The 144179-nt window shown below is 30.3% G+C and overlaps 10 protein-coding genes and 1 long non-coding RNA gene across 20 annotated transcripts in view; 6 read left to right on the top strand and 5 right to left on the bottom strand.

The window, feature by feature from the left end:
* The window catches only part of LOC123262857 (apoptosis-inducing factor 1, mitochondrial), a 13729-nt gene extending 9871 nt beyond the window's left edge, over positions 1-3858 (bottom strand). Inside the window, exon 1 of the mRNA XM_044725330.1 lies at positions 3669-3858. Within this exon, the coding sequence (XP_044581265.1) occupies positions 3669-3759 (91 nt within the window). The 5' untranslated portion in view covers positions 3760-3858. The remainder of the gene's footprint in view (positions 1-3668) is intronic.
* A 321-nt stretch (positions 3859-4179) lies between these two features.
* On the bottom strand, positions 4180-9987 carry LOC123262861 (nucleosome assembly protein 1-like 1). Of its 4 annotated transcripts, XM_044725339.1 has the most exons (8): positions 9845-9987; positions 8460-8624; positions 7921-8198; positions 7326-7479; positions 6257-6542; positions 6048-6167; positions 4588-4722; positions 4180-4443 (listed from the first exon to the last, which is right to left on the bottom strand). In XM_044725339.1, the coding sequence occupies exons 2-8, from the start codon at positions 8604-8606 to the stop codon at positions 4436-4438; spliced, it is 1128 nt and encodes a 375-aa protein (XP_044581274.1). In that variant the 5' UTR covers positions 8607-8624; positions 9845-9987; the 3' UTR covers positions 4180-4435. The 4 variants fall into 4 exon arrangements, with proteins under 4 accessions (XP_044581274.1, XP_044581271.1, XP_044581275.1 ...); XM_044725336.1 differs by having other exon boundaries at positions 4180-4722; XM_044725340.1 differs by having other exon boundaries at positions 4180-4722; positions 8460-8593; positions 9845-9982.
* An 8999-nt stretch (positions 9988-18986) lies between these two features.
* LOC123262852 (transmembrane protein 131) lies at positions 18987-27664 on the top strand. Its single transcript, XM_044725324.1, has 7 exons — positions 18987-19098; positions 19207-19615; positions 21553-21617; positions 22118-22146; positions 22204-22275; positions 22411-27004; positions 27304-27664. Exons 2-7 carry the CDS (start codon positions 19522-19524, stop codon positions 27382-27384), a joined length of 4935 nt encoding a protein of 1644 aa, XP_044581259.1. The 5' UTR covers positions 18987-19098; positions 19207-19521; the 3' UTR covers positions 27385-27664.
* Positions 27665-27699: 35 nt separating this feature from the next.
* Positions 27700-29986, bottom strand: LOC123262867. Of its 4 annotated transcripts, none has more exons than XR_006509048.1 (3): positions 29971-29986; positions 27918-28090; positions 27700-27854 (listed from the first exon to the last, which is right to left on the bottom strand). It is a non-coding gene; the product is annotated as an uncharacterized LOC123262867 (long non-coding RNA). The 4 variants fall into 4 exon arrangements; XR_006509047.1 differs by lacking the exon at positions 29971-29986 and adding an exon at positions 28690-28729; XR_006509046.1 differs by lacking the exon at positions 29971-29986 and adding an exon at positions 28597-28635.
* Positions 29987-36203: 6217 nt separating this feature from the next.
* LOC123262866 (cilia- and flagella-associated protein 97-like) lies at positions 36204-37179 on the top strand. The gene is made up of 2 exons (XM_044725351.1): positions 36204-36937; positions 37012-37179. The coding sequence occupies exons 1-2, from the start codon at positions 36401-36403 to the stop codon at positions 37072-37074; spliced, it is 600 nt and encodes a 199-aa protein (XP_044581286.1). The 5' UTR covers positions 36204-36400; the 3' UTR covers positions 37075-37179.
* Positions 37180-39261: 2082 nt separating this feature from the next.
* On the top strand, positions 39262-48610 carry LOC123262860. The gene is made up of 6 exons (XM_044725335.1): positions 39262-39876; positions 40855-40986; positions 41147-41258; positions 44729-44891; positions 44953-45280; positions 48326-48610. The coding sequence occupies exons 1-6, from the start codon at positions 39501-39503 to the stop codon at positions 48520-48522; spliced, it is 1308 nt and encodes a 435-aa protein (XP_044581270.1). The 5' UTR covers positions 39262-39500; the 3' UTR covers positions 48523-48610.
* Positions 48611-56392: 7782 nt separating this feature from the next.
* Positions 56393-66511, bottom strand: LOC123262865. Its single transcript, XM_044725350.1, has 3 exons — positions 66236-66511; positions 56624-57053; positions 56393-56548 (listed from the first exon to the last, which is right to left on the bottom strand). The coding sequence occupies exons 1-3, from the start codon at positions 66451-66453 to the stop codon at positions 56393-56395; spliced, it is 804 nt and encodes a 267-aa protein (XP_044581285.1). The 5' UTR covers positions 66454-66511.
* A 9546-nt stretch (positions 66512-76057) lies between these two features.
* LOC123262858 (coiled-coil domain-containing protein 22 homolog) lies at positions 76058-88304 on the top strand. Its single transcript, XM_044725331.1, has 6 exons — positions 76058-76279; positions 76769-76940; positions 78578-78872; positions 81759-82441; positions 84516-84956; positions 88106-88304. The coding sequence occupies exons 1-6, from the start codon at positions 76230-76232 to the stop codon at positions 88253-88255; spliced, it is 1791 nt and encodes a 596-aa protein (XP_044581266.1). The 5' UTR covers positions 76058-76229; the 3' UTR covers positions 88256-88304.
* On the bottom strand, positions 88264-97057 carry LOC123262859 (28S ribosomal protein S27, mitochondrial-like). Of its 2 annotated transcripts, none has more exons than XM_044725334.1 (4): positions 96906-97057; positions 96577-96616; positions 91873-92969; positions 88264-88620 (listed from the first exon to the last, which is right to left on the bottom strand). In XM_044725334.1, the coding sequence occupies exons 3-4, from the start codon at positions 92929-92931 to the stop codon at positions 88333-88335; spliced, it is 1347 nt and encodes a 448-aa protein (XP_044581269.1). In that variant the 5' UTR covers positions 92932-92969; positions 96577-96616; positions 96906-97057; the 3' UTR covers positions 88264-88332. The 2 variants fall into 2 exon arrangements, with proteins under 2 accessions (XP_044581269.1, XP_044581267.1); XM_044725332.1 differs by having other exon boundaries at positions 96867-97057.
* LOC123262853 (phosphoribosylformylglycinamidine synthase) lies at positions 95629-114947 on the top strand. Of its 2 annotated transcripts, XM_044725326.1 has the most exons (10): positions 95629-95636; positions 98248-98260; positions 99114-99565; positions 102466-102889; positions 104687-105136; positions 107612-108413; positions 109708-110340; positions 112178-112914; positions 114347-114605; positions 114677-114947. In XM_044725326.1, the coding sequence occupies exons 3-10, from the start codon at positions 99123-99125 to the stop codon at positions 114844-114846; spliced, it is 3918 nt and encodes a 1305-aa protein (XP_044581261.1). In that variant the 5' UTR covers positions 95629-95636; positions 98248-98260; positions 99114-99122; the 3' UTR covers positions 114847-114947. The 2 variants fall into 2 exon arrangements, with proteins under 2 accessions (XP_044581261.1, XP_044581260.1); XM_044725325.1 differs by lacking the exons at positions 95629-95636; positions 98248-98260 and adding an exon at positions 97602-97744.
* Positions 114948-120166: 5219 nt separating this feature from the next.
* LOC123262864 lies at positions 120167-137048 on the top strand. 2 transcript variants are annotated; one of them, XM_044725347.1, is made up of 5 exons: positions 120167-120888; positions 120952-121145; positions 121677-121916; positions 128242-128620; positions 136454-137048. In XM_044725347.1, the coding sequence occupies exons 3-5, from the start codon at positions 121684-121686 to the stop codon at positions 136745-136747; spliced, it is 906 nt and encodes a 301-aa protein (XP_044581282.1). In that variant the 5' UTR covers positions 120167-120888; positions 120952-121145; positions 121677-121683; the 3' UTR covers positions 136748-137048. The 2 variants fall into 2 exon arrangements, with proteins under 2 accessions (XP_044581282.1, XP_044581284.1); XM_044725349.1 differs by lacking the exons at positions 120167-120888; positions 120952-121145 and adding an exon at positions 121486-121587.
* Positions 137049-144179: the final 7131 nt, after the last annotated feature.

The raw sequence follows: 144179 nt of genomic DNA on the forward strand, positions 1-144179 counted from the left end.
CTAGCCACGTCTGATAAGTATAAAATAATAACAATGTACAATAATGTTGGACTTAACGTAACACACAAAGATCTTGAAGAGCAGCAATTTGAAGCTGTGAAATCTGGCAAAACTACATATGTGATCGGAGACATCAATGCGAGAGTCGGTGAGGAAACTGGATACATAGACAGTGAATGCGAAGACCATGTAGGCGAGATAAGAAGATCGCAGGACAAAACTATTAATACTGAAGGTAGGAAGCTGCTGAAGATATGTGAAGAATGGGGACTGTACACTGCAAACGGACGAGTCGATGGAGATTTAACTGGCGAAGTCACCTTTGTAGGAGGTAAAGATGAAGTGTGTGCTTCAGTACTCGATCTAGTAATATGCCTTGGACCAAATGCACTAAATAAAGTAAGCAGTCTGCAAATTCAGGCCAGACCAGAGTCAGATCATTTACCAGTAGCAATAACTCTAAAAGAAGAACTACTGAATATCCAGGACCAAGATCAGGCAAAAGAACGTAGTGAATTGAGCAAAGAAAAACTAAAGTGGTGCGCAGATAAACAAGAAAAGTATACAGAGTACATAAGAGAAGGATGGGAGTGGTTTGACTAAGAAGAAAATCCCGCAGACTGGCCACAACTAAAGGCGCTATTGATGAACGCTGCGTGAAACTGCGGCATGTACAAGAAAAGAAAGAAGACTAAAATACAAAGCACAGATCCATGGTACAATGAAGCATGCAGAACAGCCAAGAAACAAATATGGGTGAACCTCAAAAAGTTCCTGAAAAATAAATGCGAGGAAAACAAACAGCTGCTGAAAAACAGTAGAAAGAAATTAAAAGAAACCTGCAATGAAGAAGAGAGAAAATGGAGGGAAGTCCTATGGAAGGACCTGGATAAAACACAAGACATGTCCCAGTGGTGGAGCAAAGTCAACTATTTCCGCGGAAACAAAAGAAGTACTCCTAGTGAAAATATCAGCGTGAAGCAGTGGAAAACACACTTAGAGAAGATACTAAACAGCAAAAACTCAACGCCAGATAAGTATAAGCATAGAAGAAGCAATATAGAAGAAAATGTTGAAACTGCTGAGATAAGAGATGAAGATCTTGATGCTGAGTTCACGAAGACAGAGCTACACGAAGCACTCAGCAAAATGAAGAATGGAAAAGCAGCTGGTGAGGATGGAATAACAATAGAGTTTCTAAAAGCAATTCTTGCAGAAAGAATGGATGAACTACTTAACCTACTGAACACCATCTGGAAAAACTGTAAACTCCCTGAAAAATGGGATACAGCAATAATAGTGCCGATCTTCAAGGCTGGAGACCCTGACATGTCAACCAATTATCGGGGAATATCAGTACTAACTGGAGGATATAAAATCTTGACCAACATGATGGCCAGACGGATGAACAGATGGATGGAAAAGAACAAGCTACTGAAAGAGAGTCAAGCCGGATACCGTAGCAAAAGAGGCACCAGAGACCACATCTTCGTGATTAATGCGCTTTCACAAAATAAACTGAGACAACCAGGAGTCAAACTCTTCTACTGCTTCGTGGATTACAAGTGCACTTTTGACAGTGTAAGCAGAGAAAAACTCTTCAGTAAACTGAACAAAATTGGCATTAACGGAAGGATGTTCGAGATGATTAAGTCAATATATAGCAGAACCGTGAACCAAATAGATACTGAGATCTTTGAATCGTATGAAGGGGTGCGACAAGGCTGTGCACTGAATGCAATCCTCTTTAATATATTTACTGATGACGTAGATGAAATTTGGAGTACAAAAGGTATTGGTGGTGCGGTGATGGGCGGTAAGAAATACTACGTAATCAAGTATGCAGATGACATGTGCCTAGTTGCAGAAACAGCTGAAGGGTTGAAACAAATGCTAAAAGAGCTGGAAAAATACACTGATGGTAACGAGCTGGTAGTTAATGCCTCAAAAACAAAGATTATGATAGTAAAAGCTGGCTGCAGAGAGGTAGAGGAACAAGAATGGAGCTTCAAGGGAGAAAAACTGGAAGTGGTCTTAAAATTCAAATATCTAGGATACTGGTGTACAGCCTCAGGTTCCTTCAAGAAACACACTAAATGGTTAGTAAGCAAGACGCAAAAAGCGATGAACGCAACGTGGGGACTTATCAAAAGAGCAGGAAGAGCAACACTAAGTGAAAGGCTCCACCTGTACAACTCACTGGCGAATTCAGGAGCACTCTATGGTGTTGAAGTGTGGGGTTGGGCCTTCAATGAGGACTACAACAGGTTGTATGCAAGAGCACACAAAATGGCGCTTGATGTAGCCAAAAATACACCAGAGTATATCTGGAGATTGGAAGCTGGAGTAGAGAGTAGCCTGTTCATGACAAGAAAGAGGGCTAGCAGATACTTAGTGGACATTTTGAGAATGGAGGATAGCAGGTGGCCTAAGCTATGTCTTAGGGAAGAAGTAAGAAATATAATGAATGGTAAACCGTCCAAGTGGGGTAAAGCAGTAGTGCAAACGCTAGAGTTGATGGAATGTAAGGACATATTGGAGCTCATCTGGAGACGACATGATCCAGACGAGGTGCAGCAAAGGCTAGACGAAGGTTTTGAAGTACTACGAGTCCTAGAAGAGAAGAAGACCAGAGAAATGGTGTATAAATCAACTTACTGCCCACTCTACAAGTTCATAAAGACCTCAGAAGGCTGCGAGGACTATTGGAAGGATAAATCTGGTGAAAGCTGGACGGAAGAAGTGTGAGCCAGACTAAGATGTGGCAGTATCGACCGTTGCTTCAAAAAAGGATTCAAAGACTGGACCTGTCGTATCTGCAATAGTCAGCAGGAAACAATTGCTCATCTTTTAATGTGCAGAGAAGCCAGAAATTTATGCAGTGAAAAAACAGTGCAGGTAATTCAGTCATTGACAGAAAACAAATATGAGGCGGATCCGGATTTCTTAGTCAAAGAACTTTTGAGAGGTCCTCCAGTACGAGACACATGCAGTCTGATCGCAGCAATCGAGAGAGCCGGAAAAAGAGATGAGTGAACAGACGCAGTGCAATAAATAGTATAATAAAATAAAATATATACTCATATGAAAGTAGCTTCTGAAGCAATTGATACAATCAAATTATGAATGTAAAACTGTGCCCTAGTCATAGATAAGTACTGAAGTAAATAGTTAAACTAATTTATGTAGAATAGTTAAAAACTGTACAACTTGAACTAAATAAATAAAAAAAATTATTTTAATAAAAAAATTATTTTGTTTTTATTTTTAAGTCAATAATTTATTAAAATTAATTTATCATATATTTTATATTTTATAACAAATAAATTATAGCAAAAAAAAAGTTGACATGCAGAAATTTTAAAAAATAAAAAAATCTAATTTTTTAAAAATAATTTTTTTGTTAAATGAAATTGAAAAATTCTCAAGTGATTAACTTTAATGTCATCAATTATTTTTTATTGAAAAATCTCAAATAATCTTAAAAATTTTTTTTTTTTAATCAAGAAATTCATTTCATAATAAAAATTTTATTAAAAAAAAAAAGAAACTGCGTAGTTTCCATCCCATAAATTTTCCAAACAAACAAATTCTTTTTCTTTGTTACTCCACATGATTATTATTTCATTGTCGGAGACGCAAAATAGGTTAGAAATAAATAAACTCACCGATAATAGGATTAGTGCTCTGAATACGGCTTAAATGACTATTTCTTGTAGTGCGTAGCAATTGTCCAACAATTTTACTGCAACTCAACATTTCAATTATTTTATAAACAAATTTTATTATTCATAAGTTTATTATTTTTCACTGTTCAATTTCAACTCTCAAAAGACTGACCGGTTTCTGCCTCAAATCTGTTTGTTACTTATCCCAAATCTGGGCATGCGCAGCTAGAATTTAAAATGGCGTTAACGCGGTAAATTCAAACTTGCCAGTTTACGCTCGAGCAATTTTGTCGTGATTTTTCATATTTCTGCTTCCTTAATTTTTTTTTTTATTTTAAAAATATAATTATGCTTCAAAAATAAAAAATTACTGCAAAAATACTTTTTTGCCATTCCCAAGATTGAGAAAAAAAATACTTGCAGTAATTTTTAAAATGTATTTGGGAGTAAGGAAGAAAATAAAATTCGAGGTGGGTAATTCAAAATGGCGGAGGTAAATAAAAAATGTTAATTACAAAATTGAATTTTTATTTCATACATAAACGAAGATAATTCCAGTGAATGAGAAACAATTTTCTTAATTACATATTAATTATTTTATTTTTATTACAAACTATTAGACTTACGGACAATTTTAAATTCAATAAAAAAATAAAAAATACTAGAAGATTATGGCAAGTAATAAATTTATAAAATAGCTGCTTCCTAATATTACTCCGGAGGCGACTGGATACAATAATTATTTTAATAAAAGAAACTGAATTTGCTCAGACGGCTACACAAAAATAAAAGAAACAAATCAATTAAAAAATGACATCGGTAATTACATAAATTTTATTTTATTAATTAAAAAAAAAGGTTAAAATGGCGATTAATGACGATTACTGCTGCTTGCACTCAGCAGTTCTTTGATCCCCACCTGTTTTATTGTTTTTGTTATCGTTAGGTGAGTATTCGTCGTCGTCATCCTCGTCATCGTCATCCTCATCGTCCTCATTGTCTTCATCATCCTCATCTTCTTCATAATCGTCGCCTTCGTCTTCCAAACCTTCGCCTGAAATTTTGAATTATTTTAGAAAAAATTACAGAAAATTGGTAATTACCGATCTGACATAGAAATCGGCACTTTTTTTTTTTAATCGTTTCTACATCCCACCTTGGACCCAATGATACCAAAAGATCGGCACTTTTCAAAAATATCGGTATGGGACTTGCAAAGTTCGGATCAACATTTTTTTGCTTAACTTAATTTCAAACCCCGGTAGCTCCTAAACTATCAGAGTTACAGAAAAAAATTTATAGGAAATTTAATTCTCTACAAAAAAGGTTTCTTATAATTTTTTCGAATTTTTAATATTTTTACCAAAATTTCAACTTTAAAATTGATGAGTAAAAAATTGTTATTATTATCAACTCTCAAAAACTTTAAATTTAAATTCAAGTTTAGTATTCAAGATACAAAAAAAAGTTTTAAATAAAACTACACGAAAAGAACAGGATGACACTGGATATCATCCTAGATTATACTCAGTGATATCTGTGTTGAAAAAAAAAATTTCAGATAGTAGCTACAAAAATCCAGATTATACTGCGTGATATCCAGATTATACTCATTGTAATCTGGATTATACTAGCTACTATCTGAAATTTTTTTTCACTTAGTATAATCTGGGATGATATTCAGTGTCTTGTTCTTTGAATGTAGTAGGAAATGTAATTTTCTCTAAAAAAAAGTATCTTATTGATTTTTTTGTATCTCTAATAGTTTCTCCATAAATTTAATTTTAAAATTTATAATAAAAAATTGGCTGTGATCACTGAACTAATACGGAAATCGGCACTTTTTTTTAAATAAATAGATTCTATTGATGACCTTAAACCTAAATATAAAAAAATATCGGCACTTTTCAAAAATATTGATATAAGATTTGTCAAATCGAAGAGGAGGAAGCCAAAATTTTTTACTAATGGAAGCAAAGTTTGTAAGTAATTTTTTTAGGTCTATCAAGCTAGCATGGACTCGTCCATCAGGCATTGACTTATTATTCAAGCAACAAAATTTATTTGTGGTGCTAAGTTTGTTGCTAATTAGTTGCTCTATTTAGAATATTGTTGCTTGTTTAGATTCTGAGAAATTAATAATAATATCCGTCCAAGATGGATTTTGCCGTTACTAGCTTGATACGCCCACTTTTTTTTAGGCTTTCTTTTGATGAAATTTGAGGTTTTTATACATTAATTCACGCGGAATTTAATAAAAAACAGGAGAAGATTCTTAATTTGTGAAAAAAAATTTTCTTTTCAACTCAAAATTGAATTCAAAGTTTGAATTTTGTAAATATATAAAAAAATTTGGTAATTTTTTGGTCAAATTTTTACCTGTGTAATATAAAACAGCGCGAGGGACAATACGCTCTCTGATATAGTGTCCAATCTCAAAATCACTTGTCAACAACGCTTTCATGTCTTCGTCGAGGTCGACTTCGGTATCATCTGGCACTAAAATAAAATAAAATAAATCTATTAAAAATTAATTTCTCTAAATAATTAATTAATTAAAAATTGAGGAAGTGGTTTTGATAGCTCACCAACTGGAGGAGTGAAAAAGTTGAAGAAGGAATCATTCTGGACAGTTTTGGTGACGGTGCGAACATGTCCGCGTGACTTGTGCTTCTGGTTTTTCTTGATGGTCTTCACAGTAACGTTCTTGCCTTTCTTCCAGTCGATGGTGCAGCCCTTGCTCTTGTGGATTTCAGGGCCCTCAAAACTGAAGGGGTCGTTCTTCTCGGGGGCGCATTTCATGAGGTACTCTTTTGTTAAAACGGAATTTGAGAAGTATTCGTTGGGTTCGAAGTGGAATTCTAGGATGAAGCCCTGAAAATTTATTTATAATAATATTTTATTATTATTCATCAATAAATTTTTTTTTTTATTAAAAAATTGAAAAAAAAAATTAATTTTTTTTTTTAATTTTTCAAAAAAAATTCTCTTCAAAAAATTCTTGCAATAGAATTTTCAATGATTTTTTTTTCTTTTATTTTTAAATAAAAAATGTTTTTATCAATTTTTTAATGAAATTTTCTTATAAAAAGTTTTTTAAATTAGAAATTTAAAAGAAAAAACTTTTAGTATTTTTTAGCGTTAAATATCAATTTTTTCTTCAATTAATTTAATTATTTTAATTCTTAACAAAAATTCTTTCTAATAAATTTCTAATAAAAATTTTTCATGAAAAAAAATTTTAATTAAAACTAAAAAAAAAAAAAAAAAAAAAAAGGAAGACTAGAAATTTTTTTTAATCAAAAAATTACATTAATTATAATTTTAAAAAATTTAATATTAATGTTAAAGCTCAATATTTGGCTTTGTTTTCATTTTCAACTACATAATTTTTTTTTTTAATAAAAAAAAAAAAGTAAATTTGAATAAATAGAATTAAGCTCCTAAATTAATTTAAAAAAAAATAATTTTTTATCAGAATTTAATTATTTAATTAATGTACATAAATTTTTTAATTTAAATTAAAAAATTATTGTAATTAATTTAAAATTAAATAAAAATTTTTATCAAGCTAAAAAATGAGAAATAATTTTTAGAGCTTAATATAAAAATTATTTTTTAATTTTCTTATTAAAATAAAATAATATAAAAAATTACCATTGGATCAGACTCAAGGAAAATAACTTTAATATCATAAAGATGTTTTAGAATAGGCTCGTCATGCTCCTGTACCATTTCATCGAGCATAGCAACATTTTTGAAAATTGTCAGCCAAAAGTCAGGAATTCCTTTCACGTTATCAGTTTCTTTCCTAAAAAAAAATAAATTATTTTTATCATTAATTTTCAATACTAAATTAAATTAAAAACAAAACAATTAACTGCAAGCAAAAAAAAAATTTTTCTTTTCAACTTCCGAGAAATTAAAAAAAAAAAAAAAATTTTACTGTTTAATTTAATTTGAATGCAAACTAAAAAAAATTTTTTTTTCAATTTTTAAAAAAATTTATAAAAAAAAAATTTGAAATAATTTTTATTGTCAATTTTCAAAAAAATTTATAAAAAAAAAATTTGAACAAATTTTTTTTTCTGTTTAATTTAATTTAAATCAATTAATTAATTTTTTTAATGCGAATTATTAATAATAAAAATTTAGAAATTTGTGAGAACAATTTTTTAAAAAATTAATTATTAAATAATTATTGACACATAATTAAATTAAAAAAAAAAAAAAATAATAAAAAAATACATACTCATCCTTGTCCTTAACCTCCTCAATCTTGACCTTTTCCTTGATGTCATTAGCGATGTCATCCTCTTCATTGTCAGTCTCCCAAACAGCCTCCTCATCGGTGGGCTCGTAAATCCCGGAAACAATGTTGCTGCGCTTGTCATGGAGCTCGGCGCACATTTTGTTGTACTTGCATTCAAGAGCATGGACCTCCTCGTAGAATTTGGCCTCTATGTTAACTTGGGCCAGCTGCAGCTGTTTAAGGGCTTTCACGCGTCTCTTAACTGGGGCTGGCAGGTTCTGGAATATTATAAAAAATTTATTAATAAATTTTCATGTCATTTCTAAGAAAAATTTTAAGGCTGAATAAAAATAGTTGTAACTTCAAGAATTTTGAGTTTGGGAAAAATTTACAAGACTAAAATTTAATTGTAGCTTAAAAAATTTCCTATATAAAATTTTTTTATACTATAGGCATATTCCTAATATTTCAGGAGATATAGCAACAAGGAGAGCTCAGATAATTTTAAATGAAAATAAAAAAATAATCATTTAACATACCTGGATAACGTTTGCAATTTGAAAACGATTTTGTAAAGCAGCCAATAAATCTGGACGATTCATAATAATGTTGCTTACGCGGTTGTTGTCGCCGTCTTCAATAGACTCCATGTCGCTGTCTTCGGCAATCCTTTCTGAATCAGTCATTCTGATTGTTTTCAACTACTTTTTTTTATTGGTTAGTGTTAGAAAAATAAACCAAAAAAAAAAAAATAAAAAAAAATTAAATGAAAATTTAAATAATAAGTGTTAATTAAAAAAATTTTTTATTTATTTATTTATTTATTCAATTTTTATGTCAAGGCAAAATAGCCGAATGACAATAATATTCATAATAAAATAATTAAATTTTGTGTTGAAAAAAAAAAAGTTAGAATTAAAATAAAAAAAATTAATGGAATCTTGAAATTGAATTTTAAATTAAAAAAAATTAAATTTCAAACTGGAAAAAAATTAAATTCTAATTAAAAAAAAATTTAATTTTAAATTCAAAATTTGCAATTTTTACAAAAACTTTTTTTTAAATTAGAAAAAAAATTGATTGATCTATTACAAAAAACTAAATAAAATTAATTTTAAAAAATTTTTCCAACTTTAAAATAAATAAATCAATCAAATAAAAAGAAAATTAAATTTTACATTGAAAAAGAAAAGACAAATTTTAAATTACAAAAAAATTAGTTATGAAATAAAAAAAAAAATTTAATTTTAAATTAAAAATTTGCAATTTTTACAAAACCTTTTTTTTAAATTAGAAAAAAATTTATTAATTACAAAAAACTAAATAAAATTAATTAAAAAAATTTTTTTTCAACATTAAAATAAATAAATCAATTAATTAAAAAAAAATTAAATTTAAATAATTACAGAATTTCTAACCTCAAAATTCGGTTGCAAAAACTCTCGACATAAATGACTAAAAACAACTATAAAAAACTAATAAATTAAAAGTAATAAAATAAAATAATAAACCAAATAATTTCTTCACCACCCAATTACTAATTTTCTCTTAACAATTCCTATCCGGTCAATAATTATTTCAGAGTTAACAAATCAAGACCGCCATTATGTGACATTTTTTTTTTTAACAAATTTTCAAGGTTAATTTCAAAACTCATTAAATGTAAATAATAAATAAATAAATATCCCGAGATTAATAATCACTTATTAAAATAAAGTGTTAATTTTTCCGAAGGAGAAAAAAATTAACACGCACATGGACTCTTTGTTTGATCGAAATTTCGATAAAACGTCCGATTTGCAATTTACGATGCGCCGAAAAAATTTTTCAATTAATTTTATTAATAAAACTCGGATGAATTATTGTAATTATTAAATGAATTAAATTAAAATTAATTGGGTGATTGAAATTATAAAATACTCACCGGAAAATGTAAATGTGAAAGAACGTGGTTAAAATTATCAACGAATTTTAAGTGAGGTTGCTTCGTAGGATGCTCGAGTGAGAGTGAGAGGAGCGGCTGATTTACTTGCTCACTTGCTCACTTCAGACTTCAGGCAGTTTACAATCTTCTTCCTTCTGGCGTAAAGCGCTCTTTTGCTCAGTGGTGAAATCACGGAATCTATCTAAACTCCGTGGGTGAAATTTTAAACCTTCGCTTCCTCTCAACTCCCGCCATTTTGTCGTAAATATGGAGACTATACAGTGTATAGTCTCCATAGTCGTAAGTCATCTGAAAAATAAGTTTTTGAGTTTTTTTTGAAAAAATAATGGTTGAAATTTTCTAAATTAGAGAGGAAAGTGTTTTTGGAAGATTTTCGGGAAATTGTTGAAAATTTTAGGTAGAAAATTGCGGAAATCGACATGGAAATCTGCCTTTAAGGTTTGCGGAAATTTTAAAATTTTATTTGAATTACAAAATGTTGAAGAAGAAATTTTGTAAATTTTTATGATAGAAGATAAATATTATAAAAATTAAATTAGCCAACATCTAAAAATTTTTATAATTTATTTTTTAATCAAAAAATTATAAAAAAATTAAAAGAAAAAATTTCACATGTAGAAAATTTGAAAAATTATCCGTGCAATTGTTTTAAGTATTTTTTGACTTCTAATTTAATTAATAAAAAAATCAAAAACTGTTGAAAGTCGGCTGATTTTAGTATCATTAAATGTTTGGCAATTTTTGAAAATATTTTAAATAAATATAAAAAAAATTTATGAAAATAAAGTTAGACATCTAATAATTGTTAAAATTTTCGTTATTGAAAAAATTATTACAAAAAAAAAAAATAAAAAAGGAATTACATTTGTAAAAAACTTGAAAAACTATAGGTGCAATTTATAAAAAATAATTTTTAGTTGAAATTTGATAAATGAAAGAAAGATCAAGAAATTAAAAAAGTCGGCTGATTTTAGTACTATAGAAAATTTTATGATATTGAATTCAACAGACACCTAAAAATTTCTCAGATTTTTGTAACAATTGAATTATAATGAAAAATATTTTGCAAAAAAATTTCACATACAAAAATTGAAAGTACGAATTTTTTAAAATATTTTTAACTTCCCGCTAAGAAAATTGAAAATTAAAAAAAATCGGGAAGTTATTGTTTTCACCCCGTTTTTCGAAAATCGAATTTTCATCAGATCTCGACGTTTTGAGGTCCTAGGAAGCTTCCCTTTCAATATCCCTGACTATTCCCACGATGGTGTCTGTATGTGTGTGTGTGTGTGTGTTTGTGTGTGTGTATGTAAACCTCTCATAACTTTTGAACGGCTTGACCGATTTGATCGCAGTTGGTGCCATTCGAAAGAGTTCGACTAAACTTAGATTTGGAATACAATTATAAATTTTGAGAAATCTTGAAAAAACTGCGAAAAAAAAATTTTCCAAATGTGGTTTTTTTTTAATAACTTTCAAACGGCTTGACCGATCAATTCCAAAAACTAATCAGCTCTTAACATCAAAAAACGGCATCGATAGCCACCAAGCCGGTCAAAATCGGTTGATTCGTTCGTGAGTTATCGTTGACGAAAAAAATCAAAAAAAGTGTTTTTTTCGAATTACACCGAAATTTCTGGTCTGATCAATTTGTGTTTAAAAATATTATGGAATTTAAAAAACTGCGTCGAATGCCGCCAACCGCGTGAAAATCGGTACATTCATTCAAAAGTTATTGCGGTTTGAAAATTCAAAAAATAGTGTTTTATTAAACTTCTATCAAATTTTTGAGCTCGAAGAGCTCAAAACTACAAGAAAATGATTTTCTGAGCTCGACAAGCTCAAAATACGTTATAAATACAATTTTGAGTGCTTAATTACGAAAGTAGCGGGAAGTTGCAGGGATGGCCTTTAGGGTCAACCGTTTTCCTAATTTTTTTTTTATAATTATTGATTGGTTGTAGACGTTCCAAAAAGCATCAGATTTTTGCTAATTCTAGTATCATAAAATTTTATTTAAGTATAAAAATTTTTAAAAAACTAATTAATTGTGAGATTTGAGAAAATATTTATGAAATTTTCATAAAATTTCTAAGATTTTTGTAAAATTATTTGTAAATTTTCAAAAATTGGATCGATTTTGAAGAAATCTGATTTTGAATTTGAAAAATCAGTATTTAGAATTTTTTTAGGGAAAATTTATGAAATTTTATAGAATTTTGGGAATATTTAAGAGATATTTTATTTCATAAAATTTGAAATAAAAAATTAGGAAAACGGTTGGCCCTAAAGGCCATACCTGCAACTTCCTGCTCATTTCATACACAAAACTGCATTTATTACGTTTTTGAGCTCAAAAATATAATTTTCGTATCATTTTGAGCTCTCCAAGCTCAAAAATCTGCTAGAAGTTAAATAACACACTATTTTTCAAATTTTCAAACCGCAATAACTTTTGAATAAATTAACCGATTTTTACGTGGTTGGTGGCATTCAACGCAGTTTTTTAAGCCTCATGAAGAACTTTTAAGTTTAAATCGATCAAACATAGAGTTTCGAAGTAATTCCCAAAAGACGATTTTTTCGATATTTTTCGTTAACGATAACTCACGAACGACTTAACCGATTTCGACCGGACTGGCGGCAATCAACCTGTTTTTTTGATGTTAAGAGTTGATTAGTTTTTGGAATCGATCAGTAAAGCCGTTTGAAAGTTATTCTAAAAAAACCACATTTGTAAACATTTTTTTTTGCAGTTTTTTTTAGATTTCTCAAAACCTACTGGTTGGAATCGATTCAAATTATGGTCAAAATCTAAGTTTGGTCAAGTCCTTTCGAACGGTGCCAACCGCGATGAAATCGGTCGAGCCGTTCAAAAGTTATGAGAGGTTTAGATACAGCCGTACACACACACACACACACACACACACACACACACACACACACACTCGGGGCAGAAGAGAAACTGCTACCGGGCGCGTCTCCCCGAGCGGATGGGAGAACGCTCGCTGTCCTTGGATGACACTTAATCTTTTAGTTGATGAGGTAATACGCTCCTGTGGACAAAACTACCCTTTAATGGGTTGGTCGCACTAACTGACCTAACAAGACGATCGTTCCCTGCTGTGACCCACTGGGAGTGACCGGAACCTCGTGTCGTAGTTTCCGACGATGCAGGCCACGGCTGATGTGAGCTTGCTCTGCCGAGGTGTAAGTTGCAGCAGTGGATCAGGAGCCAGCCACTTCGGGCCTTGATCAGGAAGTACGCAGTGAGTGTTAGAGATCGGAATCTTCACCGCTCCGAGCGAGTCTAGTCCGTCCGTGTATTCCGGGGCTGGCTAAGTGTCGGCTAGGCCTCAGGGAACTGGGGTAGGAGTACTATCTCCGAAGGTACACCCGTTCCTAGTTATGACAACCCGCTCCACTCCGTACGATGCGCTGGTGAATTTAAAAGTATGAGTAAAATTCAGGAAAACAACAATAGTGAAAACGGGCCTCATGCCCAACAAGCAGCGATTGAAGCAAGCGCTGAAATGAAGCGGTCGCAAACGTTTGAACGCCTTGAAAAGCTGACCAGTGAGCTAAATGACTTCATCCAATCTAAGGTCAATATCCACAAGGAGATTAAGACCAAGACGACCAGCGTAGCCAATGCCCTCCAGAGATTCAAGAAACTTGATGAAGAATGGTGTTTAACAGTACGACGCACTTCTCGCACTACACCGGAGAGAAGCATTCAAGCAACTATCGTGAATGAAGAAGCAATGGACACTGGAGCCGAAGGTGACGGTGAATCAGTCGCGGAAGACAGAATCAGAACTAGCAGCAAGTCAACTAAGAGAAAAGATCGATCTTCTCCCGACCCAACGATCTGCCAAGTTGTGAAGAAAAAGGACCTGAAACCAAGCCCTCCGAAAAACACGGCAGTGCAGAACGCCGGAAAAAAGAGGTGACTGAATGGCAGAAGGTCCAATCCAAGAAGGAGAAGAAGGAGCAAGCGAGAGAGCGGTTACCAAAACAACCGGTGAACAAATCTCGGCCGGAGCCTAAGCGGGAAAAACCGCGAAAATTCACCAAACCAGATGCCTTAATTATTCGACCCGTTGAGAAGGCAAAATATGCCGAGATACTGCGTCGGATTAAAAAAGATGTCCCACCAGATCAGACCCGTGACGTCGTTGACAAGGTTCAAAAGACGAATAATGGGAATATACTCATTACGCTTTCCAGAAAGACTGCAGACAAAGGACAAGCTTTGCTGAAGACCATCAAGAGCATCCTTAAAGTAGAAGCGCGTCATCTGTAAAGGCTCAGAGGAACAGCTTGAAATCCGGGACATTGACGACGAAACAACTAAAGACGATGTCCGGAAGGCCTTACAAGAGGCAGCTGGAAATGACTATGAAATACCTGAAGATGTCATTAAAATTCGTCCGGCCTACAGAGGTACTCAAACTGCTTCGGTACGATTGCCAGCAGCAATAGTGCAGAAGATACTTGGAAAGACAGGCAAAATAAGGATTGGCTGGGTAAATTGCCGTGTCAGAGCAATTAAGACACCATTACGATGCTATAAGTGCTGGCACTTTGGGCACACTACTGCCCAATGTACACGTGAAGTCGTCAGATCTGGGCTTTGCATCAAATGTGGGCAAACAGGTCATCAAGCTGCTCAATGCAAAAATAAAGTGAAATGTGCGTTATGTGCGGAAAAACCTGGCTCTCAGGACACTGCTCACCGGTCTGGTTCTGGCCGATGTCCAGTCTTCCAAGAAGCACTCCAGAAGCTGACAAATAAACGAACATGAGGATACTGCAGCTTAACATCAATCACTGCGAAGCTGCGCATGACCTGCTTATGCAGACAGTACGGGAATTAAAGCTCGACGTTGTGCTTTTATCGGAGCCATATAAACATTTAGCTGGACAACCTTGGGAGACGGCTATCACCACGAAAGCTCTGCTCTGGGCTTGTTGGCAGCTCCCTTTCTAGAGTGTAGCTACCAATGGCAGCGCTGGCTTTGTAGCAGCATCAGTAGATGGCATCCGTTTTTACAGCTGCTACGCACCACCTAGCCTCTCAATGCTGAGTTTACTGACTTCTTGGATCGACTGACCGAGGACGCGAAGCAACATCATCTAGTGGCGATTGCCGGGGACTTTAACGCCTGGGCAGTGGACTCGGGCAGTATTCAGACTAATGCACGAGGAAGAGAGCTGCTAGAAGCTCTTTCTACACTAGACGTAGTCTTGCTCAACAGTGGTGACACGCCGACCTACACCAAAGGTGACGCAAGCTCGATTGTAGACGTCACTTTTGTCAGTACCAGCCTTGCTAAAGGTAACACTAACTGGAAGGTACTGGACATCTACACTGCCAGTGACCATCATGCGATACTCTGGGAAACGTCAAACGACCAGAACCTCCGGGGGCCTATCAAGCAATTTAACACCGTCGGTTGGAAGGTGAAATCTCTTGACCCAGAAGTATTGCTAACAGCCCTCGATAGTGATCCGATAGAGACTGGATGTGCAGAAGAACATACTAAGGCTCTGATGATGCGAGTAACACAAGCTTGTGATGCCAGTATGCTTCGCAAACGTGTTATGAATTCAAGACCTGCGGTACACTGGTGGAATGATCATATCAGCAACCTCCGTAAAGAGTGTCATCGAAAGAGAAGAATATCACAGCGTGGCTATCAACGACCTTACTCTGCAGTGCTGATCGCAGAGTACAAAAAAGCTCGTCGTGAACTTAATAAGGCCATAAAAGAGAGCAAAAGAAGATGCTGGAAAGAGCTCATATACGAGGTCGAAAAAGACGTGTGGGGTCGGCCGTATAAGGTGGTCATGACGCACCTGAAAAAACAACAAATGCCGTCACCTACGTGTCCCCAACTCCTTCAGAAAATCGTCACTGCGCTGTTTCCACAGCAACACAGTCTCAATTATCAGTCAACGCAAGATGAACTGGACGACATTCCACCTGTCACTGAAGAAGAATTGTTGGAGGCCTGTAATCGGGTAGGAAATAATAAAGCGCCGGGATTGGACGGAATCCCTAATATAGCCTTGAAAACCATCATAAAGGCAGCACCAACATTATTTCTAGACGCTTACAACGTATGCCTCAAGGAGGGGACTTTTCCTCGTAAGTGGAAACAGCAACGGTTAGTACTTTTACCTAAAGGAAAGAAACCACCAGAAGAACCGTTATCTTACCTACCACTCTGCATGCTAGATACGGCGGGTAAGATATTTGAGCGTATCATCCATCAGCGAATAGATGCAGTAGTCGACCCACTCTTGGCAGACAACCAGTATGGATTCCGGAAAGGACGATCAACCCTGGACGCGATCAACCTGGTTGTTAATACGGCCAAAGAGGCAATCGCAGGAACTAGATGGAAGGGTGGAACGAAGAAGTACTGCCTGGTGGCTGCCTTTGACATCAAAAATGCTTTCAATTCCGCTAATTGGGACTGCATCATGCAAGCTCTCGACGAGAAGAACGTGCCAACATATCTTCGCAGACTAGTCATTTGCTATTTTACAGATAGAGTGCTGAAATACGATACAAAGAATGGTCCAAAAGAGTATGATATAACCGGTGGTGTGCCACAGGGCTCTGTTCTTGGTCCACTTCTGTGGAATATCATGTATGACGGGCTCCTGAGACTGAAGCTTCCAAGATGTGTCAAACTGGTAGCGTATGCGGATGATGTTGCCGCAGTGATCGTCGCCAAACACCTCGACGAGATTCAACATCTGTTTGACATCACTTTTGAGAAGATCAACCAGTGGATGGATACAGTGAACCTACAACTGGCCAAGCAGAAGACCGAAGCAGTGCTTATTACCAGCCGAAAAGAAGTTAAAACAATTAAGATTAATGTCGGTGACCAAGAAATCACATCACAACCATTTATCCGTTATCTGGGAGTGATGCTGGATGCACGACTCAACTTCAAACAGCAGGTGGAACATGTCAGTGCCAAAGCGTCAGTAGTGAGGGCTAGTCTCTCACGGCTGATGCCTAACATCGGAGGCCCAATGCAGAGCAAGAGGCTACTATTGTCATCAGTAGTCACATCAGTGCTCACTTACGGAATATCCATTTGGGCTGATGCACTGGAAACCCAAGAATCATGGAGAAAAGCTGGACCAATATACCGACTGAGTGCCCTACGAGTAGCTAGTGCCTTCCGCACTATATCAGAAGAAGCAGTGTGCGTCATTGACGAAACCCCACCTCTTAGAGTTCTAGCAGAGAAAAGCCGGGCCCTCAACGACCAAAAAAGGTCAACTGCACTGAGCCCGGAAGAACTTAGAATTGAAGAACGGCAGAAGAGCATAGGCCGATGGCAACTACAATGGGATGCTGCAGAGAAGGGTAGGTGGACGCACCGTCTCATACCTCGGGTCGACATTTGGCTTAACCGGAATCACGGTGAGGTCAATTACTATCTTACGCAGATGTTGTCGGGACATGGGTGTTTTCGAGAGTATCTACACCGCTTTAAGCACGATGACTCTTCGGAGTGCCCGTCCTGCCCAGGAGCTGCTGAAGACGCGGAGCACGTCTTCTTTGTATGTCCTCGTTTCGATCCACAGCGTGAAGAACTGGAGAGGATCCTGAACCAGAGAATGCAACCAGATTCACTAGTAGAAGCAATGTTGTCATCAGAAGCTGCCTGGAACGCTACCAACACGTTTGCAACAGAAGTCCTTAAAGACTTGCTTTCCACCGAAAGAAAAAGAGCAAATAGCAGAAGATAGAAGGAAGATAGTTAACACTTTAGCCACCAGAAGGAAGAGCAGTAGCTAGATCCTCCCTTCACGAAGTAATGCCTGACGGCGGTTTCCATGAGGGATTAGAGGAAAGAAGGAAAAGGGGTTTAGGGTTTAGTGGGTAGGGGCGTTAGTGTCGAGTTAGTATGACGCTGCGTCGAGTCGCCACATATCCAGGCCAAACAGCTATGCCTAGAATCCGTAAAAGGATTCCCCCTACAAAACACACACACACACACACACACACACACAGACGTACGGACATCATCGCGGAAATATTCGGGGAGGCTTCCTAGGAACTCAAAACGTCAACATCCGTTGAAAACTCGATTTTCAAAAAACGGGGTGAAACCAATAACTTCCCGATTTTTGAAAATTTTTAATTTTCTTAGCGGAAAGTTAAAAATTTGAAATTAAATTTTAGAAATTTAGATTAAAATTTTTCAAAAATTAATTTATTATATTTTTTTCGCAAAACAATGAAATTTCATGAATTTTTTGTGAAGAATTTTGAAGTTTTTTATTAAATTTGATGTAAATATTCTAAATTTTTCAATATGAATTTAAAAAAAAAAATTTCTGTAAAATTTTACAAGAATTAAAACCCGAGATTTACAAAAATTTTTCTAAAATTTACAAAATTTCATGAAAAATTCGTAGTTTTTAAAAATTCTTCATTAAAATTCAATAAATTTCAATAATTAAAAAAATTCCCGATTTTTTTAATCATTTAAACTAGTAAAATTGTCATAAAATTTATATAAAAATTAATGAAAATAAAATTTTTATGTATAAATTTATAAAGAAATATAAAATTTCTTAAGAATTTTCAGAAAAATAATAAAAATTTTCAAAAAAATTACAAAGTTTCACAAAAAGCGTTCAATTTTCTAAAAATTGTCTCAAATTACTCAAAATCCCACTAACTTCACCTAATCACCAACAAAGACTTAAATATTTATCTGATTCTAAATAAAAACTTGATAAAAATTCAAATTAAAATTGTCATCAAGATGGCGCTTGAGTAAAGTTCTTCTTTTTCCTAAAAAATTTCCACCAAAACTCAAATAAATTTCCAAAACGAGAAACAAAAAAACAAATTAAAAACAATTACCACCAACAAATTCAAAAATTCTAAAAAGACATATACCTTTTAATTAATAAATCCAGTTTTGAAGACTGTTGAGCGTGGAGGAGTCGACAAAATGGCGTGCTTACCAACAATCGCTACAGCGAAACTCATGAAGCTCACCCGTGGTCGCTATAATCGATAAAAAATGGCGGCTGAGGACATGCGCCATGCGTGAATGTTATTTGTTAACGATATATATATAGATATATATAACATTGTAGGGCTGTAGAGCAAGATATTTGTTCATAACAATACACGGCAGTATATAACATTTAACATAATCATAACTCTTTATTTATAAAAGCTGGTAAGTATGTATTAGTGTTATATATTTATATATTTCACTCGTGATCTTTTAACACTTAAATACTAGTATTATATATTAATATATTATTATGTACTGTTACTGTTACAGGGATATTATAAATGCATATAGAATATAATCGATATTGTGAAACTAAAATACAATCCTCGGAATGATTATCATAAATATAAAACATGTCTTAAAATATGATATTAAATAATATCATAATAATAACAACGTTATCCAAAAAATATTACAAGTTAAATAAAAAAAAATTCAAGGAACCCTCGCATGGATTTAACTCATTAATTTTTACTATGGAAATTATCAGTGGAATTTTTGGGTTTTGTTATTATTCATTGTAGTTGTTAATTATTATCAGTAAATTGATAATTATTGTTAAGAACAACAACAAGAAGATTTATTATGATCGAGAAACGAGTTTATTGGTATTTGTTTTTATTCATTTTTTTCGAGTCCGCTCTTCTTATTAGACCGTCTTTTCATGGTCACAATAATGGTAAGTTTTTTTTTTCTTCTTTTTATTATTATTTAACAATATCAAATTTTTAATTATTATAATTTTAATTCAAAATTTCATTATTGTTATTATTATTATTATTATTAATGTCATTGTGAATGACTTGATATTTTTTAAAAATCATAATAAAATTCTGAGTTGAAATTATTATTATTATTATTAAATATCAAATTTTTATAATTATAATTTTGAATAAAAATTTTATTATTATTATTATTATTATTATTATTATTATTAATATCATTATGAATGACTTGATATTTTTTTAAAATCATAACGATAAAATTTTTAGTTAAAATCATTGTTATTATTATTATTATTGAAAAATATCAAATTTTTTGTAATTGTAATTTTGAATTAAAATTTTATTATTATTATTATTATTATTATTACTTTTATTTAAAAATCTTAAATTTTTAACAATTATGATTTTGACTCAAAATTTTATTTTAATTATTATTGTTATTATTAACTTTATTATTATTAATAATAATAATAGTAGAAGTTTTATTTTTTAGACGTTATACTTAAAAAAAAATAAGTAATGGATAAATTCTTACAGTCATTAAATGATAATAATTTTATGATAGTAATTAAAATGCCTAAAGCATTAGACCATAAGACCTTGCTTTTTTTTTAAAAAGAATATTTTTAACTTCCCACTAAGAAAATCGAAGATTTTCAAAAATCGGGAAGTTATTGTTTTCACCCCGTTTTGCAAAAATCGAGTTTTCATCAGATCTCGACGTTTGAAGGTCATAGGAAGCTTCCCTGACTACTCCCGCGAGGTTGTCACTGTGTCTGTATGTATGTATGTACACTGATAGAAGGATTTGTTTATAGTTAAAAATATTTTTTAATATTTAACAAATCATTTATTAGAGACCGCTTTTTAGTCCTTAACAAATATTTTTTAGTATTTAAAAAGATTTATTAATATTTAATAAATGAATATCAGATTTATTAAATACAAATAAATCATTTTAAATGCTAAGAAATATTTGTTTAATACTAAAAAATGGTCTCTAATAAATAATTTGTTAACTATTAACAAATATTTTTTAATACAAATAAATCCTTCTATCAGTGTATGTATGTATGTATGTATGTATGTATGTGTGTGTGTGTGTGTGTGTGTGTGTGAAAATATGTGAACCGCTTATAACTTTTGAACGGCTCATCTGATTTTATCGCGGTTGGTGCCATTTGAAAGGGCTTAGCCAAACTTAGATTTTAAGTATAATTTGGACCAATTCGGATCAGTCGATTTTGAGAAATCTTAAAAAAACTAAGAAAAAAAATTTTTTCAAATGTGGTTTTTTTGGATAACTTTTAAACGGCTCCACCGATCGATTCCAAAAACTATTCAGCTCTAGACAATAAAAAACCACGTCGATCGCCACCAAGCTGGTCGAAATCGGTTAATTCGTTCGAGAGATATCGTGAATGAAAGAAAACCGAAAAAAGTGTTTTTTCGAAATTACTCCGAAATTTTTGGTTCGATCAATTAAAACCTGAAAATTCTTTATGAGGCTGATAAAACTGCGTCGAATGCCGCCAACCGCGTGAAAATCGGTTGATCCATTCAAAAGTTATTGCGGTTTGAAAATTCCAAAAGTAGTGTTCTATGAAACTTCTATCAGACTTTTGAGCTCGAAGATCTCAACTGCATAGAAATATTATCTCTTTGAGCTCAAAAATCTCAAAAACGTCATAAGTACAATTTTAAGCGCCCAGGTATGGAATTAGCGGGAAGTTGCAGGGATGGCCTTTAGGGTGAACCGTTTTACTAATTTTTTTTTTTAATTTTTCCATATGTAATTTGCAATTCTTGCATAATAAATTTTTTAAATTCTTATATTCAAGTTTAATTTTTTGATAATTTTTTTTATCTAATAAAAAATTTTATTTTTCAGCGTTTGTTCCAGAAGAGAATGATGTACAATATTTGATGGAGAAAATCCCAATTGTGATGCAGCAGGTAATCGATGTGGAGCGAGTCGTTTGTTATTGATAATTAATAATCGGCAATTTTTATTACTTTTAACTGTTCTAATTAGACTTTAAATGGAATTCAAGAGAATTTGGTTTCAACACCAATTAAGTTATTAGTTTGGAATCGGAAATTTTTGATGGAATTATTTTAGGTCATTGATTTTATTTTTGAAGATTTGAATGAAATTTAATGAATGACAATTATTAGTAATTTTTTTTTTTAATTTTCAAATAATTTTTTGTAAAATTCCTACAAAATTATATTTTTATTTAAAAATTCTTCATAATTTTATAAAAATTCAATTTCTTAACAATCATCAATATTTTCCTAAAAATTTTATTGCAAATAAATTTAACAAATTTCGTACAAAAAATTAACAAAAGCAATAAAAAAAGATTGAATATATTTCTTAATCTTTCTAAATTGTCAATAAAAATAAAAAATTACTCGGAATTATTAAAAAAAAAATTTTTTTTATCTTCCAGGAATTCGGCAGTTCCGAGTACGATTCCGGGTAAGTATCATTTTTTTTATTCTAATCTCCAAACTCTAATAATAACTTCCATTCCAGGGAAGACAAAAAGCGCCCAGATTCACCTCCGTACGTCAAGTTTGAGCCTAGTATCCTGGACTTCAAAGAACGGTAAGCTAAAACTCTAAATAATAATCAGTATACAGAAAAAACAGATTCCTAGATTCAACAAATGTTTTTTGACTCAAAATTCCCTTTTTTTTTTTTGTGTAATTTTTACCAATTAATAAAACTGCTTAATTTCAGCCAACTGGGTGTTCCGCATCAGGAAACCGTAACCCTGATAAACAAGGACAAGAACCGAACGATCCACCTTACATCAATCTCAGGAAGCACGCAGCACTTTCACTCTTCATTCTTCCAGGACAAAGTGATCCCGCCATCAGGGAACACCAGCTTCAATGTAGTGTTCCTTGGCCGCGAGGAGGGTGAAATCGAGAGCCACTTGCAGATCCACACCTCGGAAGGAACTTTGAAGTACCACGTGAAGGGCCTGAGCATATCTTCGCCGTACCGCTTAAGACCAGTGATTGGAGTGAAACTGCCCCTGAATGCGTCGTTCACCCCGTTGATCTACATGCACAACCCCCACAGTGAAACGATCCAAGTAGTGGAAGTGTACAGTTCCGGGGGTGAGTTCCAGCTTGAGCTGCCGACCGGAGAAGCCGAGGGTCCGCGTGAACTCTGGGAAATTCCCGCGTACCAGACCAAGCCTGTCATTCGCTTGCACTTCAACGCGTACATGGAAAAGAACCACACCGCGTATGTTAGGTTCAAAATGAACAACAGCGCAGAGTTGATGGTAGTCGCCGTGGAAATTGAAGTGGGCAATGGGGCTGGAATTCACTGGGCGGGTCAGAGCGCCTGGATCAACTTCGGAGTCGGCGGCTCGCTTCAATCCCCCCTGAACTACCCAATAGTGTTGCGAAATAGTGCTAAAAAACCTGTCCGGGTGTTGAACATCATCAGTACGCCGATATCCAAGGCCCTGAAGATAAACTTCGAGCCGATGACGATCCCCCCGGATACAGACATCCCCCTAACAGTTGGCACCCTGACCTACGACTGGAAGTCTGCCCTGGACCTAAAGCACTTAAGAGGGAAGTTAGTGATCAAGAGCTTGGGTCCTGGTGGCAGCAACCAGAAAATTTCCATACCCTGGACTGCTGAAGTTCTCCAAGGCGGGCTTGAGCTGAATGCCACCGTCACCCATTATTGTCCGCCTTACTCTCATGAGCCGAGGAATTTCAGTGTAGTGAACCGGTTTAGTGTCCCCCTGGCAATAACGAACGTCACCTTGGCGCCATCTGCCCGGCTGCTATTCAAACTCAGTAACTTTAGCCCGCGAATCTTAAAACCTGGTGAGAAGTTGACTTTATTCACTTTGACGCTGCAAAAGAACAGCAAAGATGATGATAAGCTAGACTCGTCTGTGTTCATTTACTCTAATGTCTCCACCACGGTGGTCCCCCTGCTGATCTACAATGGGAAGGTCAACAAGGTGATTCCTGTTGAGTATGATGATGATCAGCAGCGTGGGGTGATGAACTTTGGTACTGTTAGCAGTGGGACTGAAAACGAGGCTGTTTTTGCTTTGGAGAACAAGAACCCGGTGAACATTGAACTTCACGGCTGGGGGGTCAACATGCCTGGAGCGGTTCTAGAATTGATGGGCTGCCAGTTTGGACCCACGGAACTGTTCAGCAAGGGACTCAGGAATATAACAGCTTGCGCGGTTTCTGGCAGCCAGAACATCAAGCCGAATTATCTTGCGATTTTCAAGATCAAGGTGAAGACACCAACCGTTGAAGAAGATACTATTGTTGGGGATGTCTTTGTAAGGACTACCTACGAGCGGCTAACCATTCCCGTGTACATGCGAGTCGCTCATGGAAAGATCACCCTGAAGAAGCTGACATTCACAGACTGCTTTCCTGGGTCAGTTTGCACGCATGCGCTGAAGATTCACTCTTCCTTTGCAAGGCCGATGAAAGTTCTGTCCGTAGCTGCAACTAACAAGGACGCAAGGGTTCATTACTTGCCACTAGAGCAGACGGTGACCATCACCAAGGGAGACAACAACATAGGAACCATTGTTATCGACACTGCAATCACCTGCAAACAGAACTGCTATCTAGGTCTGTCCTTGAACACGACCACTGGCGCCCAATGGCTGCAAACTATGAACCTGCCATCCCACGTCAGGGACCTGGACCTGAACTTGCTGAACTCCAGGTACAATAGGTTCCTGAACACCTCCAGCAACGACACCATCGACAACATTACCATGAAACTTGAAACTACCGAAGTTCGCGGTTATAAATTCAACATCAACGTCAGACCGAACTGGCCGTCAATCTTGGAGACTCAGGGCAGGTCCAACAAGAGCTTGGTCTTCCCGCTGACTCAGGTGGGGAACACCACCTTCAAGACCCTGAAGATTCATAATCCCAGTGCTAAGGTGATAGTGGTTCAATTAGTGATGGACTGGCTCTATCCTCAAGGACAGCGGCTGTACCACCTGCTACCTTCTAGATTCAAAACTCCCTGCAACGACTGCGCAGCTTCTGATGATTTCAAACTCACTGATGATCCAGTTTTGGAAGAAGAGCGCCGGCGCTTTGAATCTTCCTGGAACATCGTCGTCAAGAAGAATTCTTTTGCTTTGGTACTTCAGCCGAACGCTACCAAGATCCTCAGGGTGTCCTACACCCCTAAATCATCAGGACTAACCACCGGGTTGCTGTACGTAAGGAATAACCTGACTATCCTGGAAGTGGTCCGCTTTGTCGGCAGGGGAGGGTACGCTCAATTCAAGTTTGGGAACAGGAAGCCCAACTCTCCTACGCCCCTGCTGTTCGAATTGTCCGACAAGCACCTGAAGGACTGCGAAAGGGAGCGACTTCGCAAGAACCCAGTTCCTAACCTGACCGTCAAGAGGTCTTTCACTGCAAGAAACACCGGAGAGCTACCAATCAACATCTACGGGTTCTTCATCAACGGACTCCAATGCGTCGGGTACGGGTTCAAGGTCCTCAACTGCGAGCCTTTTGTCCTCCAGCCGAACGCCACCAGGAAGATCGACATCGCGTTTACTCCTGACTTCACTCTAGCCAGGATCGAACGGACCTTGATGATCTCCACCAGCCTTGGGACTGAAGACGACAAGAATAACCTGACCCGTGGAATGGTCAAGCTGACTCTACTGACGACTGTCCCAATGCACAGCTTGGAACTCTGCTCCCGGGTCCTGGTCCGGCCATCTTGGGAACGTCCAGTTCAATGGGCTGCTGTCAGCTTGTCCTGTATCCTCCTAATCTGCGTCCTCGCCATATCTTTTCTGGAAGCTGATAGGATCCTCAGGAACGCATTGGTGACTATGTCGAGGAACAACGCTAGCACGGTACAGCCTTTGGATCTCCGGTCTTTAGCGGTCAGGGAGGATAAGATGGTGACTAAAAAAGAAGAGTGGAGTGGGAAGAAGAAAGACAAGGATAAGGAGAAGGAGAAAGACAGGTTCAAAATTCCTGATTGGTCCCCTGAGGAAGAAAGGAGGTTCAAAATTGATATGCAGATGAAGGACGAGAAGATGGCTGCTTTGGAAGAGGAAGAGGTTAAGAAGGTTAGGAAGAAGGAAGACAAGAGCCCTAAGTGTGTCAAGAATTTGGAGAAGAGGAAGCACAATAGTAATAAGAATGATACTAATAGTAATAGTAACAATAATAATAACAATAGTGGTAGTAATAATAATATTAACAATAATAATAATAATAATAGTAGTAATAACAATGGTAGTACGTACAAAAAATATGAAACTAGTCAAAAAACCTATTCGGAAGAAGAGACATCTTCCACTACCACCGAAAGCAGTTTGCAAGAAGACGCTTTTAAAGAAGCGCCACCTAAGATGGAGAAGGTAGGCAAGAAAGCGCCGAAGAAAAAGCCGAGAGTTCAGGAACGGGTTCAACAGGTGGCGCCACTGCCTGATAATTATGAAGGAGACTGCGACGATGACGAGTACTATGAAAACGGGAAGGAGAAAGAAAACAATGCAAACAAATGGCGGACAAACACGAACAAGGGGAAGAAGGAGGTAAAGATTGTCGTGGAGAAACAAGTTAAGAAAATGGCGCCGAAGAAAGACAAGATGGCGCAGAAGAGGAGGAATGATAAGAAAGTGGTTCTTGCGGAGAACAAGGAGATGAAGACGGTTCAAGTGCCAGTGGTTCCTCCGCCTCCGCCATGTTGGGGGGAGAACAGGGCGAAGTTCAGTGACGTCGTGAGAAGCACTGAGTGCTTTGGGAAGGAGAAAAAGGAGGAGAAGGAGAAAGAGTGGTTTGATAAGGTGACACCTAAACAGGAGCTTGCGCAGAAAGAAGCCATTGTGCATGCGCAGAACCAGTTCCAGGTTAAGAGGAGGGAGGAGAGCTTGAGCTCGATTCTTAACACTCCGTCGAATAGTTTCTTTATTAACACGTTTGAGACGAATTATGAACCGGAATTGGTTCCATATGACGATCTTCCGGAGACGGACGAACCCTTGGTGGAGCTGGAGAGTCTGGAAGAGGATACCAGGAATGGACTGTGGACAGACAAGAGTCCGATGATGGGCTTGCTGGAGAACTATGCTGGGTTGGAAAAAGAGAAGTTGAGCAATGGGATTGAGGATTCGCTGAAGGATAATTGGCTGGCTGTGGAGACTAATTGGGAGCCGTTGTATACTAGAGGAGCTGTGGGAGAGGAGAGGAGTGGGGTCTGGGGAGTTAACACTGGCGGAGTTTGGGCTGCTGCACCCTGGGGCGCCCCCTCGCCTCCCACCCCGGTCACGGAAGAGATTCAGGTAAGTTGGAAATTTGAAATTCTACGCAGAGTGCGACCTAGGGATTGTCGCTCCGAGTAAAATGAGTATACACACTTGGGGGGTTAACCGGTAATTAATGTTAAATTAATTTATTAATATTTTATTAATCGATTAATCAAAATATTGACCTGTGAGGTATCGAGTCGTGCGAGGTGTCATTTTTTAGAAAATTTTGTTAGCTTTGCAACTAGTGTACTCAAATTGCTTGGAAAAATTCCTGGGCCGCAGAAATCGGGGTAATTTGAGCCAGGGAGTTAATTGCCGGTTTTTTTTCTTAGGAACGCTCCGGATTCGACCCCTTCAGATCTCTGAGTACAATTTGGACACCAAATACGAGTTGGGACATGAAGAAAGAATAGTTATTTATTTATTTGTTAGTTTTTTTTTAACTTACCGCTAAGAAAATTAAAAATTTTCAAAAGTTGGGAAGTTATTTGAGTTCTTTAAACGCCACTGCGTTTATATGTGATAAGGGTGATAAGAATTGGTTGTGATTTTGATTGTCGATATTTTTTCTTCGCACACTTGTTAACTTATTCAGCAGATAATTGAGAAATTTTTTTTTTGATGAAAAAATCACTCACTTTGTAAAATTTATCAATGGCAATCGCGAAATTGCGAATAAAAAATTATTATGAATTGTTGAGGTTTTTACTCAAAACCAATAATTTTTAATTTTAATTATTTATAATTTTTATTGAACTATTTTTACACTAATTTTTTTAAATTCACAAAATTAAGACTTGGTGGCGATAATAAAGCTTGACACACACCGTTTTGTTAATTCGTCGCAGGTCAAAGCGCCACAGCAAGATTTGGTGTCTTCGCACTAAAAATTTAAGATGTTATGAAATTTGAAGAAATAATTATAATTATTAATAATTTAACTTACCAAGTGGCCGCCAAGCCTACAAGGCAGGAGAATTCCATAACTTTGGATGATTAATATCAATCCAATTAGGAAAAAGAGCAAAATTTTCGACATTGATCCTGGGGAGTGTTGGAAGTTTAGCAAGTTAATTTCGGAAGTTTGAAAAAACTGAGGACCGCTAATTGATCAGAGAGCTGTAAGTATATATAGGTTTTTAGTGTAAAATTATCAATAGTTTAAAGTCCATTGATAATGGTCTTTAAAGAGAATTTAAGATTAATTTCTAGTCACTTGAGAATATTATTTTGGGTGATTGGCGAAACTAGATGAGTTATTTAGATTATATGTAATAAATTATTCTTGAAGAGAAAGTCGTAGAAAACAAATACTTTTCATGTAAGTTTACATGAATTTTTGTATTTCTCTGATTAAGAAATCTAACGATTTAAAATGATTTGAAATTATTTAAAAGCATCTGATTTGAATACTATATAGATATACAATTAACGTGAAGGTAATTATTTCAAATCATCTTTCTGAATCAGGGTTATACATTTTTCTATACAATTGCATGCCTCACAGCGCGAAGCGCGTGAGGTTGTACTTTATACTCGACTTGTCAAGTTCAAGTCATTTTGTGATCTTTAAATGCCTATATCGCCACCATATTGTAGTTATACATTAATATAAGTAGACGTACACCGAGAAAACACTTAAATTAAACCATGTTTTACATTCTAAAATCATTTCATGTTGCTATTATGAAAAAAAAACGTTTTGAAAAAAATTTTACGTGGACGTCCTGATGTCACACCATTTTGGATGTACCAACGATTACTCCCGAACGAATTGATATTTCAAGACCGGGCTTTTTTTATTAGTTTAAGAATTCGATAAACTGGGTCTGTATTTCATATCAGTAGCTTAGTTTACGTATTTTTTTTTCTAAATTGAATTTTTATTAAAATTCACTACGATACAACCGTACAAAGACAAACGAACTTTTCTTATTTGTGACGTGAAAACTATGGCGCCACTTGATCAAGCTAGATTTTTTTAGACTGCGTGCGCATATGACAAGAAAAACGGGCGCCGATATTTAAAAAAAAAATAAAAAATACTCTGTAAGAAATTACTTAATTATAATTTTTTTTTTTTTTTAATCAATTACAAAATTTATTTTTTTCTTAAAAAATGAATGAGCGTTATGAGGCGTGCACTTTTGGATTTTCCAAACTTTTTGACATTGTCCTCTCTAACTTCTTAAAACATTGTATAATTACAAGTCTTCTAATCACATACTATTTTTATGTCCAGATTGGACAAACGAATTAAATTTATTTTCTGGTATGTTTCAACCACTAAACTAAAAACCCAGAAGTTTTAGAGAAACAGGTTTTATTGATATAATCATGATTTAAATTTAGTATATAATGTGTATTGTTGAACAAAAAATTAGTGTCATTGATTAAATTACTTATGAAATTTTATCCAATAGTACTATGCGTGACATTAATTTATCCCTGTTCGTGTTGCTTTTGTATTATTGGAAATGTGTATTTTTGGACATTTGAATTAATGGATATGGAAATTTCTAAAAATGGACATTTGATTTTTTGGAAATAATAATAAAAATACTTAAGTAAAATTAGACATTAATATAAATGGACATTAATAAAAAAGGAAATAATTATAAATGTACAACTGCACTGATGGCCAACTTAATAAAATGAAATCCCTATTTTTGAAAATATCTCCAAATGGAAATAAAAGTATTTGGTAAAGAGTTCAAATGAACAAATGGATTAAGGTAGTTAGGCCCAAAAAGCAAAAATTCAAGAAATCTCCCAGACTCCGTATAGAAGTAGTTAAATACATAATACATACGCTGTTAAAATTTAGAGACGATTTACCACGTCTAACCGAAGATAATTGCAATTGAAAATGACATTTTTACACAGGCAGTATGGGACAAGAGAGAGAAAACCGCGAAGTTTTATTATTTTTGTATTGAAGAAATTTTACGAATTTCACGAAAAACTAATATTACTTAGATTAATACATGAATAATTACCCTACAAAATTCTGGAATTCCCAACCACATAGTTTTTGAGAAATCATTGATAAACTAGTAAAGTCAAGCGTGGAAGTAAGTGAGCAATAGCCCGTAAGAGAGGCAACACTAGCGCGCGACGACGACAGCAGTAGCATAAACTATAGGTTGGGAAAGAACTACCTTAATGGACATTTTCTTAAATAGACATTTATGAAAATGGATAATAATATAAAAAGACATCAGTAAAAATGGTTAAAAATACAAATGTACAATTGAATAAATGGAATAGTCACTTAATGAACATATGATTTTATGAACAATAGAAAAAATGGCCATTTAAATTTTAGGAAAAGTGAATAAATGGACATTTGTATAAATGCCCATCAATAAAAATGAACATTTAAATAAATGAACTTCGATAAAAATACTTGCTTAAACGGAAATTAGTAAAAATGGACATTCATAAAAATGGAAATTAGTAAAAATGGACATTCGTAAAAATGGAAATTAATAAAAATGGACATTCCTAAAAATGGATAAATGCCTTGGTAGCCGCGTTTCCAGCTCTTATGACATCATTTAAGTGTAATGTTTGATGAACTACTGATTGATATTTTATCGTTTTCCGAAAAAACCTACGAAGAAGATGTCTTGGTAGCCGAGTTCCCAACTCTTCTGACATCTTTTTTCCTTTACGCACACCACAAACCCTAATTTTATAATTTATCAACTTTATAATTATTTGTAATTAAATTTAAATCATTTATCCTTTTTTAGAAATCTCCATTTTTACTAATTTCGATTTTTACGAATGTCCATTTTTATGAATGTCCATTTTTACTAATTTACATTTTTACTAATTTCAATTTTACTAATTTAAATGTTCATTTTTACAGAGTTCATTTTTATTGATGGGCACTTATACAAATGTCCATTTATTCACTTTTCCTAAAATTTAAATGTCCATTTTTTCTATTGTTCATAAAATCATATGTTCATTAAGTGACTATTTCATTTATTTAATTGTACATTTGTATTTTTAACCATTTTTACTGATGTCTTTTTATATTATTATATCCATATTTTCATAAATGTCTATTTAAGAAAATGTCCATTAATCCATTTGTTCATTTGAACTCTTTTACCAAATACTTTTATTTCCATTTGGAGATATTTTCAAAAATAGGGATTTCATTTTATTAAGTTGGCCATCAGTGCAGTTGTACATTTATAATTATTTCCTTTTTTATTAATGTCCATTTATATTAATGTCTAATTTTACTTAAGTACTTTTATTATTATTTCCAAAAAATCAAATGTCCATTTTTAGAAATTTCCATGTCCATTAATTCAAATGTCCAAAAATACACATTTCCAATAATACAAAAGCAACACGAACAGGGATAAATTAATGTCACGCATAGTAAATTAACATTCAAAAATAACATGTGAGAATTACAAAAGTATAAATAATACCTGAAGTTGTTTCGTCGAGACACGTTGTTAATTTTTATAATTTGTTTTATAACTATTTATTCATAAATTATTATTCAATTTGTATATTCAGTTAAAAATTTAATTTGTTTTATAAATTTATTTCATGTTTACTTTGAATTTGTTACTTGTTACACTGTATTTTTATTAAAATCAAAATACACACTTATTTATACTTTCAATTTCTCTGCGAGATATACTTACCTTAGTTGCCTATTTTCTTGGGCCTCTACTTTCTCTTTTGGTTTTGTCTACTCATAAACGGATTTACGTACATACGAAAACATATATGTATATTATTGAGCATTACATTATTATGTGTGTGTGGGTAAAAGCCTCTCATAACTTTATAACGGTTTGACCGATTAGAACGAACTTATTAGCGTTGGAAAGGGTTCAACAAAACTTAAACTTTCACGTAAGTTAGAACCAATTCGGTGCGATAGATTTTGAGAAATTCCAAGAAAACAAAGATAGTAAAATATCATTTTTTTTCGAAATATGTAACTTTTGAGCTGCAAAATCTATTCATTCGTTCGTGAGATATCTTACACTGAAAAAAAAAAATTAGGAAAACGGTTGACCCTATAAAGACCATCCCTGCAACTTCCCGCTAATTCCCCGTGAAAAAATATTCTGATCAGGCTTGATATGAGCTGATAAGGCCATATAAAAATTTTTGATATGTTCATATCTGGCCTGATATGATCTGATATGTCCATATTTAATTTTTGATATGTCCTGATATGGCCTGATATGAAAATTGGCCATATCAGGCCTGATCAAGCCTTATCAATTTGATATGTCTATATCAGACTTGATATAGCTTGATATGCTCATATCTAATTTTACATTATTTTTTAATAGGTCCTGATATGCCCTGATATAACCTTATAAAGTTAAATAAAGTTAAATATACTTTGATAAACTTGAAAAAAAAATCCCTGATCAGGGTTGATATAACTTGATATGGATTCATATAGTCTGATATACTCATACCCTTACCAGCACATAAGTAGTCTTATGTCCTCATATAAAGGCATACCCGAGTAAAAAAAACTATATATCATTATATATGATTCATATCTAATTATATAGAAGCATATGTAATTCATTTATAATTATATAGATGCCCGGGTCGAAAAAAAATCTTAATTATGACTTAAAATTTAAGTCAAAATCCTTCAAATTTCAACTAAGTTAATTTTTTTAGTCCGTATAAAATTTCTATAACAGTTGACTTAGATTTGACTTTTTGTGGCTTAGTTAGGATCGATTTAAGACAAAATAAGTCACGTTTAGGTCAAAACTGGTTCAGTTTGACTCTATTTCTTTTAGATTTAAGACAAAAAAAGTCACATTTAAGTCAGAATTGCGTCGATTTAAATGCATTTTATTTAAATTTAAGTTAAAAAAAGTTTCATTTAAGTCAAAATTGATTCAATTGAAATATATTTTATTCAGATTTAAGACAAAAAAAGTTACATTAAAGTCAGAATAAAACAAAATTAGACAGTTACAATGCAAATTTAAAAAACACTTATAATTAGTAACATATAATTAATGATAGGAATAATTATTAGCGACAGCTATAATAATAATAATAATAATAATAATAATAATAATAATAATAATAATGATTATAATAATATGAACATTAATAACTATGCTGAATATATTATTATTATTATTATTATTATTATTATTATGTTATTAAATGCTCAGGGGGGTTGTCCCCGGAGTCCGATTCTCCGAGGGCCCAGCCTGAGCTCCATCCATTACTGCTGGACCACTCCGCACAACAAGGCGGTTAGTGATCACAGCAGGCCAAAGTCATTTTCCTAAGTAGACGGAGGGAACCTAGTATGACAGCCTTCTGCATCCTGACCGCCAAGAATTCAGCTTTTGATGAGCAAGCTGGAACTCTGGCAAGTGAGGATACAAAAGACTGTTTCATCCCTCCGAGGACGCCAACAATCAGGACGACGAGCTTGACACGGTAACCTGGGTAAAGTTTGCCAATTTCAAACAGGAGATCCTGATATATCTGTCTTTTGTGCTCTTCTTTGGCTGAGATGTTGTATTCAGCCGGGGCCGAGAACTCAATGACATAAATGTCACGAGTAGCCTTGTCGAAGAGCACAATATCAGGTTTGTTGTGATCTATCCGCCGAGTTGTTGCAAACGGCATGTTCCAATAAATTTTGCAACTGTCATTCTCAACAACCTGGGGAATATCTCTTGGCAGATAAGGCAGCACCGGTGTCACGTCAATACCGTAGCGGTGACGAAGATAGTAGTACAGTACTCTCAGGGCAGCATTGTGACGCTGGATGTATGCACCTCTCGCCAGCACAGGACATGCTGACAAAATGTGCATAAGCGTCTCCGGATGTAGTTTACACGCCCTGCAGGTCGTGTCCGGGAGCTGCACCTGGAGCACCTTGCTACGGTACTCTAGAGTGTTAATGACACCATCTTGGCAAGCAAATATGAACCCTTCAGTCTCGGACATCAGGCCAGCTGACTTTAAGAAGGAAAACGTTTATTATTATCTCAATTATTATTATTATTATTATTATTATTATTATTATTATTATTATTATTATTATTATTATTATTATTATTATTATTATAGTTGTTATTGTCAACATTAATTGTAGTAGCACCAGCAATAGAAGTTAGACATAATGCTATAATAACAATAATATATTTAATAGTATATACATGTATATATAATTCATATACAATCCTATATGAATCATATAGAATTCTATATAATTTTTTTTACTCCAGTAGGTATTTTGTGATTACCATAAAACATTCTCTTTTTCTATCTAAGAGTCTGTTACTCCAATGATTAACAATCTTTTAATATATAGTATTTTTCGGATGAAATAATAGGAACTTAAAAAAAAATTTAATTTCACAAAAATTATTAGTTTTGTCAAGTTCAAAAATTGTTAGCCAGGCCCTCCAGCAATATATAGTTCCATATACTAAACAAATAATTTCATCAAAATTTAAGCTTTCAATTCTGATTTTACCTCAATTATTTTTTCAATTTCAAAGAAATTATAAATTCTAAAGCAACGAAGTACCTTAACAATACATCGTAGAATCATTTTTGCGATTTCATGTATACATAGATAATTTTATAAATCTACATATAGATACCATTATTATTTATAAATATTGACAATTAATAATTAATAAATTAGATAAAAAATTTTGTTCACTACGAATCGATCATGTATACGATTTGCATTACTTGTAGTTATAATAAACTTTGTTTTCCAAGTAAGTCTCTTAGGTAAACGGGTAGTAAATAAGTCTTTCAAGCGGTAGGTCCACGGTTCGATTCCCACTCACCCCGATTTTTTTTTTCCTATGGAAATAATTATATATAATTATACATAATTATATAGGGCAATTTTTCATTCATAATTATGTAATATAATGATATATAATTTTTTCTACCCGGGCGGATACATAGTCTGATATACTTATATCAAGGTACATATAATCTGATATGGCCAATTTCCATATCAGGCTTGATATAGTCTGATCAGAAAATTTTTTCACGGGTCCATACTTCAGCGCTCAAAATTGTACTCATTAACGCTCTTCGAGCTCAAAAATATAAATTTTGTGTCATTCGGGGCTCTCCGAGCTCAAAGATCTGGTAAAAGTTTAATAAAACATTATTTTTTGAGTTTTCAAACCCCAATAACTTTTGAATGAATGAACCGATTTTCACGCGGTTCGGAGGCATTCGACGCAGTTTTTTAAGCCTCATAAAGAATCTTTAACTTTAAATTGATCGAACTAGGAATTTTGAAGTAAATCTTAAGTAAAGAATCTTTAAGTTTAAATAGATCGAACTAGGAATTTTGGAGTAATTCCGAAAAAACACTTTTTTTGGTTTTCTTTCGTCAACGATAAATCACGAACGAATCAACCGATCCGACCAGGCTAGTGGTGACCGACGTGGTTTTCTGATGTTAAGAGCTTATCAGTTTTTGGAATCGATCGATAAAGCCGTTAAAAAGTTATCCCAAAAATACCACATTTCAAAAAAATTATTTTATTAGTTTTTTTCTTGGCTCAAGAAAATATTAAGGAAGATTGAAAATTTCTTGAATGAAGTTAAAGTTTCTCGAGCCCAGAAGATTTCTTTTTGCTCCAAAATAACTTTTGTATTCCTTAAAATTTTCTTGATGCAAGAAGTTTTTTTTTTCTGATGTGTAGACGAAAAATTTTGAAAATATTATTTTCACATAACTTCGAAATTTTTGTTTGAATCGCTCTTGATTTTATAAAATAACGATGAATGCTCAAGAAACTACATCGAACGCCGCTAATTTTGTCAAAATCGTTCAATTCGTTCGTAAGACATTTAATTTTTCACAATTCCAAACAAGTGTTTTGCTAACATAACTTAAAATAAATAATTATTTCACATGGAATAGTTTGTTAGATAACAAATAATATTTTTGTGCTTGAAGAACTGCATCGAATTCTGCAAGTGTCATAAAAACGATTGGTTCGATTGGAAGATATTGCAACTAAAATATTTTAGTTAACTTAAAAAAAAAGTATGTATTCAACAAAGCTTTTCGAGCTCAAAAAAGTAGGAAAGTTTTGCTTTTGAGCTCGAAGAGCTCAAACCTTTGAAATAGACAATTTTTCGAGCGCTTTGAACTCGTACATAGCGAAAAGTTCCAGAGATGGCCTGCAGGGTCTACCGTTTTCCAGATTTTTTTCTTTGACTGTACTTGACATACATACTTACTTACACACATGCTTACAACATACTATCATACAACCGTAACTATGGCAACCTAAAACACAAACAAAAAATCAAACCACGTTTTTTCCCGTAATCAGTCCATGTCATCTAAAAATAATTATTCCAATTATTCACCCTACATAAAAATACTGTCAACCAATTATGACCTCTTACGACCCCGGTGAAGAAATAAAACCCGAAAATGTATTAAAAAATTCCGATAGTGATTGTGATTATTCATATAGTGACGAGTTTGATTCTGACAGCAATTCAGACGTCACAAATGTCACGCGAAGATCATCATCATCATCATCAACTTTATCAACTTCTTCGAAGTTCCGAACAAAGACAATCAGCCCCAGTGAAATGAGACTAGACCTTCCGGAAGATGAAGAATCGCTCGCTAACCTCAAAAGGGAGGATAATTACTCTTCGCTGTCGATGACCTCTAGTGAGCGCGTGAGGATTGCTAGGAGGTTTAACGACCGTGATATGCACTCAAGGTATCCCAGGAAGAATATGAGCTTCACTAATATGCAGGTTATGAAGATCGAGAGGGACAATCAGTGCTTGCTGAACAAGATCATGGCCAATCATAAGCCGATCTCGGACAACAAGAGCTTGGGGTTCGCTAATAGGCTCAGTAGCTCGGCGATCAATAGGAGGAAATTGCAGAGGAAAATCGAGGAGGAAAATATGGCAAGTGATTTTTTAATTATTTAACTGATTTGTAAGAAAAGTAAGGAGAGTTTTAATGGTTTCTGGTGTTGCAGATGATGCTGAGGAAGATTCAAAGTGCGAAACCTCGGGTGCTGACCGGGTCGAGAAAATATTGAGTTTAGGAGTATTTTTTAAGAAGAAATGACTTTTTATGAGGTTATTTGGGAACAAATTAGATATATTTGTACAAGTTTTTATAATAAAGTGTTTTAGGTAATTTTGAGTTTTTGTTGGATATAATTATAAAATTATTTTGTGTAACTTCTTATAATTTTACATAACTTCATACATTTTTAAACAGTTCCATGTATAATTTTATATTTCTTTGGGTAATTTCATATAATTTTTTTTAACTTCATGTAATTTCACAAGACTTTATTAAATTTTATACTTCATATATATAATTTTACACATTTAAGAGTTCATAAAATTTTACATAATTTCAAATAATTTTACATAAACATCATATATTTCTATACATCTTCATATATTATACATCTATACATCTTCATAATTACAAAAAAATTTATGCATCTTCGTGTAATTTTATATAATTTTACATAACTTCAAATGATTTTGTATAACTTCACGTTTCTTTTTATTACTTTATATATTTTATACAACTTCATGTATAATTTTATATGTCTTCATGTAATCTCATAAAAAGTTACATGAAATCATCCAAAAATTTCATACAGCTTATAATTTTACACGATTCTACAAAGCTTCACAAATTTTATATAAACTTCATAGAATTCAGATAAATTTCAAATAACTTCATATAATTTTATATAACTTCATGCAATTTTTTTATAATTTCTTATATCTTTATAGAATTTTTCACAATTTTACATAATTTCATAAAATTGTATATAATTTTAAATATTTTTATACAACTTTGTATAATTTTACATAACTTGATATAATTATACACAACTTCATACAATTTCTTATAACTTTATATAAATTTACAAAATTTTCCTTAACTTCACGTTATTTTACATATTTTCATACATTTTTTTTATATAATTTTCATATTTTTATACAACCGATTTTTAGTAAATCAATTTATACGCCTTGATATTATTTCATCAAACTTTATTTAAAATCATATAATAATTTTGTAAAACGTCATATAATTTCACATAATGTAATTTTTTACAACTTCATGTAATTTTATATAACTTTATATAAAGGCTGGCACTAGCCTAGTCGTCTCGTTGCCCGCTTTTCGAAAGAGTGGAACCCGTGTTCGATCTCGGCACGCACTAATATTTTTCAGTGATTATAAATAAAAATATGTGCGTTACATTGCCAGCCTCTGAAAGTGGCAGAGATAGGCGGGCGGTACACGTCTGACTTGGGCGATCACCCAGTTAAGATACAATTTAATTGGGTGACCACTCTAGTCAGCGTTGGCTATCACGAGGGGTCTCTGCACACTAGGAGAAGGGCCTAATGCTCCAGTGGTCGATAAAGAAGAGTTCCTTATCAATCACTGTAGACTTCGCCCAGCTCCGACTGTACTATCATGGGTTTTCTCTGTAGTTTCCCCATGATTCTGTTCCAACAGCCTGAGAAGGAGAGGTTCAGGGTGAATACGGTACAGAAAGCACAAGTCGGGCCACAGCCGCAAAATAAAGAGCAGTAACCAAGCAAAATCATTAATGTTGAGAAAGGCTTGGGGTGTAAAGGGGCATAAAAAGCCTATACACTAGAAACTAATAGAAATAGAAATATATAACTTTATATCATTTTATTCAATTTCGTATATTTTATATAATTTTCTACAACTACTTAAAATTTTAAACTTATTATTACTATTATTATTATCAGCACGCACCAATATTTTTCAGTGATTATAATTAAAAATATGTGCGTTACGTTACGTTGCCAGCCTCTGGAAGTGGCAGAGATAGCCGGGCGGCACACGTCTGATGACAGAAAGCACAAGTCGGTCCACAGCCGCAAAAATTAAAAGTAGAAATGAAGTGTCGGGTGGGACTTGCTGAGGTCCAATATGAGAAATAGAAAAAGCGTAGAGCTAGGAGAAAAAGAGAAATCAGCCTTGTAAAAACCAAGAGGTGTACAAGTAAAGCATAATAATAATAATATACTATTATTATTATTATTATTATTATTATTATTATTATTTCTGATATTTAAATTCAAATCAAAATGTTAAATTTTTCCCGCCAGAAAATCTACCGCCATTTTTAAACTCACTTTCAGCAACTTCAAGTCAAACACAAAAACATAACCATTAAATTTTCCAATCAAAACACCATAACTAAAAAAATAAACACCGATAATAATAATACCAAGAAAAAATACTTTTTCTCGTAATAAAATCAAACCAATAAAAATAATCAAAAGTGAAAATTAAAAAAAAAAAAAAATAGGCATAATAATAAGTTACCAAAAAAACAAGTGCAAAATGTTCCGGAAACAAAATAACAGTTCTTTACCTTGACTCCTAACAAAACCTAAAAATTTTGACAGTTGACGGAAATAAAAAAAAAATAGCAATAACAGAAAAATAATGTTTCCTACAGAGATTTGGGAGCTGATAATAAATTTCATAGATGACCCGGGGGACCTTATGCGGCTGAGGTGCGTTTGCCGGAAATTCCACGACCTGATCGAGGTGAAGCTAGTGAACTCTAAGTTATGGGAGAATTTGTGTTTGGAGCACAATATTTTGCCCTGGAAGGATCACATCGTCAGGACGAGGTTCCCAAAGGTTGTAAATAACAACAACTTCTCCGTGGATCTCCACCAGCGCACCTGGAAAAGGTTTTTTTTTTCCTACAAAAAGTGGTCCGTTTTACCCAAAGTTGAGAAGAAGTATGATAGCTTTGATTTTGGTGGAAAATTTAGTGACGGAAATGCCTTAATTACTTGTACTAGTATTTGGAGTAAGTTTTTTTTTTAATATTTTAAATTTTTTTGAAAAAAAAAAAAAAGTTTTTTAATAAATTCGTAAAATTTGTTATGAATTAAAATTTTAATTTTTTAAGATAAAAAAAAATTTTATAATTTTTAAAAAGAATGAATTTTAAAAATTTATTTTTATTTTAAAAATTAAAAAATTTAGTTCATAATTTATTTTAAAAAATTATTTTATAAAAAAAGATATAAAATTTTTCTTGAATAAGTCATAAAAATTAATTAATTTAATTTTTTTACTGTAATAAATTATCTATATTATTGAGAGAATAAGAAAAATTTTGTCTTCAGGATAGTCATATGATAAAATCGGTTTTTTTAGTGAAATTTAGTGTCATTGCAAAGGTCTCGACTTGAATTTGTGCCTTTTCAAGGTTTCATATCATTCTTAATAATAGTCAATTTATTATGATAAGTATTTATGCTGCATTTGAAAAAGCTCTATCTCTAGATAAATAATTAAGAAATTACCTTGTATCTTGGGAACTATTGACATTTTTGAAGATATAAGCTCACCCCGGCAATACACTCATCGAGACCTTTCATTTGAGTACCCACATCAATTTTTCATATATTTATATATATTATATATATGTATATATGAAAAATATATAAAAATGCATGTGGGTACTCAAATGAAAGCTCTTGATGAGTGTAACATCGGGATGAGCTTATATCTTTAAAAACGTCTATATTTAAAAAAGTACAGTGCTATTTAACAAAATTCATAATTTAATAAAGCAAAATTTCATTTATTTAGTTCACAAGTCACATAGTGTATTCCATACATGCTTGTAAATTAGTTAATCTGAGTTAATCTAGGTTAAGGTTAACTAAAATTAACTAAAATAATATTTTTCATCACACTATAACTAATCATTGTTTATTTTAATCATTAATTAATAATTTTTTATTGCTAATTTTAATAATTAATTATTTTATTTTAGAAAACTGTCTGGCTGTAGGAACAAGCAATGGATTTATTCATTACGCGAATGTAAATAATGAGAAGCCCCTGAAAATAATATTTTCTTTAAATAATGAGCAAGCGTTAATGCAAATTCATTTTTGGTATACAGGTAATTATCAAAAATATATGAATTCTACATAATTAAATAAAATTATTGATTAACAAAATTGGCTACATTTATAAAAAATTGTATCAAAATTTTTTTTACATTAAAGAAACAATAAATTTCAAATTAGCTTAATATTATTAAATAAATTTTTTTTTTTTAGATTCTAAAAAATTATTAATGGCATCTTTATCGAATAATTATGACCTTAAATTTTGGGACATTGACAAACGACAACTTATATCAACTTCTTCGTTTACAGCAACAAATATATGGTAATCTATATAATTAAGACAATGAGAAAGATTTTGTCTCATATGCTTTTCTAAAATATTTAAATTGTTATTATAAGTTTTCGAAGTAGTTATAAATAGACAAGAATTTTGCGATACATAAAATTTGTTTATTTATTTTTTTTTTTTTATATAACTGTTTCCATGCATTGAAATTTCAGTATTATTTAGAGATTAAAAAAAGTTTTGAGATTTTTGAGGTTTTATAATTTAAAATCGATAAAAGTGACCCTAAAAAATGGAATTCTGATATTATTTAGTAATTTAGAAATATTATCAAGAATTAATTACTTTTGAATTGTTCCCAATCGCTCCAGGAATCAAAATTTAACAATTAGCGATTTAAAAAATTTTTAAAATTTGGTTTAAAATTTTAATATTTTATTATTCTTCTGAGCCGACTTATTTAATAAAATTCAATTATTATTAAGTGATTTGAGAGGATTTAAGATTATTTTTATAAATTTTAGATTTTCGAATCGTTCAAAGTCTTCCAACAAATTTAAAATTCTAATATTATTTTGTGATTTTAAGTTATTGTCAAGAATTTTGAAAATTAAGTAACTTCAAATCTTATAAAATTTTTGAATTACGGGTGAGTTGAAACTTTTTAAGGATTCGATGCTCAAAAATTGGAAATTTAAATTTCATAGAAAAATTTGAAAGTATTTTAAATTTTTTGCTGTTAATCTTTCCAAATCGCTTTTTTTATTAAGAAATTTCATTTTTTTGAGGATAGTTTTAGGAATTTTCGACAGGCAGAGTTTCAGTGAAAAATAATAATATGAAAATTTTTTAGAAATGCACATAAAAGTCTATAAATCTAGTTATGAAATTTCTCGAAAGAAAATTCTCGTTTTGTCAAATTCTCTGTAATCATCTATATGATTAAGAGAATGAGAAAAATTTTATCTTTGGCGTATTTAGGATAAAATAAGTTTGTTAAATTAAATTCACTATAATTGGAAAGGTCAAGATCTGAATTAGTGCCTTTTCAATGTTTCATATGTTTTTCTAAAGTAGTTAATTTATTATGATAAGTTTTCGAAGTAGTTATAAATAGATTCGAATTCCGCGATAAACAAAATTTGTTTATTTATTTATTTTATTTTGTACATGTCAATGTAGTTATTTGTCAAAAATTAATTTATATAATTAAGGGACTAAGAAAAATTTTTTAACGGATATATCTTTATCGTAAATTGGTTTTGATATTTTTTCAGCGATAGTTATTTATTATTTAAAGAATTAAGAGAGTAAGGAAAATTTTGTGACGAGAATATTATTATTGTTAAAGGAACTTATATAGTCTAATTTTATATCATCAGAAAGGTCTTGATAATAATTAGTGCCTTTTGGTTTTATATATTTTTCAGTAGTCAATTTTTTATGTAAAGTTTTTGGAAGAGTTTTTAATAGTTTTTTGGTTCTATAAATTTATTCCGTCATATATATTCATTAAATTATTTGAAATTGATTCTGTGATAGCACTATTATTTTTAAAATTTATTTAAAAAATACCAAAACTAAGGTAAAGTATCTATTAGTTGAACAGCTTTCAAAGTAAAACGTATTTGACCTTACTTTTAATATATAAAGGTGTAATTATTAGTAAAAATTAGTGATTTTCATGAAAATATAAGCAATTTTTAATTGATTGAAGCGCAAAATGACAAAGATAATTAAATATTTATATTTTGACAATGTTTTTAAGATAGACTATGAAAGGAGTAGTAGTTGAAGAATCAATTCTGACAAGCTGCAGTAGTTGAACTAATAAAATATATGGCAATAGGCACACCAAAAATTTTCAATGTTTTATTGAAATACCAAAAGAATTATAACATATTATTAATTAATATTAAAAATAATACTATGAATATTTAATATGTTCATTTAAAAATGAGATACATTCGTATTCAATTTTTTAATTACATTTTTTATGAATGACAAAGCAAATTTTCAATTATAAATCAAAAAAACTCAATTCAAAACGTTCAATAATTTTTAACTACACTAATTTTTAGCTATAAATCTTATTTAATTTGCAGTAATTAATACAAATAACAATGCTGGTCACTAGTCTATAAACCTATTAGAGATTAGAGTGCTGTTAAAATTATACGGCCCCAGCTTGTTCAAGTTCTGGGTGCCGCTTTGAAAGTTTGGAGGTATAGTTAGACGCTAAAATTTAATATAAAAATTATAGTTTATGTCTTTGCAAAAAATATGTATTATTTAGAAAAGATTATTCCATTGGGTGGTACAATTTTTTTTACTTAAAATGATGATATGCCGTTTTTTTTACTGATTGTTCGGTTTACGATTTAGTACCTTTTTCATGAAAAAAATAGCATCTATCGGTTATTCTCGACATGTCAGCTTTTAAATTAACAAAAATATAATTATTTTGATTTATAATTGAAAAAACTTACAGAAATCAATTACTGTATCATTGAATAATTATAACATGCGCATATTACTCATAATAAATATACGGATTTTGTATTACAACAATTCGAAAAGTCTGTTCTAGTACTGGTCTCATTTTTATAAGTGTTCAAGTACTGGATACTTTACCTTATTATTGATTAATATTAAAAATAACATTGTGAATACTTAATATGTTCATTTAAAAATGAGAAATATTTGTATTTCATTTTTTAATTACATTTTTTATGAACGACAAAGCAAAGTTTCAATTATAAATCAAAAAAACTTAATTCAAAACGTTCAATAATTTTTAACTACACTAATTTTTAGCTATGAAACTTATTTAATTTACAGTAACTAATACAAATCACAATGCTGATCGCTAGTCTATAAACCTATCAGAGATTAGAGTGCTGTTAAAATTATACGGCCCCAGCTTGTTCAAGTTCTGAGCACCGCTTTGAAAATTTGGAGATATAGTTAGATGCTAAAATTTAATAGAAAAATTATAGTTTATGTCTTTGCAAAAAATATGTATTATTTAGAAAAGACTATTTCATTGGGTGGTACAATTTTTTTTTACTTAAAATGATGATATACCATTTTTTTTTATGATTGTTCGGTTTACGGTTTAGTACCTTTTTCATGAAAAAAATAGCATTCATCGGCTATTCTCGACATGTCAACTTTTAAGTTAACATAAATATAATTGTTTTGATTTATAATTGAAAAAACTTACAGAAATCAATTACTGTATCATTGAATAATTATAACATACGCATATTACTCCTAATAAATATACGGATTTTGTATTACAACAATTCGAAAAGTCTGTTCTAGTACTGGTCCCATTTTTATAAGTGTTCAAATACTGAGTACTTTATCTTACAGTGTGATTAGGAATATCAAAAAATCATTAAGCTGAAATTTTCTTATTCTTAATCCGTAAACCTCAGCAGTCACATAGTGACTGCAAGTTGCTAATTATAAATAAATAATTTTTTTAATCTTAATTTCAGCGTTGGATTAACGCATCGTTTTTTCTCTGAGTGGAACTGCCGAATCACGGAACACGAATGGAACGCCCCCCATCTGTCAGTCAAGCGTTCCTTCGACTTTTGCTGTCCTAACCATGGCGATTGTACGAGAAAAATATTGGCAATGTACCACGACGACAACGGAGTAAGATTATTGTTTTAATAATTATTAATAAAATTAGTAATAAATTTGTTGAAAATTGTAGTTGATACTGAAAGCGTTGGCGGACTCGATATACATATTTACCTACACAATAGACTTCCTAGAGAACGGGAGGCGGAACATAACAATTACCGAGTTCTACAAATTGCATCCGGATAGCATTGAGGCTACTGATTTGTTCATAAGGTACATTGCGATAAACAAAGTTGCCTTTGTTGCGGATAACAAACACCTGTATATTTTATTCGACGGTCTGGGAACAAAGATGTCGGATGAGAACTACAGCACTCGCGGCCCCTACCGGCGGTTCCAGATTCCTGTTTCTTCTATTATCATGCATTCAAATTTGATAATTATGGGACTTACTGACGGTAATATTTATTGATAATTTTTATTATTTAAATAAAAATTAATAGAACAATTTAACAAAAAATTTTTTTAAATAATTTAATAAAAATTTTTTTGTTAAAAAATTTGAAGAAAATTTTTTTATTAAAAAAATTAATAAAAAAATTTTTTTTTTAATTTAATAAAAATTTTTTTGTTATAAATTTGAATCTGAAATTTAATAAAAAATTTGATAAGAACTTTTTTATTAAAAAAATTAATAAAAAAAAAATTTTTTTTAATTTATTAAAAATTGTTTTGTTGAACAAATTAATAAAAAATTTTTTATTGAAAAATTTAATAATTTTTATTAAAAAATTTAATTTAAAACACCGCGTAACTGCTAAAAATATAATTTTACAGAAATAAAAAAAAACTAGCTGCCTTGCAGTCACTATGTGACGGCTATGACTTGTGAACTATAAAAAGTTATAATTTTGCTTTATTAAATTATGGCTTTTGTTGAATTGCATTGTACTTTCTTAACTATTGACATTTTTAAAGATATAAGCTCTTCCCGATGTTACACTCATCTAGAGCTTTCATTCGAGTACCTACATGCATTTTTTATATATTTTTCATATATACATATATATAAATATATGAAAAATTGATGTGGGTACTCAAATGAAAGGTCTTGATGAGTGTAACATCGATATGAGCTTATATCTTTAAAAATGTCAATAGTTCACAAGATAAAAAGTCATTTTTTAATTAATGAAAATTAATTTAGCATATATTTAATAATTTTTTAAAATTTATAACAAATAGATGATGGCAAAAAAAATGTTTAAAAATGAAAAATTGCAATTTTTTTTTAATTATTTTTTTTTTTAGTTTAATAACATATTAAATTTTGATCTATATTTTTTATACATACATATTTGTAATATACAATCGTGGTCATTAATTTAAGTATGTTTTTAATATTACTGGAAAATAGCCGTTTGTAAACTAGAACGTTTATTAACTCTAAATTTGGAAATCAGGTGATAATATCATTTGTAGAATTAGTCGCAAATAAAAAATGATATTAATGAAATTAGCGAAATGAAAATTTCACCAAATATAAATTCAGTCATTTATAGAGTAAGTGAAAAACAAAAATCTGTGGCTACGAGAATTAAGCCAATTCTTACTGCAGAAACTTATAAAATTAGCCGATTGTAAACTTTACGAATTGTAAAATTAACCGTTTTTAAACTTCTTATAACTTTTGAACGGGTCGGTCTAATCTGCTCTAATTTTCAGAAAAACTAAATTTATGGAAGTCCTTTTAGATGCCACAAATCGTTTTTGATTCGTCGATCCGTTTAAAAATTACAAGAGATTTAAAAACAGCTAATTTTACAATTCACAAAGTTTACAATCGGCTAATTTTACAAGTTTCTGCAGTAAAAATTGGCTAAATTCATTAATATCATTTTTCATTTGTGACTAATTTTACAAATGACATTATCGACTAATTTTCGAATTTATAGTCTCTAAACGTTCGAGTTTACAAATGGCTATTTTCCAGTAAATTTAAAAAAATACTTAAATTAATGACCACGATTGTCTATTTTAAATATATAAACTCATCCCGATGTTACACTCATCAAGAGCTTTCATTTGAGTACCCACATGCATTTTTATGTATTTTTCATATATACATATATATTAGGGTGTGTCAATTTTAGGCGACTTTTTTTTTTCAACGAAAAAACAGGCTGAAAACTCGCATGAAGGTGAGAACAGAAGCCTGTTCAAAGCGGAGCTCTTAATATTAATATTTAGAGGTGTCTGTCCCTAATTTTTCATTTCCCATTTAAATAACATAGGAAAAAAAATTCTTTATTTTTGTTTATTTTTCTAGCTTGGCATACGCACTTCATATAAATAAGTCCATAGCATATTCTTGTAGAGAATTCAACGCTCTACAAAAAAGATCTCTTACACTTTTATCATAAAGACAGCCGTTCTAAAGTTACTCAGACGTAAACTTCTAAATATATAAAATTTTGATTATTCAAGTATTAAACTGATACAAATTAATTGATTACTGTCTTAAAAATTATTTTTATATGTAAAATTGGTTCTGATGAGTGTAATGTCGGAGTGAGCTTATATCTTCAAAAATATCAATAGTTCACAAGATATAAGGTAATTTCTTAATTATGTATCTAGAGATAGAGCATTTTCGAATGCAGCCTAAATACTTATCATAATAAATTGACTATTGGTGAGAATAATATGAAACCTTGAAAAGGCACAAATTCAAATCAAAACCTTCGCAATGACACTAAATTTCACTAATAAAAACCGATTTTATCATATGACTATCCTGGAGACAAAATTTTTCTTATTCTCTTAATAATATCGATAATAGATGAATCTCTTTAAAATTGAATGAATAAGCTCATATTATTATTATTCATCATATAGATGGTTTGATTGATTAATTTTATTCAATAAACAATATTAAATATTGCAAATCAATAGTCGTATTACTTAAGTGCTAATATCTCATAAAATCTGATGAATTTTATAAATATTTAATATACAAAAATATATTTAAGCTGGTTAAATATAAGATATTAATCATAGTCATTCAAATCATAATAATAATGCAATGTTTATTATTCTTTATAAAAAAATTACATTATGTTTAGATTCGAAGTATTAAAATAATTTTGTTTCTGATAAAATAATATTTTTATCAGTATAATTAATCTTAAAAAAAATAGTTTGAATTAATAAATAATTTTGTATACTCATTATAAAAAAAATCTGTCATTTTTTAAATAAAAAAAAAAAGTTCTTTTTGTAATTTTTGCATACTAAAAAATTGAAAAAAAATTAAATCCATAATTTTTGCTATTTTCAAATGCGCCATTGCAGTATTACTGACGGTTGAGTAGAGGGGATTCCCCACTGAGTGAGGTTGAGGCAACGAGCAAAGAGTGTGTTCTATCGCACGAGCGCAGAAAACTTCTTTCACTCAATACACCTACAAATAACTGTAATAAAATAATAAAAATTGATTACAGGTACGCTGTGCCTCAAATATTTCAATGAATTCAAGGACCTGGACACCGTTAATTTCCGGGTGGGTTCGTTCAGGACGGTGAAGCTCGACACCAAGCCGATAATTTCTCTGAACATAACCGATTTTAACGGGAATCCCAGTGTAATTGCAAGTACAGAATCTACTGTACATCTCTTGCATTACTTGTCGAAAGTGTAAATTACCTGTTAATACAATGACTATTATTATTTAAGTTATTAATTATTAATAATTAATTGATAGTATTTGAGTACTATTTAAATAAATTTTGGAATTTGACTACGAAAATTTAAATTGTAAAATATGTATTTGATAATTTGTTGTTTTTTTTTTTTATTTATATAATAAAATTTCAAGTTGATTAATTAAAATATTTTATTTCAGAAAATTATTTTCAAGTAAAATATTTATATATTAAATTATTTTCTATATTAAGATACATTATTTATATTATATAATTTTTTTATAATTATACAACTGTTTATAATAAAATTTTTTAGTGCTAAAATTTTTTTGACAAAATTTTTTTTTTTTTAATTTTAGCATTAAAAAATTTTTTTTTAATTAAAATTTATTAATCTAACTTAACTTTTTTTTAGAAAGAAACTGACAAATTTTCAAAAAAGGTATTATCTATATTACTAGCTGTTACCCGCCCGCTCCACTGGGCACTTTATAAAGTTGTATTTTGAGATCTAGACTTGAAATTTAATTGAAGTATTGTTCTGACTTGCACAGATTCAAAATTCTATCAGATTGGCCTGTACCTTTTATCCATGTCATAATTCTAGCGAATATCCATTGTAACTTTCAATGTGCAATCACTATAACATTCCCGTGGCTATCTCCAAAAATGAATAATCATTTTTGGATTTACGATTTTAATTTTTGATTTTACGAAATCTCTTAAAATGAATAGCCAAATTTTTTTTCCACATCTCAAGTGTTTAGAAAATGTTTTCATTTTAATCTGTTACATTCCCGCGATCCCGTAATAAGAACAATTCATTGGTTATGTGATCAGCAAAAATGAAATGTATGCAAAATACTTAGTCCGTTGACTATATAGCTACATGTAAAGTTAAATTTTAGAAACCTTACAATGACTTTTTCGCCGCTGCCAAAGAGACGATTGTAGTAAGAAAATATAATTATTAAAAAAGGAAAATATTTTAATCCGTTGACCTTGGAGGCCATCCCTGTAATTACCTGTTTCTCTTAAGATTCTATCAAATTTTATATCTCTAGGAAATATATTTGAAGAATATGAATTTTTTGACAACTATCACTCCCGCACTCTTATGTGAGAGAGAAATTTCGTAAGATCCTATTCGAAATGATTTTTACATTAAAAATAAAATATTCCAACAAAACTTCGAGTCCATAGAAACTATTGTTTTGAAAAGAAAGATTTTCATTGTTAACGCTTCCGCAGTCCCTTTGGGATTGGAATTTGATAAAATTCATTCTTAGCTGAACTCGACATGATACATGAAGACTCCCACCAAATTTGAAGTCTGTCGAAGTTACAGTTTGGAAATTAAAATTTTAGATTTTAACACCCACCCCCGCAATTCCTATCAGAAGTAAACTTTATTGAAATCCATTTTGAGATGATCTCTACAGGAGAAGTAACAGATTTCTACCAAATTTAGAGTTTTCGGAAGCTATATTTTGGAAATGAACATTTTTTAGTGTCAACACCCACCCCGCGATCCTTATTGGAGGTGATTCGTTGTAAAATCCGTTCTTAGATCATTTCTATATCACATATAGAAGACTCCTATCAAATTTAAAGTCTATAGCAGCTATAGCTTTGAAATTAAAAATTTTAATTGTTAATACCCACCCCCGCAAACCCCTGTGGGGTGAGCTATCGTAAAATTCGTTCCTATATTATTTCTACATCTCTTACAGAAAATTTCTACCCAGTTTGGAGTCTATTGGAGCTATAGTTTGAAAACGGGAATTTTTTATTGTTAACGCCCTCGCAATCCTCTTTGGGGTAGGATATCGTAAAATTCGTTCATAAATTATTTTTACATCACGTACAGAAATTTCCTATAAAATTTGGAATCTGTAGGAGCTATAGCTTGAAAATTACAAATTTTCATTGTTAATACCCACCCCCGCAACCCTCTGTGGGGTGTAATATCGTAAAGTTCGTTCATAGATTATTTCTAGATCTCTTACAGAAGATTCTTACTAAATTTGGAGTCTATAGGAGCTATAGTTTAAAAATGGGAATTTTTGATTGTTAACGCCCCCGCAGCCCCCTTTGTGGGTGGAATTTCGTTAAATCCGTTCTTAGCTGACTTCTACTCGTTAAAAAGAATATTCCTACCAAATTTCAAGTTTATAGAGCTTATGGTTCCAGAGATATCGTGATGAGTGACTATATACGTGGAAATCTCATATATATATAGAAGATGTGGGTGAGTGCATGGATGGATGCGTGAGAGTGCGTGGGTGGATGCGTAGTAGTGCATGGATGGATGCGTGAGAGTGCGTGGGTGGATGCGTGGGATGGTGTGGATGGAGAAGCATTGAAAGCGTACCCTGTTTAAAATTTCCAATAGGATCCCATCAAAAGCGACAAAAGCCACTTAGAAACCCATAAATTTTATTGGTTTCTAAGTGGCTTTTGTCGCTTTTGATGGGATCTTATTGGTGTTTTTTAACAGGGTAGAGTTGTTGTTATACATTTTTCCGACTTCTTTATAAGCTAGAAAAAAAAATAATGACGAAAAAACGATCGTCTTTTGTTTTATTGACGGAAATAAAAAACAAATGACTACACACATAAATTAATAAAAAAAATGCGAATTTTCTATTGTTAACTCCCCCGCAAGACCCCTTGTGGGTGGAATTTCGTAAAATCCGTTCTTAGCTGACCTCTACTCGGCAAAAGGAATATTCCTACCAAATTTCAAGTCAATCGACCTAATAGTTTCTGAGATTTCGTGATGAGTCAATATATAGGTAGAAATCTCTTATATATATATAGATTCACAAATATAGGTATACAAATACATAGAGTGATCATATAATGGTACATGATCATCTATTAGGGCTTTTACCTTATATAAAAATTTTTAATTTTTTTTATATTTAATGCCTTCTTATTATCCTTTAGGAATTGAATTTTATAATTTTTTAATTAACGCCCACGCAAGGATTTGTGAGGGTGGCATTTCATAAAATCCATTCTTTACAGCTCAAAAACCCCAAAAATCAATCTGGCCAAGTTTCACCTTTAGCTGCTATAGATTAAAAGGTACAATTTCTTTTTAATTTTACGCCCACGCACGGACATGTGGGGGTAGAATTTAATGAAATTTATTCTTAACAGCTCAAAAACGCCAAAAAAGCATTCTGGCCATGTTTCAAAGTATTAATAGCTATAGATTGAAATTTACGAATTTTTTCTTAATTTGACGCCCACGCACGGGCACGCCAGGGGGTGGAATGTCACAGAATTCGTTTTTAAAAAATTTCTAAATGTAATTTGAAACATTCTGACCAAGTTTTGAAATATTAAAAGTCATAATTAAAAAATATGAATTTTTTTTCGTAAACACCCCCGCAACCCCCCTTGTGGGTGGAATTTCGTGAAATCCGTTCTTAGCTGACCTCTACTTGGCAAAAGGAATATTCCTGCCAAATTTCAAGTCTCTAGGTCTTATAGTTCCAGAGATATCGTGATGAGTGACTATCTATATCTATAGAAAGTCTCCTATATATATATAGATAGATAGATTAATTATTATAACTAGTTATAAATATATAAATATACTAGCTGTTACCCGCCCGCTCCGCTGGGCACTTTATAGAATTGTATTTTTAGATCTAGACTTAAAATTTAATTGGAGTATTGTTTTGACTTGCACAGATTCCAAATTCCGTCGGATTGGCCTGTATTTTTTATCCATGTGATTATTCTAGCTAAAATGCATTGTAACTTTCAATGTGCAATCACTATAACATTCCTGTATCTTTCTTCCAAAAATGAATATCAATTGACACGAAGAAAAAAATTTGAAATGAGCATTGAAAGTTTCAGTTAAAGTTATTGCAGGTCTCATAATTGTAGTTGAAATCTTTCTAGCTTAAAGTGCGACTAATTTTGCCTTTGATTAAAAATTCCTCCGTGACATCAATTATTCATAGAAAATTATTTGTGCATGGTTTTTATAAATTTTCTTATAATAAGTAGCCAAATTTCTTTTCCATACCTCAAGTGTTTAGAACATGCATTGATTTTAATCTGTTATATTCCTGCGATCCCGTAATAAGAACAATTTATCGATTATGTGATCAATAAAAATAAAATGTATGTAAAATTCTTAGTCCGTTGACCGAATAGCTACATGTAATATTAAATTTTGAAAACCTTACAATGACTTTTTCGCCGCTGCCAAAGAGACGATTGTTGAAAGAAAATATAATTATTAAGAAAGCAAAATATTTAATCCGTTGAACTTGGAGGCCATCCCGGTAATTGCCTGTTTCTCTTAAGATTCTATCAAATTTTATATCTGTAGGAACTGTATTCGAAAAATATGAATTTTTCGACAATTGCCACTCCCGCACTCCTATGTAGGGGAGGAATTTCGTAAAATCCTATTCGAGATGATTTCTACATTATAAATAAAAGATTCCAACAAAACTTCGAGTCCATAGAAACTATTGATTGGAAATGAGAGATTTTCATTGTTAATGCCCCCGCAATCCCTTTTGGATTTAGAATTCGAGAAAATCCATTCTCAGCTGAATTTGACATCGTACAAAAAGATTCCTACCAAATTTAGAGTCTGCAGAAGTTACAGTTTGGAAATTCAAGTTTTAGATTTTAACACCCACCCCCGCAATCCCTATCGGAAGTAGAATTCTTTGGAATCTGCTTTGAGATGATCTCCTCATGACAAATAAAAGATTCCTACCGAATTTCGAGTTTGTAGAAGTTACAGTTTGGAAATGGAAATTTGAAATTCTTACACCCACCCCCGGAATCCCTGTCAGAAGTAGAATTTACTAAAATCCGTTTTGAGATGATTTCTACATGACATATAAAAGATTCCTATCAAATTTATAGCTTTTAGAAGCTATATTTCAGAAATTAAGATTTTTTATTGTCAACACCCACCCCCGCAATCCTTATTCGGGGTGATTTGTCATAAAACCCGCTCTTAAATTATTTCTAAATCATATATAGAAGATTCTTACCAAATTTGGAGTCTATAAGAGCTATATTTTACAAACGGAAAGTTTTCATTATTAACGCCCCCGCGATCCCTTTTTGGGGTTGGAATTTGATAAAATTCATTCTTAGCTGAATTTGACATCATACACGAAGATTCTCACCGAATTCGGAGTCTTTAGGAGTTACAGTTTGAAAATGAAAATTTTAGATTTTAACACCCACCCCTACAATTCCTATCGGAAGTAAACTTCATTGAAATCCATTTTGAGACGATCTCTAAACACCCACTCCCGCGATCATTATTGGAGTTGATTCGATCGTTGTAAAATCCGTTCTTAGATAATTTCTATATCACATATAGAAGATTTCTACTAAATTTCGAGCTTATAGAAGCTATAGCTCGGAAATTTAAAATTTTAATTGTTAACACCCACCCCCGCAAACTCCTGTGAGGTGAGCTATCTTAAAATTCATTCGAATATTATTTCTACATCTCTAACAGAAAATTCCTACCTAATTTAGAGTCTGTAGGAGCTATAGCTTGAAAATTAAAAATTTTCATTGTTGATACCCACCCCCGCAATCCTCTGTGGGGTAGGATATCGTAAAATTCGTTCATAAATTATTTTTATATCACTTACAGAAAATTTCTACAAAATTTGGAGTCTGTAGGAGCTATAGCTTGAAAATTAAAAATTTTCATTGTTAATACCCACCCCCGCAACCCTCTGTAGGGTGAGATATTGTAATATTTATTTATAGATTATTTCTACATTTCTTACAGAAGATTCCTACTAAATTTGGAGTCGATAGGAGCTATGGTTTAAAAACGGGAATTTTTCATTGTTAACGCCCCCGCAACCCCCCTTGTCGATGGAATTTCGTAAAATCCATTCTTAGCTGACCTCTACTCGGCGAAAGGAATATTCCTACCAAATTTCAAGTCTCTAGGTCTTATAGTTCCAGAGATATCATGATGAGTGACTATCTATATCTATAGAAAGTCTCCTATATATATATAGATTAATTAATTTGAAATTAAGTGTCATTGCGAAGGTCTTGCTTTGAATTAAGGGGCCATTCATTAATTACGTAAGGACAATCTTGGTGACTTTTGACCCCCCCCCCTACACCCCTGTAAGTATATGTAAGATTTCTTGAACCCCCCCCCCTCCCTTTTCTTACGTAAAAATTTATCTTGATCTTCTAAATAATAAACTGGTATGTTAGGAAAGGATTAGTTTCACTAAAACTTACAGGTCAACGTGGATCCATCATTTTTATTCTCTAACAAGTAATGATGTTTTTTATTTTTTAAATAATAAAAATACGATAATACACAGAAAAATTTACAATAATTTTTTCTATAGAACTAAACATGGATAACAATAAAAATATATGAAATTTTAATAAGTTATTTTTTTTTTTTCAATAGCAATAAAAATTATTTAAATAAAATAAAAATTTAATAATAAAACTATTTGGAATCCAAAATGGAATTAGATTTTTAATATTGAATTTTGATTCACGAAATATTACGTAAGAATTAATTTCATCCCCCTTCCCCCCAACATAAAGACATGTAGAGATTTTCTTAACCCCCCCCCCCACCCCTCAATACCCTTATGTAATTAATGAACGGTCCCTTAGTGCCTTTTCAAGATTGGTATCATTATCACCGATAGTCAATTTATGATAATGTATTTGGGCTGCATTCAAAAATTCTCTATCTCTAGACACATAATTAAGAAATGACCTTGTACATCTTGTGAACTATTGATATTTTTAAAGATATAAGCTCACCCCGACATTATACTCATCAAGACCTTTCATTTGAGTACTCACATCAATTTTTCATATATTTTATATATTTATATATATTATATGTATGTATACATGAAAAATATATCAAAAATGCATGTGGGTACTCAAATGAAAGCTCTTGATGAGTGTAACATCGAGATAAGCTTATATCTTTAAAAATCCCTGTTGAAAAATATTCATTGAAAAAAATTCACTGTCATGAGATTTTAATTTTTTTTGCTCGACGGGCAGAAAGCGTCAACTTTCGGCCCGATGCGTTAAACAAAGTTGCCGCTTTCTGCCTTCGTCGAGCAAAAAAATAGTATTCACTCCACGGGAAGTAAATAAGAAAGCCTCAGATCACATGTAATTGTTGGCCGAGGCGAAGCCACATCACATGTGATCTGAGACATTTCTTACTTTACTTCCCTAGGTGTGTAATATACTATTTTCAATAATTCTAATTGATTTTAATTTCTAAGTATATATCTATAGATATATAATTTGCATAGAGCGAATTTTTTTAATTTTTTCAATTAATATATTTTTGGACAGGGATATCAATAATTAATAAATGACCTTGTATCTTGTCAACTACTGACATTTTTAAAGATATAAGCTCACTCCGATGTTACACTCATCAAGACCTTTCATTTGAGTACCCACATCAATTTTTCATATATTTATATACATATTACATATATATATATATATATATATATATATATATATATATATATATATATATATATATATATATATGAAAAATATATAAAAATGTATGTGGGTACTCAAATGAAAGCTCTTGATGAGTGTAACATCGGGATGAGCTTATATCTTTAAAAACGTTAATAGTTAAGAAAGTACCAGTGCAATTTAACAAAAGTCATTATTTAATAAAGCAAAATTGTATTTATTCATAGTTCACAAGTCACAGCAGTCACATAGTGACTGCAAGGTTGCTAGTTATAATAATTAACAATAAACAGTTATTGCATTAATATTATGTAATAATAAAAATAAAAAATTATAATTAAAAGTTCCTTAATTATCTGAATGAAATTTTCCAACAGGTTGGATCCTTAGCAGATTATTGGAAGAAAACTGAGGAAACAAGTAAGGATATTTAGCCACAAATCCGACTTGTACAATAGAACTATTTTCTTCGCAGAAGATCGGGCTGCCTGGGTCGAAGAACACCTGCTGAGTACATTCATAATAAATAAATAATTCAACTGTTTTGTCATAATTTAAATTGATTATTTCAGAACTTACGTGCAAGTCATCAGTATTGTTCACAGGATGACATTCCAACTGATCCTCGAAGTCGTCTTTAAAATAAAAATTGCAGGTAAGATTAATCGAGCTCTTAGCATTGCTCCGGCTGACGGACACCATGGTGCAGTTATTGTAAACTCTATCGTGATTATTGTCGGCCAGTTTTACGAATTCAACGCCTTTGTCCAGGTAAATCGGGTCATCGAGGACCAGGTAAGCGATATCTGTCTTGGAGTCGGAGAGATCGGAGACTTCGGGGAGGAAAGCCTCACTGACTTTGAAAACCATAGGGCTGTATTCTTTGAAAGACTGCATTTCGTTCACCAGGAAGTGGACAAAGAACGGCGAAGCTCTGTCGATCATCGTCTCTGTTTGGTTATAACTTCCATAAAGATAAATATCGGGTTTGTTCTTCGATAAATAGAAGCTGGAAGCAATTTAGTTTTTTTTTTAATTTAGTGAATATTATTAACAAAACAAAGGATAAATATATTTTATTTAGTTGTCTAGGCAATTTTTTAATTTGTCCAGGTGAGTTTTTAACTAGGAATTATTTTTTAAATTTGAATTTTGGCGGGAGAGTGACGTAGTATAATATCCGGTGTGCAACGCCATCTTACGGATAGTAAAAAAATATTTCTGGGATTTTAGTGTCATAAACTAAATAAACGGCTGATATAATGGAGGTTAGATTTGTCGATTAAAGAAATTGAAGAAAGAATTTTATGAAGAATAAAAAATTATTTGAGAAAAATAATAAATATTGAAAACCGCGGACAGATAAATATTATTTAACAACAATAATTTACCAAACTCGGACAAGTTATGTGTTGTTTTTTAAAGCCGACATTAATCGGATTTTTTTATTTATTTTAGATTATTTTTCATTTAAAAAAAATATCTATTGCATTGCTTAAGAATATTTATTTTGTTTGGTTAAGCTTTGAATAGAAAACTTGGATCAATTTTTTTAACCAAAAATTAATATAAAATTGAAAGAATAAACAAGCTGCATATTTTTTAATTATATATATTTTTTTTTAAGTTTAGTGAAAGTTATTAAGAAAATAAAGAAAAAATATTTAACTTATTTGTCTAGGTAATTTTTAAATTGGAAATTATTTTTTAAATTTGAATTTTAGCGGGAGAGTGACGTAGTATTATATCCGGTATGCAACACTATCTTACGGATAGTCAAAAAAATATATCTGGATTTTTGGTGTCTTATGAAGAAATAAATAAACGGCTGACATAATATAGGTCAAATTTGTCGGGCAAATAAATTAATAAATGAAGAAATAAAATTTTACGAAGAATAAAAAATTATTTGTGAAAAATGAAAATTATTTAAAAGCGCGGATAGATAAATACTAACGATATTTACTAACACCAATACTTTACCAACACCCGGAAAAGTTATGTGTTGTTTATTCAAGCCGATTTTTAATGATTTTAGATAATTTTGCATTAATTAAAAAAAAAAAAATATCTGTTGTATTACTTCAGAACATTTATTTTGTTGAGTTTTGAATAGAAAACTTGTATTAATTTTTTTTACTAAAAATTAATACACAAGTTGCATGTTATTTTTTACTTTTTAGTGAAAATTATTAACAAAATAAAGATAAAGTATTTGATTTATGTGTCCAGATAATTTTTAAATTGAAAATTACTTTTTTAAAATTTGAATTTTGGCAGGAGAGTGACGTAGAATTATGTCCGGTGCGCAACGCCAACTATTGAATAGTCAAAAAAATATAATTGGATTTGTGTTGTCTTCTTAGGAAATACTATGCGCGACATTAATTTATCCCTGTTAGTGTTACTTTTGTATTATTGGAAATGTGTATTTTTGGACATTTGGATAAATGGATATGGAAATTTCTAAAAATGGACTTTTGATTTTTTGGAAATAATAATAAAAGTACTTAAGTAAAATTAGACATTAATATAAATGGACATTAATAAAAAAGGAAATAATTATAAATGTACAACTGCACTTATGGCCAACTTAAAAAAATGAAATCCCTATTTTTGAAAATATCTCCAAATGGAAATAAAAGTATTTGGTAAAGAGTTCAAATGAACAAATGGATTAATGGACATTTTCTTAAATAGACATTTATGAAAATGGATAATAATATAAAAAGACATCTGTAAAAATGGTTAAAAATACAAATGTACAATCGAATAAATGGAATAGTCATTTAATGAACATATGATTTTATGAACAATTGAAAAAATGGATATTTAAATTTTAGGAAAAGTGAATAAATGGACATTTGTATAAATGCCCATCAATAAAATGAACTTTCTGTAAAATGAACATTTAAATAAATGAACTTCGATAAAAAAATACTTACTTAAACGGAAATTAGTAAAAATGGACATTCATAAAAATGGAAATTAGTAAAAATGGACATTCGTAAAAATGGAGATTTCTAAAAATGGATAAATGATTTAAATTTAATTATAAATAATTATGAAGTTGATAAATTATAAAATTAGGGTTTTTGGTGTGCGTAAAGGAAAAAGATGTCAGAAAAGAGCTGGGAACGGCTTACCAAGACATCTTCTTCGTAGGTTTTTTCGGAAAACGATAAAACATCAATCAGCTCATCAAACATTACACTTAAATGATGTCAGAAGAGCTGGAAACGCGGCTACCAAGACATTTTTTTAACATCATTTAAGTGTAATATTTGATGAGCTAATTGATGTTTTATCGTTTTCCGAGAAAACCGATGAAGAAGATGTCTTGGTAGCCGCGTTTCCAGCTCTTCTGACATCATTTAAGTGTAATGTTTGATGAGCTGATTGATGTTTTATCGTTTTCCGAAAAAACCTACGAAGAAGATGTCTTGGTAGCCAAGTTCCCAGCTCTTCTGACATCTTTTTTCCTTTACGCACACCAAAAACCCTAATTTTATAATTTATCAACTTCATAGTTATTTATAATTAAATTTAAATCATTTATCCATTTTTAGAAATCTCCATTTTTACGAATGTCCATTTTTACTAATTTCCATTTTTATGAATGTCCATTTTTACTAATTTCCGTTTAAGTAAGTATTTTTTTATCGAAGTTCATTTATTTAAATGTTCATTTTTACAGAGTTCATTTTTATTGATGGGCATTTATACAAATGTCCATTTATTCACTTTTCCTAAAATTTAAATATCCATTTTTTCAATTGTTCATAAAATCATATGTTCATTAAATGACTATTCCATTTATTCGATTGTACATTTGTATTTTTAACCATTTTTACAGATGTCTTTTTATATTATTATCCATTTCCATAAATGTCTATTTAAGAAAATGTCCATTAATCCATTTGTTCATTTGAACTCTTTACCAAATACTTTTATTTCCATTTGGAGATATTTTCAAAAATAGGGATTTCATTTTTTTAAGTTGGCCATAAGTGCAGTTGTACATTTATAATTATTTCCTTTTTTATTAAAGTCCATTTATATTAATGTCTAATTTTACTTAAGTACTTTTATTATTATTTCCAAAAAATCAAATGTCCATTTTTAGAAATTTCCATATCCATTTATTCAAATGTCCAAACCCTGATAAAACAGAATGATTTGATATGATAAAGAATGCTTAAAAAATTAATCATTTTTAATGATTTCAAATCATGTAAATCATTTTCGAAATTTAACAATGAATCATTATGAATCATTTTGAATAATGGGAAATAGGCAGTATATGAAATGATTAAAAATGATTAAAAATTTTCAATCATTTCAAAACATTTCTAATCCTGAAATAATGTTCAAATTTTTGTCTCCAGTTATGATTAAAAATGATTCAACTAGTATTTAAATTTTTAAATCATGTGAAATCATTACTAATCCTAAAATACTTTCTGAATTTTAGTTACCAGTTATGATTGAAAATGATTCGGTCAGTATTAAAAATTTTTAATCATTTTATATCCTTTTTAATCATAAAATAATGCTCGAATTTTTTTCGCCGGTTATGATTGACTATGATTAGGTCAGTATATGAAATTTTGAATCATTTCAAATCATTTTTAATCTTGAAATAATGCTTGAATTTTTGTTACCGGTAATGATTAAAAATGATTTAGCTAGTATTAAAAATTTTGAATCATGTTAAATCATTGCAAATCCTAAAATACTTTCTGAATTTTTGTTTCTAGTTCTGATTGAAAATGATTCGGTGAGTATTCAAAATTTTTAATCATCCTCAATCTTTTTTAATCGTGAAAAAATGATCGAATTTAATCACTGGTTATGATTGATTATGATTCGGTTAGTATTAAAAATTTGGAATCATGTTAAATCATTGCAAATCCTAAAATACTTTCTGAATTTTTGTTACTAGTTATGATTAAAAATGATTCGGTCAATATTAAAAATTTTTAATCATTCTAAATCTTTTTCAATCGTGAAATAATGCTCGAATTTTTTTCACTGGTTATGATTGAATATGATTTGATTAGTATTACAAAATTTATATCATGTTGAATCATTACGAATTCTAACATACTTTATACATTTTTGTCACCAATTATGGTTGAAAATAATTTCGTTAGTATTAAAAATGTGGAATCATTTAAAAAATTTTGTAATCATGAAATAATGCTAGAATGTTTGTAACCAGTTGTAATTGGAAATTATTTGATTAGTATTAGAAAATTTGTGATTATGTCAAATAATTTGACATCATAAAATAATGTTTAAATTTTTGTTATCCGTCACGAGTTGAAATGATTCGGATAGTATAAAGAAGTTTTCAATAATGGTAAATTATTTCTATTGGAGAAATTTCGATTAAACGAAATGGTTTGATAAAACCACCAATGGTTAATTTATATTATTATTTTTTTTTAACGTTATAGAGTAGTGTACATCATTTTCAAAATTAATCATTCATTATTTCAAATCGTTGTTAATACTATTTTCGGCTTGGAAAATATCTGGAGACAGAGTGATTTGGAAGTATTTTGAATTTTTAATAGTCATCATCATAATGGTTATTGAAATAATATTTGAATTTATTCTTCAGCACTGAATTCTAGTCTCACCACTTTGAAATTTTCTGCATTTTAATTTTTTACCTTACGATTTTATTGCGATATTCTCTCATTGTTGTACATTGTAAAAATTCGAGAGTAAATTCCGAATGAAATTTCACTTTCATAACTCGGAGTAAAACGTAAAATTTTTTTTCAACTACAAAAATTGAAAAAATAATTACAATTTGAAAAAAATTCTTTAATTAAACAAAAAAAAATAAAAGGCTACATTAATTTTCACACCAACAACAACTATTTCTTACTTTTATTTACCAGCCCGAATAAAAAAAATTATCTATAATTGTATATACTGATATATTAATATACATGAAAAATGGCCCGATATAAATATATATTATTGTATAGAATCACATATAATTATGTAGAATTATATGTGATTATTTCCATAGAAATGAAAAAAATTTGGCGTGCACGAGAACCGAACCACGGACCTGATGCTTGAAAAACTAATTCACTATTTTTTTTTAAAGAAGTTTATTTGCTTATGAAAATCCATTTACTAATTCACTACCTGTTTACTTATATATAAGACTTACTTATGTATTGGAGTTTGTAAAAACTAGAAGTAATGCAAATCGTATACATGATCGATTTGTAGTGAACAAAATTTTTTATAAAATTTATAAATTATTAATATATACATATATATATATATATATATATATATATATATATATATATATATATATATATATATATATATATTTTATATAATGATATCTAATGGATATAATGATATATAATGAAATTTTTAAGATGCTCCATTGCTTTAAAATTTATAATTACTTTAAAATTAAAAAAGAATAGAAGTAGAATCAGAATTAAAAGCTCTAATTTTGATGGAATTATTTGTTTAGTATATGGAACTATATATTGCTGGAGGGCTTGGGTAATAATTTTATAACTGGACAAAATTATTAATTTCGTGAAATCCAATTTTTCTATGAGTTAAAACAGTTTCTATTTCATTATTTGATTTGCAAAATACTATAGATTAAAAAATTATTAATTATTGAAGCAATAGACCCTTAGATAAAAAAAAAGAGAATGTTTAATTTATAGTAATCAAAAAATACCCACTGGAGTAAAAAAATTTATATGCAATTATATATGATTCATGTATAATTATACATGATTTCCGTATAAATATATATTATTATTTATAATTTTATATAATCATATATATTTTTTTTTATACTTGGTTATTTATAATTATATTTATATTTATAATTATATAATTGTATATAATTATTAAAAAAATGTTGCATCTAATTTTGTATTATTATACATATTCATATGTAATTATGTACGACCATATGTAATTATATATAATTGTAATATAATTATATATGAGTATATACAATTATATATAAATTTTTTTTTCCAGGTAGTAGGAAAAAAGGTGTTTATTCTGTAGTTCTTATTTCATTAATAATCTAAATAAAATCTTCCTCACTTTGAATTTTACTCTGAAAGGAATTAAAGGCTCAAAAATCATTATTTTTCCATTCATGCCTTTTATTTTTACAATGTATAGCATAACTTTGATGGCGAGCAATTAAAAAAAAATTTCTTACAAACCCGGGTAAAAAAAATTTTGAAAAATATCCAATCGTACAAAAGGGTAAATTCAGGTTACGACCTTTCTTACGAAACCAAATTAAACTAAAGAAATCCAATTTATGATGAAAATAAATCCGATACAAAACTTAGAGTCTTTATTATATATATGGATTTATTTTTGACATATAACCGCATTTACATTTACAGAACAAAATATATAAATAAATAAACAAATGACGTTTATCGCGAAATTCGAAACTATTAATGACTACTCCTAAGACTTATTATAATAAATTAACTATTACTATAAAACATAAAACATTGAAAAAGACATAAATTCGGATCAAGACCTTCCTAATGATACTAAATTAATATAAAATAACTCATTTTATTCTATAAATGTGCTGAAAAGTAAATTTTTCTTATATTCTTTCAATTACATAGATTACATATAATTATTTATCAATAGAAGAATGTATTGATTTTTTACCCATTTCTAATTCTTTAAAAAACTATTTATTTAAAAAAAAGATGAATGAAAATAATTCATTGAAACACATTTGAAAGTATTGAATCAATTTTAATGATAAAAATATAATTAAAAATAATTAAGAATTTTCAATCATTTCAAATCATTTTTAATCATAATTTTATGATTAAAAATGATTTAAAATTCTTAATCATTTTGAATAATTTTTAATTATATTTTTATGATTAAAAATGATTTAGAATGATTAACATTTTTTAATCATTTCAAATCATTTCGTTTTATCAGGGAAAATACACATTTCCAATAATACAAAAGTAACACGAACAGGGATAAATTAATGTCACGCATAGTAAATTAACAACTGACATAATATAGGTTAGATTTGTCGGGTAAATAAATTAATAAATGAAGAAATAAAATTTTACGAAGAATAAATAATATTGCAGGAGAATAGTATATTACACATCTAGGGCAGTAAAATAAGAAATGTCTCAGATCACATGTAATCTCAACAAACATGTGATCTGAGGCTTTCTTATTTACTTCCCGTGGAGTGTATACTATTTTTTTGCTCGACGAAAGCAGGAAGCGGCAACTTCGCTTAGCGCAGCGGGAGGAAAATTGACGCTTTCCGCCCGGAGGTGAGAAATAGTATTTTTCTTACCAGGGCAGGAAAATAAGAATTGTCTCAGATTACATGTAATTGTTGACCGAGGCGAAGCCGAGATCGACAAACATGTGATCTGAGGCTTTCTTATTTCCTGCCCGTGGTGAGAATACTATTTTTCTCCTCGACGGAGGCGGAAAGCAGCATTTTAATTTAGCGCAGCGGGCGGAAAATTGACGCTTTCCGCCCGGAGGGAAGAAAAACTAATTTTTTGCCCTCTGGACGGAAAGTGGCAACTTTGGTCTCACTGCGCTAAACTACCCTCGCGGTTTCGGAATCACTGTAAAATCACAGTGAAATTTTAGTGAGATTATAGTAAAAAGATAGTGCGACCATGATGAAATTACGGTGAAATCACCATAATTTTGTGCCATTCGGTTACTGTAGTTTTATGGTCATCTCACAGTGGTAATGCTGTGAGTTTAGAGTGGTACCACTGTGAATTTACAATGAATCCACAGTGAATCTACGGTGAATTCACAATGAATCCACAGTGAATTTACGGTGAATTCACAATGAATCCACAGTGAATTTATGGTGAATTCACAGTGAATTCACCGGGGTAAAATAATTGTATATAATTATTTCCATGAAAAAAAAATATCTGTCGGGGAGCAGGAATCGAACCGCGAACCTCATACTCGGAAGACTGACTTGCTACCAATTGACCTAAGAGAACATCGCGAGAAAATATGTTCGTGTGAACTACAAGTCCTGCATATGTTATATAAATGACTATTTTTTTCGTTACATATAATTATATAAGAATCATAAATAATTTTTCGAAATTGAAAAAACCATCTCATATTATTACATATAATTATATATTAATCATATATATTTATTCAAATTCCCAAAACCATTACATATAATTATGTATAATTATACATGATTATATATAGTTATATATAATTATACATGATTATATATAATCACAAAACCATTATACATAATTATATTTAAATTAGATGTAATTATATATTAATCATATACAATTTTCTTACCCCGGACCCAATGAGTTCACAGTGAAATTACTATGAATTCACAGTGAAACTCTATCATGAACTAACGGTGTTACAACTATCAGATCATTCTGAAGTCACGGTTAAATCATGGTAAAACGACGGTGAAATCACAGTGAAATTACTATGAATTCACTGTGGAACTATTGTGAACTCACGGTGTTATCTCTGTGAGACTACCATGAATCTACAGTGATACCACCACTAAACCATAGTGACGAAATGGCACAAAATCACTGTGAATTCACTATGAAATTACCGTGAACCCACAGTAGATTTACGGTGAAGACGATTTCACTGTGAATTCACTGTGATTTCATAGTAATTCCGAAACTGCGAGGGTAAATTGCCGCTTTCCGCCTTCGTCGGACAAAAAATAGTATACACTCCTCAGGAAGTAAATAAGAAACCTCAGATCACATGTTTGTTGACCTCGGCTTCGCCTCGGCCAACAATTACATGTGATCTGAGACATTTCTTACTTTACTTCCCTAGGTGTGTAATATACTATTTTTGTGCTCGACGGCAGAAAGCGTCAACTTTCGGCCCGCTGCGCTAAGCGAAGTTGCCGCTTCCTGCTTTCGTCGAGCAAAAAAATAGTATACACTCCACGGGAAGTAAATAAGAAAGCCTCAGATCACATGTTTGTTGAGATTACATGTGATCTGAGACATTTATTATTTTACTTCCCTAGGTGTGTAATATACTATTGTTGCAATTTTAACTTCCTCTAAATAATCAAACTTGAACACTCAGTGCGAAGACTTAACCCTAAAATTACAAACTTACCGTGAGATACATTTAGCGCTGGTAAGGATTACATTAATTTTAATTGGAGTCCCGACGCAGTGGTAAAATCTGTTAACATATATCCCGTTGGTGTAGGAGTCATTATCGAACCGCCAGACGCTTCTCCATACTTCAAGATAGAGCGTCGAGTCGCCAACTGAAAACGCACAACAAAATGGCAGACACGCGGCCATCACAAACAGAACTTTCACCAGCATCCTCCTTTTTATTTAGCTTAAAAAATTACTATCTAATTTATCAATTACTATTAAATTAATTAATTAATGAAATTTTTTTCAATAATTATTAAATATTTTTTTGATGAGTCAAATCCAATAAAATTATTCTTCGCGTCGGATAATTAACTGAAGCCGCTTGCTCTTTGTTCCACATTATATATTTTTTAATAGCTTTGTTTCTACGTGGCCTCGCTTCTTCTGATAAATCATAATAATAACTTACAATTGACAATTTGTTAAGTGTAATTAACTAATGGCTTATTAACGACCCGAATTTACTAGAACTTTAAATTAGCCGCGGAATTTTTTTTTTAAGTTAAGATAATTCAACTTTTAATATATGTTCATTAATTTTGATTATTACCTCACTCAAGAAAAATTTCGAGAATTAATTTATTTTTACGGCCCTAGCGGTATCGACGACTCAGAGTAAACTCGGAGTTTACGCGGAGTTACTATGGAGTATACTCCCTCTTGGAGTTTAATCGGGGTATAAGCGGAGTTTACGCGGAGTTTTAGAGGTGTATGCAAGGAGTATTGTGTGCAGTTACGACACGGAGTCACAAAAGTGTATTATTGGAGTTTTCGAGAAGTTTTTGACGAGTTTTTTCGGAGTCGCTATAGAGTTTTCCTCGCGTTTTTGTCGAATATTTTCGGAGTTGCAGTGGAGTTTTTTCGGCGTTTTCGTCGAGTTTTTGTTGAGTATTTTCGGAGTTGCTAGGGAGTTTTTGTAGAGTTTTTTTCAATGTTTTGCGGAGCTTTATAAGAGTGTTATGTCCTGCGAGGTTACTAGATTCGCCGATGATGACACCTCGTGGACAAGTGGGTTGTTTATTGTCACGCGGGATTTTATTTTATAATTTAATTTGAAATATACTTAAAAATGACTGATTGAGATTGTGTGGCAAGGTATGATTTTAAATGATAAGAGTTCAATTGAACTTAATGTTGATGTTTATTTAGAAATCGGAGAGATGGAGTGAATAGTTACAGCTCTCGGGGAGAAGTGAAGTCACAAAGTCTCAACTCTGACTTCTCAGCTTCACGTTCCCCCACTATGGTTACACGTATACACCTATACTATTGCTAGAACTACCCTTATACATAGTGCGTAATATACTATCTTACATGTACTTATATAAACTTATTTATATATAACACTTATTAATTGCGGCTGCGGCCGGCTTACATATTCATGTACCTGTATTTACCTGGCTTTAAATTCAGCACAGCGACCTAGGGAAACCGCAGAAAACCTGGTCGAGGTACAGACAGTAATAATAATATAATATCAGATCGTTGTTAACAATGATTATCCTTATCTATTATTTATTATTATTTAATTAACATGTATTCATTAGAATCAATTAACGTGTTATAATTTTAAAAGGCTTTTAAGGTATTATCTGCTCAATAAATTATATCAGATGCGGAATTTACTTTAATATTTGCTAATCATTTCTAAATTCAATTTAATACCATTTACTATTCAATTATTCCAATATGTAATTAAATTTGTCTAAAACCATTGTGACATTAAATCCATACATACATACACATGTTGTAGCGTCTAAATACTCATTTATTTATGTTATTTAGTTACTTAAAATAAAGTGGATAAATAAATTATTATTGATTTATTTTGTTGTTAAATCTAGTTGTAGTGCCTTGTTTTTTAGAGAACAAGAGACCGTTGAGTTTCCACACGTGTCTTTTATGGCTTTTCTTTTAAGGACTTGAAGTTGTCATATGGCAAGGACCCGTTCTGTGTTTACTCAAAGATTTTATGGTTTTTCAGAACCTAATACAATATTCCTTTGTATTATTTTCTCGACATTAAAGTTTCTCTTTCGAAGACACGTGTGCACTCAACGACCAAACTCAGCAATTAAATAAAATATTAAATCAACTAGGAATTCTGAATCTATTTAAAATATAAATATAAATTTAAATTATAAATGTAACTAATTAACACATTTAAATCATGGTTTATCTGACAAGTAGTGTCACCTGCCAGATGCAACCCAAAGCATTATAGTTATTACGACATAACAAGAGTTTCGCTGGTGTTTTTTTCGGAGTTTTGGTAGTGTTATTGTGGAGTTTACTCGCAATTAATAATACTTCACGGCATGAAAATTAATTTTAATTTCACAAAGATGACTATAAATAAATCATTTTTCAATTACGGTGTACTTTTTATTAATTAATTTATTTATTTACAAGTTGAAATATATTTATCTACATAGAATATGTTATTTAATAAATATATTATGAAGTTTATAAGTAAAATATATGATATATAAAAAATATGACATCATAAAGAAATTGTCAAAAGTTTACAGTTGTTACACTGAATCAATATTATCATAACTAAAATTAGAATTTTATCAATACATAAAGCGATTCAAAACTTTTTCGGTTTCCGTAAGATAGACAGTGTTGTTTATTACTTGGTGGGTCTTATTATGTGACTAAATAGTTAATACTGATAATGTCTAAGATAGCTTGACCGATTGAGCCCTTGGCTAGAAATCAGATAGTCCGGGTTCGAGTCCCGGTCTGTACGAATTATTTTTTTCGGTTTTTCATTCATTATCCATCAAAAACTCCGATGAAACTCGCAAAATACTCTTGGAAAGCTCCACAAAAGCTCGGTAACGACGCTGACTAAACTCGACAGAAAACCCGTAAAAACACTGATAAAACTCGGGGAAAACTTCATGAAAACACCAGCAAAATTCCAACCAAACTCCGTAACGATCTCAATTAAACACCTATTAACCACTATCGTCTTTATGTGTCACAACTGCACACAATACTCCGAGTTTACTCCCCATATGGGCTGACTATACTCCGTCGTTACGCTGAGTTTCGGACGAGTTTCTACAGAGTTTTATCGGTGGCACTGAAACCGCTAGGGCGGTACTAAAATTTTTGATTATTCAAGAGATCATTCCCAAGTAACATGTGCTTGAGCAAGATTTTGGTGCTAGCGTCTTGAGCAAAACCCCTAGTTGCTAGTGTCTTTTTCTACATATGGGTCTTGCTCAAGTTTATTTAAAAAGATATGGTTCAAGATTTATATATAACTAGCTCAAGACATCTTGTGCAAGAATATGAGACAAGTCTAAAGCAAGGTGCATTGAAAAACTTTCTGACGCATTTTTTTGTACCAGAAACTCACAACAAAGACTTACCCATGACTTGCTCAAGATTTGCTCAAGATCCGTAATTCTCAGAAATCCACTGATTCTATAGTAAATATAGGAGGGGTAGAATGATGCGAACGGTCATTCGAAAACATTTCATCTTGAGCAAATCTTGCACAAGTATATTTATCATGCTTCTGGTGTCAGTCTTTCTCAAGACTTGAGCTATAATCTGGCCCAAAGTTCTTGTACAAGGCTTGTCAATTGAATTTGCTACAAGTATATGGAGCAAGACCCATAGGTAGAAAAAGACACTAACAACTATCGAAATTGAGACCAGATTTGCTCAAGCCTTGAAAAAGATTGCTATATGGGTTAATAGGCTTATCAATTATATCTTAAAATATATTTATCGTAAAGCCGATAGGGCATATTATAACGCGGGTTTATTTTTGTAATTGAGTAGAGTATTTATTAATTTTATAGATATTTTATAAAAAGTCGTATAATTTTTTTTTATTGGATAAAACAATTAGAAAGAATAAAATATTTTTTTATCTTTTTGAATTGTTGATAAAAATTAAAAAGTATTTTGGAAGTATTAAAAAAAATTTAGGAATTTTGAATGGTTATAAATGTGTTCATGAATCGAAATTTCAGTATGATTTAGAGATTAAAAAAAGTGTTGAGATATTTGAGAAGTTTTATAATTTAAAATCGTTAAAAATGGTCCTAAAAGAAATGGAATTCAGATATTATTTAGTGATTTAAAAGTACTATCAAGAATTAATTACTTTTGAATTGTTCCAAATCGCTCCAGGAATTAAAATTTAACAATTACCCTCGCGGTTTTCATAATGCCGTAAAAATACCGTATTTTTTCGGCATTTATGCTCATGCCGTATATTTACCATTATAATTCGGTAATAATGCGGTTAAACTATAGTTGTTTTGGCCAGTTTTTATACTGTAGTTATCCAGTATATATACTGTACTTATGATGTACAGTTACCAAAAATATACTATACAATTACCGCATTAATGCCCAAATTTTACCCAAAAATTTCCAAATAATTACCGTAATCATACAGTAATTTTGCCGAATATTTTCTGACATAATGGACAATTATTAAAGATTTAGTTTTTTTTTTTAGTTCACTTCTATGTTAGAAATGAATAAAATGAAAAATTTAAAATTTTGCTTTTTATTCTCCATCGCTACTTTGCAAAATCAAATACTGTTTTTGAATAAAAACCCAGTGAACACAATTATGTCAAACTGACGTCAGAATGACGTCATACTACGTCATGATTTACGTAAGATGTAAGTCATATATGAGTCACATATGACTCATAATTTCCCACTTCCTGACGTAAGATTCTTACGTAATACGTATGACGTACCTATGATCCGAACAAAAACAGTTTCACTGTAAAAAATCGCGCCAAGTCCACGTTCATAAGACTATTAAGAAAAAAAAATTTGTTTTTTTCTTTACAAAAATATATAAAATAAAAAAATTAAAAAATCCAAGTAACCGATATGATTGTTTATGATTTTCGGAAATTAAAAAAAATTTTGTTACAAATTTAAAAATTAAAAAAAAAATTTGGAACGTATTTAGTGTGCGCGGTTGCAAAATATTTTACTTTTAATGAAATTCGTAAAATCTATTTACTAGGACTTTAAAACAATTGAAATACACAATGACGCACACCAAGTACGTTCCAAAATTTTTTTCTTAATTTTTAAATTTATAACAAAATTTTTTTTAATTTCCGAAAATCATAAACAATCATATCGGTTACTTGGATTTTTTTATTTTTTTATTTTATATATTTTTGTAAAGAAAAACAAATTTTTTTCTTAATAGTCTTATGAACGTGGACTTGGCGCGATTTTTTACAGTGAAACTGTTTTTGTTCGGATTTTAGTATTTTTTATAATTATAATAAAAATTTACAATTGGTACCAACTTAAATCTCGCGTTGGTTGCATTTTTTATAGCAAACTATCCCCTTGAAACTACAGTTTATGTAAAAATAATTCCAGCGCACCCTGGCGGATGTAGATGCAAGCTGTGAAATATCTTTTTTTAACTGTAGTTTCCCATCTAATGAAGAATTACTATGCATTCTCAAATTATTTAGTCTGTGGCAGATCACTTAGCCCATCGAAAAAAAGTCAGGATCGAAATTTTTGCGTTGCTATAGTTTGTGCTGATTAAATTTAATAATTTCAATTAGATTAATTGTTATAAGTGAATATAATTAATTAATAACAGTCAAATAAAGTATGAATTACTGTTATAATATACAATTTAAGAAAAAAAAGTACGGTAGAATTAAATAAAATTTTGCAACCTCAAAATACCGTTCTGCTTACAGTAAACATAGTCGGTAGTCTGGCGCTCCGTTTACAGCAGATTTGAACGGAACTTGGCGCCAGATTCTACTGAATCTGTGGATGTAAGTGTGACGCTTGCATGACATTTATGACGTTTATATGACGTAATTATGACGTCCTTATGATATATAACTGATGTCAAAATTAATTACGCGGAAGAAAATTTTTTGAAAAAAAAGTAACATTTAATTATGCGGTTTTGGGTTCGAATAATAATTTCAAGACTGATTACATGCTGAGGAAGAAGATTTGGAGTTGAAAAATCCTGGCGTGTGCTGGGCTTGAACTCGGGTCCATTGAGTTTGGAGTCTTGAATGCTGCTCACTTGTCTGCATCACGATTGATATTAAAAACGTTTATTTAAATCTATATGAATTTAAAAGTTGGAAAGGATTAAGTTTATACGTTTTTCTCAAGTTTTATTAAGATTTATGATGAGATTGCATAGAAATTGATGAATTTTTTCTAAATTTTATAAATTTTCAGAATTTTCATGAATTAATATTTCATTGGTCATAAAAACGTCATAACGATGTCATATTAACGTCATAAATTCTGAAAGTTGAAAACAAAAATGTTTAGATTGTCCAATTAAACGCAAAATGCCACTTAAAGTTGACAAAATTTTCCTAAATTCAAGAAAATTCATAAAACATAATTAAAGAGAATTATATTACTTTCATGAAAGCAATACTTTTGCAAAAGCCCATTTGTCTTCAACTATTAATATTTCAGCTACCTATGGTCGCACAGCAAATTAGAAGACATTTTCGGAAGCTGGAATGAATTTTCTATGAGGACCTGTCAAGTCATGAATCGAAAAAATTTTTCTAAGCCTCTGAGACGAAAAAAAAAAATCAAAAATTTTGAAAAAGTTCTCCTTCATCCCATTTTTAGCTAAAATTTTTTGTCAGAAAATCTATAAACTATAATCATGGAGTTTTAAAGCCTTAAAATGCATCTTTTTAGATTTGCAATACGATCATTTTTCACTGAGATACAGCAGGTCAAAAATCGGGAAAAATTCAGACTTCTTTGTGGGTAGCATGCATAGAAAATAATTTATTCCAACTTCTAAATGATCACGGTTTTTTTTCACTATTAAATTTTTCATTTTCTATTATAGATACAATAATTACTAAAAAACACAATAAGTTTCACAAAAAATTTGCCTTATTTCACTCTCATACTCATTAGATCAAAAGTGAGTTTTTGTAGCAAAATTGCTCGCAAAAATTTGACTTTGTCAAAGCTGATACTTATTTTGTAAAAAAATTATTTTTGACTTTTTTTAAGGAGTACCCCGTTTCGCCTTCAAAAATAAAAAATCTTTTTCTAAACGGCAGTTTAAAATTAGTGCTATTTATCTTAAACAGAATTAAAATGAAGACGATTTACAATATTTGGGTCCCCAAAAACTTAATATTTCTTTAGATAAATTCCATTTTGTCCTCCCTCTTCCCCTATACTTTTTTTGAATGAATTTTTTACTGCTTAATTCCAACGAACCTATGATGGAAAACCATTGCTCCAAAGTTACATCAATATCATGTCAAACCGTAACTTAACATTGACGCATCCTGATAAAAACAAGTATGGCAAAAGAATTGAAAAGTATTGGTTTTTTCATAACTGGTTTCTATTACCTTCAATACTTTTTTTTTTTAACAGGGTATAAAGATGATTTCAAAATGAAATCAGCCTTACGTACGATCGTGACTTTTCACTAATGTAAGAAAAAGAGTTCAGAGTTACATCAGTATTAGGTACAATCAGAACTTTTCAGTGATGTAAAAAGATTTCTTTAAACTTATGTCAATATTACGTACAACTGTGACTTTTAACTGATGTAAAATAGGGACTTGAAACTCACATCAGTATTGAAGAATCGTGACTTACCAGTGACGTAAATGTATGATGGTAAAGTTACGTCATTATGACGTACAATAATGACTTTAATACGACATAACATTTTTTATATCAGAATGATGTAAAAATGACATTACAGGTTGTGACATCATAATAAGATCATAGGGAAAGTCAGTTTTACGTCAAACTTATGTCAAAATCTTGTGACATTCTTATGACATTTGACTGACGTCAGATGAACGTCATGTGTTCACTGGGAAATATGTAGAATATTATTTTTTAATTAGGTATTTAGCGATAATTAATATAAAATAATACATATGTTAAGTAAATATATTCTAATTTTAATTTCAATTTTTAATTTCTCACTTAGAAAATTGAAAATTTTCTAAAAATCGAAAAGTTATATTGTTTCACATATATAATTATATTATTTAATTTTAAATATGCTTATCGTAAGATGGACGGTGTGGTTTAATGTATATAGAATAAGCAAAAAAACAATATGGTATAGACCGGGTAGCTCAAATGGTAGAGTAGCCGACATGTCCCCAGGAGGTTCTGAGTTCGAATCCCAGTCCGAGCGTTATTTAATTTGACACCATTTTTTAAATATGGTTTTAATACAGTCATTTTACCGCCTTATTACCGTAAATATGCCGCATTTTCAGCGTAAATGTATCGCATTTTTACGGTAAATGTTCCGTAATTTTTCGATAAAAAAACTGACCAAAACAACCGAAAAAATGCTGAAAAAATACCGCATTAATACTGTATAATTGCGACATTTTTTCGGCATTTACAAAACCGCTAGGGTAGCGATTTTAAAAATTTGAAAGTTTGGTTTTAAATTTTAGTATTTTATTATTCTTCTGAGCCGACTTATTTAACAAAATTCAATTATTATTAAGTGATTTGAAAGGATTTAAGATTATTTTTATAAATTTTAGATTTTCGAATCGTTCCAAGTCTTTCAACAAATTTAAAATTCTAATATTATTTTGTGATTTTGAATTATTGTCAAGAATTTTGAAAATTAAATAACTTCAAATCTTATCAAATTTATGAATCACGGATGAGTTGAAACTTTTTAAGGATTCAATGCTCAAAAATTGGAAATTTAAACTTCATAGAATAATTTGAAAGTATTTTGCTTTTAATCTTTCCAAATCGCTTTTTTTTATTAAGAAATTTCATTTTTTTGAGAACAGTTTTAAGAATTTTCGACAGGCTGTGTTTCAGTGAAAAATAATCACATGAAAATTTTTAGAAATGCACATAAAAGCTCTAAAATTCTAGTTTTTAAATTTCTTGAAATAATTCTGAAAAAAAATCTTAATTTAAACTTCATGGAAGACTTTAAAAGTATTCAAAAATTTTTATTTTTAATCTTACCAAATCGCTTTTCTTGAAAGTATATTCTGTAAATTTAATAATTCAATCTTTGAACTGATGCGTGTCAATGTTTCTGCATTTATTGAAAAAATGATTAATTTTTTCAATTATCAATTATTTAATGGAAATTAAAGACGTAACAAGCTCAATTTTTTTCTACGAAAAAATAAAAGTAATTCAATATTTAATGACAAAATTTTATACAATTATATCTAATACATATCTCTAAAATAAATTTTCAATTTTTTACTATATAACACAATAAAAAATTATTCTCTTCGAAAAGCTACAAGTATGTCTTTAAATAAACTTGAATTATCATCTACAAAACACTAATGATAACAGTAATCAGTATAATAGCTATTACTTTACTATTAAAAATTATTAAATATGCACCTTTGTGGTCATTTATTAATTTATTGATTTTATAAAAAATTTATATGTTATTATTAATATTATTTAAAAGATTTTTTACATTTTTTTTAATTGTTTATTTTTTTATTAAAATAATTCATTAATTTAATTATTAATATTTAAGCTATTTCTTCAATAACTTTTTTATTTATTTTTATTAGATACCTAGCTTTAGCTCAAAAAAACTTTAAAAATCAGAAAAATCCCAACGACACCTGAGGTACCAACTTTAAAAAATTAATAAATTTGAACCAATTACCAACTTCAGAGTTCTTTTCTACCAATAGTGAAAAAATAAAAATAAAAAATATCTCGGTGTAGTAGAAATCTATACTACCGACCTCACAGATGATCACACCCCTCATGAACCTCCAAAATAATCAAAACAATCCAACACTTCAAGAGAACTCGGGCCTAAAAAATAAAATTAAATGACAATAATAAAGAAGAATAATTAAATAAATAAATAATTAAACAAATAAATAATTAAATAAATAAATAAAAAATAACTCACCAAGATGGAAGAAGTTGACAATATTATTATCCATTCCTTGCGTCAAATCGGCTGGTAAGTTAAAAACTTTTTTTTTAATACAAATTAAATCAGAATCTGAAAATAATTTGTGTTTATTAATGAAAATAAAATTAACAGACAATTTTTAGCATTTTTCTTATTAAAAAAAAGAAATGAGAATAACACAATGAAGATTTAAAAAGATGATATTAAAGTTAGCAGTTTTAACAATTTTTTAATTTTATTTAACAAACAAATTTGTTTTGAAAATTTATTTTTAAAAAAATTGAAATTTTAACTTTTCAAAATTTCTACATGTCAATTTTTTTTCCTAACTTTTTTTTTCATCATTTATTTGTGAAAAAAATTCTAAAAATTGTTAAATGTCTGCTAAATTAATTTTCATTTTGAAAAGCTAAAAGTGCAATTTTTCATAAATATTTTTTAGTTCTAATTTGGTTAATAAAAAAAAATAAAAAAATTTTTAAACAGCTGATTTTAGTATCGTATTTATTAATTAACTATTTTTTATTTATTTTTCAGTGATATAGATGAAGAAATAACAAATTTGAATAGATTTACCACTGAGTTGACTGTGAACGCAGCAGTGAGATGCTTAGAGATAATAAAGCCGGGAGTTGAATTGTCCAGGACACTGCCTGTTAATATGGCGGCAAGATTTCGCACCGGTGCTACGCTAGCACAAATATGTTCGGTAATTTAATTATTTTGAAAAATGTATTATTATTATTATTATTATTATTATTATTATCATTATTATAATTAATTAATAGCAACTTGAAGTCACTACGTAACTGCCGAGATATACGTATTATGAATAAGAAAATTTTAGCTCAATGATTTTTTGATATTTCTAATCACTCGTAATTGCGGTACTTTTTTAATAAATTTTGAAAATAATAGTGCTATCACAGGATCAATCACAAATAATTTAGTGGACAAATGTCATGGAACAAATTTATAGAACCAAACGATTGAAAACTCCTCCAAAAACTTGACAAAAAATTGACTACTGAAAAATATATAAAATCAAAAGGCACAAATTATTATCGAGACCTTTCTGATGATATAAAATTAAACCATAAAAATTCCTTTAAAAATAATAATATCCTCGTCACAAAATTTTCCTTACTCTCTTAATTATTTAAATCATAAATGACTATCGCTGAAAAAATATCAAAACCAATTTACGATGAAGTTATATCCGTTAAAAAATTTTTCTTAGTCTCTTAATTACATAAATTAATTTTTGACATATAACCACATTGACATGTACAAAATAAAATAAATAAATAAACAAATTTTGTTTATCGCGAAATTTGAATCTATTTATAACTACTTCGAAAACTTATCATAATAAATTAACTACTTTATAAAAGCATATGAAACACTGAAAATGCTTTAATTCAGGTCTTGACCTTTCCAATTATAGTAAATTTAATCTAACACTCATTTTATCCTAAATACGCCAAAGATAAAATTTTTCTTATTCTCTTAATCATATAGATGATTGTATAGAATTTGACGAAACTAGAATTTTATTTCAAGAAATTTCATAACTAGATTTTTAGAGCTTTTATGTGCATTTCTAAAAATTTTCATATGATTATTTTTCACTGAAACACAGCCTGTCGAAAATTCCTAAAACTATCCTCAAAAAAATGAAATTTCTTGATGAAAAAAAAGCGATTTGGAAAGATTAAAAGCAAAAAATTTTAAATACTTTCAAATTATTCTGTGAAGTTTAAATTTCCAATTTTTGAGCATTGAATCCTTAAAAAGTTTCAACTTATCCGTAATTCGAAAATTTGATAAGATTTGAAAATATTTAATTTTCAAAATTTTTGACAATAATTTAAAATCACAAAATAATATTAGAATTTTAAATTTGTTGAAAGACTTGGAACGATTCGAAAATCTAAAATTTATAAAAATAATCTTAAATCTTCTTAAATCACTTAATAATACTCTTAAATCACCTAATAATTGAATTTTGTTAAATAAGTCGGCTCAGAAGAATAATAAAATATCAAAATTTTAAACCAAACTTTAAAAATTTCTTAAATCGCTAATTGTTAAATTTTAATTTCTGGAGCGATTTGGAACAATTCAAAAGTAATTAATTCTTGATAATACTTTTAAATCACTAAATAATATCTGAATTCCATTTCTTAGGACCATTTTTAACGATTTTAAATTATAAAACTTCTCAAATATCTCAACACTTTTTTTAATCTCCAAATAATACTGAAATTTCGATTCATGAACACATTTATAACCATTCAAAACTCCTAAATTTTTTTAATACTTCTTTTTAATTTATATTTACAGGATTTGGGATATCGAGGAGACATCGGCTACCAGACATTCCTTTACAGTTCCGAGAGCGACCTAAGAAGGGTCTTTATGTTCCTGATAGACAAGCTGCCAAAAGACAGTGACAAGGAAGCTAATGGGTTGCTGCTGAGCAGGTACGACGAGCTGGAACGGAGAGTAGGGAATATTTTAGTCCAACAATTCTCCAGGGCATGGTTGCCCCACTACTGTCACAAGGTTCTCAGTGGAGGCCACAGGAAAATTCCATTCCGGAGTGTCGATGTTGAAGTTATTTCTTTAAATACTGATGGTAAATATCCACAAAAATTTTCACTAATCATTCAAAAATTACTTTCTATTTTTTAATAATTTAATATCAAACTTTAATAGAAAAAAAAAAAAAAAATTATCTACTGTACACTACAAGAATGAATTAAAAAAATAATTTTAATGAGTTAATTACAAATAAATTACAAAAAATTGATTTTATTTACAATTCAATTGTTAAGCTCGTCTCCGACGTATTGGTATGATAAAATAAGTTTTTTTAATTAAATTTAGATTAAATGGAAAGTTCTTGACCTCAATAATTTATCCCGGTAACTTTTTAATTAGAAATTATTTTTCAAATTTGAATTTTGGCGGGAGAGTGACGTAGTACTATATCCGGTGGTCAACGCCATCTCACAGAGAGTTTATAAATTTTACTAAACCTGGAAACGTTTAAATGTATAATTTAATTTAATAAGTGTTCAAAAATTATAATTTATTTTAAATTATCTATACGGGTGATTCTCTGTAAGAATGTTTTTTGCTGTCCCAGGCATTTTTTTATTAGAAAAATTGTTATTTTTTTACTAAAAAAAATTTATTATAAAATTAAAAAAAACATTTCTATTTGGAGCATTGAAAACTAAAATGAAACAAATTTTGGTTTTTTTGCTGTAAATTCGTAAACCACCGAAATAAGTCCCCTGGGCTGTCCCTTCCCCAAAATTGAAACGTTAAGTTTAAATTTTAAATTATTCGACCATAATATATCATATTTTTCATAATGTTTATAAACTTAATTAGTTAACTAACAATTTTTTTCAATAAAAAGTACCGAAAATTAATTTGTTTCATGAAATTCATTAAACCAAAGTTGGTCCCAGGCGTTTTAAGAATAGTCCCCTGCCAGAAGTTCAAAGCCTAAAAAAAAAATCCAGCCTGCTATTTTATCCTCTGTAAGGTTTATAAGGATCTAACTAGCCTTGAATTAATATCCATAGGCTTGTTAGCGCTTTATCGCCATTTTATTTAGTGTCAAAACATCGTTTGTGCTGGAAACATGTGTCTGGGCCGCGAGATGCTCAGTCCCCTGGCAACTATTTTTATTTATAATTTATTTATTAAATTAGATCCATAAGCCTTAATATTATTCTAATTAATGTAAATATTTATTATTGAGAACTTGAAAAGTTGAATGCATTGAAATAGTTTGCTTGATTTTTCTCAATTTGATAAAAAAAACAGTCCCCTGGCAAACAGTCCCCTGTCATGTTATATGGCAAAAGATACATAAATATCAAAAAAACAAAAATTAAATTAGCTGTTTATTTATTATCATTAAACTGATAGTTTTATAGCCCTTGTTAATTTTTTTTCTAATAAAATCAAAAATAATTTGGTCAGACAATTTTGTACAGATTTAAGACGTCCTTACAGAGATTCACCCATAAAGAGAATAAGAAATAGTGTTTGAAAGCTGTTAGTAGCAATTATTCGATTTAAAAAAATCTGGAAATCGCTAAGTTTGAATTTGAAGCGCCTTAAAATGTATTTCTTGGTTAATATTTGAGCTTTTCAAGCTCAATTCACCGTTTTTCACATTCTGAGCTCTTCGAGCTCAAAATGTATTTATTACACTACTATAACTTTTGAATGCGTCATTCGATTTTCATTTTTGAAAATGCATTCGACGCAACTTTTTAAGCACAAATAATGTATACATAGTTTTATCATGATTATTCTGCACGATTTAAAGTTAATATTTTACAAAAACATAAAAATTCAAATTTTTTTTTAATTTCTTCGGAAAGGCTCTATAAATTAAATCTCAAATCTAATCAAATCTAAGTTTTGATAAACCCTTTCGAATGACGTATCGTACACAGAAAGAAATGTTCACTTGAGCCAAGAAAATATTTTTCTTTCTAATTATTTACTTGGGCGGAAAAAAAATTTTTTTTTGACACAAGAAATTTCACTTATTCCAAAAAATCAATTCCCTTGCTTCAAGAAATACGTATCTTGATCCAAGTCAATTTATTTAAATCAAGAAAATTTTCTTGTTTTGAGAAAATTTCTCTCTTGCTCCAAAAAATTAAGTTCTTGACAGAAGTAAATTTTCTTGTCTTGAGAAAATTTTTCTCTTGCTCCAAAAAATTAAATATCTCGATAGTCAATTTTCATTAATATTTTTATTGACTAACATGTCAAATGGGAAGATCAAATAATATTGAATCATTTTTTTTCATTCAATATGTATAATTGCGCGCTAAAATAATCTAAAATGGGTATCAAATATTCAAGAGAAAAATTTTCTCAAGATGAGAAAATTTTTTTCTCAGCTGAAGTAGGTGGCGCTGCTTCTCTAAAGTATCTAAAAATCTTGATCAAATATAAAAATTTCTTGTATCAAGTATTTATGATAATTTGAATTAAGAAAAAATTACTTCCATCAAGAATAGAATTTCAAGAAAAATTTTTACTTCGGCCAAGACAACTTCGGTCTTCCTTCGGGCGACCGAAAATTTACCTGAGCCAAGAATATTGTTCTCCAGTCAAGAAATCTTTCTTTCTGTGTAGAATTCAATCGGTTGATTTGTTTTTGAGAACCCGTACGACACAAATTTATTTACACACATACATCCAGACACACACACACACACACACACACACACACACACACACACACACACACGCGGCTGAACACCTCGGTGGAAATAGTCATAATGGCTTTCCGGGGACCTCAAAACGTGGAGATATAATGAAAACTCGACTTTCGAAAATCGGACCGAAATCAATAACTTTACCCTTTAGAGGAAAATTTTCAGTTTTCTTAGCAGGAAGTTAAAAATTTTGATAAATTCAGCTAATTTTTCTTTCTAATATTGTGCTTTTTGTTTTATTTATTTGTGTAAAATTTTTACAGATGATGTCAAATATTATCAAACACGCTACCAATTGGCAATTAATGAACAATTACCGAGTCCTAATACTTTGATGCCTTCAGTAATTTCCAGTGATTCAAGAATTTTATACTCTAAGCCTTGTGATATTTCTTCACGCATTGACTGGCTTAATTCTAAATTAAATAATAATAATATTAATATTAACAATAATGATACAAGACTGATGAGCAGATTTTCGCTGAATGAGCGACTGAGTACCGAAAAAACAAAATTAAATAAAACTCCAGAAAAAGTAAAGAGCAAAAATGAAAATAAAGAAATTGAAGAGCCAAAAAATGAAGAAAGAGAAGAAGAAACAAAAGAACAGTCCAAGTTGGAAGTTCTAAAAGCAGAGTGCGACGCCTTGCGGTCGGAGTACGAAGAACTGGTGGCAGAAGTTGGGAAACTGGAGGGGCAGCTGGTAGAGAAGAGGGGAAAGGTGCAGGAGGCAGAAGTGAAGTTCGAGAAGTTCAAGGAGGAGCACAAGGTAAAGAATAAAATATACGAGCTGCTGGATGACGGGGACAATAATGTGAAGAAGCTAGAGGAGGCTATTGAGGCGGGTAAGGGTAAATTGGTCAGCTTGGCAGAGCAATGGGAGAAGCATCGCGCGCCGCTGATCAATCAGTACAGGGACCAAAGGGACAAATTTTATAAACAAGCTGTGAGTAGAAGGGTTTGAAGTTTTTTGTAAGTATTTAGATGATATTCTGTGTGACTTTGAAACGGTTGGGTGAATTAATTCGCCGATAAAGACCTTTTTCGTAGAGTAGAAAATTTGCTATAAAATCTTAAAGAGGTTCGAGCGTAACTTATCATGAGTCAAAATAATGTTAAAATTTTTTTTTACTTTCTATCTTCCCAATATTCGTCAAAGTTTTTTTATCTTAATTTAAAATAATTTGAACAATTTAATAATTGATGATTTTTACTTATTTAATAAAATAAAGTAATAAAATGACTTTTGTATTTATTACTTGCCGGATTAAATAAACAGATTTGGCAACAGCGCGTTTGATTATACCCATTACAGAGACGTGCATGAGTGTGTGAGTTAAATATTTCTCTCTCGGTAACTATATTTCCATCCTTTTCTTTTTTCTCAGCTGTTGACGCGACGTTGCCAAATCTTTATTCGAATAAATAGCTGACGATAAATGAGTTAAAAACATAAAATTTATCTTTAAATATTTCAAAAATTATATGGGTAATGTATTATTATTAAATTTTTTTTGTATTTTACAATAATCCAAGTTTCTTGTGTATCGTTTTTTATTCGTTCAAGTTGGAAGGTTAATATTGAAAAAAATAAGTCTTGATCAAAGTTTGTCCGCCATAAGAGCTCGTGCATAAGGAGATAAAAAATGTGATTTTGAAATTTAATATCTAAGTAACTAAACCGTGAATCTTTTCAAAATTTTGGAATTAGATAAATTACGTATTTATTTATACATACACTTAATTTCAAAGTTCAAAGTTGGAAATTATTTTTCACATGAGATTCGCTCGAACTTCCTTAAAAAATTTTTTTCAGAAATGAAAATTTTAAATTTTGCGGTTTTGTAACTTTCGAACGTTTAGTCCAATCAATGCGCGGATAAAGACCTTCTTTGTAACCCACAAAATTTCATAGAAGAAACTGAAAGAAAAATTTCAAAAATAAAAATTTTCAATTCCGCGGTTTTGTAACTCGGAAACGATTGATCCGATCAATTCGCGGATAAGGACCTTTTTTATTCGGAATTAAATTTTCTTTAAGAAAATACTTTGAAATCTTAAAAAAATTTATTTTTATAATCCGCGATTAATTTTGACCGATAAGTAATAAAAGTAAATTTTAGACGACTATTATCTCATTAAAACTATTTTTTATAGATAATCACAATATTTTTCAGTTTAATTTATTTTAATATTTATTATAAATATAGATTTTTTCTAATAATACTAAAAAAAGCAATCTGACGATTTTGCGGTTTTCAACCAACAAATTAAAAAAAAAGTACAATGTACCCAAGTACATCTGGAAGATTTAAAAAACTATATGTACTAATTTTTTAAATATTACAAGCCAATAACTTATGTTATTAAAAAAAAAAACCAAGTTTTGAAATCTAAAAATAAAAATATAATTATTTGAGTAATTAAATAGTCGAGTGTGAGATTTAAAGATATTTAAATTGATGAAGTAGATAACAGAAAAATGAGAGTAGTTAACCGATTTATTGAAAAGATCACCTTAGATCCGACACTAGTTTACCCCAATAAATAATATTCATTACTTTTTTTATTATAATTTATTTGACAACTTTAACCACAATTTTTTTATATTTAATTGTCTTATTAAATTACAGATACATTATTAAACAATTGAATGGTTTTTTTTTTTTTTTATAATAATATAGTAATCGTTAATAATAAATGTTATATGTGATTAATAAAAGTTTATTTAGCTAATTATCGGAATTAAATCTCTCAACAACTAAATAACAGTTATTATTTTAATTATTAAATACCTTTATATATTTTTTAAATAGTTAATAATATATTTTTTATAATTGAATTAAATTTCCCAATTAATTCGGAACATTAAGATAAACTTCAAACTATATTTTTAAAGCTTATAAATTCACTATAAATTTAAATAAGTCCACAGAATATCATTTAAATATTTGAAAGATAATATTTTTTTTTCTGTCAGCCTTTACAATTTTTTTTTCATTATTTTTTTTTAATTTCAGAGCACGAGTCAGAAAAAATTGGACGAACTCCGCCAGCTGAAAGAAACAGAGCGCGAGTTATTAGAAGAATGCCAGCGGAAGGACCAGCAATACACCCAGTTGCTGTCCGAAGTGTCAAAGCTTCCTAAGGACATGAATCGCTCCGCATACACGCAGCGGATCTTGGAGATAATTAACAATGTGCGCAAGCAGAAGGATGAGATTGACAAGGTCTTAGCAGATACGAGGGAAATTCAGAAGGAGATTAATATCTTGACCGGAAAAGTCGAGCGGTCTTTCACTGTCGTGGATGAGCTGATATTCCGCGATGCTAAGACTAATGAAACTTCGAGGAAAGCTTACAAACTGCTGGCTACTTTGCACACTGATTGTGCGGAGCTGATTAATCTGGTGGAGGAGACTGGGACTGTTGTCAGGGAAATTAGAGATTTGGAGGAACAGGTAATTTTTTTATTTTAATTACAAAAAAAGATGTTTAAGTTGATGAAGTAGATAATATGTTCATTTAAAAACGAGAAATATTTGTATTTAATTTTTTAATTACATTTTTTATGGATGACAAAGCAAATTTTCAATTAAGGTAAAGTACCCAGTACTTGAACACTTATAAAAATGAGACCAGTACTTGAACAGACTTTTCGAATTGTTATAATACAAATCCGTAAATTTATTATGAATTATATGGGTCATTCTCAGTTAAGACGTAAATTCGACGTCCACGGTGAAAAATCATCTTTTTAAAAAAATGTAATTATCTCTTAAAGCTCGTGCTCATATAAGTGGTCACTCGAATTCATTTCTTAATTTTATTTAATTTAGTCACAATTTTATCTCAGATAAAAGTCAGAAAACATCTCTCCCCTGGCTGATTCTGTTTATATATTAGTAATTTAAAGTGCTTAGAAATCAAATAGATTATTTAAATTATATAATTCTCGTAATCAAGCGAGTAAAATTGCATGATATTTTTTTTTTATCTTAAAAAAAATTACGTTTAAGTTTGTCCCCCACATTTTGCGTCTCGTCCTCTGGCATGTTTATTTTCCTGTAAAATCGGTATTTGTTTACCGACTCGCGGAAATTGAAGACGACGAGAACGAGTGAATGGAGTCTTTCCCCTGGTAAATTTTATTCTAAAAATATTTATCTAAAAGTTTTAATTCATCTGTATATTTACTTCTTGTTGTGTATAGATTCTAAATTTTCTTGGTTAATCGCGTACAATAAATATATTTGTCATTACTTCTGTTTTTGTTATTAAAAAGTATCTCCCCTGTCTTGTAAAGGCCAGGGGCAAGACACGACATCCAGGGGAGATATGAAAACTTCAAACTAGAACTTTTTTTACTGTTTTTTTATTGTTTAAAGGTTGCATATTGTTATTTAATTTAACATATAAATATATTCACAGTATAGTTCATTGAAAAAACTCGATTATTATGTTTTTTTTTTTACATACTGTTTATCAAGTTTCTCCCCTGGATTAAGTATTTATTTATTTATTTATTTATTTACTGATCATGGAGATAATTCTCCTTTTGACCACAAATCCAAATAATTACAAAAAAAAAATTACAAAATTGTTGAAAATATATAGGTAGTAAGAAACTGATATAATAATAACAATAATAATAAAACTATAAACAAAGTAATATTAGTGCAAAAGTAGCAAGTAATCACAGACATTTTCTTCGCATTCAAAATCAAAATCAGGTTTACAATCAAATGCTTAAATCATACTGACTCCTTTCTAACTCTAACAAATACAAATAACATTTATGACGGAAGTTATCTAGAGTCTCAGCTGATGTAATAACAACTGGTAGATTATTCCAAAAATTACAACCAGTAACAATGAAAGATTTATAATAAGTTGCTGTAGGCGCAAAAGGCACCTGCAGTGAATTTGTTTTACCTAATTCCCTATGACCTGAAGCACTAGTTTTGTGTAATAACTGGTCACCGAAAAGACTTGGACGCATTAAACAAATCGCCTTATAAAACTCCCGAGCTATTAGTTGTAATCTTCGGTTTGGTGGCTTTAGCCATCCAAGCGCCTGCCGATGCTTCGTTATATGCTCCACTCGGCGTATTCGTAAAACGAAACGCACACAATTGTTCAGCGATACTAACAGCGATCTCCCCTGGTTTTTTATAAAACAAGATAAAATTAATAAATTGACTGACCGCCTTGCAGACACGTTTAGAATAATTGTTTTGATCGAAACATTATAAAATTTAATTAAATTTTCAAATTTTTTGTCGTGCCGCGTTTTATCAATAAGCGATTTACGTCTTAACTGAAAATGACCCATATGTGCATATTATAATTATTAAGTGATACAATAATTGATTTCTGTAAGTTTTTTCAATTATAAATCAAAACAATTATATTTTTATTAACTCAAAAGTTGACACGTCGAGAATCGCTGATAGATGCTATTTTTTTCATGAAAAAGGTTCTAAATCGTCAATCAATCAGTAAAAAAAACGGTTTATCATCATTTTAAGTAAAAAAAAAATTGTACCACCCTATGAAATAGTCTTTTCTAAATAATACATATTTTTTGCAGACATAAACTATAATTTTTATATTAAATTTTTGCGTCTAACTATACCTCCAAATTTTCAAAGCTGTACCTAGAACTTGAACAAGCTGGGGCCGTATAATTTTAACAGCACTCTAATCTCTAATAGGTTTATAGACTAGTGATCAGCATTGTAATTTGTATTAATTACTGCAAATTAAATAAGTTTTATAGCTAAAAATTAGTGTAGGTAAAAATGATTGAAAATTTTGAATTGAGTTTTTTTGATTTATAATTTAAAATTTGCTTCGTCATTCATAAAAAATGTAACTAAAAAAATTAAATACAAATATTTCTCATTTTTAAATGAACATATTAAATATTCATAGTATTATTTTTATTATTAATCAATAACATGTTATAATTTTGTCGATATTTCTATAAAACTTTGAAAATTTTTGGTGTGCCTATTGCCATATATTTTATTAGTTCAACTACTGCTTCTGGAGTGTTCAACTACTGCGGCTGGTTCGAATTGATTGTTCAACTACTACTCCTTTGATCTTATTATCTTTATTATTTTACGCTGCAATCAATTCAAAATTGTTCATATTTTCATGAAAATCACTAATTTGAACTAATAATTACATCTTTATATATTAAAAGTAGGCTCAAATACGTTTTACTTTGAAACCTGTTCAACTACTGGGTACTTTACACTAATTTTTAGCGAGAAATTGTCTATTTCGAAGTTTTGAGCTCAAAAGCACAACTTTCATACTTTTTTGAGCTCGAAAATCTAGTGGTTGTTATAAATATACTTCTTTTTTTAAAGTTTTAAGGTAATTATCAAAATGATAATTATCATTTTAAAAAAAGAAATTGATTAGAAAAAACATTACTTGAGACATTACCACAAACAAAATTCAACGATATTGATATTTGATTGCTTAAAAAAAAAAATAAAATTATAACTTTGTCACTTATAGTGTTAATAATTGGGGCTTTTTACCTTATATATTTTTTCGGAATAAAAAAATTTTTTATGTCTTCTAATTCCAGATCGACACTGAGTCCAAGAAAAATATCGGCGCTAACCTGGAGCGCATAACCGCCGACTTGGAGCAAATGCGCCAAGAAACGGCGTCTCTGACAGCACAATTAGAAAAGAAGAGGCAGGCAAAAGCTGCCGAAGTTCCGCAAAGTGATTAAAAACACAATTAAAAATTATTGTAACAATTATTATTAATTTTATAAATTACAAAAGTGTTAATCTTTATTCATACAATCTAGCGCCTTCTACCAGCAGCACGCGACTTAATTTCCGGAGGCACGTAGTTTTCGTCCTCGTCGATCTTTTTCTTGGACGGAGGCCCGTACATTTCGAGCTCTCGCTGGAGCTTGTCCTCGATCTTGAGCTCGATTTCTTCCTCGTGGTCGAAAAAAGTTAGCAAGCGCTCCTCTTGCTTCATATCTTCCTTCATCTTCTTCACCTTCTCCATCCTTGCCTGCTTGTCCAGTTCATCCAATTGACGATGCAGTTCAGCCATACGGACCTCCTCCCATTTTTTAAAGGTCTGAAATAAATTATCAATCTTTAAAAATTTTGAATAAAAAAAAAATTCACTTAAGGGGTTACATGGGTTTCACGGTTTCAAAAAATCGATTTTTTTTTGTCTTATTAAATTCTACATCTCTAGAATATTGTCCTAAAGTTTTTAGCGGCAGGATGGCCGAGCGGGTTAAGTCATTATATCGTTAATTCGTTCGTACATCATGCCGTGAGGCGAGGGTTCGAGCCCCGACGGTTATTCGAATAGTTCCAAACCAACCGTCGGGGGTCGCTCCGGTAGCCGACTTGTACTGGCATGGATTTTCTCTGTGGTTTCCCCATCACCACTATTCCAACAGCCATTCGAAAGAGGTGAGGAATAGGGTAAATACAGTACAGGAAAAGCACAAGTCGGTCCACAGCCGCAAGAGATACGCAGAGATTATAAAAAGTTGAAAGAGCAGGTTGCGATATCTAGCAGTACAATTGTGATGAAAAAATTGTAAAAGGCAGTTCTTACTGCTTTACAATGTAACAAATCTATCTATCTTGTCCTAAAGTTTCAAATCGATCCTAATAATAGTTTCGGAGATACAGTTTTAAAAAGTTGCGCGCTCAAGGCGCTGTTGTATTGTCATTCAAAATTTTAAACGCGTTTTTCTCAAAACTATGTTTTCAAAGACGGTAACCAAGATTTCTCGAGAACTACTCAACCGATCTTAATGAAATTTTAGACAGGTCTTTGAGATATAATTTACAAGGTCTTGAACAAAGGATTTTTTTTTTTTTTTTTCAATTACACCTATTTAAAAAAAAAAATGCCGCAAAATTTTAGCAAATTTTTAATTTTTTTGTAAAAACCTCTGCCAAAAATCCAATTTTCATTTTTTTTTCCTTCGTTCAAGACCTAGTTTGAAGTCTTAACTAAAGCACATATTTTTTTTCTCACTTCTGATAATCCTGCTAGGAGTTCTACTGATCACGCGGACGTATCTTTTTTCCGAGGGCTCGCCGGAAATGACGTCACATTAGCAGAGTTTTTAATATTTTTCTTTTTTAATTTCAGTAATCTCTTATTAAACATATATCTTTGATACAGTAAAAAATTTGAATAAAATATTATTTTTTCTATTAAAAAAAATTGTTGAAAATAGGCCATTTTTTCCCGGAGGAAACCCATGTAACCCCTTAAAGAAAAAAATTGCTTTTTTTCGATACTTTTCAAATTAATTTCGAGGAAGTTCGAACGAATCTAATGTGAAAAATAATTTCCAACTTTGAGCTTTGAAATTACATCTTTATATGGGTGATTCTCTGTAAGGACTTCTTAAATCTGTACAAAATTGTCCGACCAAATTATTTTTGATTTTATTAGAGAAAAAGTTAACAAGGGCTACAAAACTATCAGCTTAATGATAATAAATAAACAGCCAATTTAATTTTTGTTTTTTCGATATTTGTGTATCTTTTGCCATATAACATGACAGGGGATTGTTTGCCAGGGGACTGTTTTTTTTTATCAAATTGAGAAAAATCAAGCAAACTATTTCAATGCATTCAACTTTTCAAGTTCTCAATAATAAATATTTACATTAATTAGAATAATATTAAGACTTATGGATCCAATTTTATAAATAAAAATAGTTGCCAGAGAACTGAGTATCTCGTGGCCCAGATACATGTTTCCAGCACAAACGGTGTTTTGACACTAAATAAAATGGCGATAAAGCGCTAACAGCCCTATAGTTATTAACTCAAGGCTAGTTAGGTCCTTAAAAACCTTAAAGAACATAAAATAGCAGGCTGGATTTTTTTTTTGGCTTTGAACTTCTGGCAGGGGACTGTTCTTAAAACGTCTGGGACGAACTTTGATTTAATGAATTTAATGAAACAAATTAATTTTCGGTACTTTATATTGAAGAAGATTGTTAGTTAACTAATTAAGTTTATAAACATTATGGACAAAATTATATATTATGGACGAATAACTTAAAATTCAATCTTAAAGTTTCAATTTTGGGGAAGGGACAGCCCAGGGGACTTATTTCGGTGGTTTACGAATTTACAGCAAAAAAACCAAAATTTGTTTCATTTTAGTTTTCAATGCTCCAAATAGAAATGTTTTTTTTAATTTTATAATAAATTTTTTTTAGTAAAAAAATAACAATTTTTCTAGTAAAAAAATGCCTGGAACAGCAAAAAAATCCTTACAGAAAATCACCCATATATTAAAATAGGGTTAAATACGTGTTCAACTGCTGGGTATTTTATACCTTAGTACAATAATTTTTAAATTAAAAGTTGAATTACTTGAAAAAAAAAATTAGGATGACGGTTGACTCTGAAGGCCATCCCTGCAACTTCCCGCTCATTTTGTACTTGAGCGCTCAAAGTTACACATTACGTTTTTGAGTTCTTCGAGCTAAAAAATATAATTTTAAGCTTTTTAAGCTCAAAACTCTAATAGCAGTTTAATAAAACAAAATTTTTTGAATTTTCAAACGGCAATAACTTTTGAAGGAACGAACCGATTTTCACGCGGTTGGCGGCATTCGACGCAGTTTTCAAAGCCTCATGAAGGATCATTAAGTTTAAATTGATCGAGCCAGTAATTTTGAAGTAATTCCGAAAAAACACTTTTTTTGGTTTTTTTTCGACAACGATAACTCACGAACGAATCAACCGATTTTGACCGGGCTTGCGGTGATCGACGTGGTTTTTTTATCTTAAGAGCTGAATAGATTTTGGAATTGATCGGTAAAGCCATTTAAAAATAATTCCAAATAAACATTTCAAAAAATTTTTTTTTATAGTTTTTTTGAGATTTTTCAAAATCTACCGATTTGAATCGGTCCAAATGGTATTTAAAATCTAAGTTTAGTCAAGCCCTTTCGAATGGCGCCAACCGCGATGAAATCGGTCAAGCCGTTCAAAAGTTATGAGAGGTTTACATACGGCCACACACACACACACACACACACACACACACACACACACACACACACACACACACACACACACACACACACACACACTCATACATACATACAGACATACGGACATCATCGCGAAAACATTCAGGGAAGCTTCCTAGGATCTCAAAACGGTAAGATCTGATGAGAACTCGTTTCGATTTTCGAAAAACTGGGTAAAACCAATAACTTCCCGATTTTTGAAAATTTTCAATTTTCTTAGCGGGAAGTTAAAAATTTTTTTAATACTTCCAAATACTTTTAATTTTTTCCCTAATTCAAAAGATTAAAAAATACTACTTTACCTCTATCTGATCCTGAATCATTTTCTGTTCATGTTCCTCGACCGCCATTTTGACTTCAGCCGCCATTTTGTTAATCAAACTTCTTTCTTGACTCTTCAAGCTCTTAACCTCTTCCCTGAGCTTCTCAAAATCTTTCAAATCCTCGCCTTCCTTAAATTTCTCCTTCTGAAGCTTCAACTCCTCCTCCACCTTCTCCAACACCTCTTTATAAACAGCGCCATCTACGCCCCGCCATTTCGCGACAGACTCGGCGGCCATTTTGTACTTGCCCCAAAGCACGTACCCGAGAAGGAGACAACTGCGCCCGAGAGTGTCGTCTCTGTTTTTCGTGAAGAAGACCATCGTCTTCCCGGTGATGGCCTTCGGGTCCTTGAGATCAAAATGGTCGTCAAAGTAGGGGTTCCTGAGGTACCTGACCCGGATCTTGACGACCTCCTCTTTGGGGTCCACGACAGGCTCTGGAGGAAGCTCCCACTTGTCAAAGCCTTCCTCGAAGAGTTTTCCGCAGGAGTAAAGTGCTAGGGCGTTGCACAGCGGATTTTCCTTGTCCTCCTGGAGCATCAGCAAGGAGGCGACCTTTACAGCTGCTACGTAGTTCGGGACCTTCAGCAGATGGTTCAGGATCAAGTTTATAGAGAAGTGGTCCGGGAAAATCCCGTAGTTGAGTCTGTCATCCAGGATTGTCAGCAACTCGTCGATGTGGTTGTTGTCCAGGAAGAACCTGATCACCGCGTGGTGAGTCGACTCCAGGGTTTTTGATGTCTCGGCTGTCATTCGGAATCTGTGGAGGATGTCCATGAACTCCTCGGTCGCGTCTTCCTCGTTGATGGTGTGCGCGAAGAGGTCCACGTCCACTGCTGAGACTTTACCGGATGGAGACAGTTTTTTGTCCAGCTCCAGGAACAAGTCTCGGGGGTTTATCTTGCTCAGAAGAGGAGATTCTAGGCGACGGTTCCATGCTTCGGTGCATGGATACGCTGCCGAGAGGAACTTACGGGAGAATTGAGAGGATAGTGGGGATAACTTTTGGAGGGTTAGCAGTCGGTGTAGTGATAGCATCTTGGTGGAAGGTTAGAACATGACTTTCTTGGAAGGTACTGAAAGTTAAAAATTTTTAGGGTTTATTTTTAAAGGGAAATTTGAGATTGTTAAAGGTAAATTAGAAATATTTATATTTAAATATTTTTGATACTGAAATTGAGAGACAGTTTGAAATTTTTGGATTTTATTTAATTAGGTAATTTAGTTTGGAAATTTTCTTTTAATTAATTGTAATTATGATTATTATTATTATTATTATTATTATTATTATTATTATTGATATTATTATCACCAAAATTGTCAATTAAAAAAGTAATAATAATAAATGTAAAAAAGTTAATATTATTATTATCTATACTATCTATTATTATCTTAATAATATATTATTAAGAAGATAAGAAAAATTTTGTTTCTAGGATAGTCATATGATAAAATCGGTTTTTTTCGTGAAATTTAGTGTCATTGTAAAGGTCTTCATGTGAATTTGTACCTTTTCAAGGTTTCATATCATTCTCACCGATAGTCAATTTATTATGATAAGTATTTAGGCTGCATTCGAAAATGCTCTATCTCTAGATACATAATTAAGAAATGATCTTGCATCTTGTGAACTATTGACATTTTTAAAGATATAAGCTCACCCCGACATTACACTCATCGAGACCTTTCATTTGAGTACCCACATCAATTTTTCATATATTTTATATATTTATATACAGGGTGTCCCAAAAGTAACGTACGCCATTGTAGCATCTAATGAAAAAAATAATTCTGATACGAAAAGTCCTTAGCCATTTTTTAATTAACTGTATAGATAATTAATTATTAATTAAAATAACGTCTCTTTATGTATCAGAGAGAGAGCGCCAGTGTCCAGTAAAGTATGTGCCAAACAAAGACACAACTAACTGAATGACTAACTAGCTTCTATAGCTAACGTAGTCACACACATTTACTTACACATTCATGCGTGCAAGCGTCTTCGTTTGGAACGCACTTGACTGGACACTAGTGCTCTCTCTCTAATGCATAAAATGACGTTATTTTAATTAATAATTAATTATCTATGCGTCTGATTAAAAAATGGCTAAGGACTTTTCGTCTCAGAATTATTTTGTTTATCAGATTTTACAATGGCGTCCGTTATTTTTGGGACACTCTGTATATTATATACATAAGTGATTCTCTGTAAGGACCTCCTAAATCTGTACAAAATTGTCCGACCAAATTATTTTTGATTTTATTAGAAAAAAAATTAACAAGGGCTACAAAACTATCAGCTTAATGATAATAAATAAACAGCCAATTTAATTTTTGTTTTTTCGATATTTGTGTATCTTTTGCCAGATAACATGACAGGGGACTGCTTGCCAGGGGACTGTTTTTTTATCAAATTGAGAAAAATCAAGCAAACTATTTCAATGCATTCAACTTTTCAAGTTCTCAATGAATATTGACATTAATTAGAATAATATTAAGACTTATGGATCCAATTTTATAAATAAATTATAAATAAAAATAGCTGCCAGGGGACTGAGTTTTGAAGTGGCCCAGACACATATTTCCAGCACAAACGGTGATTTGACACTAAATAAAATGGTGATAAAGCGCTAACAGCCCTATGGTTATTAACTCAAGGCTAGTTAGATCTTTATAAACCTTACAAAAGGTAAAATAACACGCTGGATTTTTTTTTTTGGCTTTGAACTTCTGGCAGGGGACTGATCTTAAAATGCCTGGGACAAACTTTGGTTTAATGAATTTAATGAAACAAATTAATTTTAGGTACTTTTTATTGAAGAAGATTGTTAGTTAACTAATTAAGTTTATAAACATTATGGACCAAATTATATATTATTGACGAATAACAAAATTTAATCTTAAAGTTTTAATTTTGGGAATGGGACAGCCCAGGGGACTGACATTTTGGTGGTTTACGAATTTATAGCAAAAAAAAACCAAAATTTATTTCATTTTAGTTTTCAATGCTCCAAATAGAAATGTTTTTTTACTTTTGTAATAAATTTTTTTTAGTAACAAAATAACAATTTTTCTAATAAAAAAAATGCCTGGGACAGCAAAAAACATCCTTACAGAATGTATTATTATCCTAATAATAATCACTCATATGTGTGAATGAAAAATATATCAAAATGCATGTAGGTACTCAAATGAAAGCTCTTGATGAGTGTAACATTTGCGATGAGCTTATTTCTTTAAAAATATCATAAGTTGAAAAAATGTAATATAATTTCTCAATTACTGACATTTTCAAAGATATAAGCTCATTTTGATGTTACACTCATCGAGACCTTTCATTTAAGTACCCACATGAATTTTTCATATATTTTACATATATGATATTTCGGTCATTTGTGAAATATATAAAATATATAAAAAATTCATGTGGATACTCAAATAGAGGCATTTAAAGATCACAAAATTGCTTGACCTTGACGAGCCGAGTATAAAGCACAACCTCACGCGCTTCGCGCTATGAGGCGTGCAAGAAAGCTCTTGAAGAGTGTAACGTTGAGATGAGTTTATATCTTTAAAAACGTCAATAGTTAAGAAAGTACAGTGCAATTTGACAAAAGTAATTATTTAATAAAGCAAAATTTTATTTATTTATAGTTCACAAGTCACAGTAGTCACATAGTGACTGCAAGGTTGCTAGTTATTATTGTTATTATTATTATTATTATTATTATTATTATTATTATGTTAACTTTTTTATAATAAATTTCATGTTACTACGTTTGCTAACATCAATTAACTGAATTTTTAAAAACATTATAAAACAATCTTATTTTCAAACATATATAGTCAATTATCTATAAATATAATATATTCATATATGTCTCTATATTTTTTTAAACTTATATAAATAATATAAATAAAAGATCACATAACTTTAGTAATTCTTTCAAGATACCCTTAAGTTCAGCCAAAGTTCTTTAATTTTTTTTAATCTGATCTGGTAGTAGTAATGATAATAATAATAATAAATTTTTTTAATAATTGCAATCATTCATAATTTTCTAAAATTTCTAAATGACAAATTTTTCTTTCAATTTTTTTTACCATAATTTGAAATTTTTACGTCAAAAAAAATATGAAATTAAAGTCCGCAGTCACTTGATCATTTTGTAATTTCCCTTAACAATTAAATTTGTACCAAAAAATTATTGTTAAAAAATTGCATTTGTAATTTTTTAAAATTTCTACACACCAATTTTGTTTTCTCATTTTTTTTGCATATTTTATTTGTTACAAAATTTCTTAAAATTATCAAATATCTGCTAAATTAATTTTCATTAAATATTTTAAGAATTATAAAATAATTCTTAACTCCAGTATCATAGATATTTCATAAAAATTAAGTTAGCCGACATCTGAACATTTTTACAATTAAATTTATTGAAAAAATTTAAATTTCATTTGTAAAAAACATAAAAAACTTAGTGTAATTTAAAAAAAATATTTTTTTGTTCCAATTTAATAAATGAGAAAAAAATAAAAACGTCGGCTAGCTTTAGTATTATAATATTTCTATTGTTTTTAAATTTCTTCCATCAACACTGACATTTTTGTTGATTATAAACAATTAAATTAAAACTTCTAAATTCAAATCGTCATCATTATAACTTAAAAAATACTTACAAAATTTAATCTCAATTTTTTAATGTCAACACAATTCAACCTGAAACAAAAAATTAAATCAATAAACTATTCTATTAGAATACTATTAATAGTTTATTACAGTGAAATTAATAGACACGCCAATTTTTAAATTTTTATTTAAAAATAAACCAGTTCAAGAAAATTATTTTCAAAAATTGAATTTTTAATTTTTTAGAGCTTCTATAAATAAAATTTTTTTTTGCTATATAATTAATTTGTTAAAAAAATTCTAAAAATTATCAGATGTGTCACAATTGACATAACATTACCTGTCAAATTAAATTATTGTCCAACAATAATTAACTCACTTTTAGTCGATTGTCATTTATTTACTTTTTTCAGATTTTGCCGAATTTGAGGTTACAATCCACTGTCTACTACACACACATGTGAGCTGTGAGCTATGAGAAGCTCTTGATGAAACATGTGATCCTGATACCATCCGGGTATCATAAAAGAAAGGAGGAAATTTTTTTTCTATACTTTTATTTTGGTGAGCAATTCAAATTTCTAACCTAGAAAACAAAAATTCTAATCAATTATTTTATTTATCAAATTTTATTTTTATTTTTCACAATCTTAAAATTTGATAATTTAAAAAGATTATCAATCTTATAAAAAATCGATTTAATTAATTAATTAACTAAATAATAAATAATTTATAAAAATTAAATTAGCCGGCATCTAAAAATGTTTTTAATTCGTTTTATTGAAAAAATTGTTACAAAAAAAATTACATATTCAAAATTTGAGAAATTATCTGTGTAATTTTATTTTTGTAATTTAATTGATGAAAAAAAATGAAAATTAATTTTAGTATCATAAAAATTTTTATAATTTTGACAGTTCTTTAAAATTAATTAAATTTACTTCACTTTTTATATTTTCCATGAAAAAATATAATTATTATTAATATTATTGCAAAAAATATTAATCATTCTTAATTGTAATTAATAATTTTTTTTCCTATTGTCAGATTATTATTATTAAGAAATCTAACTTACCATCCCAAAAGAAGTTTATATACCCAAAATGGCGGCATCGATTCCAGACACTTTAGACACTTGATGTTCTCCTGATATAATCAGAAATTTTCAAGCCCAAAATATGGCCGTTTGCCGCGTACCATCAATACTTTATTTTATTGGTCAGTATTTTTATTAAATAATTATTAAATTTCACTAATTTCTTGGTATTATTGAGCCTCAGTTCAATTCTTAACTTAAATTTTACTATTTTCTAGCTCCATCATAGTTATTATCTTGTCACCTCAACAATATTATTTACTACTAGTAAAGTTTATAAGAGCAGTACATTTTTAATAATATTTATTATTTATAATTAAATAATTAATTTTGTATTTTTGCACAAATACAGACAACAAAAATTTGCTTTTATTCACTGAAAATAATTTAAATAAATTTAATAAGCAAAATGGCTTACGGGTTTCAAAATGGCCGCCGAGAAGTCTCGAGCAGCGCCATCTGAATTTTGAAATTTAATTTAGAGAAAACTTGCATCAGAGAGTGGCTGATGGCTGATGTTTGAGGAAATATCAGTTACGAGTAGACCTTGAAAGGTTAACCACGTGTTTTTTATTGTTTGTTTTTTTTTGTTAGAGAAACTTATAGGATTTTATAAATATTATAGTTTTTTTATCAAGGTAAGAAATTTTTTATTAAAATTTAATTATTCATAATTTATGAAAAATTTTTGTATACAAAATTTTGACATTGAATTTTTTTATAAAAAATTGATTAAATTTAATTGTTAATAATTTTTTGAAAAATTTTTTTTGAATTAAAAAAAATTTTTCTGGAAATTTAAAATTTAAAATTGTGACAGTAAATTTATTATTATCAAATCATTAAATTTAATTATTAATAATTGTTTGTAATTTAAAAATAATTTTTTTCTAAAATAAAAATAAAACTAAAAATTTTTGAAAATTAATTTAGCAAATATTTGATAATTTAAAAAATTTTTTTAACAAATAAATTTATTAAAAAAAAAATTGACGTAAAAATTTAAAAAAATAAAAAATGCAATTTTTTTAAAAAAATTTATTTGTTGAAAAAAATTAAAAAATAGTTAAGTGACTGCTAACTTGAATATTATAAAAAATTTTTTTAAATTAAAAAATTAAAATTTTACATTAAATTTTTTTATAATAAATTAATTGTTAATAATTTTTTGAAAATTTTTTTCTTAATATACAAAAAATAAAAAAAAATTTTTGTAATAATTTTCTGAATTGGAAAAATAAAAATTTTGACATTTAATTTTTTATTTAAAATTCTTTCTTATAATTTTGAAATTTTAGAAAATTTATATAAAATTTTTTTTTAAATAGAAAATTTTTTACGAAAAAAAATTTTCAATAATTAATGAATTAAATTTATTAAAAAAAAAAAAACAATTTATTGCGGTAACAATTACCCAATAAAAACATCGATAACCCGGATAACCTTTACTCAATCCCTAGTAAACAAATTGACGTCATTTATAAATTTCAGAACAACAAGATGGCGATAACAAGACTCTATAAGTCATCGGGACTCTTGTCGGGTCAGCTGGCATCAAAACTAACGTCCTTGCAGCAAATAAATCCCTGCATAACCGAGCTGAGGACTGAAACCTGCTTCTACATCGAGAGTAGCCGGCCTTTGACCTCTGAGAACCTGAAGATAGTCACTTTCGCTCTCACGTCGCCCTTTGACCCGCAGTTGTTCCAGGAAACTCAACTGTCCGCGCCACCTGGGTCCACTGTTGTGGAAATTGGACCAAGGCTGAATTTTTCTACGGCGTTTTCCAGTAACGCGGTCTCTATTTTCAAGTCCGCGGGGCTGAGTCATGTTTCGAGAGTGGAGAAGTCTACTAGGTACCTTGTTGATGTTCCGGAGAGTTCCGAGGATTTTGGGAGGATTGTTGATGCTCTTCATGATCGGATGACTGAGTGTCGTTATAGGTTGGTAGAAAGAAGTTTGGGAGCTTGGATTATTTTGTTGAGATGGAGTTGAAATTTATGATGTAGAAAATTAAAGGATTTTTTTAAGCTGTGTGCAATTGTATGGAGTTCCATATAATTTTCTGGAGTTGTATGATAGAGTTTTATGAAAATTTTCTAGGGCCAAGAATAGCATATCACACACCTAGGGAAGTAAAGTAAGAAATGTCTCAGATCACATGTGATTTGAGGCTTTCTTATTTACTTCCCGTGGAGTGTATATTATTTTTTTGCTCGAAGAAGGCAGAAAGCGGCACTTTCGTTTAGCGTAGCGGGCCGAAAGTTGACGCTTTCTGCCCGTCGAGCAAAAAAAATTATTTGGAGTTCCGCAGAAATAATAGGGCCACATTTAATTATATGGAGTTCCATATAATTTTTTTAGGATTTTATAAAATTATGTGAAGTTCTATAAAAATTTTCTAGCATCATATAAAATTATATGGAATTTACAAAAAAAATATGAGGTCACGTGAAATCGGAGTTCCATATAATCTTCAAGATTTTCATAATATTAAATGGAGTTCCAGATAATTTTATAGATTTTTATGAAAATATGTGGAGTTCCATAAAATCTTTTATAGACTTACAAAAAATATATAGAGTTCTTGGAAAATAATGGGCTCGCATAAAAAACATGGAGTTCCATAAATGTTCTAAAACCATATAAAATTATATAAAGTTCTATAAAAATATTCTAGGACCACATTTTATTATATGGAATTCCACATAAGTTTTCTAGGATTTTATAAAATTATATGGAGTTTAAAAAAAATTATGGGGCCCCTTGAAATCGGAGTTCCATAATTTTATAAAATTATCTGGAGTTTTACAAAAAGAAATTTTAGTATAATATGAAATAACATGGAGCTTACAAAAAATTATGGCGCCACGTGAAATCGGAGTTTCATATAATCTCCTAGATTTTCATAATATTAAATGGAGTTTCATATACTTTTATAAATTTATATGAAATTACATGGAGTTCCATAAAAGATTTTATAGACTTACAAAACATATATATGGAATTCCTGACAAATAATGGGCTCACGTCAGAAACGTATAGAGTTCCATACTATTTTCTCAAGTCATATAATAGAGTTATATAAAAAATTTTTTGGGTCACGAAAAATTATTTGGAGTTCCGCAAAAATAATAGGACCACATTGAATTATACGGAGTTCCACATAATTCTTTTAGGATTTTATAAAATTATGTGTTCTATAAAATTTTCTAACATATAAAATTATATGGAGTTTACAGAAAATTATAGGGGCACGTCAAATTCAAGTTCAATATAGATTTTAATAACATTAAATGGAGTTTCAGATAATTTTATAGGTTTTTATGAAAATCCGTGGAGTTCCATAAAATCCTTATAGACTTACAAAATAAATATGGAGTTCCTGGAAAATAATGGGCTCGTATAAAAAACATCTGGAATTCTACAAATGTTCTGAAACCATATAAAATTATTTGGAGTTCCGCAAAAATAATAGGGCCACATTTAATTACACGGAGTTCCACATGATTTTTTTAGGATTTTATAAAATTTTTCTAGAAGCACGAAAAATTATTTTGAGTTCCGCAAAAATAAGAGGACCATAATTAATTACACGGAGTTCTACATAATTTTTCTAGAATTTTATAAAATTGTGTGGTTCTATAAAAATTTTCTAGTATCGTATAACATTATATGGAATTTACAAAAAAAATTATGGGGTCACATAAAATCGGAGTTTCATATAATTCTTTCACGATTTTATAAGATTATGTGAAGTTCTATAAAAATTTTCTAGTATCATACAAAATTATATGGAGTTAACAAAAAATTTTGGGGCCACGTAAAATTGTAGTTCCATATGATCCTCTAGATTTTCATATTAAATGGAGTTCCATAAAATCTTTTTCACACTTATAAAATATATATGGGATTCCTGAAAAATAATGGAGCTACATAAAAAATATGGAGTTCCATACAATGTTTTAAAGCCATATAAAATTATATGGAGTCATGTATTACGATACAAAAATGTTTGAAATCGCGCACAACTATTGACAATGTTATAAAATCATAAAAAAAATTGTGAAGACTGTGTAGTTTTTCATAAATATAAATTTTAATGGAGTTCTATATAATTTTACATAACTGTAAAATATTATAGTGTTTAGTATAATTTTAGAAAAATAAATAAAATTATAGATAGATTTAGTTACTATATAAAATTATTTAAAGTTTTATGTAGAACTCCATATAGTTTTATACAACTCTAAAATATTATTTAAGATTTTCTTCATTGCATATAGTTAAATAGAGATCCATACAATTTGTTATCCTTATACAAAATTATGTAGAGTACTATTCAGAATTTGTTATAATTTTACATAACAATTAAAAATTTTACACAATCTACTAAAGTTCCATGGAACTTCATATTATTTTAGACAATTATGTATAATTATATCGAGTTCTATATAATTTCATATATTTACACAAAGGTATATAGAGTTCTGTCCAACAATTTTTTTATAATTTTATACAATTATAACAAATCCTATATATTTTTCTACAGTTACACAGAACTTCATATAATTTTATAAGATTAAGATAAAGTTCCATATAATTTCATATATTTACACAAAAGTATATAGAGTTCTATCCAAAAATTTTATATAATTTTTCACAATGATAACAAATCCTATATATTTTTCACAGTTACACAGAACTTCATATAATTTTATAAGATTTAGACAAAGTTCCATATAGTTTTATATATTCACCCGAAATCAAATGGAGTTCCATATAAAAATCTATAATTTCTTCTTGTCAAACCAATTATACAAAAATTAAAAAATTCCCCTAGGTCACCTATCGAGACATTCGATCATGGATTCAGACCTGAACCTTGGTTCGAGGTGGACATCCTCCAGAACGGCAGAAAAGCCCTGGAGGACGTAAACAGTAAACTAGGACTGGCCTTCGACGACTGGGATCTAGACTTCTACACAGACTTATTCAAGACCAAGCTCAAGCGGAATCCCACCAGCGTGGAATGCTTCGACCTCGCTCAGTCCAACAGCGAACACAGCCGCCACTGGTTCTTCCGCGGCAAGCTGGTGATAGATGGCGTCGCGGAGCCTCAGACGCTCTTCGACATGATTATAGGAACCCAGAAGTCCAGTAACCCGAACAATGTCATCAAGTTCGCTGACAACAGCAGCGCCATTCAGGGGTTCAAGGTTCCAACGTTGGTTCCAGGAACCACCTGGGAATCCAGCGCCTTTCAGGTTAGTTGAATCAATAGAATTAATTTTTTTTTACTGAAAATTAATATATAACTAAAAGAAATGTCTTAATGTTCTGATAATTTTTTTAATTAACAATTTAATTTTTTAAAATAATTATTTATTCTTCGTAAAGTTTTATTTCTTCATTGATTAATTTATTTAACTGACAAATCTAACCTACACTATTTCAGCCGTTTATTTATTTCTTCACAATACACCAAAAAAACAGATATATTTTTTTGACTGTCCGTAAGATGGCGTTGCATACCGGATATAATACTACGTCACTCTCCCGCGAAAGTTCAAATTAAAAAAATAATTTCTAATTTAAAAATTATCTAGACAAATAAATTAAATATTTTTTCTTTATTTTCGTAATAACTTTTATTAAACTTGAGAATAAAATTAGAAAAACGGTAGACCCTGAAGGCCATCTGTGCAACTTCCTGCTAATTCCATATCTAGGTGCATAAAACTGCATTAATGACGTTTTTGAGCTCTTCGAGCTCAAAAGTCTGATAGAAGTATCAGAACAATATTTTTTTAATTTTCAAACCGCACTAACTTTTAAATGAATCAACCAATTTTCACGCAGTTGGCAGTATTTGACGCAATTTTTTTAATTTTATAAAGAATCTTCAAGTTTGAATTGATAAAACTAGGAAATTTTGAGTAATTCCAAAAAAAAACACTTTTTTTTGGTTTTCTTTCGTTCATGATATTTCTTGAAAGAATTGACCAATTTTGACCGGCTTGACGGCGATCGACGTAATTTTTTCATGCTAATAGCTCATTAGTTTTTGAAATTGATCAATGCATCCGTTTAAAAGTTATTCCAAAAAATGTCGGAGTTATGTTAAAAAAACACTTGTTTCCAAATATTTTATCGAGGATATCTCTCGAACCAATCAACCGATTTCCACGTCCGAATCGGTTCGAATTCTCAGGAAATCTAAGTTTGAGGGAACTCTTTAGAACGCCGTTTAAGACGTTCCGATCGGTTCAGTCGTTCAAAAGTTATAAGCGAGTCACATAGTCACACACACACACATACACACACACACACACGCGCGCGCGCGCGCACACACACACACATAGTGACAACCTCGCGGTGATAGGGAAGCTTCCTGTGACCTTCAAACGTCGAGATCTGACGAAAACTCAATTTTTGCAAAACGGGGTGAAAACAATAACTTCCCGATTTTTGAAAATCTTCGATTTTCTTAGCGGGAAGTTAAAAATATAATTAATAAATATGCAACTTGTTTATTCTTTCAGTTTTATATTAATTTTTGTTAAAAAAAATTGATCCAAGTTTTCTATTCAAAACTTAACCTAATAAAATAAATATTCTCAAGTAATGCAACAGATATTTTTTTTAAATGCAAAATAATCTAAAATAAATAAAAAAATCCGATTAATGTCGGCTTTAAAAAACAACACATAACTTGTCCGAGTTTGGTAAATTATTGTTGTTGAATAATATTTATCTGTTCGCGGTTTTTAATATTTATTATTTTTCTCAAATAATTTTTTATTCTTCATAAATTTTTTCTCTAATTTATTCAACCGACAAATCTAACCTACATTATATCAGCCGTCTATTTATCTGATGACACTAAAAACCCAGAAATATTTGTTTGACTATCCGTAAGATGGCGTTGCGCACCGGATGTAATACTACGTCACTCTCCCGCCAAAATTCAAATTAAAAAAAATAATTTTGAAGTAAACTTTTAAAAAATAATAAAATTAAACTACAAACATCTATTTTAATTTAATTACAATTTTTTTCAGATGACTGAAGTGGAACGCCACTTGATTTTCACCGCAGAAACTCACAACTTCCCAACAGGCGTCGCACCGTTCAGTGGCGCCACCACTGGAACTGGCGGTAGGCTCCGTGATATTCAAGGTTGTGGTCGCGGCGGCCATTATATCGCAGGAACTGCTGGATACAGTGTGGGGAACTTGTTCATCCCCGGGTACAACCTGCCCTGGGAAGTTCCAGCAGATTATCCCTCGAACCTAGCTTCGCCCTTGGATATAATTGTCGAGGCCAGCAATGGAGCTTCTGATTACGGGAATAAGTTCGGGGAACCGGTTATCTCAGGGTTCGCAAGAACTTTTGGGATGAAGATAGGGAACTCCAGGGTGGAGTGGATCAAGCCGATCATGTTCAGTGGCGGGTGTGGAACCGTTGATGCTGAGATGATTGATAAGAAGGTTCCTGAAAGAGGAATGCAGGTAAAAATACTTGAATTTTCTTACCTCTAAGTTTTAGTTACTAATTTGTTAAAATAATTAATATTATTTCTTCCTAGTTATTAGTTTTTCAAGAAAAATTATTATCATTTCTTGTTAATTGCTGATTTGTTAAAGAAAATTACTATCATTTTTCTTCACATCACTCAAGTATCGAAAAAATGAATAACGTTTTTTCTTAATTGCCGACTGATCTATAAAACTACTATTATTTCTTTTCAATCGCTTCAATATCAACAATTAGTAACATTTCTTCTTAATCAATTATTTATCAACAGAATTATTATCATTTCTTCCTAATTTCACTAATTCCATTATTATTTAGAGTCGGTTTTAACTGCTGTGGTCATATCGCCGACTTTTAACTGTTGGGAGTGGTACGTTGGGTCTTTTTGGGTTGTGTAAATCTTAACACATTTGTAATACAAAATAGTATACTAATATACTATTTCAAAACTCAATACTTAAAGTACAGATTATTATTTTTTATAGTAATAACAAGTGATTTAGACTAGACTTAGTGATTTGAAGTGTTATACCTTTGAACTAGTTGCATGTTAGTCGTTAGATGTTAATGATGAAAAACGTGTTGAAAAGTCACTTTACATAATAATTGAAACAATCTCAATAAAGAATAGAAGATTATGGTGAGTCGTCACATTATGTGATGGGAGCAATTTTATCGCCGTAAAAATATAAATGTCTTAGAAAAATAGAAACGCGTGACCCGAATTTTCGCAAATAGCTTGAAGTGAGCAAAACTGAATTATTTGCATTGTATCAACCAACAATCAAAACTTTTATATAGTAGAGACTGTCTTACTTTAACTGAGAGGTACCCCAAATTCCAGGAATTGAATTTAGAGAATACACAGCAGTAGATGAGCCTTTCCACTTTTTTTAGTGAAAAATGGTGGAAAGTTAAAGCTGGAGGATAAAGAAGTTAGGGAAACTTCACTGTAATTTTAAACAACCAGGTACATGATTTAATCCGTGATAAATTATTTTAATTATAAAACTATAAGGTAAATATACTTTAAATTCATTTTAAGTTTGTTGCGATGATCTACTCACAGCTATTTTATTGGAATAAGCCGACCTCCGACGTATTTAACGCGTTTTTCGAGTGTTCGAATTATCGTTTTCCTATGTCTTTCTGCCTTGTACTTTACAATTAGTATTGCGGTGACAAAAATCAATACGCCAAGTAAATAACAAAGAAAAATAAATAAGTAAATGCTTGCTAAATTTTCAAATTCGATATCATCATATTCTGTACCTGCATTTTCAACTGTTTTCTTAGCTTTGAACTTTTCAAAAATGTATTTTGATTCATGAAAAATATAATCAAAAAATTAAATACAAATATTTCTCATTTTTAAATGAACATACTAACTATTCATAGTATTATTTTTAATATTAATCAATAACATGTTATAGTTCTTTTGATATTTCAATAAAACGTTGAAAATTTTTGCTGTGCCTATCGCCATATATTTTATTAGTTCAACAACTGCTCCCGGAGAGTTCAACTACTAAGGCTTGTCAGAATTGATTGTTCAACTACTCCTTTCATAGTCTATCTTAAAAACGTTGCCAAAATATAAATATTAAATTATCATTGTTATTTTGCGCTTCAATCAATTCAAAATTGTTCATATTTTCATGAAAATCACTAATTTGAACTGTAAAATGCTGAAAATGCGGGAAAGCGGAGGATCAGGTTTTGGTCTGGATATCTCAATTAAAACGTGGAAATATTATTAAAATGAACACTATAAATTTATTTACACAAATTACACTTAATATTTATTTAATATGTTAGCGGATTGTTTAAATAAAAGCAGATAAATAAATCACTGCGTGATTAATAAAGCGAAGCCGGTTGACACGTGGTTGAGCACACTGCCGACACTGGAAAAGCAGAGAATTATTTTTACAAATAACACAATTTATCTGTAACAAACTAAAGCGGGTTAATAACAATTAATTTAAGCAAATTAACTTATTAAATAAGCGAAATGCTGTTTGTTAGCAAAAAGCGAAAGTAAAGTAACACTAATGGCGAGTTGTTGCAACGAAAGCGTGGAAGCGAAAGATAATAATAATAATGCGTCTTCTTCCTCGTCGACTAGGAGAAGAAGACTTATTGCGCATGTCTGCTGAGCAATCAGCCAATCACGCCATGACGTGATCAGTCAAGCTAAGCTTTGTGCAGGCGGTTAGTTTAAGCGAGAAATAGCAGTTGACAGGTGCGGCTCGTGAAATTGGGAGTCCCCCAGGGGCGACTTTATCGCGGCTGGGCCTGTTCACTGAACATGAACTAATAATTACATCTTTATTTATTAAAAGTAGAGTCAAATACGTTTTACTTTGAAACCTGTTCTACTACTGGGTACTTTACTTTACTTCATTATTTTTCCAACATTTTATGATTTCTTCTTTCCCCTTCTCCAGGTCGCAAAAATAGGAGGCCCAGTATACAGAATTGGAGTCGGCGGAGGATCAGCATCTTCTGTGGCAGTCCAAGGAACCCAATCAGCAGACCTTGACTTCGGAGCAGTCCAGCGTGGAGACGCAGAGATGGAACAGAAATTAAACCGAGTAGTTCGCGGATGCACGGAACTCGGTTCCAGGAACCCGATCCTGAGCATCCACGACCAGGGTGCCGGCGGGAACGGCAACGTTCTCAAGGAACTGGTGGAACCAGCCGGTGCGGTGATCTTCTCTGAGAAGTTCGACCTAGGGGACCCGAGCATCAGCGTCCTAGAACTCTGGGGTGCCGAGTACCAGGAGAACGACGCAATCCTCTGCGATGAATCCTCAGTGGCGCTGATCCAGCAAATAGCCGCCCGGGAAAAGTGTCCCGTGAACTTTGTCGGAACAGTGACAGGTTCCGGGCGGATTGTCCTGTCCCAGGAGAAGGTCCCCGACGTCGCCAAACATCTGGAGGGCAGGGACGATGGAAAACATCCCGTAGACCTGGACCTGGAGTTTGTTCTCGGGAAGATGCCTCAGAAGATCTTTTCCTCAAGCCGCCTCCTGGAGGAACGTCATCCTCTGGAACTCGGGCAAATTTCGGTTCTAGAAGCTCTGGAACGCGTGCTAAGACTACCCAGCGTCGGGAGCAAGAGGTACCTGACCTCCAAGGTTGACCGATGTGTCACCGGGCTCGTCGCCCAGCAGCAGTGCGTTGGACCTCTGCACACTCCTCTGGCTGATGTCGCTGTCACTGCGATATCACATTTTTCGACTTCGGGTTTGTTAATTGCTTTTTCTTATATCATATTTTTTTTAATTACTAATTTTCTTTGAAAAAATAGAATTTTTTCCTATTAATTGATTTTTATCGATAATTAATATTTTTTTTATAAAATTAGTTATGCTTTCTCGCAAGTTGCTAATTTCTTAGAAGTTTCTCATTCATTAGAACAATGAGTAATATTTCTTCTTAATTACTGTTCAAAAATGAAAATTTCTACTATTTCTTCCTAATTATTACTTCTTAAAAAGAAATTGATGTTGTTTTTCTTCCATCCACTCATTCGTCTTAGCTAATAGTGATATTTCTTCTTAATTACTAATTCTTCAATGAAAATCAGTGATATTGTTTCCTAATTACTAGTTCTTCAATAAAATTAGTGATCTTTCTTCCTAATTACTAAATATTCAAAACGATTAGTAGCATTTTTAACCGCTAATTTTTAAAGACAATTACCAATATTTCTTCTTAGTTGCTATTTTTCTAAGATTAGTTAATATTATTTTTTCCTAATTGCTAATATCAAGAAACAATTAATAAAATTCCTTTCTAATTACTAATTTTTTAATAATAATTATGGACATTTCTTCTTGATCACTAATTTTCACATAAAATTAGCAAAATTTTTTTTAGTAGCTAATTTTTCAACAATCATTTCTATCATTACTTCCTAATTATTAATTAGTTAGTGCAATTAGTAATATTCATTTCTAATTGCTAATATTATAGAAAATTTAGTAATATTTCTTCCTAATTATTGATTTTTTGAAAAAGAAATTAATGATATTTTTTAGAAAAGTTAGTAATATTTTTTTATTGCTGCTAATTGTTAAACAAAAATTTCTATCATTTCTTCCTAATTACAAATTAATTAAAACAATTAGTAGTATTTTTATGTGTAAGCGAATTTTTAGAGACAATTGCTAATATTTTGTTTCAACTAATAATTGATAATGACAATTAGTGATATTTCTTCCTAACTGCTAATTTGTAATAACAATTAGCATTATTTATTCCTAATTACTGATTTCTTAAAACAATTAGTATCATTTCTTCCCTATTGCTAATTTATATAAGAGAAATTTCTATTATTTCTTCCTAGATATCAATTAGTTAAAATAATTAGTAGTATTTCCATTTAAAAGCTGATTTTTGAAGATAATTACTAATATTTCTTCCCAACTGCTAATTTGTAATAGCAATTAGTATCATTTCTTCCTAATAGATTATTTTTAGAAGAAAAATTTTCCTAAAAAATTACTAATATTTTTTTTCTTCTCCCTTGACTCAGGTATCGCAACTTCGATCGGAGAGCAGCCAATCAAGGGTCTCGTCGATATAAAACCAGGTGCCAGGATGACCGTAATCGAGGCAGTCTCCAACCTGGTCTTCGCAAAGATTTCTTCTTTAAAGAACGTAAAGTGCAGTGGGAACTGGATGTGGGCCGCTAAATTAGACGGTGAAGGCGCGAAACTCTTCGACGCCTGCTCTGCAATGTGTGAACTCATGAGTGACCTGGGGATCGCCATCGACGGAGGCAAGGATTCCTTGAGCATGGCTGCGAGAGTCGGCTCCGAGGTCGTCAAATCTCCAGGAACTCTGGTGGTCTCTTGCTACGCGCCCTGTCCGGATATCAGGAAGGTGGTGACTCCTGACCTGAAGGGTCCAACCCTGAGGAAGACGACCTACCTGGTCTTCGTCGATCTGTCACATGGAAAAAGTCGTCTGGGAGGAACCGCTCTGGCTCAAGTTTACAATCAACTGGGGAGTGAGGTTCCTGATGTGGAAGATCCCCAGGAAGTCGTCCGGGCATTTGAGACTACTCAAAAGCTTATTGCTGAGGATAAGATCCTAGCAGGTCACGATGTCAGTGATGGTGGACTGATTACTTGTCTCCTAGAAATGGCTTTCGCTGGAATGGCTGGTGAGTGATTAGTTTTTTTGGACAATTAGTAATTAAAAATTTTTTCGAGATTATTAGTAGTTAGCAGTATTACTAATTATTATTTAAGTAGTAATTCGTAAAGAAATATTAGTAATTATTATTAAATAGGAATTAGTAAAAAAAAAATTAGAAAAACGGTTCACCCTAAAGGCCATCCCTGCAACTTCCCGCTAATTCCATACCTGGGCACTTAAAATTGTACTTATGACATTTTTGAAATTTTTGAGCTCAAAATATAATTTATGTGATATTTTGAGCTCGCTGAGTTCAAAGAGATAATATTTCTATGCATTTGAGCTCTTCCAGCTCAAAAGTCTGATAGAAGTTTCATAGAACATTATTTTTGGAATTTTCAAACCGCAATAACTTTTGAATGAATCAACCGATTTTCACGCGGTTGGCGGCATTCGATGCAGTTTCATCATCCTCATAAGTTATTTTCAGGTTTCAATTGATCGAACCAAAAATTTCGGAGTAATCCCGAAAAAACACTTTTTTCGGTTTTCTTTCGTTCACGATATCTCTCGAACGAATCAACCGATTTCGACCAGCTTGGTGGCGGATCGACGTGGTTTTTCATTGTTTAGAGCTGATTAGTTTTTGGAATCGATCGGTAGAGCTGTTTAAAAGTTATCCAAAAAAAACCACATTTAAAAAAATTTTTTTTCTTAGTTTTTTTAAGATTTCTCAAAATCTACCAATCCGAATCGGTCCAAATTATACTCAAAATCTAAGTTCGCCCAAGTCCTTTTAAATGGCACCAACCGCGATAAAATCGAATAAGCTGTTCAAAAGTTATAAGCGGTTCACATACTTTCACACACACACACACACACACACACACACACACACACACACACACACACACACACACACACACACACACACACACACACACACACACACACACACACACACACACACACACACACAGACACAGACACAGACACAGACACAGACACAGACACAGACATAGACACAGACATAGTGACACCCTCACGGGAATTGTCAGGAAAGCTTCCTAGGACCTCAAAACGTCAAGATCTGATGAAAACTCGATTTTTAAAAAACGGGGTAAAACCAATAACTTCCCGATTTTTGAAAATTTTCATTTTTCTTAGCGGGAAGTTAAAAATTAGTAATTAATAATAAAATATTATTAATTATTAGTAACTAGTAATTCGTGATTGATTAAACTAATTTTGCAGAAATTAATTTTTTTTACCAGTAACTAGAGTAAAAAATTAGTAGTAGCTAGTATAAATTAGTAATTATTAGTAAATAGTAATTAGTGAAAAAAAAAATACTTATGACTAGTAACTAGTAATCAGTGAAAAAGCAGTAATTATCTTTTAACTAGTAAATAGGACATAAAATATTACTAACTTTCCTCTAAAATATTTTTTTTACTAGTAATTAGTTAAAAATTATTACTAATTATTAGTAACTAGTAATTAGTTAAAAATTTTTACTGATAATTTTTTAATTAGTAATAAAGAAATCAATATTATTAATTATATTTCAAGTAGTAATAATGACAAAAACATTTTTAATTATTTTGCAACTATTAGTCAGTTGAAAAAAAAAAAGTATTACTAATTATTCTTAATTAGTAATTAATAAAAAAATTTAACAATTTTTTAGAAAAATTAAATATCACTAATTATTTTTCAACTAGTCTTTATTTTTAAAAATTGATTATTTTTTAACTAATAATTAGTAAAAAAATATTACTAATTTTCCTGAAGAAAATTAGTAAAAATTTTCTTCTATTCAACGATAATGATGAAATTTTTTTTTCTTATCACTCTAACAGGTATCGATATAAAAATCTTACACAAGGGAAACCAGGTGTTAGACGTGCTCTTCTCCGAGGAAGTCGGTTGGATCTTAGAAGTAGAAGACCTGGAGATCACGCTGAAGACTTTCGCGTCAAACTCCGTGCCCGCGTTCGCCGTGGGGAAGACAACCAAGCTAGGACTGGGGGAGAAGATCACAATAGAAGTAGCTGGTCAGCAAATTTTGCATGAGAGTGTGTTCAGGTTGATGAGAACCTGGGAGGAAACGAGTGCCCAGCTGGAGAAGAGGCAGAGCAACGTCTCCTGCGCGGAAGAGGAGTTCCTGGGACTTGAGACCAGGAAGGTTCCCTTCGCCAAGTTAACCTTTGATCCCGATTGCTGGGTTCCGAAGCAGATCCCGGTGAGAGTGGCGGTCATCCGCGAGGAAGGCATCAACGGTGATCGGGAAATGGCGGCTGCTTGCATCCAAGCTGGGTTCGAGACCTGGGACGTCACGGTCACTGATTTGCTTAACGGCCAGGTCACCCTGGACCGGTTCCGCGGGGTCATTTTTCCTGGAGGGTTTAGCTATGCTGATGTTCTAGGCTCCGCCAAAGGCTGGGCTGCTAGTCTACTGTTCCATCCTGATTTAAGCAAGCAGCTGGACGGTTTTCGACGCAGGACTGATACTTTCAGTCTTGGAGTTTGTAATGGATGTCAGCTGATGAGTCTTCTAGGATGGGTTGGTTCTGATAACATTCAAAATGATCCCCAGGTTAGTTTTTAGTTTTAAAAAATTTATTCCTTTTTATAATTATTATTAATTAGTTCGAACAATTGAAAACAATGCCTCCTAATTTCTAATATTTAAAAAGAATTACATTGTAATTTTTTTTTTCCTAATTAATCACTAATTGGAGTAATTAGTAATATTTTTCCTGATAGTCATAGAAAAAATTCATTATAGTATTTCTTCCTAATAATTAATTATAATATTTTTCCCAACAGTTGATCTTAAAAATAAATTCATTATAAAATTTCTTCTTAATAAATTACTAATTATTTCAAATAATTGATAACATTTCTTCCTAATAGCTCATTGGATAGCACTATTGGTAATATTTCTTCCTAATTGCTGATTCTTCAAACTAATTAGTGCCACTTCTTACTAGTTATTAATTTTCCAACATAATAATATCATTTCTTCCTAATCACTAATTAGTTAAAATAATTAGAGTTTTAATTGTTTGCTAATTAGTTACAATAATTATTAAGGTTAGGTAATATTTCTTCCTAATTGCTAATAATTGAAAAAAATTTCATTGTAATTTTTTTCCCGACTAACCATTAATTAATTGGAGTAATTACTAATATTTTTCGTGATAGTTAGTCTTAGAAAAAATTAATTATATTATTTCTTCCTAATAATTAATTAAAAAAAAATTATAATATTTTTTCCTAATAAATTACTAATTAATTGAAGTAATTAGTAAAATTTCTTCCTAATTACTAAATTAAAAAAAAAATTACAATCATGTCTTCCTAATAGCTCATTAGATAGCATAATTGGTGATATTTCTTCCTAATTACTAATTGTTCAAAATAATTAGTATCACTTCTTTTTACTAATTAATTTTCCAGCATAATACTATTATTTCTTACTATTTACCAATTAGTTACAATAATTATTAAAATTTCTTCTCAATTGCTAAATTTTACAAATATTTATTTACTCTTATTTTCTTCTTAATTACCAATTTTTGAAGTAAATCATTTTTACAATACTTCCAATTACTGAATTGTTATAATAATTAATCATATTTCTTCCTAATTGCTAATATGTCATAATAATTAGTAATATGTCTTCCTGATTGCTTATTTATTAATGAAAACTACTATTTCTTATTCCCAATTGTTAATTTATCAACTTCTATTAACTAAATGAATACTATTTTTCTTCGTATCACTGTTTTGATAGAACAATTATTAAAATTTCTTCCTAATTGCTTATTAATCAATAAAATTATTATTATTTTTTCCTAATCGCTAATTTTTCAAACAAAATTAATATTGTTATTTCTAATTGCCAATATATCATAATAATTAGTCATATTTCTTCCTAATTGCTAAATTTCAAACAAAATTACAATCATTTCTTCTTAATTTCAAAAACTTTACTAATTTTTTCTTCCCTACCCCTGGCTTAGGTTCTACTGGAACACAACAAATCAGAGAGGTTCGAATGTCGCTGGAGTTCGGTTAAGATCGAAAGTTCCAAAGCAATAATGCTCCGAGGAATGGAAGAATCCGTAATGGGAGTCTGGATCGCTCACGGAGAAGGCAAGTTTACTTTCAAGGACGCAGTTCTCGACAAAATGGCCGCCAAGAACTGTATCGCCCTCAAGTATGTCGACGACGACGGAACTCCCACGGAGAAGTACCCGATGAACCCGAATGGTAGCAAAGGTAAGTCTTATTGACGTTCTACGCCATCTATCAGCAAGAAGAAGTACTAATACTTTGTGTTCCATTCATAGGTGGCGTTGCAGGAGTTTGTTCTGATGACGGTAGACATCTTGCGATGATGCCACACCCTGAGAGATGCACCCAAATGTGGCAGTGGTCGTACATTCCAGCTGGATGGAAGAATGAAACCTCTCCCTGGCTCAGGATTTTCCAGAACGCATTTGATTGGTGCTTAAAGTAGTTCTGTTCTAGTGGCGCTGGTGCATGGAACTTGATATGAGATTTTTTTATTGTTATTTTTTTATATGTATTTCTAATAATAATAAATTGATTTGAGATATATTTCAGAGTTCTGTTGGAGGTTGGAGAATTTTTATTTGAGCTTATATAATTATATACGATCAAAAAATTAGGTGACTTTTTTCATGGAGCTAGAAATGTATAAAGTTATATAAAAATATATGGAGTTATGTGTAATTGTAGAAATTTGTGAGGTTATACGTTAATAGAGTGCTGTATAATTTTTTACAGTTATGAAAAATTATAGTCTTATATAATTTTACATAGTAGTAAAAAATAATATATATATATACTTTCAGTTACTTGGATCTCTATAGACTTTTGTAAAATTGAGTAAAATTATATGGAGATCTATATAATTTTAGAGTTCCGTGTAATTATATTGAGTTCTCTAGATATTCTTGTTTAATTTTATGAGGTTATGTGTAATTATGTAGAGTTCCATATAATTTTATGGAGTTCCATGCAATTATACGGAGTTCCATGTAATTATATGAGGCTTTACTTGATGGGGTGGAGTTCCGTGTAATTATAGATGGGTTCACTTAATTTTATGGAGTTCCATAGAATTATATAGAGTTCTGTAGAAATTCTTGTTTAATTTTACGAGTCTGTGTAATTATGTAGAGTTCCATATAATTTTATGGAGTTCCATGTAATTATGTGAGGATCTACATAATGGTATGGAGTTCCGTGTAGTTATAAAGGGATTCATTTAATTTTATGGAGTTCCGTGGAATTATATAGATTTCTCTAGAAATTCTTGTTTAATTTTACGATGATACACGTAATTATGTAGAGTTCCATATAATTTTATAGAGCTCCATATAATTTTATGGAGTTCCATGTAATTATGTAAAGTTCCACATGATGGTATGGAGTTCCATAGAATTATATAGGGTTCTACACAGAATTTTGTATAACTTTTCATATTTATTAAAAGTAATACCTAGTGTGCTATATTTTAATATAATTATTTGGAATTTTATAAAATTTTGGAAGGTTGTATGAAATTATATGGAGTTCTAGTAATTTTTTAGAGTTATATGAAGTTCTTTATAATTTTCTACAGTTATATGAAATTATATATAAAGTTATATAAAGAATTTTGAATAATTTTATGAGATTATGTGTGATTAATTGATTATATAGAGTAACGTATAATTTTTTAGAGTTAATCATATAAAATTATATAGAGTTCTATAAAGAATTTTGTATAATTTAACGTCATAATAACGAATTTTATATATTTTTGTAAGGATAAGTGTAACTGTATAGAATTCCATATAATTTTCTAGAGTTATATAAAATGATCAGTGATCGAAACTCACATATAATTTTATATAATTGTACAGATATTCTTGTGGTTATATAAAAGTATACACGTCTATAAAACCAACAAATAAGTTTATATTATTGAACATTGTCATATAAAACTCTACATCGATATAATTATAGAAATTTATATAAATTGCTACACAATTATATGAAATTAAATGGATTTTTATAAAATTATATGGAGCTACAAAAATTATTTGAAGTTATATCAGTAATATGAAGTTATACAAAATTATATGGAGTTATAGAAACTATTTAAAATTATAACAATTATATGAAATTATATGGTTACATAAAATTACATATGACTCTAAAACCCACATATAATTTTATATTATCGTAAGATTCTCTATATACTTTACGTATAATTATATAATTTTCTGTAAAATTATATGAAGCTATAAAAACTATTTGAAATTATAGGAATTATATGAAATTATATATATTTTATAGTTACATAAAATTATATAAATTATATAAAATTACATAGAGCTATAAAAAATTATATGAAGTTCTATAAAACCATGTAAAATTATTTACGACCATAAAACCCACATATAATTTTATATTAATAAATATTATATGAATCTTTATATACTCATTTATAACTATATAATCTTTTATACATACAATTTTACAAAGCTATATAAAATAATATGGACTTATATAAAATTATATGAAGTTATATAAAACAATGTAAATTTATATAAAATTTTACATGACTATAAAACCCACATACAATTTTATATTAATAAATATTATTATATGAATCTCTATATATACTCATTTATAACTATACAGGGTGTCCCAAAAGTCACGGACGCCATTGTAGCATCTGATGAAAAAAATAATTCTAAGACGAAAAGTCCTTAGCCATTTTTCAATTAACCGCATAGATAATTAATTATTAATTAAAAATAACGTCTCTTTATTTGTTAGAGAGAGAGCGCCAGTGTCCAGTAAAGTATGTGCCAAACAAAGACACAACTAACTGTATGACTAACTAGTTTCTATAGCTAACGTAGTCACACATATTTACTTACACATTCATACATCCAAGCGTTTTCGTTGGAACGCACTTGACTTGACACTAGCGCTCTCTCTCTAACGCATAAAAGGACGTTATTTTAATTAATAATTAATTATCTATGCGTCTGATTAAAAAATGCCTAAGGACTTTTCGTCTCAGAATTATTTTATTTATCAGATGCTACAGTGGCGTCCGTTACTTCTGGGACACCCTGTATAATCTCGTACATAATTTAACAAAGCTATATAAAATTATAGGTATTATATAAAATTATACATGACTATAAAACTACATATAATTTTATATTAATAAATAGTATTATATGAATCGCCAAATACTCATATATAACTATATAATCTTTTATATAATTTTACAAAGCTATATATAATTATATGGAGCTATAAAAAATTATATGAAGTTATATAAAACCATGTAAAATTATAGGAAGTTATCTAAAATTATATGAATTATATAAAATTATATACAAAGTTATATAAAATTATAGGGATCATATAAAATTATATGGAGCGATAAAAAATTATATGAAGTTATAAAACAACCATGTATAGTTATATAAAATTATATACAATGCCTTTCAATGATTCGTACCGGTCAAGAATTTTACGGAAAATGGAAACATCAAAATTTGGACAACTCTAAATAAAGAAATCACTTAGTAAAATATTTATATAAATATTATATTAGAAATAATAAAAAAATTATTTGTCTAAATAAGCATAATTAAAAATTTTGATAATAATAAAGGTTGTAATGTAAAAATTTAGTTACCAAAAAAATTGGAATTATTTTAAAAAAGATAAGAATAAAAATATAAAATTTAAAAATAAGGTATCCATGAAATTAGACAAATCATAAAACAAACAAGTGAAATGACAGATATTTAAAAAATGAAGAATAAATTTAGACAATTCAATAAAAAGACAATTGAAAATTTAGAAATATAAAAAAATTGACAGTTTTAATTATTCGTAAACTTAAAAAATAGCCATCTCTAAATATAGACCAGTAAATTTAGATAACTTTAATTTTGGCCATCTCTAAATATTTACAAATATAAATTGTTACAATTCATAACAAAGACGATTAAAAACATAGTAATCATACAAAATAAGCACTAAGAAATTTAAAATACAAAAAATAGCTAAAAATTAATTAATTTTCCTGTAACCGCTGCTCCAGGAAGTTATAAAGTTATTTGCGATCGATTGTCCTGTAATTTTTAAAACACACCAAGATTTTGCTTGTAATCTTAGTAAAAAATATTTTCGAGGACCCGGAACTCCCAACAGCTCCTGTGACCGCTGCTCCAGGAAGTATATCGTGGGTACTCTGACGTAACCTCGTAACTCGATTTTTGGGGGTAACGATTTATATATATTTAATTTTTTTTCTGAAACATAATTGGCGTGTATATCGATGAGAAAGTACTAAAACTTTGAAATTAGCGATAGACGTTTACGATTTTATAATTTGATTTTCTTGAAAAAAGTTTTTTGTTTTTCCGTAAAGTAGTGTTTTTTGAGATATACGAGGTTACGTCAGAGTACCCTCGATATATCCTCAAAAATATTTTTTACCGAGATTAAAAACAAAACCTTGGTGCGTTTTAAGAATTATAGGACAATAGATCGCAAATAACTGTACAACTTCCTGGAGCAGCGGTCATAGGAGCAGTTGGCAGTTCAGGGTCCTCGAAAATATTTTTTTTTCAAGATTAAAAGCTAAATCTTGGTGTGTTTTAAAAATAACAAGACAATCGGTCGCAAGTATCAGTACAACTTCCTGGAGTAGCAGTCACAGGAGCTGATGGCAGTTCCGGGTCCTCGAAAATATTTTTTACTAAGATTACAAGCACAATCTTGGTGTGTTTTAAAAATTACAGGACAATCGATCGCAAATAACTTTATAACTTCCTGGAGCAGCGGTTACAGGAAAATTAATTAATTTTTAGCTATTTTTTGTATTTTAAATTTCTTAGTGCTTATTTTGTATGATTACTATGTTTTTAATCGTCTTTGTTATGAATTTTAACAATTTATATTTGTAAATATTTAGAAATGGCCAAAATTAAAGTTATCTAAATTTAAGGTAAAAGTCCCTATTATGAGACGATGTCCCCATTTATGATACACTACATAAAAATACTATTTTATAAAAACAAACACACCGCTAGCATACCAAAAATATAATAAATATTTCAATTCACATATTTCAAAAGCAATTTTTGACTTTTGCTCTTAATTAATTCCATACTGTTTTTAAAAAATATTTATTAAAGTGCGAGGTTTGTTATCTGTGCTCAAAGCCGCGACCGAGAATAGTAAAACGGCAACGGCACCTAGTTTCTTATATTAGTTTAATTTCATTCTCTTCTACTTTTATGTTAAATTGTATATCAATTGAAAGCTGATGAGTCATAGAGTTCATTTCTATACATATTTATGCGTTTTTTTTATTACAATATTTTAAATCTGAGTGTCTCACAATACCGACACTTATAAACGTGAATGCCCCGGTTTATGAGACACTTTACTAGGTGTACCATGTAACACGGACATGTGTATTTCGGCTTGTCCCGATTAAGTGAGACAGTGTACATTTATAAGATTTTATATTGTTAATATGTTATATTAATTATAAAAATAGTGCAATTATATGTCATAAAATATTGGCTGTTATTAAAACCTCAAATATTTTTCTAAAATTAAGTATTTTTAGTCAAATAGCTTTAGATTATGAACCTAACCTCAAATCATAACATTGAATAACTTTGTCAACAAGTTTTTCTGTTTTTTTAATTAAATGTTTTGGATAAATTTATAATATTTTGTTGTATATTAACTCTAAAAGTATATTATTTATTTCAGGCTAAGTAAAAAGTAATTTATAATAAAAAGCTGAGATAATGAGGGATAAACAAAATCCTAAAGAGACAAAAACTCAATCATCAAATTCAACCAAAAAAAAGTGTTGTGTTCCAATGTGAATAATAAACTGAAGAAAAAAAAGTTAAAAGGCTTAAGTAATTATGATTCGTCAATTATAGAAAAAGCTTTAAAAGCAATAGAAGACATAGAGCTGTCCTTGAGAAAAGCTGCTGCTGTTTATGGAGTACCGATTGCTACCTTTGTTAGATGAAAAAGTATTAGTCCTGAGAAGGCAAAAATTAGAACTGAGCCAGCGACAGTATTATCTTTAAAAGAAGAGGATGTTATTGTTCAGTTGTTATTCTACAGAGCAGCAATAGGGTCACCTGTGACGAAAACTGACTTATTAAAGATGTATTACAATTTGTTATCATCTTAGACAATCATTCTAATGTGATAAACTGTGAATAAAATAATTTAACTAATGATAGACAACTTTTTACGGTTACATATGAATCGAGTCAAGTTAGTCTTCAAGAATCATTAACTGATAGCAATAATGTAATACGATGCCCTTCTAAAGACTTTAGTGAACACAGCCTAATTGATCAAACTATCTCTACTGATGATACAAACTTAGATATGTCTGTACAGCTCAGATAGATTACAACAGAGCTCACAAATATTCATCCTACAAATCCTATAAACAACAAAATTTATCAATTAGGTATGTAAATGTCAACCTCACATTTATGTTCGATAAATTTAATTTGATGTGACTGTTTTTTAGAATTTATGAAAGAAAATTTGGATCCTACGCCTGCAATGATTGACGAACATCGTTTTATTCATAAGTTTTCATCAATAAAGTTTCCTAAAATTACCGAGTTAGCCTTAAAATCAAAGTAAACAAAATAATTTTACAAACCGACGATGATTTCCACCAAATCATCAAATAGTTTTCTCGAAACCCGTAACTTACAGGTGCGTCTTTTAATAAATATCTCCAAATCTGTTATCTATCATTAAGCGTACTAATAATAATGATAACAGCGGCCAGCCTGCCGGCTATTTCTTCCCTATAAAAAATAATAAAATACTTCAATTTATTTAAAAAAAAAAACATTTTATTTATTAAAGTCCATAAATAATTTTAATATCTTCTGACATTCCAGCGGACAGAAAAAAAAAACTAGAAATTAATTTTTTCTAAAATAATATATATATATATATATATATATATATATATATATATATATATATATATATATATATATATATATATATATATATATATGTATATATCAACTTTTATAACTTTAATATCATCATTAATAACACATTAGACATTTTTCAAGCCATTTATCAAGTGCGCTCACGCTCATTACAGTCAAGCTATTTTAAAACAATTTAAAACGTGGACAGTGTGAGACATTAAATAATAAAACGTTAAAAGAAATAATTTAAAAAAATTAAATGTGTAAAAATTAATAAAATCTAATTATATATTCACAGAGAAGAAATGTTACCGGTAAGATTGCACCTGGTTTTTATAGTGCTAGAGGGCACAGTCTTCTCGAACTCGCGAATCCTCGGGGAAACTCGGGAGTTCAGGCCGGAGGAACTCTGGGACCACGTTTGGATGGTCGATCTTTCCTTGGATCGCACTGAGGACAATAGAAAGACATTGTTCCACTGCGTAGGTGCGCTCATACATGAACGGGCTGTTCTTACCAGTGCCATGTGTCTCAAGAGGTAATTATACCCATTTTCCGGAGCATTGACCTCCTTTTGTTCGGAAAATTTTGGGTTATTTGAATTAATTTTTGGAACAAAAAGAAGAATTTTAGTGATAAAGCTGCAGACACACAATTAAATTTTAATTGAAGACTTGAACTAAAAAAAATTTTTTTTTATCACAAATTTCTTTTTGAAATTATATTTGTGAATAGGCCTTATAATTCTACATTGTTTTATATGAGGATGTGTAATTATAAACATTTTTACTGGATGTAATTACACATTGTTTTATATAATTTTCTTTAAAAGTATGTAATTATATGAGTGATTCTCTGTAAGGACGTCTTAAATCTGTACAAAATTTTCCGACCAAATTATTTTTAATTTTATTAGAAAAAAAATTAACAAGGGCTACAAAACTATCAGCTTAATCATAATAAATAAACAGCCAATTTAATTTTTGTTTTTTCGATATTTGTGTATCTTTTACCATACAACATGACAGGGGACTGTTTTTTTTTTATCAAATTGAGAAAAATCAAGCAAACTATTTCAATGCATTCAACTTTCCAAGTTCTCAATGAATATTGACATTAAGGAGGTATTACCCTACAACGGTTCTCAACTTTCAGAAAAATTTCCCCCTATATGCCCCAATGTAAAGCATTATAACTACAATATGAAGTAGTTGAGATGCAGTACACTTTTGCGCCTCCTCTCACATGCGCAGAAGTAGAAAAATAATCCCACTGCGTCTTTTTTTTTACTTAGCTACGTTGCATTCTCGCTCAGAATAATTTGCCCCTTGAGACATGTGTTGTAGAAGAATTTAATGTTTTGAAATAATTTTGAGGTTACGTATAGTTGGAGACTGCAAATGCTGCAAATAATAAATAATGACTTCGCGACTAAAGAATGGCAGATTTTACTTTAGCAATATTTCGATCGGTCTTGAGTGATAGAAAAGGTCCTGGTAAATTTAAATTAGAGAGTCTCAGTCAAGATTTTTAAAAAAATTTAGATGATGAACAACTATCATTTCATGATGCAGCTTATGACGTTCTAACTTTACAGAATTTAGTGGAAATATTAAATTTAAAAAATAATTTATTCACTTGTTATAAAAAATGTGACGTTTATTTGCAAGAACTATCTGATGCAAATAAAACAAGACATAATTTAAATTTAAATTAAGTGCCTTTATAAAATATTTATTGAAAAATGTACTTTTAAATAAATAAATATTTATTATATTAATATTGTAGCTATATTTTTGATTTATACTATTTATTATTTTACATATTTATTTTTCCTATACAGTAAATTTGTGATTAACCTATACCTATTAAATTTTTATAGTTATTTGAATCTGTTGGGCTTCTACTGTATTTTGAACTTCCCGCGCAGTGCAACGTTACCAAGTCACTATCTCTCACTTATTAGGTTATAAGAGAACGCTTGAAAATCATTAAAAGTAACAAACTTTGAACATTGTTTATAAAAAAATTAATACCGCTCGTTTATGTTTTTTTTCAAAAAAAATACTTGTTATAACTTCAATTAAATATTCTCAGTTTTAAAAAAAAATCCTAAGAAAAGTATGGTTGTTATTCAATAAAATGTTCGCTTTAACTACGGTCAGGATAGGGAATACATGTTAAATGTACGATTTTTAATTGCTAATATTTCGAAAATTAACACCGCAAGGACTATTAAAAAAAATTTATTCGTATAGAGGACACTTAGAAGTACGCGTATTCAAAAATTGAGGAATATTGTAAGAAAAGTGATTTTTCACCATACCTCCTTAATTAGAATAATATTAAGACTTATGGATCCAATTTAATAAATAAATTATAAATAAAAATAGTTGCCAGGGGACTGAGTATCTCGTGGCCCAGACACATGTTTCCAGCACAAACGGTGTTTTGACACTAAATAAAATGCCGATAAAGCGCTAACAGCCCTATGGTTATTAAGGAAGTACGAGCACCAAGGCAACTTTTGATAAAAAGCTTGATTATTTTTTAATATGAAGTTTAAATATGTCTAAACAAATTCCGAAAATTTAAAGGAGATTGCCCGATTATTTAAATAAATAATTAACTTTGAAGTTGAGCAGTTTAACATTGGTCTTAAGGGGTAACCTCCAAACATTGATACATTTCTGTATTTTTCTCGTAAAACTGTCGGTGAATATTTTTAAAAAACTTGTGGATGAAAGTAAATATATTAGTGATAAATTTAATTCAAAAAAATTTACACTTGCCCGACTAATTAAAATGTATTAATTAAAAGAAAAATAAATGCCGCCATTAGCCAATGTTAAATGTATATCTATATATTGAGAATAATCATATGGTTACTGCTCTCCCCTTACCGCGCTAGAGTCGATACCTATCCCCACCCCGCCTAGCGCTCGTACTTCCTTAACTCAATGCTAGTTATGTCCTAATAAACCTTACAGAACATGAAATAGCACGCTGGATTTTTTTTTGGCTTTGAACTTCTGGCAGGGGACTGTTCTTAAAACACCTGGGACAAACTTTGGTTTAATAAATTTAATGAAACAAATTAATTTTCGGTATTTTTTATTGAAGAAGATTGTTAGTTAACTAATTAAGTTGATAATCATAATGGACAAAATTATATTTTATGGACGAATAACTTAAAATTTAATTTTAAAGTTTCAATTTTGGGAATGGGACAGCCCAGGGGATTGTTATTTCGGTGGTTTACGAATTTATAGCAAAAAAACTAAAATTTATTTAATTTTAGTTTTCAATGCTCCAAATAGAAATGTTTTTTTACTTTCGTAATAAATGTTTTTCTAGTAACAAAATAACAATTTTCCTAATAAAAAATGCCTGGAACAGTCAAAAACATCCTTACCGAGAATCACCCTATATAGACTTTGATTACATATAATTTTACTATGTTTTATATAATTATACATTGTTTAAATTCTTTCATAAAAAGATGTGTAATTATAAAAATTTTTATTGAATATAATTTTATTTTGTTTCATATAATATTCTATAAAAGTGTATAATTAAATAGATTTTTGTTACATATAATTCTACATTGTTTTATATGAGGAGGTGTGATTATAAACATTTTTATTGGATATAATTACACATAGTTTTATATAATTTTCTGTAAAAGTGTATAATTGAATAGATTTTAGTTACATATAATTTTAAATTGTTTTATATAATTATACGTTGTTTTCATATTGAGGTAAATTATATAAAATTGTTATTTTTGTTCAGTTTATTTGCATATTGTCGTGTACAATCACATTTTTCTATATAATTATCCATTGCTTACATTATGTTATAAAAAGATGTGTAATTGTTTCATTCTTATTAAATATAATTTTTTATTGTTTTTTATAATTTTCTATAAAATTATGATTCTGTAGATTTTGGTTCCTTATAAATTTACATTATTTTACACAACTTTATATGAAGATGTGTAATTATATACATGTTTGCTTAATATAATTTTACATAAAGATAATTTTTTATTGTTTTATATAATTTTATTTAATTTAACATGAACTGAAACTGTCTCATAGGTTTAGGAAGCATCATAGCACTCAATCAGCATTACTAAAACTTACAGATGATACTAAGCGTTCTATGGATGAAAACAAGCTAACTCTTTTTGTCATATTTGACCTAACAAAAGCTTTTGATTATGTTAATTCAAGGGTAATTTTAATAACACTAGTTGAACTTGGTTTTTCGTATGAAACTATCTCTTGGTTCTTCTCTTATTTAACAAATCGAACCCAATCAGTCGTTAGTGAAACGGACATACCTTAAAATTCCTTGAAACTACCTCTGAAGTCCAACAAGGCTCAGTTCTTGAACCGATCTTATTTCTAATAGTAATGAATCTGAACAAAAACAGTTTCACTGTATAAAAATCGCGCCAAGTCCACGTTCATAAGACTATCAAGATAAAAAAATTTCTTTTTTCTTTACAAAAAGATATAAAATAAAAAAATAAAAAAATCCAAGTAACCGATATGATTGTATTTGATTTTCGGAAATTAAAAAAAATTTTATTGTAAATTTGAAAATTAAAAAAAAAATTTTGGAACGTATTTAGTGTGCATGGTTGCAAAATATTTTACTTTTAATGAAATTCGTAAAATCTATTTACTAGGACTTTAAAAAAATTGAAATACACAATGACGCACACCAAGTACGTTCTAAAATTTTTTTTTTAATTTTCAAATTTACAATAAAATTTTTTTTAATTTCCGAAAATCAAATACAATCATATCGGTTACTTGGATTTTTTAATTTTTTTATTTTATATCTTTTTGTAAAGAAAAAAGAAATTTTTTTATCTTGATAGTCTTATGAACGTGGACTTGGCGCGATTTTTATACAGTGAAACTGTTTTTGTTCAGATTTTAGTATTTTTTGTAATTATAATAAAAATTTACAATTGGTACCAACTTAAATCTCGCGTTGGCTGCATTTTTTATAGCAAACTATCCCCTTGAAGCTACAGTTTATGTAAAAACAATTCCAGCGCACCCTGGCGGATGTAGATGCAAGCTGTGAAATGTATTTTTTTAACTGTAGTTTCCCATCTATTGGAAGATTACCATGAATTCTCGAATTATTTAGTCTGTGGCATGTCACTTTTTACATAGAAAAAAAGTCAGGATCGAAATTTTTGAGCTTGCTATAGTTTGTGCTGATAAAATTTAATAATTTCAAGTAGATTAATTGTTATAATGGAATATAATTAATTAATATCAGTAAAATAAAGCATGAATTACTCTTATAATATAAAATTTAGGAACAAGAAGTACCGTAGAATTAAATAAAATTTTGCAACCTCAAAATACCGTTCTGCTTACAGTAAACACAGTCGGTAGTCTCGCGCTCCGTTTACAACGAATTTGAACGGAACTTGGCGCCAGATTCTACCGAATCTGTGGATTCGGTAGCTAAGCGATTAATATATGGGTGATTCTCTGTAAGGATGTTTTTTGCTGTCCCGGGCATTTTTTTATTATAGAAAAATTGTTATTTTGTTACTAAAAAAAATTTATTACGAAAGTAAAAAAATAATTCTATTTGGAGCATTGAAAACTAAAATGAAATAACTTTTAGTTTTTTTGCTATAAATTCGTAAACCACCGAAATGTCAGTCCCCTGGGCTGTCCCAATCCCAAAATTAAAACTTTACGATTAAATTTTAAGTTATTCGTCCATAATATATAATTTGGTCCATAATGTTTATAAACTTAATTAGTTAACTAACAATCTTCTTCAATAAAAAGAACCGAAAATTAATTTGTTCCATTAAATTCATTAATCCAAAGTTTGTTCCAGGTGTTTTAAGAACAGTTCCCTGCCAGAAGTTCAAAGCCAAAAAATAAATCCAGTGTGCTATTTTATGTTTTGTAAGGATTATAAGGACCTAACTAGCCTTGAGTTAATAACCATAGGGCTGTTAGCGCTTTATCGACATTTTATTTAGTATCAAAACACCGTTTGTGTTGGAAACATGTGTCTGGGCCACGAGATACTCAGTCCCCTGGCAACAATTTTTATTTATAATTTATTTATAAAATTGGACCCATAAGTCTTAATATTATTCTAATTAATGTCAATATTCATTGAGAACTTGAAAAGTTGAATGCATTGAAATAGCTTTCTTGATTTTTCTCAATTTGATAAAAAAAAAACAGTCCCCCGTCATGTTATATGGCAAAAGATACACAAATATTGAAAAAACAAAAATTAAATTGGCTGTTTACTTATTATTATCAAGCTGACAGTTTTGTAGCCCTTGTTAATTTTTTTTCTAATAAAATCAAAAATAATTTGGTCGGATAATTTTACACAGATTTAAGACGTCCTTACAGACAATCACCCATATAAGTTCTAATAATCCTGTTAAAACAAAAAAATTTTTAAATTTAAATATGTATTGTATTCACATAATGTATATTTTTTCTTTTGCCATTTGGCCAGTGAAGGCTTTGGCATAAATCAATAAATTCAATTCAATTCATATAATTTTATACTGACTCATATAATTTTACATTGTTTTGTACAATGTTTAATTGTTATATGATTTTATATTTTTTTATGTAATTTAATTTTACTTTATATGAACTTATACTCTCCCATATTATTTTACATTGTTCTATAGATTCTCACATTGTTTTTTATAATTCTACATTGATCCACATATATTCACATTATTCCCTATAATTTTACAACGTTTTGTATAATTTTACATTGTTCCATATAATTTCCATATACTATATCATTGCTCTCTAAAATTTTACGTTAACTTCCAGATCACTTCCACTATCTAAAGAAACCAAAGTTTACATCTTCGCCGAAATCCTAGACGATTCCCGTCAATCAACAAACCAGCAAATCTATGCGATGGAAAATGTAACCTACCACAATTTCCAGAAAAATTACGACGCAAAAAAATTCGACTACGGCCTAGTTATCCTCTACGACAGAATAATCCACGACGCCTCCAGTAACTCCAAAAGCGGAAAAATTATTCCAGTCGCAAAATCTTCCGATTTCAACGACATCGACTTCAGAGAGTGCTTATTGACCTCAATCACAACCCGCCGAAAGAGGAAGTGCCAGGTCGATTTCGAGTGTAAGATGACCAGTAATGTGCTAGACTGCAAAACAAAGGCAGGGGACGGAGTTTTGGTAATTAATCTCTATTAATCGCTTCATGCAAAAAAAAATTTTATTGGAACGATATAAAATATGTTGTAGTAACAAATAAGTATATTCATAACCAAGTCTAAGTTGTAATAAGTAATTTATATGTTGTAATCAAACAGTTTTGTTACAGCAGAATTTTTTAGTTCAAGAAAATATTTTAGAATCAGCAAATCGGTTTGTTTGAATAACAAGATTGTTATGTCAGAATAACAAAAAAATTTTGTTGCTGGTTCAACATAAACTACTCAGTTGGTATAACAAATGTTGTTATTGAAATAGCTTAATTATTTTCGACTAATAACTAATTGTTGTATTTTTATTTTTTTATAACAAACACTAAACCAAACAGCAGAGCCATTGACAGGATTCCTTAAATTAAAGATATAATTATTGGCATAGTAGAGTTCAGTACAAATACAATAAATTAAGAATACATCGATAAGCTTGCCTTAAACATTATTACTTATATGCCACAGAAAGAATAGTATATAATGCGCTTATATTATGAATCAGCCAGACATCCAAGTTATTATCGGAGTTGTATAATTTATTAAATGCATCCATCATACGATAAGTAGGAGCAGAAGTGGCAAAATTGGTGTTGGCTATTGGAAGAAGAAAGGGTGGACCACATCTTAGCACTGGCACCTTGAACATTCCCTCACGGTTTTGGAAATTCCGCAAACATTCGGTATTTATGCGATATAAATGCTGTATGTTTACGGTAATACTTCAGTTATTTTAGCCAGTTTTTTTGCCGAATTATTACGAAAAAATTACAAAATAAATTCAGAATATTTACGGCAATACAATAGGAAAATTACGGTATATTAACAGCATTTAAACTGTAAATGTACCGCATATTTACTGTATATCTGCGGCACTATTACAGCAAAAAACCGGAAAAAAATACCTACTTTCTATTACCGGTAAAATACCAAAAATATGCTGCTTTACTACTATTTTTTAATAGCGTAAAATTTTTTTTATAATATTATAAATTATCATGAATAATTTTTAAGAGGTTAATAAATTAATATCTCTATTGTTATTATTATTATTATTATTATTATGATTTTTTTTATTTCAGACCGGAATTCGAACCCGGATTTTTTAGTTACGCCCCAAAGGCTCTACCAGTTGAGCTATCAGAGACACTATCCATAATTATTTACTCAGTCACCTAATAAGACCCACCGAGTAATAAACATCACCGTCCATCTTACGGTATAAAGCATTATATCTTTAATTATATCAGTGTAAACGCGGCAAAATTGCAGTATATCTTCAGTATTTTTACCGTAGAGATACGATTTTATTATTGTAAAATTATAGTAATATTCTAGTTAATACAAAGATTTTTTACGGTAAAAGTTCTAGAGTTTTACGGTAATTTTATTGTATTCTTCCTGAACTTGCAGCAAAAGTCCGGTAGAAATGCTGTATAACGACAGTAAAAAAACTGGTTAAAATAACCACAGAAATACCGTATTATTTCAGAATTATAACGGTAAATTTATGGTAAACGCATTAATACCGAAAATTTGCGGTGTTTCAAAAACCGCGAGGGTTATTAGACTAAGAAGCCGTGCACAATCGATTTTACCTTGAACTAAACGCGCTACAAACATGGCAGATGCACATAGCCGACGCTCTCGCAAGGAGAGTACACGGAATTTACGGCAGAGGTTGACGTAGTCTGACCCAGGGTCAGGATAAGCTCCGTCGGTCCTCCACGAGAGAAATTTAAGAAATTTCTTTTGAATTTTGTCAATTTTGTTAGAATAAACATCATACCCGTGTAAAAAAAAATTGTCCCAAAAATGTCCCAAGCATGGGACATCCAAACGTGACACAATGAGGGACATTTTTGGGACATCGTAGAAATAATCAGAAATTTTAAAATAGTGCATTTAAGTAATTTTTCGTCGATTTGAAGTTTTTTTTTTTGAAGATTTTCAGAATACTTCTACAATTTTATGACAATTTTACTACAATTTTAAACGTTTTTTAAATGATTTTACAAGACAATTTATTTTTGCACAGATGTAGATTTGTCTAGAAATTAATGGATGAAACGTTGATTGAACCTTTTTGAGAGAATTTAAGAACATTTCTGGGACAGTTTTAGGACAACTTTGAGACATTTTTAGGACATTTTCGGAACATTTTTTGGGCATTTTCAAAATATTTTTTAAATATTTTTAGGACAATTTTGAACGTTTTTCAAATGATTTTAAGAATGATAATTTATTTTTGCACGGCTATAAATTAATCGCTAGATTAATGTATGAAAATTTTTAGGACAATCTTGGGACAATTTTAGGACATTTTTGAGACAATTTTGGAACATTTTTAGGACATTTTTTTAATATTTTCAGAACATTTTTGGGACACTTTTAGGACATTTTAAAAATATTTTTAGGACATTTTAAAAATATTTTGAGGACAATTTTAAACGTTTTTCAAATGATTTTAAGACAATTATTTTTTGCACGGTTGTAGATACATCCTAAAATTCATGGATACAAAATTTTGGGACAATTTTAGGAAATTTTTGGGACAATTTCAAAAGATTTTTTAAATATTTTTAGGACAATTTTGAACGTTTTTCAAATGATTTTAAGAAAGACGATTGTTTTTTGCACAGATGTAGATACATCCTAAAATTAATGGATAAAAAATTTTAGGACGATTTTGGGACAATTTTAGGACATTTTCGGGACATTTTAAAAATATTTTTAGGACAATTTTAAACGTTTTTCAAATGATTTTAAGACAATTGTTTTTCGCGCGGCTGTAGATTTGTCCTCATATTAAGGGTTAAAAAATTTTTGGGACATTTTTAAAACATTTTTCTGCCAATTTTAGGTCAATTATAGGATACTCGTATGGCAATTTTAGAATACTTTTATAAAAATTTCAGGACAATTTTGTGACATTTTTGGGACACTTTCATGCCAATCTTACGACAATTTTCTGATACTTTGACGACAATTTTACGATACTCTTAAGACAATTTTAAGACACTATTATAAATTTTAGGATGATGATTTCAGGATAATTTCAAGTTAATAAAAATTAATGTAAAGTTTTGTTTAATAAATTTAATAAATCGTTCTGAAATTATTTAAAAATCGTTCTAAATGGTCGTATAATAGTTCTAAAAATGTCCAAAGTTTGCTATAGAAAAATTACAAAATTGTCGCAAAAATGTCTTGAAATTGTCCCAAAAATGTTCAACAAATGTTTCATTCATTAATTTCTAGATAAATATACAGCTGTGCAAAAATAAATTGTCGTTTTTAAAATCATTTGAAAAACGTTCAAAATTGTCCTAAAAATGTTCCGAAAATGTCCTAAAATTGTCCCAAAAATGTCCCAAAATTGTCCTAAAATTTTGTATCCATTAATTTTATGATGTACAGCGCACGTCATTGATCCATACCGGTTAAAAATTTCATGTTAAAATAGAAAAATCAAAATTTCGACATCTGTGAAGAAAGAAATCAATAAAAGGAAAATCTTTATAAGCATCAATTTAAACAAAATTGAAAAAATAATACACTGAAAATAAATAACTCAAAATATCAATTAAATCACATCAAATATCAATCAATCACAATTAAAATAGCAATTAAAAATATCAGTAATTAAAATAATTACACTTTACAAAATAAATAATAGTAAATTTATAATATTAAAAAAAAAGACAACAATATAATTGGATAATTTTAAAATTTATCTAATATAAATATAGACATTGAATAAAATAAAATGAACTGAATTCAGACAAATCAGTAAAGAGACATTTGAATATTTATATTTATAAAAATATTGACAGTTATTAACATGCGAACTCTTAAACAATAGACATCTATAAATATAAACTAGCAAATTTGGAAACCCGTAATTTTAGACATCTGTAAATTTTGATTTCTATAAATTCATAAATTAAAATAAAAATACAATTAAATATATAATTGCTTGCAATTTATGAGGTTATAAAAAATTAAAACAAAACTTCTATAATGCTCGAGAGTCCTCGAGTACAACCCTTGGATGCTTACTACGGAGTCGGTTCTCCAGACGGTTGCGGATCAGGCAGCGGCGAAATTCTCCGCGCTCCAAAAAATAACCTAGACAAATTTTAAATAACGAGTGTCGTGTTTATCAGAGTTAGCTACTCATGGAGGTTTGTCGTCCTCTAGGAAGTGCGGATCAGGCAGCGGATGGATTTTTTGTACTGCAAAAAATAACCTATTTTTTACGTATAGTTTTTAATTAAATATAAAAATTTTTGTACAGTTTTGAATCTTCATACATATGTCAATTTTTCAAATGGTTATTTTATTTTTCTGTTTCTGCTTTATTTTATAAAATTCTTTGTTTACAGTCAAAAACAAGCGTTCACGACGTAAGAAAAAATTGTAATCAAATATTAAAAAAAATAATATAAAAAACAAAATTATAACAGAATGCAAAATTGTAGGGAACATATACAACGTCAGTCTGAAGAAATACACACGCTATTTTAAAAATGTCTAGGTTATTTTTTGGAGCGCAGGGAATCTCGCCGTTGTCTAATCCGAGACCTCCTGGAGAACCGACTCCGTAAACCATTATGAGTAGCTAACTCTGATAAGCTCGACACTCGCTTTTTTAAAATTGTCTAGGTTATTTTTTGGAGCGTGGGGAATCTCGCCGCTGCCTGATCCGCGACCTCCTGGAGAACCGACTCCGTAAACCATTATGAGTAGATAACTCTGATAAACACGACACTCGTTTTTTAAAAATTGTCTACGTTATTTTTTGGAGCGTGGGGAATTTCGCCGCTGCCTGATCCGCAACCGTCTGGAGAACCGACTCCGTAGTAAGCATCCAAGGGTTGTACTCGAGGGCTCTCGAGGATTATAGAAGTTTTTTTTTAATTTTTTATAACCTCATAAATTGCAAGCAATTATATATTTAATTGTATTTTTATTTTAATTTATGAATTTATAGAAATCAAAATTTACAGATGTCTAAAATTACGGGTTTCTAAATTTGCTAGTTTATATTTATAGATGTCTATTGTTTAAGAGTTCGCATGTTAATAACTGTCAATATTTTTATAAATATAAATATTCAAATGTCTCTTTACTGATTTGTCTGAATTCAGTTCATTTTATTTTATTCAATGTCTATATTTATATTTGATAAATTTTAAAATTATCCAATTATATTGTTGTCTTTTTTTTTAATATTATAAATTTACTATTATTTATTTTGTAAAGTGTAATTATTTTAATTACTAATATTTTTATTTTCTATTTTAATCGTGATTGATATTTTGAGTTATTTATTTTCAGTGCATTATTTTTTCAATTTTGTTTAAATTGATGCTTATAAAGATTTTCCTTTTATTGATTTCTTTCTTTCCAGATTTCGAAATTTTAATTTTTCTATTTTACCATAAAATTTTTAACCGGTATGAATCAATGACGCGCACTGCATCTATAACCGTTCAAAAAGCAATTGTCTTAAAATCATTTACAAAACATTAAAAAATGTCCTGAAAATATTCAAAAAATGTTCCAAGATTGTCCCAAAAATGTCCTAAAAATTTTCATCCATTAATCTTGCAATAAATTTATAACCGTGCAAAAATAAATTATTTTTCTTAAAATTATTTGAAAAACGTTCAAAATTGTCCTAAAAATATTCAAAAAATGTTAAAAAAATGTTTTGAAAATGCCCAAAAAATGTTCCGAAAATGTCCCAAAGTTGTCCTAAAACTATCCCAGAATTGTTCTTAAACTCTCTCAAAAATGCTCAATCAATGTTTCATCCATCAAATTCTAGACAAATCTACATCTGTGCAAAAATAAATTATTTTTTGTAAAATTATTTAAAAAACGTTTAAAATTGTCATAAAATGGTAGAAGTATTCTGAAAATCTTCAAAAAAAAACTTAAAATCGACGAAAAATTACTTAAATGCACTATTTTAAAATTTCTGATCATTTCTACGATGTCCCAAAATTGTCCCAAAAATGTCCCTCATTGTGTCACGTTTGGATGTCTCATGCTTGGGACATTTTTGGGACAATTTTTTTTTTACACGGGTATATAGGAGACCATATAATCGAGGCATACTCTAAACGGGATCTGACTAGAGAATAGTAAATACTTTTTATTGCCTTTGTGGTATGTAAGTTGCGACTAGAACGTGTGACAAACCCTAACATCTTCCAAGAGCCAGTCATCACCTATTAATGTGAGGTTGAAAGGTGAGTTAATTATCAAATGTAACGCCTAGGTCCGTGTGACAGATAACTCTTTTAACAGAAACGCCACCCATACAATCTCATAATCAAATTGTATCGGACACTTATTTCTACAGAAAGAAAGTTTTGTTAGCTAAATTTTCTCAAAAACATTTTTCCAAGACAGTAACTAGATTTTTGAGCTCGAAGTTGAATTTTTAGCTCCAATAGCTAATGTAAAGTACCCAGTACTTGAACACTTATAAAAATGAGACCAGTACTTGAGCAGACTTTTCGAATTGTTGTAATACAAAATCCGTATATGTATTATGAGTAATATGCGCATGTTATAATTATTCAATGATACAGTAATTGATTTCTCTAAGTTTTTTCAATTATAAATCAAAACAATTATATTTTTGTTAACTTAAAAGTTGACATATCTAGATTAGCCGATAGATGCTATTTTTTTTCATGAAAAAAGTACTAAACCGTAAACCGAACAATCAGTAAAAAAAAACGGTATTTCATCATTTTAAGTAAAAAAAATTGTACCACCCAATGAAATAGTCTTTTCTAAATAATACACATTTTTTGCAAAGATATAAACTATAATTTTTATATTAAATTTTAGCGTCTAACTATACCTCCAAATTTTCAAAGTGGTACCCAGAACTTGAACAAGCTGGGACCGTATAATTTTAACAGCACTCTAATCTCTAATAGGTTTATAGACTAGTAATCAGCATTGTGATTTGTATCAATTCCTGCAAATTAAATAAGTTTTATAGCTAAAAATTAGTGTAGTTAAAAATTATTGAACGTTTTGAATTGAGTTTTTTTGATTTATAATTGAAAATTTGCTTTGTTATTCATAAAAAATGTAATTAAAAAATTAATTACAAATATTTCTCATTTTTAAATGAACATATTAAATATTCATAGAATTATTCTTCATATTATTCAATAATATGTTATAATCCTTTTGATATTTCAATAAAACGTTGAAAATTTTTGGTGTGCCTATTGCCATATATTTTATTAGTTCAACTACTGCTCCTGGAGTGTTCAACTACTAAGGCTTGTCAGAATTGATTGTTCCTACTCCTCCTTTCATAGTCTATCTTAAAATCGTTGTCAAAATATAAATATTAAATTATCTTTGTTATTTTGCGCTTCAATCAATTCAAAATTGTTCATATTTTCATGAAAATCACTAATTTTAACTAATAATTACATCTTTATATATTATAAGTAGGGTCAAATACGTTTTACTTTGAAACCTGTTCAACTACTGGGTACTCTACCTTATTTTTGGCAACAAAATCATTTTGTTATTACAAGAGTAAAGTAACGGTAGCTAAATTATTTTGTTGTCCTAACAAAATTATTGTTATTAGTACAATAGATTAATTTAATATCGTAACAAACTGGTTTGTTATTACAACTTGACTAATGTTTGTTAAGAGATTTAATAGATTTGCAATAAGTATCATCATTTGTCACTTCAACATATTTTCCACTTATTCCGTCTTTTATTTAATACAAATTATTTATTTCTTCTTTAGTACGATTCCGGAAGCCCAGTAATTTGCAGGCGATTCACCAATCACGAGTGGGTTTTAATTGGATTTATTTCCAAGTACACTCGCTTCGTTTTAGAGACCGAGAGAGAGATTGATGATGAATATGACGACGAAGAAGAAGTGGAAGAAAAATTCATTCCTATTTACACGACCATTATTCCAATCGGCCATGGGCTAACCTATGAAGTAATCGACAGAGTAATGAAAACTCAGTATCGAGTCACACCCTTGCGACCTTCAACCCACTCTGGAAACACTCTGGGTTCAGAGTCATAGTGAAAACATACTGAATCCAATGTGTTTCCAGAGTGGTTTTGTGCCTTGATTTTAGAGTAAAACCAGAGTGGTTCCAGAATTTATCCAGAGTGGACCAAAGTGAATTTAGAATAGATCCAAAGTGGGTCCAGAATGAAATCAGAGTGATTTCAGAATGATAAAAAATAGTTTTCAGTATGGACTCAAATTTTTCCCAAAGTAAATCCAAAGTGTCCCCAAAATAAAATCAAGTAGCTTTCAAAGTGGATACAAAGCATAATTTTAATTGATTACAAAAAAGATTTACTTCAAGCTGTTACATAGTTTTTCTAATAATCTAATAAATACTGGTCGAAAATTGAAAAATCAAATAAATTATTTAAAACAATAAATTTTTAATACATGGATCATATTCTATACCGAATCATCTAGTTTTTCCATTTGACCTCCCGATTTATTTTTAGATTTCATGTTTCCAACCCGAGTAAAAATGAAATTATTATTTTTTACGGAAAAATAATAAATTTCGTTCGACCGCCGCACCACCGCTGCACCACCGCCGCACCACCGCTGCACGACCGCCGTTTGGCGGACTATTACGCCGCACGCTAAAAATTTCCTCCCCCTAGCATCGCCGCACTACCGCTGTACCACCGCCGCACTAATGCTAAATCATACCTACAATTTCACAAAAAATGGTATCATAATTAATTTATCACGCAATAATTAATTAATAAATAATGCGACTAGAAATCTTTATGTAAGACCTATTGATCAACCTCCTTTTAATCGAATGCCTAATATTAAAAAAAAAAAATTTTTTTAAATCAGGCCAAAGCACCGCGAAATTATTGATTTTTTTAGTCGTATTGTTGATGTAGATTTTTAATTTCGTCCTCGGGTTGCACAGAAGCGGTACGCCTATCGAAATACTCTGAAAGAATTTTAAAAATTGAACTGTGATGGGATTCGAACCTGGACCGTCTGCATGGAAGTCTCGAACATTGCCAACTGCACTGCAAGCCATACTTAACTTAAAAAATTTAGTTAAGCTATTTGAATGATCAACAAATATATTATTTCAATGTATATACCATCAAACAGTGGTATGGTGCGGCGGTGGTGCAGCGGTGGTGCGGCGGTCGAACGAAATTTATTATTTTTCGTAAAATTATTAATTTTATTTTTACCCGGGCGCGTCACAGCTGTGGTGCGGCGGTGGTGCAGCGGTGGTGCGGCGAATAGAAATTTATTTACTTGTCACGGCGCTGGTGCGGCGGTAGTGCGGCGAATAGATAAATTCTTTACTTGTCACGGCGGTGGTGCGGCGGTGATACGGCACTTATAAAATAACCAAAATTGTCACGACTGTAGTGCAGCGGTAGTGCGGCGCTTAAAAAGCCGTGCAGCGGTGTTGCGGCGGTGGTGCGGCGGAATTCTGTTTTTACTCGGGAAGACCAAAAAAAATATGTCCATTAATTTTTTTAATTTTCTTGACCATCCGCTCCTGAGATATAAATTTGTTGGATATTAATTTTTTTTTTTTTTTTTTATTTAAATGCTTCCAACGTGGTAATAAATATACCAATCGAGTGGTTTTTTAAAATTTTGTTTTCAAATGTTCTTTCATAAAACATTTGATTTTATTCAAAATTTCTGCCTTCATCATTTTTTTTTCAGTTCAGAAAAAAAGTCGATATTGACTATATGCATGCTCCATTGGAAAATTTTCATCAATACTTAGATTAATTTAAGGATTTCCGAGCCTGGTCCGATCGTTTAAAATTTACGCAAATACTAGTTGACATTAACGGATATTCTAAAATAAGGGTATTAAATAAAATTTTAATATTCTTAAATTTTTAAGAAAGTGAAAAATATTTAAACAATCAAATTACAACTTACTAGATCATTACTTTTTCAATTTATTATGTATTCCAATGAATTTTTATTTATATTTTGTGAAAATTTCTAAAATCCTTCAAGATTTAACACATGCGATTTTAATTCAACACGTTTTTCTTAGATTATCAGTCTAGCTATAAATAGATTTCTGAATTTGTAAAATTTTATGATTGGATTAAAAAAAATCACTGTTAAATATTGGAACGCAATTAGCAAAATGAAAAAATTTTAAGACCAAACGAAAGAGAAAAAAAATTCACAAACAATCGAACTAAATGTCGTCCACTCACGATTGGATAGAGCTCAAAAGTTCTTAAATTAATCGAAGTACTCTGGAGGATTTTTTTTAAAGTTTCGACAATCGACTTTTTTTTCAATACATAAAAAAAAATGATTAATGAAAAATTTTGAATAAGATTATTTTTTTTTCTGAGGACATTAAAAAAAAATTGAAAAAATTCATAGACATGTTTTCAATTAGCTTCAAACACACATTACATCTTGAAAACAAATCGGAATGATCTACTTAAAAAAATGGAAGATTTCGTATGAAATGTCCCATAATATACATTACTCTACAAGACGGAAGATAACAAATCAATATTAACTGTTGGCTTCTTCTTTTAAGAATTATAAGCTAAAGAACAATTGAGTAATTGATGGAGCTTTTTGGATTCGGAAATCCATTAAACGTCATTCACAAAACCTATAATTTATTTGATTTCAAGAGATTACTGAATTTTTGCTAAAAAAATTACGACTTTTTAAAAACGTAAGAGGTGTCATTGAACATTTAAATGAATTCTCACATTAGAATAGTCCTTGAGTATTTTAAGTATACTTACTGAATTCTTATCTTGCTTGTAGATTTGAAGTGAATCAGTGGAGAAAAATTTAGGATTTTAAGAAATGGAATTGTTACCAAAAATTTTTATTGCAATAAATTTTGAATTACTTGTTTATTAATTAATTCGGAAATTCCATCAGTTTTATTCTTAAGAAAAAAATTAAATAATAGAAAAACATTGTTGAATAATGCATAAACCAACTACTACTTCAACATAATTTTGTAACAAGTCGGTCATTTCATTTTGTTGTCTTATTCCATTGAAAAAATGGATTAAATTCTAGGTTTGACTAATATTTTTTGATCTTTTTAAACAAAAAAAAAAGTTACCAAATCGAGTTTTAAAACGGTTGTTACATTTAAAATTTTTAAAAATATTTAAAAGAAGATAAATGTTTCATTGATATTAAAATAAGAAATCTTGAAACAGCTTAAATATTTATTATGTATATGACATCTGGGAAGGTATACTTTATAATAACGTTAATGTAAGGATAAACAGAAGTTTGAAGGATTTGAAAAATGAGAAAGAACAAATCTTCTCACATAAAATTTAATATTAATTTCATATGTTAACAAAGTTTAGGAAAATTAATGTCTATTTACATATTAATAAGTAAGCTAGTAGATTTATTAATCACAATAATTACTCGAATAATAAATATGATGAGTTCGGTTACTTTGTTGGATATTATATCTGCTACGTGATAGTTACGAAACTTTATACATAGTTTAAATACATGTTTGTATTTATGGTATAGTTGGAATCAGGTCTTCTAGCCACAATGTGAAATCTTAAAGTTGCTCTGAAGATAATCTCTGAATTATCCAAAAAACTATTTTTCATCGGCGATATCATTATCCATCAAACAATTGAAGTATATAAATTATGGCTTTATAAGTTAATACTTATTGAACATAATAGTTTCAAATAACTGCTTAGTCTAAAAAAACATATATCAATGTTATATCCTCAAATGGTCGGAAATTGAAAAGATATCCCTATATTTATGGAGATTTATATAAATGCATAGATAAATTTGACTAAAATATAAATTTCATGATTGCGTATAGTCTCCTTAAATTAAAGGCAAATACGGATTTTTATGAATTATGATACAGATTTTTTTAGATTGATAATATACAAAATTTTGTAAAATATTTTCATTATAATCAGTTTTATCACTATTAATAGATATACTAAGAACTTGTTATCAAATCATCACAAACTGTCTTTCTTGAACTACTTAAGAAATATATTCGTAAATAATTTTTATTAACGGAGTCAAAATGTAAAGGTTAAAATATTCAATAAATATGTATTCAAAGTGGGAAATATCGGAATCAAATAATGAGCTACATTACTGCTATTTTCGTATAATAAGTATTTCCTGCAAGATACACATTAATTATCTAGTACTTTTGGTCGGAAGTAGTGAAACTGCATTGCATTGAATTATGTTATCTTAATTTTTTTTTTTTAATATAAAATATCGTTGTTAAGTTTAGTATATTACTATCATGTATTAATCCGTTTCCCAGCAATTTGTTTGTTTAATGACAAATAGTTGGCTTGACGTGAGAATTTGGATTGCTGGTTTTATAAATTCAGATTCTTTAATAAAAATTATCTCATCAGATATCATTACTTCATTAATATATTCAGTTTCAAATGCACGGTTGACTAGTCTCATTCTCTGAATTATAATTCCACCAATTGTCTCATTATTATGATTAAAATTCACTATTGCAGTTATATTACCAAAAATGTCATTACCGCCAAAAACTGTCGAGTTACAAAATTTTGTTTTTTCTTCATTAATGCACTCATATCGTACTCCATTCAATGTCATTTTATTGTAACATGTCATATTTAAAGGCGCATATCCAGCATTTACCAGAGCTGCGAGTTCATTTTCTGTAGGTAAACGTGTTATACACTTTCCTAAGCCTATTATACAATTCTTAACATCACCACAATTGTTTTCTATGGATATTTTTAATAGTTTTGCAATGAACTTTCTTGTTTCCGGGGAAATTGTTTCATCGTACAAAGAAGTTATGATAAACTTATACATTAAGAAACGTGTGACGACTTGGTTCGTCCGAGCATGAGGACTGGTTATAAATTCCATAATTCTCTTGTTCCAAGCCTCAAAGATAAAGGCTTCATGGGCCCATATTGGACCCCAGTTTCTTACAACACGTACTATATGCGTCAATAAATGAATATTCGAAGTCATCTTTTTGACACCGAAATATTTTTGAAAGAGTCTCATGTACTTCTTTAGTAACATTTCACAACGGTCCAAATTTGCTAAAGTCATACTATCACTATTTAAAATATGGATTGATTCCGATAAAAGTGCTAGATGATCAACATATTTCCTTGGTAATACTTCTTGCAAGCAAATAGGCATGTAATCAAGCCAGTTTCTCCATTCAGTTGCTTTCCACTTTAGATACGTCGATATTGGTCGTGGTTTCCGAGAACGGCATGATGGTCTAATTTTTAATAAACATTCATTTATTATTTTCTGATAGTCGGGGCTACCAATATAATATGGAGCTTTAGTTTCCATTATAAGTAGTTTTGAATTATGTTTAATTACCCCTAAAAATATAGCATGCATTGCTTCCACAATAACGCCCTTTGTGATGTTAAATAATGGCAAGGTTATTAATGCTGAGACATTTTTTACCCCGCGTACTACTTTCTTAGTCATGTAAGCTTTTTTCATATCCGCACGTATTTCTGTGTCTGTTCGTAATCTCTTATAGCATTGAAATAAAGGATATACGAATTTGCCAGGGCCCAAACTTTTACCCTTTGCATAGCAGAATAAGCATCCAAATTCTCCATTGAATTGTTTGACACAGGTGACTGCTGCTCGAGCTGGAGCATCAAGACTGCATGTTGTGACGATGAATCTTGACGTGACTTCTGTTATATTGGTAGGATTCCATTTTACACCGTCAGTAAAGAGAAGTTTCATTTCATCAGTAAATGGTCTGAAGAAGTTATTCATTATTGGATGGTCTTCGTCTACAAATATCGCCGCAAGGAGCATATGCTTTTTACGCATATGCGGTGGTAATTCATTGATTTCGGCATAATTTGGCCATGCACTTGCATTTGATGAATTAGCCACTTTGCATCCATCAGTGTTAATCGTTAACGAAAAATTATGCCATTTTTCCAATAAGTTTCCAGGGGCACTCAAAGACTTGTATTCTTCTCCATCGTAGATATCTTCATAAGCATTTGGATCCTTTTTTACTCGCCGAAATCTATATTTCAATGAATCACTAATATTTGGTAATGCTAGCAGTTCTTTAATTTGTGCAGCCAGTTTTATGTATATAAAATAATTTAAATTAGTTTCCAACTCATCATTTGGCTCACAAGCACCACATCGACATTGTTTTTGCAATTTATTTGTCTTAGAATTTTTTAAACCTAGATAATCCCGACAAATTTTGCAATAATAATGATATTCCAATAAATTGCTATTGCGAGTCAGACACTCCCAAAGTTCATCTTTAGTGGTTGGTATCGAATTATGATGATAGATAGATTTTATCCATTTTAAATTATCAATCGTAGCTTCGTACGATAATCGATGTCGTACTGACATAGCAATGGTTGCAAGTATGTGGTCTTTCGCAGTCATATTGCGTTTAGCAATTAAATGAACGTTGGCGTTCGGCATATTTTCAAAACTAAAATATGGAATACTATTATCATTATCATCATCGTTTTCATCTTCATCGTCATCGTCTTCTTCATCATCATCATCATCATCATCATCATCATCATCATCATCTTCGATGTTCTCACCTCCGTCGTCGTCGCCGTCTTGATCATCATCATCATCATTATCATCATCATCATCATCATCTTCGATGTTCTCACCTCCGTCGTCATCGCCGTCTTGATCATCAATAAAGTTACTATTATCATTATTTAAATTACCAATATGATAATCTCTTCCTAAGCACCAGAAACATCAGAGGTTCTATCTTCAGCACTGATATCTCCATCTTCACGATGAACATTATAAGTAGTATCTCCATCGTTGAGTGAATCGTCGACGTCCATATCTGCATTTCCTGTGGAGCTGCTTGTCTGAAACCATTGGAGAACATACAATTAATTCTTATTTTAAGAGGAGATATTCAAGAGTTAGATATACGATTTTTATGCGTGATTTTCGAAACTTTTCTGATGTTTGCTAAAAAAAAAATTTATGGGTCATTCCACCAAATAAGAATATTTTTACGGGGCGACCCTCGCGGATTATGTTTAAAATTTATGGAGGTGTTCTCTATAATAAGAAATAAATTCCCTACAAGTTTCAGCCCTTAATATGCAGCTGTCCTGGAGTTATGATTTTTTGAAATTTCGAAAAAAATTTTTTTTTCGGATTTTTTTTCAGATTTCTCAAAATATACCAATTAACTTACCGATTTTTGAAAATTCTCAATTTTCTTAGCGGCAAGTTAAAAAAGGTCATTTGGCAGCCAAAATGAAAGTAAATTTCATAATGAATAAAAAAATCTGGAAAATGATTTACCCTAAAGGCCATCCCTGCTACTTCCCACTAATTCATATCTAAGCGTTTAAAATTGCGATTATAACGTTTTTAAGCTCAAAAATATCATTTATATGTTTTTTCGCGCTCTTCGAGCTCAAAGAGT

The sequence above is a fragment of the Cotesia glomerata genome, linkage group LG4 (genome assembly GCF_020080835.1).
Source record: "Cotesia glomerata isolate CgM1 linkage group LG4, MPM_Cglom_v2.3, whole genome shotgun sequence".
Lineage (NCBI taxonomy): Eukaryota > Metazoa > Arthropoda > Insecta > Hymenoptera > Braconidae > Cotesia > Cotesia glomerata.

Excerpts from the sequence above, each read along its gene's own strand:
- LOC123262852 (XM_044725324.1), top strand. The coding sequence starts at position 19,522 with ATGATCGAGAAACGAGTTTATTGGTATTTGTTTTTATTCATTTTTTTC. Across the intron at positions 19,616-21,552 it reads TTTTCATGGTCACAATAATG|CGTTTGTTCCAGAAGAGAAT; the intron begins GTAAGTTTTTTT and ends TTTATTTTTCAG. Across the intron at positions 21,618-22,117 it reads TCCCAATTGTGATGCAGCAG|GAATTCGGCAGTTCCGAGTA; the intron begins GTAATCGATGTG and ends TTTATCTTCCAG.
- LOC123262860 (XM_044725335.1), top strand. The coding sequence starts at position 39,501 with ATGTTTCCTACAGAGATTTGGGAGCTGATAATAAATTTCATAGATGAC. Across the intron at positions 39,877-40,854 it reads TACTTGTACTAGTATTTGGA|AAAACTGTCTGGCTGTAGGA; the intron begins GTAAGTTTTTTT and ends ATTTTATTTTAG. Across the intron at positions 44,892-44,952 it reads TGTACCACGACGACAACGGA|TTGATACTGAAAGCGTTGGC; the intron begins GTAAGATTATTG and ends TGAAAATTGTAG.
- LOC123262861 (XM_044725336.1), bottom strand. The coding sequence starts at position 8,606 with ATGACTGATTCAGAAAGGATTGCCGAAGACAGCGACATGGAGTCTATT. Across the intron at positions 8,199-8,459 it reads AAATTGCAAACGTTATCCAG|AACCTGCCAGCCCCAGTTAA; the intron begins GTATGTTAAATG and ends ATAATATTCCAG. Across the intron at positions 7,480-7,920 it reads GAGGTTAAGGACAAGGATGA|GAAAGAAACTGATAACGTGA; the intron begins GTATGTATTTTT and ends ATTTTTTTTTAG.
- LOC123262865 (XM_044725350.1), bottom strand. The coding sequence starts at position 66,453 with ATGCTGGTGAAAGTTCTGTTTGTGATGGCCGCGTGTCTGCCATTTTGT. Across the intron at positions 57,054-66,235 it reads AGCGCTAAATGTATCTCACG|CTTCTATTTATCGAAGAACA; the intron begins GTAAGTTTGTAA and ends AATTGCTTCCAG. Across the intron at positions 56,549-56,623 it reads ACAATACTGATGACTTGCAC|GTGTTCTTCGACCCAGGCAG; the intron begins GTAAGTTCTGAA and ends TGTACTCAGCAG.
- LOC123262859 (XM_044725334.1), bottom strand. The coding sequence starts at position 92,931 with ATGCTATCACTACACCGACTGCTAACCCTCCAAAAGTTATCCCCACTA. Across the intron at positions 88,621-91,872 it reads TGATTCAGGATCAGATAGAG|ACCTTTAAAAAATGGGAGGA; the intron begins GTAAAGTAGTAT and ends AATTTATTTCAG.
- LOC123262866 (XM_044725351.1), top strand. The coding sequence starts at position 36,401 with ATGACCTCTTACGACCCCGGTGAAGAAATAAAACCCGAAAATGTATTA. Across the intron at positions 36,938-37,011 it reads AAATCGAGGAGGAAAATATG|ATGATGCTGAGGAAGATTCA; the intron begins GCAAGTGATTTT and ends CTGGTGTTGCAG.
- LOC123262858 (XM_044725331.1), top strand. The coding sequence starts at position 76,230 with ATGGAAGAAGTTGACAATATTATTATCCATTCCTTGCGTCAAATCGGC. Across the intron at positions 76,280-76,768 it reads TCCTTGCGTCAAATCGGCTG|TGATATAGATGAAGAAATAA; the intron begins GTAAGTTAAAAA and ends TTTATTTTTCAG. Across the intron at positions 84,957-88,105 it reads TTAGAGATTTGGAGGAACAG|ATCGACACTGAGTCCAAGAA; the intron begins GTAATTTTTTTA and ends TTCTAATTCCAG.
- LOC123262853 (XM_044725326.1), top strand. The coding sequence starts at position 99,123 with ATGGCGATAACAAGACTCTATAAGTCATCGGGACTCTTGTCGGGTCAG. Across the intron at positions 102,890-104,686 it reads GGGAATCCAGCGCCTTTCAG|ATGACTGAAGTGGAACGCCA; the intron begins GTTAGTTGAATC and ends AATTTTTTTCAG. Across the intron at positions 105,137-107,611 it reads TTCCTGAAAGAGGAATGCAG|GTCGCAAAAATAGGAGGCCC; the intron begins GTAAAAATACTT and ends CCCCTTCTCCAG.
- LOC123262864 (XM_044725347.1), top strand. The coding sequence starts at position 121,684 with ATGTTACCGGTAAGATTGCACCTGGTTTTTATAGTGCTAGAGGGCACA. Across the intron at positions 121,917-128,241 it reads AGTGCCATGTGTCTCAAGAG|ATCACTTCCACTATCTAAAG; the intron begins GTAATTATACCC and ends GTTAACTTCCAG. Across the intron at positions 128,621-136,453 it reads AGGCAGGGGACGGAGTTTTG|TACGATTCCGGAAGCCCAGT; the intron begins GTAATTAATCTC and ends TTTCTTCTTTAG.